This window comes from Vipera berus (assembly GCF_964194415.1).
Source record: "Vipera berus genome assembly, chromosome: W".
Lineage (NCBI taxonomy): Eukaryota > Metazoa > Chordata > Lepidosauria > Squamata > Viperidae > Vipera > Vipera berus.
In genome coordinates this window covers 49,866,725-49,986,311 of record NC_138210.1, presented here as the reverse complement: position 1 = coordinate 49,986,311, position 119,587 = coordinate 49,866,725, and the positions used below count along the sequence as shown (strand labels likewise).

At 44.6% G+C, this 119,587-nt stretch overlaps 4 protein-coding genes across 6 annotated transcripts; all 4 read right to left on the bottom strand.

Annotated features, from left to right (window-relative positions):
- Positions 1–9,380: 9,380 nt before the first annotated feature.
- LOC308676659 (uncharacterized protein) lies at positions 9,381–22,435 on the bottom strand. Of its 2 annotated transcripts, none has more exons than XM_081342646.1 (15): positions 22,375–22,435; positions 17,977–18,001; positions 17,156–17,307; positions 16,341–16,482; positions 15,988–16,172; positions 15,525–15,738; positions 13,889–13,926; positions 12,418–12,450; positions 11,893–12,002; positions 11,229–11,358; positions 10,938–11,048; positions 10,486–10,627; positions 10,295–10,383; positions 9,899–10,043; positions 9,381–9,672 (listed from the first exon to the last, which is right to left on the bottom strand). In XM_081342646.1, the coding sequence occupies exons 1-15, from the start codon at positions 22,385–22,387 to the stop codon at positions 9,633–9,635; spliced, it is 1,569 nt and encodes a 522-aa protein (XP_081198772.1). In that variant the 5' UTR covers positions 22,388–22,435; the 3' UTR covers positions 9,381–9,632. The 2 variants fall into 2 exon arrangements, with proteins under 2 accessions (XP_081198772.1, XP_081198771.1); XM_081342645.1 differs by lacking the exon at positions 22,375–22,435 and adding an exon at positions 18,669–18,738.
- An 11,293-nt stretch (positions 22,436–33,728) lies between these two features.
- On the bottom strand, positions 33,729–49,616 carry LOC308676802 (sulfotransferase 1C2-like; the record flags this gene model as incomplete). Its single annotated transcript, XM_081342831.1, has 8 exons — positions 33,729–34,254; positions 34,856–34,982; positions 43,705–43,758; positions 45,448–45,542; positions 46,090–46,216; positions 47,766–47,863; positions 48,462–48,587; positions 49,460–49,616. 8 exons carry the CDS (start codon positions 49,614–49,616, stop codon positions 34,142–34,144), a joined length of 897 nt encoding a protein of 298 aa, XP_081198957.1. The 3' UTR covers positions 33,729–34,141.
- Positions 49,617–58,037: 8,421 nt separating this feature from the next.
- Positions 58,038–105,005, bottom strand: LOC308676772 (branched-chain alpha-ketoacid dehydrogenase kinase-like). Of its 2 annotated transcripts, none has more exons than XM_081342792.1 (13): positions 104,879–105,005; positions 91,103–91,185; positions 82,444–82,659; positions 79,020–79,088; positions 76,162–76,272; positions 73,746–73,793; positions 72,797–72,916; positions 71,536–71,634; positions 67,920–67,993; positions 66,427–66,555; positions 63,005–63,094; positions 60,671–60,832; positions 58,038–59,129 (listed from the first exon to the last, which is right to left on the bottom strand). In XM_081342792.1, the coding sequence occupies exons 3-13, from the start codon at positions 82,651–82,653 to the stop codon at positions 58,985–58,987; spliced, it is 1,257 nt and encodes a 418-aa protein (XP_081198918.1). In that variant the 5' UTR covers positions 82,654–82,659; positions 91,103–91,185; positions 104,879–105,005; the 3' UTR covers positions 58,038–58,984. The 2 variants fall into 2 exon arrangements, with proteins under 2 accessions (XP_081198918.1, XP_081198919.1); XM_081342793.1 differs by lacking the exon at positions 104,879–105,005 and adding an exon at positions 104,787–104,827.
- Positions 105,006–105,731: 726 nt separating this feature from the next.
- On the bottom strand, positions 105,732–115,248 carry LOC308676540 (vitamin K epoxide reductase complex subunit 1-like protein 1; the record flags this gene model as incomplete). Its single annotated transcript, XM_081342386.1, has 3 exons — positions 105,732–108,203; positions 110,438–110,547; positions 114,989–115,248. The coding sequence occupies 3 exons, from the start codon at positions 115,246–115,248 to the stop codon at positions 107,977–107,979; spliced, it is 597 nt and encodes a 198-aa protein (XP_081198512.1). The 3' UTR covers positions 105,732–107,976.
- Between the last annotated feature and the right edge of the window lie 4,339 nt (positions 115,249–119,587).

Here is a 119,587-nt window from a genome sequence, read left to right as displayed (position 1 = left end):
CATTCCAACCCCGAAAATGGAGAAAACGGAATGAACCACGATAAATTTACTCTCTTGGGACAGGATTGGGTAGCTAGGGCCCCTTTACGACCTGTGGACTTCAACTCCCAGCATGTCTGGCTGAGGAATTCTGGGAGTTTAAGTCCACAAATCGTAAAGGGGTCATAATTGAACACCCTTGCCTTGAGAGAATCGTGCAAGTTGTAATTGTTAGTAGAAAAATAAGGATGGAAAGATTATTGTTGGATTCAGGGATAAGAATGGGACGATGGGGAACTTGAGTGGGGAATCAAGAATCTGAAGAAGAAATGGGTGCCAGAGATAACATTTTTGAGAAGCGGGACAGAGGGTGCAAAAAAACTTTGGTAAATGGAAAGGCCAGATTAGTCGAATCCATATTCAATCTGTGGTTGAAAGAGAACGATACTTTCATTGATAGCAACCGTGAGGCAAACAAGAAAGGAGACTAGAGACCCAGACAGAATTGAAGGAAGTAGATATTTTTGGACTCCATTTCTCTTACTTTAACCCTCCCTCTTCTTCTGTTTCTTGGCCCACAGATCTGCTGGTTTCACCTGTTCCAATCCCAGAAAGGCTGTTTCAATCCTTGAACATTCCAGGAATTCCCAAGTTTTGTGTTCTGGTCAAATGACATGCGCAAAGGAATGACTCAATGTCTGTCAGGAAGCAAAAGGAAAATTAAAGTTTTCCTGTCTCGTGACACGTGAGTCAGCTTGTTGGCCACAGCAGGTAAGCCTCAGGGGACAAGAAGCATTCCTGGTTACTAACATTCCCAGACAAGCTTTCCAGCACATCTGGATGAGGCTGTAGCCTTCTGAAAGCGTGCGTTATGTGTTGCTAGACGGGCGCAGAGGAGATCTGTGTTAAAGACCTGGGTGATGTGGGTGGCTCAGGTAGAGAAAGTCCATAATCAGTTCAGAAAACAGGTCTTGGACAACTCACTGTCGGCCTAAACTTGCATTCAAGGTTGCTGTGATGAGCATGCCCACCATGATGAGTACACTTCGCTGCTTCTGATGCCATTTCTCAACATCTAACTATCATATTATCATCTACTATCTACTCACGGTGGCTCAGTGGGTTAGGACGCTGAGCTTGTCGATCAGAAGGTCAGCAGTTTGGCGGGTCGAATCCCGAGTGCCGCGTAACAGAGTGAGCGCCTGTTACTCGTCCCAGCTTCTGCCAACCGAAAGCACGTAAAAATGCAAGTAGAAAAATAGGGACCACTACGGTGGGAAGGTAACAGCGTTCCGTGTGCCTTTGGCGTCTAGTCATGCCGGCCACATGACCACGGAGATGTCCTCGGACAAGCGCTGGCTCTTTGGCTTTGAAACAGAGATGAGCACCGGCCCCTAGAGTTGGAAACAACTAGCACGCATGTGCGGGGGAACCTTTACCTTTACCTATCTACTCAGTGGAACGACTTGCCTTCTGAAGTTATGGGTGCTCAATCGCCGGAGTTTTTAAGAAGTGATTGGACAGCCATTTGTCTAAAATGGTCAAGGGTCTCCAGCTTGAGGAGGAGGTTGCATTAGATAGAAGACCTCCAAGGTCCCTTCCAACTCTTTATCCTGTTATTTGAAGGACACCTTCCCCCTTGAAGACTGTTTTATGATCTACACCAGTTGCTACGAAGGGTAGAAAAATAAGAGGGCTTGCCCCACTATTTTAAAATCCATTCTCCATGTATGGATAGAGTATGTCAGTTCTGTCTCTTGGGGTAATGGAGAAGCCTTAATGGAAAGTTTGCAGATTCGTCATCTTTAAATTAATGTTCTGTTCTGCGACAGTGAGGTTTCAGCTCCCTGCTTCATGGTGAAAATACCGAGGTGATCTTTGACTGCCAATCTACTGCACCAAATCTTTCTCACAGCATCTTTGGGATGATAAAGTAGGCAGGGGAAATTCTCTGTATACCAGTGCAAGCATTTGCTAGGAAGAGAGAGATAGAAATGTAATACAATTGGGGAAATGCAGATCTATGTTTCTCAGCGTTTTTCCCCTCTGCATCCCTGCCAACTTTGTTTTTCTCCTATCCCCAACATCACCACCCCTGTCCAGGCCGTATCACTAAATATGGTCATCAGGCAAAAGCTAGTGCAGTTTTAGTGTCAATGACACAGTATTTGCAATGTAATAAACTTTGCTCTTCTGTGCCCTGCCTTTACATGTTTTTCACCTGTAGCCCCCTTGAGATATCCTAGGGCCCCTGGAGGACCATACAGTCGCTGGGTGAGAACCACTAGTTTAGTTGACATTCTACTGGAAGCAAAGATTTAGCTTTTAAAAAGTAGATGTTGGAGGTCACTTATTTCTGGATGGACAAACATCTTACTAGTTAAGCGTTGTTCCACATTATAGTAGATAACCCTTGTTTTGCTGGAGGCATTTAAGCAGAGGCCAGAAACCTGCCTGCCATCAGTTAAGCTGTATGAAACCATGGCTTATTGGACAATCTACAATTGGATAGGCCCACATGGTGCATTAAGCTGCAAACTGTAGTTTACAGACCGTAATAGCTGAGCTCACAAATCACAGCGTACTAAAACCAAGCAGACAATCCCTTTCTCGTTTTTGCATGAATCCAACATACAATTGTTTTTGGCACTTACTTGTTGATTTATTTTTGGAGGCCACAGAGGCCATGCAAGAAGAGGGGCCCTCTTTTGTGATTACCAGAGTGGTCTAGAACGACTCACTGTGGCCAACCCACCAAGGCCAACTCATCATGGGGCAACTCGCCACGGGACAATTCAACGCTGTATTTCACTGTTATTGTTATTATTATTATTATTATTAATAATAATAATAATAATAATAATAATAATAATAATAATAATAAGTTGGAAGGGACCTTGGAGGTCATCTAGTCCAACCCCCTGCTCAGGCAGGGAACCCTATACCATTTCATACAAATGGCTGTCCAGTCTCTTCTTAAAAACTTCCAGTGTTGGAGCATTCAGAGCTTCTGGAGGCAGGTTGTTCCACTGGTTAATTGTTCTAACTGTCAGGAAGTTTCTCCTTAGTTCTAGGTTGCTTCTCTCCTTGACTAGTTTCCATCCGTTGCTTCTTGTCCTGCTTTCAGGTGCTTTGGAGAATAGCTTGACTCCCTCTTCTTTGTGGCAGCCCCAGAGATATTGGACCATGTTTTCGTCAAAATTATTGTAATTCTTGTATTTCTGGATTGACTTTATTATTATTGGCCATATTCTGTTGAAATTAATTTAACTTTTGTAGTTATTGAATTGTCCCATGGCGAGTTGGCTGTGCCAAGTTGGCCAAGGCAAGTTGTCCCGTTCCATGAGTCTGGAGTTTGCGCAAGAGCACACACACCACACTGTGTAACACCTGCATCTTCCCACAAGCACACAGAGTTCTTGCATAGTTTTCAGAAGCTCCAGAGGCCACACAAGAATGTGGCGTGCTCTTGTGTGGTCTCCAGACCCTCTTGAAGTCACACACGAGGGCCCTGCTCTCATGTGGTTTCTGGATTCCCCACAAAAGCACATGACAATGGGATGTGTTTTCCTTCCTACAAATCGGGGGGAAAAATATTTACAATTATGTAGGGCTGCTTAAATTTTCTCAGGTGAGGCTGATATTTCAGACTTGCCTATCTGCGAAGAAAAGGCCAAAGAACATAAACTTCTATTGCCAAGATAATGTATCTTCTTAGCTGGACAATATGATTTGATTGAACCATTTCACCAACTAAAGCTTCAAAGAATCTTTTGTTTTAAATGAGCAGGTGTGAATGAATTTATCTTCTGCTTCTCGGCGACTCTAGTACTAGGTCTATTGATTCTTGCAGAAAACTGTTTCACCGCTTTTGAATTCTTGACATAAAGGAGTCACTGCCTTACAACCTTTTGTGGATTGATTATATGCAAAGGGCAACTGGCAAATCCAGTTTTCCCCCCTGCAAAACTCTTTTGACCTGAGATCAGGTCAAGTTATCTCAGGTCTTGATCTTGACCAAGAATACCATTTCCCCCCCCCCCAAGGGGAAAAAACTGGTTTTACAAGACCAGAAGCAGATTGGAGCTTTGTGTCCAGGGAATATCCCTTTGGGGCAAAAATAATCTGGGGTAGTAATTACTACAGCTGGCAGTTTCTCTGACTGCTCTGCTTGCTAAATGTGATATACCTGCCTTAAGGTATGTGAAAGATCAAGCAGAAAATAGAAAAGAATGGAATTTCTATTTCAATGGCTTGCAAAGAAAAAAAAAGGAATTTGCAGAGAGCCAATTTGTATCGAATAAGGAATTCAAATAAGGAATTCAATTTTAATGTTATTTGCATGGTTTCTTCCTCACCCATTTTTTTCTTTCCCCACCCATTCAATTCTTTGCCTGTAATCAGTCAGTCATCCTTTTCCAAGCAGTATAATTTTCCAAAGCGGACTAAAGCTGAAAGATCCAACTTGGCTCTCCCTGGATTAACTCTTTAATATTCAGAAAACCTCCTTTAAAAAGATGGATAAATCAAAATTAAGAAACCTGTGTTATAACACCGATAGCCTGAATTCCCTTTAAGCTGCTCAGGGCAAGTGTACTTTTTCTCTACAGCAAGTTTATTGGAGGCAGAGATAAAGGACAACTCGAGCTGATTTAATGGGATCGTGCTGAAGAATTTAAAACTGGATTACCCGGCTTAATTGATCTTATTCTGCTGTCAACACTTCTGCTTGTCACTACCCCTTGATCTTCCACCTCACCCTTGGGTAATCCAAAAGAACACCTGCTTTGCCACGATCCCCCTTACTCAGCTGTTAGTCACAAAGGGAATTGATGGAATGCACAGGGTTAATATTAGTGACATCCTCTGTGTCGTTACATAATCCTAACTTGTCTCGAGTTCTCCGACAGCCGGAAATCCACCATTACAGAACATTGTGGCCTCCAGTAATTGAATAATTGACAATCATATGGTACCTTATTAAGCCTGAAGGACGGAAACAAGTACTTACAAAAGGATCTGTTCTCAGCATTGAAATGCAGTTATCTCCAGGGTGAGATCAGGCTGACTTACAAGTGTGTGCGTGCGCGTGTGTATATGTGCACCCAAGGATAGGATGTTGCCTCAGACAAAAATGCTGTGCCATCTACACAAAATTTTACAATGTCCTATCCCATTTGTATGGCCCAGTTTGATCTCCGACTTCTTCTGAGCTGTGTTATTGCCTCCCAAATTTATGCAGTTAAGGAAGGGCTGAAAGAAATGTGTAAACGAGTCAATTTGAAGTCCTTGGTAAACTATGCCAAAAGGGCCCCACTAGTTTATGTGATGCACACCCAAATGCTTGGAATCAAGGATGTTTTAGCTTTACTCTCTCTGATAGTCTTTTCTAAATAACAGAGAAATGGAACAGACCTAGACCAATAGGATAGAACTGGATCTTGATCTTGTACAAAAATGGATCCTTGAGAAGGGTTTTAATATTGGGTTAATTGATTCAACAGGGATGCAGGACTGAACAGGATTACCAAAGGTGGTCAGAATCGGGATGAAACCGAATTGTCAGATGATTACAAGCAAGTATTCTCTTCAGCCAACTTCTGCGTACAGAAATATAGCTTATGGCTCATCATTATGAATCATTTTAATGTTTGCCCCTTTTTAATGTTTGTAAGCTGCCCAGAGTCACCTCCAGACGACATGGGCAGCATACAAATCTAATAAACAGATGGAGGTAATGCAAAGGCAAGAACTGCTAAGTGGAGGGTCTAGAATATTCAATTGCAACACCTACAATTACAGGTGAAACTCGAAAAATTAGAATATCGTGCAAAAGTTCATTTATTTCAGTAATGCAACTTAAAAGGGGAAACTAATATATGAGATAGACTCATTACATGCAAAGCAAGATAGTTCAAGCCGTGATTTGTCATAATTGTGATGATTATGGCTTACAGCTCATGAAAACCCCAAATCCACAATCTCAGTATTTTTTTATTTTTTTATTTTAATTCCATTTATATCCCGCCCTTCTCCGAAGACTCAGGGCAGCTTACAAGCTTAGCAGTAGCCTTCATTCTATGTATATGCCTGCTTATTAGGGCTTTCACACACACCCCCAAGCGGCATTATTACAGTCAGCTTAATTGCCCCCAACAATCTGGGTCCTCATTTTACCTACCTCAGAAGGATGGAAGGCTGAGTCAACCTTGATTGAAGTAAATTAGAATATTGTGAAAAGGTGCAATATTCTAGGCTCAAAGTGTCCCACTCTAATCAGCTAATTAAGCCATCACACCTGCAAAGGGTTCCTGAGCCTTTAAATGGTCTCTCAGTCTGGTTCAGTAGGAATCACAATCATGGGGAAGACTGCTGACCTGACAGTTGTGCAGAAAACCATCATTGACACCCTCCATAAGGAGGGAAAGCCTCAAAAGGTAATTGCAAAAGAAGGTGGATGTTCCCAAAGTGCTGTATCAAAGCACGTTAATAGAAAGTTATGTGGAAGGGAAAAGCGTGGAAGAAAAAGGTGCACAAGCAGCAGGGATGACCGCAGCCTGGAGAGGATTGTCAGGAAAAGGCCATTCAAAAGTGTTGGGGACTTTCACAAGGAGTGGACTGAGGCTGGAGTCAGTGCATCAAGAGCCACCACACACAGACGGATCCTGGACATGGGCTTCAAATGTATTCCTCTTGTCAAGCTGCTCCTGAACAACAAACGTCAGAAGCGTCTTACCTGGGCTAAAGAAAAACAGACCTGGTCTGTTGCTCAGTGGTCCAAAGTCCTCTTTTCTGATGCGAGCAACTTTTGCATCTCATTTGGAAACCAAGGACCCAGAGTCTGGAGGAAGAATGGAGAGGCGCACACTGCAAGATGCTTGAAGTCCAGTGTGAAGTTTCCACAGTCTGTGTTGATTTGGGGAGCCATGTCATCTGCTGGCGTTGGTCCACTGTGCTTCATTAAGTCCACGGTCAACGCAGCCATCTACCAGGAGATTTTGGAGCACTTCATGCTTCCTTCTGCAGACGAGCTTTATGGAGATGCTGACTTCATTTTCCAGCAGGACTTGGCACCTGCCCACACTGCCAAAAGCACCAAAACCTGGTTCAATGACCGTGGGATTACTGTGCTTGATTGGCCGGCAAACTCGCCTGACCTGAACCCCATAGAGAATCTATGGCATTGCCAAGAGAAAGATGAGAGACATGAGACCGAACAATGCAGAAGAGCTGAAGGCCGCTATTGAAGCATCCTGGTCTTCCGTAACACCTCAGCAGTGCCACAGGCTGATAGCTTCCATGCCACGCCACAGAGGCAGTAATTGCTGCAAAAGGGGCACAAACCAAGTACTGAGTACATATGCATGTGTATACTTTTCAGAGGTCTGATATTGTTCTATGTACACTCGTTTTATTGATTGCATGTAATATTCTAATTTACTGAGATTGTGGATTTGGGGTTTTCATGAGCTGTAAGCTATAATCATCACAATTATGACAAATCACGGCTTGAACTATCTTACTTTGCATGTAATGAGTCTATCTCATATATTCGTTTCCCCTTTTAAGTTGCATTAATGAAATAAATGAACTTTTGCACAATATTCTAATTTTTCGAGTTTCACCTGTATACCAGCAACTAAGGCCATAATCTTTCTTCCGTAAGAAGAGTTGGACAATGGGCACCACTGATTTATGCTGTACTGTAATCCTGTTGAGGTTAATATCCCTGCCAGCTTGACTTTTGCTGAGAGATCTAGGAATTGAAATTGATACATTTGGAAGTTGGGAGTGTAGATAATAATTTGGAAGGGACCTTGGAGGTCATCTAGTCCAACCCCCTGCTCAGGCAGGAAACCTTATACCATTTCAGGCAAATGGCTGTCCAGTCTCCTCTTAAAAACTTCCAGTGTTGGAGCGTTCACCACTTCTGGAGGCAGGTTGTTCCACTGGTTAATTGTTCTGTCAGGAAGTTTCTCCTTAGTTCTAGGTTGCTTCTCTCCTTGATTAGTTTCCATCCATTGCTTCTTGTCCTGCCTTCAGGTGCTTTGGTAGAAGAGCTTGACTCCCTCTTCTTTGTGGCAGTCCCTGAGATACTGGAACACTGCTATCATGTCCCCCCTCACCCTTCTCTTTGTTACACATACCCAATTCCAGCAACTGTTCCCTATGTTTTAGCCTCCAGTCCCCCAATCATCTTTGTTGCTCTTCTCTGCACTCTTTCTAGTGTCTCAACATCTTTTTTACATCGTGGTGACCAAAACTGGATGCAGTATTCCAAGTGTGGCCTTACCAAGGCATTGTAAAGTGGTATTAGTATTTCACGTGATCTTGATTCTATCCCTCTGTTAATGCAGCCTAGCACTGTGTTGGCTTTTTTGGCAGCTGCAGCACACTGCTGGCTCCTATTGAAGTGATTGTCTACTAGGACTCCGAGATCCCTCTCACAGTTACTACTATTGAGCCCACCTCAAATACCTCTTCCCTCTTTTCGGCTTAAGCTTACAATAATTTTTTATACACATTTGAACTGCATGGATCTCCTGATGTCCCCGGCGCTTGTCAGGGAAACTTATCAACAATGCTTATCCTGTTTTCTTTGATAACTTGTGTCAAAGAAAAAAAGAAATCTGGATCGTTTTTCCCTCTTCCTTTTTAGAACCTGCTATCCCTCTTCCAGACTTCCTTTAAAATACAGCCATCCTTCTGTAAGCGTTTACCTCATTCCTTAGCTGCACCCATTTTACACAATCAGCAAAAAGATGGGAGATTTATTTGTACATCCACATTCCCACCTTTCTGTATTTGCATAGACAAATGTCTGCACAGGTTACAATCTCAATTATTTGCACTTCAACACATAAAAAGGGCCAGTGAAAGCCAACTTTTGCATTCAGTGAAGGCAGACCTCTTTTTAGCAACCATCCGTAGTTGCAACACTGACGAAAAAAGTTAACTTTGTGACCAGTTCTCACGCTTAGAACCTCTGCAGGTCTGTAAAGCAAAGAAGAGCGGAAGTAACATCGTAACCAACTGCAGTGTCACAAGCTGCTTGTCCCAGTTGTGGCTGCTAAACAAGGACTGCCTGTACCTCATGGGAATTTCAGTGATGTAAGTAAGTAGTAGAACAGCAACATCACTCTTAATAAGACTCTGTTCCTTGTATTCTTGCATGTGAGATTTTGAAAACAAATGAGCCTAATAACCACCAACATTTCTACACTGGTTTTTCCTCAAACATTTATAAAAAAATTTTTACAGGAAAAAATGTATGCTGAAATTAACAAAATTAGCCCCGGGAGTCTCTTAGTTCAGACCTGAAGGACAAATTGAATCTAAAGCAATCTCTTTGGCGTTAGCATTTCCTGTATGACATAAAACCAATACAATTATTTTGAGAATTGACTGAAAACATCTTTATTATTCAGCTCTATGTCCGCCCCTGCCTTGCAATTACAACCACACAATGAAAATATATTTTTGTAATCTGGGATTAGTCCAAGTACAGTCAACAACAAAAAAATAATAAAAATAAAGACAGGCATACAAAGTCTGTACACAAACTCAACATGGGGTACACAATTTGCAATGAAGTTAGACATCATACAAAATAAAAAAAAAGTTTATAAATTCACATGGTCTGGGATCTTGGCTCAATAAGGTCTCTCACGGCGGTCTTGTCTGTGGTCCCCTCTGCAGGGCGAGAAGAAAAAAATAAATGAAATTTAAAATTACAGATGGTGACTACTAGCTATAGTTAGCAGTACTCCAGAGGCAAAGCTATTATGGGTGAAACTGGTTGGTGCTTAGGAGTGAAAAGCCTGATACAGATCCTAATAGCCTCTGGAAGGCTTTTTATTCAGGTGCAGAAATATGGTATTTATTAGCCACCCATCCCACTCCTAGAAATAAATTTTACCTAGAGTCCATTTTTCCTGGTCCAAAGCTGCCTCTGTCTCCGCCTCTTCCACCGCGGAATCCACCTCGGTCTCCCCCTCGGCCTCCCCGGAAACCACCTCTGTCAAAGCCTCCCCGTCCCCGTCGTTCTTCACCAAATCCGCCCCCTGGGAAAAGAGAATAGATTGCTCATCTCCAAAGGACAACTGTTGTTTTCCTATATTCAGACCTTTCCATGAAAACGCATGTCCTGCGTTTCACAAAATGAAAACAAAAATTATCTCGGCCGAAGACCCGTGGTACATTTGTGTCCTTCCCCATTCAAAGCAAACAAGAAATCTCACTCCTGTAGATGATGCTTCTCTTGTGGTAAGAACTCTAGTAGTTAAGTGCAGCTGATCCACTCCCTAATACTCACCCATATGTGGTCCCCCAGGCCCATCTGGTTTGGGTGCTTTGCACTGATTGCATTCATTGCGCCACGAAAAATTCATGTTCTCGCAGGTCCTACAAGTAGGCATCGTGGGAAGAAAGCCATTACAAACCAAATCAAATTCACAACTCACTACCATCTTCCCCGCCACACAAATTGCTACAGATTTTACTTACGGATTGGGACACTTCCAGTCTCCAGCACGCTGCTGGCCGCCTCCGCCACTAGGGAACCCACCCCGGTTGCCTCCACTGGAGCCACTGTTGCCGCCGCTGCCACTGCTGCCGCCGCCACCAAATCCACCACGGCCCATTGGTCCTGAAGAAAATTCAAGGGAGCAACTAAGAACGTTTTCTTGCCAGGATTTACTGCCTCATCCACTGTTACCAGTTGATTCTCAACCTCAAGCCATTTCACACATCTTCCAATTGCTGAGGTCAAGAAGTACTGCACTATAAGATATTCCTATCCATTTTACCTCCACATCCTACAACAGAACTTGGTCCTTCACTGCTGTGCTGAAGGACCGATTCTTGCTCTTCTCTTAAAATAGGGACAATAACATGACAGGAAGATGGATAAGCAGATGCTCCATTACTTTTCAGTTCCAAAGATAAGTCTTACTCACCTCCTCTACCGCCACGGCCTCTTCCAACACGGCCATTCCCCCCTCCTCGGTTGAAGTCTGCTCTCCGGGTGGCAAATGAAACTTTAATTGGGTTGCCGGAGAACTCTTTCCCTATGGAATTGGGGGGGGGGGGGGGGAGAAACACTTTTGTCCATTACTGTGTTCATCATTAACACTACTTTTTATTTCACTTAAATTCCAATGGCACCGAGACAGTTTCTATCCTATCACTTTGAACACAGCCATACAAATTCCCAGCAATAAATATACAATTCCAAATCAGCAGCCTACCATCAAACCAATCAATGGCAGCTTTTGCAGATGGGGGATCATCAAAAGAAACTGTGGCTTCTCCTTTCAGTTTTCCTGTCTCACGGTCTGTATACAGGTTAATCATAGGCTGCCCAGTTTTCTTGTTCATCTAAAAAGACACAAGAGATGACATTCTGGTCAAATGAAGTTTTCATTTCTGCTCATACTATTTAGGGACAATATTTGTTTGCTGCTCATTTCTGGAGACTGTCCCCCATCTCAAAATATAGGATTCCGGGCAGCTTACAACATTAAATAAAAACATAAAACCCATAGCAGCTGACGCTTACTGTATAATCAACAAAGAGCAATTAATCAAATAAGCAAGGAAGCAAGCAAACAGAAGCGTTCCCATCTTGCATTGGAGCCCCAGGTTTAAGTACAGAAGCAAATTTTTAGGGCCTTTTTTCTGTCTGTTATGTAGATTTTGTCTGTGAAGTATAAAAATGTTAACTAGCCTTTAGGTGAAAGATACATTATGAATAGAAACATGTGAAATCATCTTGGAATCTACTATTTTCTTGCTTCAAGAGCAATATAAATTTTCTCTTTATATGTGATTCACAAACTAGATGGGTGTTCCTCTGGATTCCCAGTAGCGTATTGCTAAATGGATCAGTGATAGTGTGGAGTATTTGCTTACCTTGATGAGGCCGATCTGCTTAAAGTATTCTGAAACCGACTCAATGGTTACATTTTCACCAAGTCCTTGGACAAAGATGGTGTTATTGTCAGAATTATCCTGCTCATTAGCTGCAAGAAAAGAATTAAGACTTTTAAACAAAATAAATCCCAAACAACACTTTAAGTATCAAATCATTCTGGGTTGTACAAATTTTCAATTCCATTTCAAGATTCCTTTTTATCGAAGTGAACATTTTCTTTGACTAAGTGCCACAAATCACCAATCCTGCATTATTAATGTTGAAAGTTGTTTGTTTTTAACACAACTGAAATCAGCTAGTTTAATGGTTTGTTATTCACAAGCATCCCAGAGGTCATAAGGCAAATTTGAAGATGCCCATCAAAGTCTCAAGTTATCCTTGAGGACTGCTTCACTGGCCTTGAGGAACACAAGTCCTTTAAGACAGAATACTTATCATCAATTCAAAGCTTTGCTTCGATTATTAAGTGGCATGAGTATCAAAGCAGTCAAACAACCACTTACCAGAATCGTGACGTGAGCCTTGGTCCCGTGGTCCTTTTGTCACATGAAAACAAGGAAGGAAAGATTCAGTTAGACAGAGAGTGGGCTCCCCACTTTTTTTCACATCATCACCATCACGACCACATTAGAAACAGGCCAGTGTTGAACATATGCAGCCTCACGATTAGAATATAGGAAAACATACCCGCCCAGTCAGAAGCACACCATGTCTTAATTGTGAGATTATTACATAACCAGTTTAAGCACTCTTTCCGCCAGGACATATAGAACCTAATTTTTGCAGCTTTGAAGGGAGGAGCGTGGCCTCCAGAGACACACTCAAAACGGTACGGGACAACCACCCGGAGGAATCTACTTTTCCACTTTCAGAGCATACATTAGTCACTGCTACCCAGAGTCTTTTATTGACCCTTGATCAGTTTATTTTTTTAAACCTCCAGCACCATGAGGCCTGTGGCAGAATTCTGCAACCTATTCCACTTCATTTTCTTGAACACAAGAGCTATGTGTTAAGTAGACACACCACCTTATACCACAGAACGTATTTTGAGTAAGTCCTTTTACAAGATTAGATCTTTAGTTTTGATAGACCATCAGGTTCTTTACTCTCACCAACCATTCTATTAACATATTATATACACAGATTTCTTTAAGAAACATTTGACACCTTTCAGCACATCCAATCATAATTACTTTTGAAAGCGTATGCCCAACACTGGTCTCAAATGCATTAACAATCCTATGTAGACCATTTTAAATTTTTTGTGCCAAGCCTTTTTCAGCAAACCCTATGGGAACGTTCCTTAAAACCAATTAGTTTAGTTTGGTACATTCACGTGTCTAAAAAAAAAAAAGACCACCTTTTATGTAACTTCGTATTAAAACCAAACTTTCTTTAGAATAGAAGCCTATGAAAACATTTATTTGTCGAAGAGCTCTTAAGAGTTTCATACAGACAAAAATTATACATTCCGGTTTGAAGGGAGCGGCCCCTCGCATTTCCTTCTTGTACCAGTGGTTTTTTAAACAAGGTAACATAAACCTTCATTTGTCCATGTTTCTTCAGGACTGCATGCACTTCCATTAACACTTTTTAAGCCAACATTTGCATGTGTGTTTCTAACAAGGGACAACACACAAGCCCAACATTTATGAAGTGAATTTTTCCACGTGTTCTCCCACAAAACACAAGTCTAGGTTTCATTATTTTTTTTCCAGTCTTGTTGCATAACATACAACCAAAATTGGCCCGAAGAACTTGGCTGAGTAGAAAACCCAGAACGTGGAAATCAGCGCCACAGATAACAACCAACCATTTTGGCATATGTGCCACAACAGGGAGTGCTCCCATAGGTTTTTATCTGATAAACGGTGGCTTTTCATTTCTTTGGCATACAAACACGAGTCTCCAAAAAATAATATAATAGAAATACACTTTTGTGGTTCAAGTTTTTGAACTCTTTGGACTTACCACCAAATTTATTGAAGCCACCACCTCGCTCACCACCGCTGAGGAGATAAGTTAGAAGATAATGATGCTTTTTCCATGGCTAAAAAGGTTTTGTTGCTAGAAACTACACCATATCCATTAAGATGCTGGCCAACACTTAGGTTTGATTCTTCCTGAAGATCTAAAGACAACCTGCTCCACCTTTTTCTTGCCCTCAGCATTTTTTTAAAATAAAGCATGATACCCTTGAAAAGGTTTGCAACTGCTAATGTTTAGTCAATCTTGCTTCCGAGCTTGAACCCGTTACATGTGGCGTCCTGATGCAGCTTTGGGGACAAAGTTGTTTTCCTTGTAGGTGTTCCTAGTCTTGGCATGACTGGTGAACCAAGCTTTTGTTTTTAAAATATTGCATACCGTGCACACTGTTATTTCTAGGCCACTTTTCTCAAATTATTGTTTTTGCAAAGCCTTTGTTGCATACAATCCTACGTGCAGATATCTGCTTTGAAAGCGTGTATAAAAACCCATTCTCTCATCAGAATACTCATAATATTAAATCACTCAGCTCTAAACACTGCATTATCTGCCTGCATTAAAGATCTCTCTCCCTTCCTCAGACCCTTAACTAACATGTGGAAGGTGGAGATTTGATTAAAGTTCATTGACTTTCACACCTGTGGCACACAAAATGCAGAATTTGTTAACAGAGCAGGTATTGTTAACAGAGCAACAACTTTTCATAAGCAAACAACCCTTCAACTACCCATATCTATACTCACCTCTCTACTATCTTGTCTCCCCCAAATCAGAACCCCCACATGGTCAATGTTGCTTAGCAATCATTGGCAATTATTTTCAAATATCAACTTTAGTCACCCCTTGATTAAAAAAAAGGAGGCAGTACAAGTACCTAAGAACAGTTTGAGGATACTACATGGTCACTCGTAAACCACAAGTACAAGGAATAAGTAAACATGAACACATCCATTTAAACCCAATTTGACAGCCATTACATGGCTAAACCATAGCATTCACCCCAAGGAAAGCTGGCTTACAATTTGCCCAGAAGCATGTTGCTGAAACAATCGTAGAAACCTCAAGTTGCTATCAGCATATAAACCATGCCCCTCATTAGGTTTACACTGGGATGGAATTGAAGGACAATCCTATTATCAATCTCCTTTCTGCAAAAATTGTAGTAGTATTGTATTTTGTAGTATGAGAATCCTCTACGTACTTGTACATGACTGTAACGTGTGTCACAGAGAAGTATAATTCACCTTTGAGGAACGGTACTGATACTCATATCAAGTGCACCTTTGAGGTTGTCAACAAATCCAGGTAGGATTACAAGATGAAAATACCGTATTTCACCCCATGCACCAACTTGTTACTGCGATGACTGATTTGTCAGAAATTTTAACTCCTTCACATGCAGGTAATAGAATACCTTTTTGACAGCCATTAAGAATTCACCCAGTACAAAAAAAAAGCACACCAATTGTGTACAAGGTGGTTTTCCCAGCCTTTTCCACCAAAACTTGTTTTCATTTTTCAAATTTTGTACCCTCCCAGAAACGCTTAGCTTTTTTCAAATACTAAGAAAAAAAAATTTAAAACCCGCTCCCTCTACCACAACAACCTGTTAGACACCTACCCCATGCCACCTCCACGGCCACCTCTGTTGCCACCTCTACCACCACTCCGATCAAAGCCACCTCTACCATATCCGCCGCCGCCACTTCCTCCTCCACTGCCTCTGCCACGACTGCGGTCCTGTTGACCCCCGTATCCACTTTGATCCTGGCTGCCATAGCCTCCTCCACTACCACTTCCGCTCATGGAGGACTGATCCTGGCCATAGCCACCAGCTGGAGAATGGGAAAAAACAAAACAAAACACCACGCACCAAGATTATATAACATGACCTTTGACTTCCGACAATAAGAAAACATGAGTAGGGAAGAGTAAAATTCTTGCAGTGGTCCTACTCTCCATCCCACCAGAATCAGACATTATATTCTCTAACTTCCCCTTTGCCAAAATTTAAACCAAGATGAAGCCAGGTGTGTGAATCAAAGGACAATGAGTTGGGAAAAGAAAAAAAAAAATCTACTCACAACCGCCACCACCTCCTCCAGTGCTGCTGCTGCCATATTGACTCTGCTGGCCGTAGCTCTGAGGTGGGTTGTAGGAAGGTTGCTGCCCGTAAGAGCTTTGCTGCTGGCTGCCATAGCTTGACTGCTGGCCATAACCCCCGCTTTGGGGTTGCCCGTAACTGGAGGTTTGGGAACTGGTGCCATAACTGCAGATTTCACACAAAAAACCAAGCATAAATAATACCGTTCTAGCCTCATTCAAAGTACACCCATGTTTTTATCCTATTAGGATTCTTCAGGTTCCCAGCTCCAGACCCATCCCACAACTCTGAACAGGAAGGGGGGAAAAAAAGCCCAGGAGTTAGCCCATTTACCTTCCAGTGCTGGAACTGGTTGGCTGCTGAGAATAGCTGGGATAGGATGATTGCTGTGCATAGGATGACTGTGACGTCTGACTACTGCCATATCCTGTGGATGAGCCATAAGCTTGTGGTGTGGACTGAGTGCCATATCCAGCTATTATGTTTAAAACAAGGGGGGAGGGAGTTCAGCAATAAATCAGCATTAAATCTGGTGTCGTTATCAATGGCTGCCGGATTTCCCACCATTACTTACAGCTTTGAATTAAATACAAGAGTTTGTATTTGTTTCAAAAGGTATGTTTGTTTGGAATATGCAGGAGGATGTAACACAACACCTGCCTACAACCCACTAAAGAGATATATTTGTTGTGCCAAGACCACATAGCTGCATCAGTCTCCCAACAATAGCTATATCATCCTGCAAAATGACATGGTTGCTTTAATAACTCAGAAGGGTGCTGCATTTGCTTCTGAAGTACAGCACAACCGTAACACGGATGTTTTAATGAACAGATACTATTGCCAAGTTGGGAAATACAAAAGTAAGTCTCACAACGTTACAGTCATCTTTCTAATCCCAAATCAAATTCTATAATTTTAGTGAACAAGCAAAGAAATTCCAATAATTATCACCAAACTTTATCATGGGATGGGATGTAACAGCGTAATTTCCATACTTTTGCCTCTATAAACCAAGTCTATATGTTGGTGCGTTATAGAACTGACTTGGAAAAAACAAGCCAGAATCACTTATTTCCCCAGCTCAGCTGATCTCTCACATTTTCCTATGTAGTTATGAAGTTCAAAAATAAGACTACTGTACTCACAGCCCTGCGTCTGACCATAAGACGAGCTGTAACTACTTTGGCCATATCCAGAAGTATCCGCTGATTGCCCATAGCCACCATAACTCTGCTGTCCATATGGCTGGCTAGTTTGAGAATAACCTTGTGTGGGTGGAGTTGGGTAGGCCCCATAACTAGTGGAAAGGAAGAGATAAAAATCAGCCAAGTAAGGAACTTATTTCCACAATGAACTTTCAGACTGTATTTTTGCTTTTCACTGTATATCTAGTGTATTCTCTTTAAATTACAAAGGTTGCAGGTGCATTTCCAAGATAGCTGATAACTCCACAAATGAGGGAATTGTGCTGTGTAACTCTGAAAACTTACTGGAAATACTCAGAAATAGGCAATACATTAAACTTCTTCTACTTTAAAAACAGCTTTAATATTCTCTATGGTTGGAACAAGTTAATAGTTTTCCAGGAGCCCTTGGAAACTTTAGCATTATGGGGTTATCCTGTTATCAAATTGCATTAGGCAATTTAATGAATATTCTAAAATAAATGAAATTTTAAGCATCATTCCCTAAGTGCAACTGGGCTAGACATATTATTTGTAAGGAATTATGGTTATTAGTACAGTTTAATCGCTAATCAAGATACAAGTCTGAATTTGTGAATCAGATTTCTGGACAATTCAGTGCCACAAAATCTTCACATTTTTATAGAAAAAAAACTTGCCTACTGAATGCATGATATATCAAAATATCAGAGAGAGAAAGAGAGATAGGTAGTACCTTTTGATAAACAAAATAAAACAAACATGTTACTCATAAATAGAAAATTAATTCCAATGTTATTTACCTCTGTGTTGCTGACTGGCTATAATCTGCAAGAGAATTGGGAAAATTAAAACAGATCCACTTTACAAATTTTGAGAACCTAACACAGTGAAAGGCAATCCCCAATTTGTATTACATTTCACAGCATCCCCAAGAATCAGGGCCAAAAGATGCCCAGTTTTATTTCAATTTCTGAGATGTCACAAGTTATATAGCATTGGCCATACATCTGTACAAAGAACTGAAAATGTTTTGCAGTCCATGGCTGTCATTCACTACTCAGAATAGATACATATGCTCAAGAGCTGTATCCCAGTGCTGGTTCACAGTACTGCACAAAAAAATTCTAAAATCTGTTGCCACCTTGGCATGAGATTTGCAGAATGTGACAATAAAATATATTGTTACACTTCAAATGCTACCCATTATGCACAACACAAATGTGAAAAAGCAGAGCTTGCCCCTGTAACATCACATTTAACTTTGTTGTAGCTGTTACCTGGATTTTCAGGTTCCATTAGTTTTTTTTAACAATATTAGCATTTAAACATGGCATCCATGCCTCCTTTTGAAGTTCCAGAAACCATGTTTTTTTTCTTTTTAACCAAGCTAATATTTTTAATGTAAAAAAAATCAATCTTTCAGCAATTAAATGGAGAGCATATTCTGGGAATCCTTGGGATACACTTGCCAATATTAAAAAAACATACAAACCTGACTCAAAAAAGGAATGATGTATGTAACCCATAAATTTGTTGCTGACGAAATGTTACCTAGAACCAGTACTTTCTACTATTTCTCGTCCAATTCATATCTTCTACTGTTGTTTTCTAATACATCAGATATACTGAAAGCATCATTTTGGTAACCTACAAAAACTTGACCATCCTCCATCTTCAATAACATCTTTTGCTTTGCCTGAAGTATCCATGACTCATGGGATGCATGTGTGAGCCAACTTTGCAAAGTTAGTGTCTCTTTCCAAATTCAGAGACCATATTTTTCATCTTTACACCAATCTGGATAACTTGAGTTTTAGGCAACAGCTGGGGATGATTCTGGTGGTCAGTTTAATCAGATTTGCAGAACTTTTTTGGGGGGGGCAAAATTCAAGAATCCTTTCAGTCCAGAAGGGGAGGGGGTAAGAATTAAAAACTTTGAGGGGACAAACTGTTACCTGGAATGTTAGACAGACTTCATTATTAAGACTTTTAAAAGGGTAATATTAGCATTTTTTAACAATTGCAATCTAGGCCTCTTCTCATAATTTTAAGAAAACATGTTTTTTTCTCTTCTTAGCCAAGGCCATTTTGGTATGTCAAGAACTTCCTTTTTTGGCAACTACACAAATCTATTCTGGAAGTCCTTGAATATACTTGCAAGTGTTGAGATACAAACTTGACTAGGACAGGGAGTATGTCACTCATAAATCTGCCACTTGTAATAATAAATAATAAACCTTTATTGTCAAAGTACAACATGTGTACATTGAGATTAGCTGAGCCTCCCCCCCCTGCTCTCTCCCCCCAACACACAGTGACAACAAACCCTCCATCCTACCACACCATGTGAACCAACTACACCACACACCAGCCTCCCAAGTCAATTCTGCATAAGATTATGTCCCATTTAAAAGCCTAACAGCCCACGGATAAAAGCTATTTTTCAGCCTGTTGGTACGGCTGGCTATGTTCCTATATCTCCTACCGGATGGTAGGAGAGTAAAGAGATACCATCCAGGGTGTGAATCATCCCTGAGAATCTTCCTCACTCTTCCAAGGCAACGAGCCCTGGCGATGTCATCCAGTGGTGTCAGGGAACAGCCCACAATGTCTTGTGCTGTGCTCACTACCCTCTGTAATACTTTCCTATCCGCGGCTGTCAGACCAGCATACCAAACCACAATACCATAAGAGAGGACGCTCTCCATAGTAGACCGTTAAAAGAGGGTCATTAGCTGTTGTTCTACCCTGTTCTTCCGCAAGACCCTAAGAAAGTGAAGCCTCTCTTGGGCCTTTCTAGCCACCTGGGTTGTGTTAACTTTCTAGGTCAGATCTTCAGAGGTAGACTCCCAGAAATTTAAAGGAGGAAACTCTCTCTACACAGTCCTCCCCGATGTAAAGTGGGGCAGGTTCCTCCTTTTTCCTCCAGAAGTCTAACACCATCTCTTTCGTCTTGCTGATGTTTAGGTGCAAGTTGTTGTTACTACACCATATGGATAGTTTTTGTACCTCCGCCCTATATGCTGTCTCATCCCCACCTGTAATAAGACCCACCACAGTTGTATCATCTGTGAACCTATCGCAGTAGATGGGTCAGATGCTACACAATCATAAGTGTATAAAGAGTACAGGTAGGGGCTAAGCACACAGCCCTGTGGCGTGCCGGTGCAAAGCTTCAGGGGGGTGGACAAAGCAGACCCGACCCTCACTCTTTGTAACCAATCCCCTAAGAAAGTCTTGAATCCAATCGCAGATGGGGGGGGGGGGGGAGAATTTCAAGTCAGTAGAATATATGAGAATCAATGTCTTCTTATTGTTTAAGTCTCATACATGTCTTTATTGTTTGATCATTTGCTTACTCATGTTTCACATGTACTTAATGTATCCCATCATTTGTTTCTGTACCCTATATAAAAATATCTGATCCTCCTTAATAAATGCTTTTTTTTTTTGCTTTGCCTCAATCACTGCATTCGGTGTTTTGGATTTTGGGGTAGGTGAAAAAGACCACCTTTGCATACGTAACGGTGTTTTCTCTCAAATTCAGTGAAGTTAGGACTGCCCCCCCCACCTTCCTTCATTCCGCTGGGACCTGAAGACCTGGCTCTTTGAGCTTTCCGGCCCAAGCTGAGAGTTTTTCATTGGGGTTTTATATTTTTCAGGGATCAAATTTAATTATTTTTAATTGTTTTTAACTTTTGTATTGTTGACGTTTTTAAATACCTTGTAAACTGCCCTGAGTCCTACGGGGGAAAAGGGCGGTATATAAATTCAATAAACTTCAACTTAAATTAAGGTCTTTTCCTTCAGCTCTAGCCTGGGACAGCAAACAATTCCTAAGTTCTCCAATTCTCCTTGTGCAAAGGTCCATTAAAAAAAAACAAAACCCATCCAACAGCCCACGATGGCAAATAACAAGCAAATAATAAGAACAGCGGGGGGGGGGGGAAAGAACCAAGGCCGCGCTGTCAAAATGAGCGACAAGCTTAACAAGGACTGAGGGGATAATTCACCTACCCATAAGAGCAGAAAACAGCTGTTAAGGCTCAGTTACGAGCTTGAACAGATTTAGATTCGGCTGAAGGGGTGTGTGTGTGGAATTGGGGCCGAGCCCAGCGGCTCCTTTTACAGCCCCTCTTAAGGGAAGACGGGCGGGGAGTAGCGCGCGCTTCCCTCAGCGGCCGAGCAGCCGTTTGGGCGCGCGTGGGCGAGCTGGCATTCTTAACTCTAAACTATGAGGCGCAACCGTTGAGGAGGAACCCAGATGTAACACTGCGACAAAAAAAAACACACCAGGCTTCTACGCGCACGCGCCGTCGGCCCACACAGACTCGCGGCTAGACGAGGCAGCGCATGCGTGCTCCCGATTTGCCTGGTGGTTCAAAAAAGCCAGCTTCGCCCCGATTTTTTTTCTCCTCCAAACGTTCCGTCTCACGCATGCGTGGTTGTCGCCGTCCCTCAAGAGTTCCGCGGAAACCCCGTTTCTCTCTCTCTCTCTCTTTTTCCGCTCCCTCCCTCCCCTCGGGTTCTCACGCTTTCCTAAAATGGCCGCAGCGGATGGCGCAGTTTCAAGAGCGATGGCGATGGGCAAAGCCTTCCGCGGACAGGGAGAAAGTCAATTCGTTCAACCTCCCTTCCCCGGTCTCTTTTCAAACAGGCCAGGATCTAGAAACCAGCCCAAGAGCTCTGGCCGCCCCATCCGTCTGTCAAAAGGGGGGCGGCTTGTCCCGCTCCCCAAAATAAACGGGGCAGAGACTCCTCATCTCGACCGATGCCTCGCCTCTCGGCCGCCCTGCGCGCTCTCTCAAAGCCCCGCCTCAACGGAAGCCCTGAAATCTCACTGGCGGATTTCTCTTGGCGGTCTCACCCGAAAGCACGAAGCGTCGGCTCTTTGGCTCCGGGTTCTGATCCGAGGCACGTCCGCCTCTTCCTCTTTCCCCGATTCCTCCCTCCCGCGATGGATCCCCCCGGAATTGGCACCCCTGCGGTAAAGCCTCTTCCACGGAAGCCCATTGGCCCTAGTGCCCCATCGCTCGTTCCCTGTGACCACGAGGACTAGCGACTTGACCCTGCTAAAATCAAGCTTAAAACCCTGCGCGCGCGCGCGCACGCACGCCCGTTGCGACGGTTGTGAGAGCCCGGCGTCCCCTTCGCGGTCTCTCCGGAAAACCGATCGAGTCTCCTCTTGCCCTTCTCACCGTTGGATGCCATCGCTGCAGCTTCCCGATCAACCTTCCCTCCGCGTCGCCTTCGCCGCAAGTCCCGGCCGCTCCCTTCGCGGCAAATATACCCGCCCCTCCCCTTTCCTTTTGGGCAGCACCATCTTAGAGGGTAGGGGTGACCAGGGAAAGTCCTTTGAATGAGGCCAATTCCCTTGCGTTCAAAAAAAAAAAGAGAGACTCTCTCGTTCACTGATGAGCGTGCAAGCTCCCACCCGAAGTTTCTTTATTTGGAAATAAGGCTTCCCGCATCAGCGGGAAGAGATTTAGAAAGCCAGCTTCTTTCCTCCCTCCCCCCCCCGCACAGTCGAAATGGTGCCAGCCCGACCTGCTGGGTGGGCATGAGATCACGACGGCAGCCTGGGCGCAACCAAAGCACGAAGTGGAGGGGGGGGGAATTGAGGAAAAATCAGGGAAAGAATCTGTGGTGGAACCGGGGGTGGCGTCCTTTTTTGCAAGGCAACCCTATGGGTTAAATGTCAGAGGAATCTAGCGTTATTTAAAACGGATTTATAGACCGCAGGGGTTAGCACACTTCGGATCTAGTTCTGAGCAGAATAATAATAATAATAATAATAAAAATAATAATAAAAATAATAATAAAAATAATAATAATAATAATAATAATAATAATAATAATAATAATAATAATAATAATAATAATAATAATAATAATAGTTATTGTTATTGTTGTTGTTATTATTATTATTATTATTAAGTTGGAAGGGACCCTGGAGGTCATCTAGTCCAACCCCCTGCTCAGTTCTGGGAATCCAGCATCGGTTGCTTCTAAGAGGACAGAGGCAGGCCCCGTGAAAGGCATCGCTGCAATTCAGGCCCATCGTCTTTCGGGACAGGAGGGGGAGAAGATCTGGCCGAGCAGTCCACCCTGTTTCGCCTCTTGCCTGGTGCACTTTTGCACGCTCCGCTTCTGAAAAGGGCTCCGAAATGCTGGGGCAAAAATCTGGCAGCTCAGCCCCCCCCCCCCCCGATCTTGCTAAGCCCACTTAACCAGCATAGCACACAAGCCAACAAAAGCCCTTAAGAACATTATAAGCAAATCAAAAGACCCAGCAACCCCAGAAGAAAGGAACAGGAGTCATCTACAATATACGATGCAAGAAGTGCAACAGTCACTGTGTAGGTAGGGCAAACAGGCAGAAGACTGGCAGAATGCATCCATGAATACCAACTGGCCGTCGAAAAGGCATGACGAAAATTCTTTCATTTCACAACATGTAGACAGATTAGTTTTAGTTGAGGAAATGTGACAATCCTAGACCAGGCCAAATCCAAAGATGCCAGGGAATTTCTAGAAGCCTGGCACTCGTGACAATTCAGCCATCAATAGACACGTAGACATTTAACAACATCTATAGAATCTATAGAATCCCGAGTGCCGCGTAACAGAGTGAGCACCTGTTACTCGTCCCAGCTTCTGCCAACCTAGCAGTTCGAAAGCACGTAAAAAAAAATGCAAGTAGAAAAATAGGGACCACTCCGGTGGGAAGGTAACAGCGTTCCGTGCGCCTTTGGCATCTAGTCATGCCGGCCACATGACCACGGAGACGTCCTCAGACAAGCGCTGGCTCTTCGGCTTTGAAACGGAGATGAGCACCAACTAGCACACATGTGCGGGGGAACCTTTACCTTATAGAATATGCAAAAGAGACAATCAACCAGCCCAAAAGAGAAAAAGATTCTGGCACCTCCCCATCAGTAATCAGCACTCAGGTCAGCATAGATTAACTCCAAGGTCAACTTCAGATCAACAAGCAAGCAAGCAAGCAAGCAATACCCCAGTCAAGAAACTGCCACAGAGCTATTAGTAAACAGCCCAACCAAAGGATCCCTAAGACCGCCCCCACCCATCCAGACAGACAAGACACCAGAATATCAACTGACAGTACTGATGATGTTACCTACAGTAGTTTCAATTTTAATTTTAATTTTAATTGGGGGCTTTTACCTTTTCAGGGACTGTTGTAATTTTTTTAATCGTTTTTAACTTTTGTATTTCTTGTTTTAATTACCCTGTAAACCGCCCTGAGTCCTTCGGGAAAGGGCGGTATACAAATCTAAATAAATAAATAAATAAATAAATAGGGTAATGAAACCTTAGAAAGAAAAAGGAAGAAAGCTCAGAGAGCACCAAGGGCCCCTTCATTTCAACCCTGAGCTACAAATATTCTCCTTCATTGGTACTGAAAGTGGCTGTTTTGACCTAGAAAGCCACAAATCCACCTCAATCAGCTTATACGTGCATAACGTGGGTTCAACATTGGAGGGTTTGGGGAGTGCTTGGAGCAGGCAGGGCCTTTTTAGTGGTGGCCCCCTGAAGCAGCTCCTCTATGTTTGCTATGTTTCCCATGTGTAAGAAATGCTAGTTTGCGCCATCTGGCTTGTCTTCCTTTCTCTCATTCTGCCACTACAATCCTCAAGAGTTGCTTGCATTTCATTTCATTGATGACATGGAATTTAAGCAGCATTTATGCTGCGGATTAGCACAGCGGCCTGTTTTTACAGAGAGACTGATTCAGAAATGGATGCATCGGTATAAAACATGAATGTACAATAAATATAAGACTTAAAACGTATGAAGAACAGTTGCAGGCACTAGGTATGGCTAGTCTAGAGAAAAGGACTAGGGATGACATAGCAGCATTCCAATATTTGAGGGGCTGCCACAAAGAAAAGAGGGGTCAACTTATTTACCATCGGAAGGCAAGACAAGAAACAATGGGTGGAAACTAATCAAGGAGAGAAGCAACCTGGAATTAAGGAGAAACTTCCTAACACTCAGAACAATTAAACAGTGGAACAGCTTGCCTCCAAGAAGTTGTGGGTGCTTCATCACTGGAGGTTTTTAAGAAGAGACTGGACAGCCACTTGTCTGAAATGGTACAGCAGGGTGTTGGACTAGAAGACCTCCAAGGTCCCTTTCAGCTTGATTCCGATCCTGATATTTTTTATTAGATCCCACATTTGAACCGATGAACAGAAATGCGTGCACTTGCACAAGCATTAACTCTGCTGTGAAATTGGCTAAAAGAAAATGGCCCCTCTGGTTGACAGATTTTGCATCCTATCCATATCCTGCCTCTTGTTCAAATTTTCACATTGACTCGCACAGCCTTCCAAGATGTCACAAAAGCATGCGAGCTTGGGCTTTGGATGAAAAAGGGAGGAATGCAGTGGAGAAAGGCCGCTAAACAAACATTTTCATCTTTGGGGCAGCTAGTCTGCCTGGATACTGCGAAGAATTGATTTATCCTCCTAATGATAACCTGCCTGTTTTCACTGCATCAATAACGTTGGTGTGTGGCAGCTTAATATTCTAATATATTGCAACCAACCTCCCCGGGCAAAAATGAGTAGGTATAATTTTCTACGGCAGTCTCAATTCTCCAATTCTCTTTGTTTTGCCAACATTTCAGATTTAGGAACTTGCAGCCTTCCCTCCCTGCTTCACCAGAATGGTTTCTCCCAGGAACAAGGCTTTCCCTTTCTCTATCCCTAAAACCAGCTCCAGCCAGTTTTGAACCGCGCCCTGCCAATTTATGAATGGCCTGGAGCGTTGGCATAGTAACCCTGAGAATAAGGCAACAGGCCAGAAATTTGAGAGATAGGTTGCAGGAAATTTTGGGCCTTTGCACGGTGCGGTATTTTGGGTTGCTTTTAAGGGCATGTACCGTTTTTGTCATGAACGATGACTGCAAAATGCATTGCTGGGATGAATAGAGTAGAAGCTGGAAGGGACCTTGGAGGTCTTCTAGTCCAGCCCCCTGCTCAAGCAGGAGGACCTATATACCATCTCAGACAAGTGACTGTCCAGCCTCTTCTTAAAAACCTCCAGTGACGATTTCTGGAGTCAAGCTGTTCCACTGGTTGGTTGTCCTCACTGTCAGTAAGTTTCTTCTTAATTCCAGGTTGCTTCTCTCTTTGATCATGTTGGAAGAAAAGTCTCCATCGTGGTTCCTCCAAGTGGGGAATAAACATGGCAACTGCTTTGGGAAGAAGGTTGTACTTTATTGCAGAGGAAAGGCAGACAGAAAGATGGATCCAACAGGAAAAGAAGGGCTGAGCACATGTGGGTAGCGGGTTTTTATACCCCCTGGACTCTATTGTCTGGAGTTATTTCCTGTTTCAAGCTTTGTATTTCCTTTGTCACGTATTCTGTCCTGAGCCTAGGTGTGCCACTCTAGGATTCTTGCTGGTTGTCTGTCCCAGCCCACCTCCCTGGGGCAGGGGTATGTAGATTTTACAAGTCTGAAGTCTTCTTAGCTTCAACCTTCCTGAATGGTTTACATCTGCATTTCTATAGAGTTGGTTTCCGCTTGGGGGAGGAAGACTTGGGGCTATTAAGAAAAACGGCATGCTTTTCTGCCTTTTAAAGATCCTTTTAGGAAATATATTTTCCTGCCCTTTTAATATTTCCTTCTCTGGGGAGCTGACTTCCCACAATCAGTTCCCAACCACTGTTTCTTCTCCTGCCCTCTGGTGCATTGGTGAATAATGTGATCCCCTCTTCTTGGTGGCAGCCGGTCAAATACTGGAATACTCCTGTGAAGATGACTCCAGCACAATGCAAGCTGAGTCGATCGGCCTCCTTTCTCGCTGCACCACCAGCATCTCGTTCCGGAAATCCCTCTGTTAATAATTCTGTCCCTCTTTTCCCATTTACATTTATCCAACCCACCAGAGCGGGGCGACAGGGGACGTGACGGTTCCCCTCTCTTAAGAAGGTCCATCTGGTGTGAGGGAAGTCAGCTCCCCAGAGAAGGAAATATTAAAAGGGCAGAAAAATATATTTCCTAAAAAGAAATTGAAGAACCAGGAAAGCATGCTGAGTTTTCTTAATAGTTTCAGGTCTCCTTCCCCCCCCCAAGCAGAAAACCAGTTCTATAGACATGCACATGTGAGCCATCAAGAAGGTTAGAGCCAGGAGCTTAGGAAAGACAAAGACATACCCCCAGCCTCAGGGAGGCAGGGGCTGGGACATACACACAACCAGCAAGATTCCTAGCAAGTCACACCTAGACTCAGGATAGAATACGTGACACAGGAGATACAAAGCCTGAAACAGGAAATAACTCCAAACAATAAGAGTCCAGGAGGTATAAAAACCCACTACCCACATGTGGTCAGTCGTTTTTTTCTGGATCCATCTTCCTGTCTGGCTTTCCTCTGCAATAAACTGTAACCCTCTTCCCAAAGCAGTCGCCATGTTGTTTATCCCCGGCTTGGATGGAACTATGATGAAGACTTTTCTTCCAACCGGTGGGACCAAAAAGAAGGGTCTTCTCTGTAATGACTCCCTCCCTGTGGAACATCATCCCCACGGAAATAAGATTGGTTCCTACCTTGACTCTTTCAAAAGGCCCTGAAGACCTGGTTTTGGCAATAGGGTTAGGGACCCCAGGGTAACATGGAGCCCATTAAGTGGTTGGTTTGATTGATTTTGTCAACAAGGGTGGGTGGGGGTTTATTGGCGTTTATACTGCAATTTAATTTTTATAAGCCACACAGAGTCACTGACTTGAGTCGGGCAGCTGTATGAATTTTCTTAATCAATAAATTCCTGTCATCTTACATTTTGTCAGCTTTTTTCTCATCAGAGAAAAAAGGTAAAATTTCGAATTACGGATTTGGGGATGGGACATTAAGTCAACACTTAGAGCCTTGGTGGAGCAGTGGGCTAATGCCTCCTTAGGTAACACCAGCTGCCTGCAATTAGTGCAGGTTCGAGTCCCACCAGGCTCAAGGTTGACTCAGCCTTCCATCCTTCTGAGGTAGGTAAAATGAGGACCCAGATTGTTGGGGGCAATTAAGCTGACTTTGTAATAATGCCGCTTGGGGGTGTGTGAAAGCCCTAATAAGCAGGCATATACATAGAATGAAGGCTACTGCTAAGCTTGTAAGCCGTCCTGAGTCTTCGGAGAAGGGCGGGATATAAGTGGAATTAAAATAAATAAATAAATAAAACACTGACACCATGGGACATCATCCATTGAGTTTCTTGAATTGCAGTCAGTTAGCACTGGATGTAATAAAGCTGGCTGTTCCCTTGAGGCCATAATCAGCAAGCAGAAACTCACATGCACTGGTTATTTGATGCAAGTGGATGATAGACTAGGAAAAAAAAGGCCTGTGTTTGGCAAGGTTAAGTGAAGATTAAGGGAAATAAAAAGATTTGGTGGAGACATGGCATAAATTGGTCTCAGGAACGCCCTTGCAATTTTTACACATTGCTGCCAGGGAGATATTGAGACAGTGGGCATCTATCCTTTCAGACTGGGAACTAAACTCAATGAAACCTAATAATTTTAACTATGATTAATATTAATATCTCTCAAAGCTCACACAAAAGTTTGCTACATTTGGGAAATATTTAAAATCACTTTTGAATGAGCTTTTTAAAAAATTCCAGCAGGGTTGATTTCAATACCGTAGTCCTTGTATTGTCTCCAGTGCTTTTTTTTTAAAAGAAAAAGGTGCCGGAACTCACACATGTCATACAACCCGCCTTGCCTACCCTACAAGGTTCCAACCAAAAAAGGTGCCGGAACTCCGTTCTGAGCGTTCTATGAGAAAAAAAGCCCTGATTGTCTCCTTTAATCTCACAGAAAGACATTGCAATAGAGCAGACATGTCAAACACAAGGCCCGGGGCCCGGATCCAGTCCGTGAAGTGGTTTCATGTGGCCCGCAAAGCCATCCTGTAAACAGTGAGGGAACGGCCCCCGCTGCCTTGGCCCCGGCCCAGGCCAGTTGGGAGCCAATGTACAATTTTGTGGTGGTCATCTATGCTGAAATACATTGTCTTAGCTCCACGAGGCCGTCTGGAAACAGCGAGGGACCAGCCCCTGCTGCGTCTGTACTGCCCCTTGGGCGCACGCTGGGGAGATATCACCCTTTGTGAGGAATGAAGAAATGCACCATCGCCTGGAAGTGGCCAGCATATGACCCTGCCTACTTTGGGCAGGCTAGGGCCTGGGCAGCATTGCGCTTCTCTCCAGATTCGTGCCACCCAACTCAGCCTCTCAGCACTGTCAGGAAAGTGCCCCACTGCCTGCCAAAACCCAGCAGGCTGGGGGCTGGGCAGCATTGTGCAGGTAACATCGACTCTCACGCTGCTCATGGCATCTCCTCCCCCAGAGCCCACCAAGCCGGATATGTGAAGTAGGTGAGGGCCATGTGCTGGCCACTTCCAGGCAATGGTGCATTTCTTCATTCCTCACGAAGGATGACACGTCCTCATCTGGGTTTCTTGCCTGTTTTTCTCCCTCCCTCATCTCAAATATTTTCCTACCACTCGAAGGAAGGAAGGAAGGAAGGAGAGGGAGGGTCTGAGGGAATTCCTGCCTTAGTCCTGCCCTGCTGCCCTTTCATCATCCCCTTGCCCCCTCCTCCTGGCCTATCCTGGGGGGTCTCCGATCCTATTGCTAAGGAAGCTTTGGATACAAAGCCAGGTCTCCTCAGATGGAGAGGGAGTGGGCCTCCCTCTTGACTTTGCCCTCATACCCATCATGAGCAACCTGGCTAAGGAGAGCAAGCACAGCAGCAGCAGCCTTGAGGAGGAGGTAAGTGCAGCTGGGCACCACCTTGAGGAAGTGGAGCTGCGCTTAGTGCCGTGGGTTCTTGACAGCTGGGCTGGGCATTTGACCTCCATGCCACCGTCCAACCTCCCCACCAAGGCCTGAGAGGAAAAGTGAGGCTCCTCCAGTGGACCATGCCTTGGCACTTGCCCTGGTCCCATCTTCTTCTACCAGAGACCCTCAGATCTGTCCCATTCCTGCCCAGGACCCCATAGGTACCCTTGATGCGAATGATGTAGAGCTGGCCACGCCCACCCAGTAGGCCACGCCCACCCACCCCGCCAAGGGCAACTGCAATGCTGATGCGGCCCTCAATGAAATTGAGTTTGACACCCCTGCAATAGAGGGATCCATCCTCTTGTTAAATAATTCAATTAAAATCAAGATGCTGCTGCAATTGAAGCCCCGCCTCTTCTTATGCAAATAAAGCAAAGATCATGATGTCACGGCCACCATCTTACCCTTTTTTTAAACATACCTGCCGACACTGTATCCCTTATTTGCCCATTTCACTAAAGCTAAAAAAAAAGTGACTTCCCCATTTTAACAGCAACCAGCTTTCTTTAAAGTAAAAAAAAAAGGAACAACATAAAATATTGAAAAGGGCTCATAATCTGAAAATGCTTAGCCAAAGGCTCCCTTTTTTAAAATAAAGAGATCTGCTTTGAATGGACTATGGCATTTTCATCCTCAGGTGAATTCTAGTTGCTTAGGCAACAGGTGGAAGACCTCTAGTTGTCTTGGCAACAAAGTATGCCAAGTCTCAGCTGCCTACTCTACTAGCCTTCCCACACGGCTTTTTTTTTTTAAAAAAAAGCCTTTCCATTGTTTTCTGGAGTCATATGGATGGCCTTTGGAGTGCTCAGAATGGCTCTTGCGAATCTTTTAACGTAGGTATGTCTCTTTGGTTAGCAGTCAAGAATGAAAGCAGTGAACCAACGGCTTGAGAGATTAGCAGAAAATTATTAGGTGTTATTCCCCTATCGTGGAAAGGAGAAAATAGCAAAGGAAGATTGTAAACCACTGTTTTTATGTGCCACAGATCTGACATGAGCGATGTGCTGGTTTATAAATTATGCTGCTTTCCGTGACACAGATACAGTGGCCAGGCTTCATGCCAAACATTAAAAATGGAAGTGCTGGGAATGTTTTGGTTTTGTTTCTTCCCGTAATTTGCAAACCTGTCTAAAATAATTTTGTGACTGTGAATGAGCAAATCTGATTCCTTTGACAAAATTCTTTTTTAAAAATTATATACATATATCCGCATGTGATCTTATAACTTCTTTGGTATGTGTCTGATGCTCTCTCTCTCTCTCTCTCTCTCTCTCTCTCTCTCTCTCTCTCTCTCTCTCTCTCTCTCTCTCTCTCTCTCTCTCTCTCTCTCTCTCTCTCTCTCTCGTGTGTGTGTGTGTGTGTGTGTGTGTGTGTGTGTGTTTGTTTGTTTGTTTGTATACTTATCAGGAGAGACTGGAGGAACTGAATATGTACAGCCTGGAGGACAGATGGAAAAGGGAGGACATGAGTGAAACCTTTAAATATATGAATAAGGTTCTAGAAGGCAATATTTTCAATATTAAGCAAAAATCAAGAACACGGGGGCATAACCTCAAACTGACAGGAGGGAAGTTCAAAAGTCATGTTAGAAAGTGTGACTTCACAAAAAGAGTAGTGGAAGCTTGGACTGAGTCATCAGTTACTCAGTTTAAACATGCTTGGGATAAATACATGTCCATCATCAGCCTTTAAAAAAAAGACTTCCCATATATCTATCTGTCTGTCTGTCTGTCTGTCTGTCTGTCTGTCTATCTATCTATCTATCTATCTATCTATCTATCTATCTAGATATAGATATATAGATATAGATAGATATAGAGATAGAGATATAAATATAGATACAGATACAGATACTGTATATAGATATCAAGAAGTTGATATGCAGTCCTGGCTTATGTGTTCCATGCCTGCTTTATAAGAATATGGATATTTTTACCTTTGTGGTGGGATGCAGGTGTCATTAATTAATTCGAGCCTCCTAATTGTGTAGTCAGAACATTTCAGGGGAAAAAATGTATATTAGACTCTGAGCCAAACTTTGTACTAAATTGCTTTCCCCCCCCCACAAAAAAACCCTGGCAGTTCTTCTCTGTGTAATAATCCCAAGGGGTTCCATTGCCTCCAGTTCCATTCTGGGCAGATGGTCAGATCTTTTCTTCCTACATTGCCACAGAATTTTGCCTTCCTGACAAAAAACAAAACAAAAACAAACCATGATGTAAACAGTACAATCTGGCAAATGCCTATACAGAAGGAAGTCTGTCCTTCCATTCCATGACGATTGTTCTGCTTTGAATTTAAAACTGTAGATATCTTAGTGGAAATGTTGGCATGTATCTTTCCTTACTTGCTTCCAAAGAGGATTTTGTTTCCTACCAAATTTAATGCCAGATCTTTCCCTCAGTTGATTTCTTTAAAGAAAATTACAAAAATTGGGCATTTTTCTGATATCCATAAACATCAAATTCAAAAGACCACTGAAAATCACATTTTTATTATCAAAACCATTTCCCCTCGCTACTAAAAAGGTTAAAGAGTCATTAGAACAGAACAGAACAGAACAACAGAGTTGGAAGGGACCTTAAGGTCTTCTTATACCAGGGGTGTCAAACTGCCGGCCTGTGGGCCAGTTGCATCATATGGAGGCCGCACCTAACCCAGCAATGCAAAAAAAGTCCCTATACATCACGACACGTCATATGATGCGGCAAGTTTGACACCCATGCCCTATACCATTCCAGACAAAAGATTGTCCATTTGAATTCAACTCATCCCAGGCTGACTCAACCCTAACCCAAACCCTTTGTCTCCCTCAATATTTTTTTTTGACTTTCCAGCCTCATCTACAAACCTGATATCTCCTGGTTGTTTCCAGTCAAAGACCTAACCAGATTTGTCTCTGCTTAGCTTTTCAAGATCAGCCAAGGTTGAGTAGGTGCTTCCATTGTGGGCTATATTATGGAGGCTTCTTCCTTGCAGTCTTAAGACATTGTTGTATTCTCTTGATTTTCACCTCTCCACAGGTGTAGATGCCCAAACGTTGCCTCTAATTCCTGCAAAAGATGCAGGTGAGGTCCTTGCCAAAGAATCAGAAAAATATGACCCAAAAGTACCGCCTGTGAAGAGTAACCATAGTCTTCTGGTGTTTCAACCTCAGATAACTACGGATGTTCAACGAGAAATAGAGCCTCCATATGCCCCCAAGGTTGAAGAGTATTATTACCAAATCAACTGGCCACAAGCGGTGCTGCAAAGGTGGGCCACTGAGAAGTCTAACTGGGAGAAAAACCTTAACCTAGTCTTCAGCCAAGGACAAACCTTTACGAGTAGAGAACCAGAAGCTAAGAAAAGAGACCACCAGGAGAGCACTGAAATGGCATCACAACCTCAGTGCTCAGATGATTAAAGAACATGACATTATATTGGCTCTTATTATAGGAATGTAGTCCTGATTTTACAGAATTGGTCTGGTTCATTTCAGCTCCCTATCTGCAAGTTCGCCTTTAATAAATTTGATGCCCCTTGAAAGGTTTTTGTGGGGCAGGAATGCTTTGGCTGGAAATGCGTTTCTATGGTTTTGTAAGAAACATAAAAGCAGTCCTGGTGATGTCTTATAATCTAGAAAAGGAATGGGGAGTCCTAAACACTACTCTGTAAATTTTTCAACCATGAAGCGTCCTAGGAAGCGTGACAGTTTAGCGGTGCAAATCACCGGAAGGAGTGAATCTGAAATTTCCAGCCTCATTAAAAGACAATATGAAACTTTACATCACTGCAGACGGATCTGAGGTGGCTCAGAGACTCACTACAATGGCTTCGTTTAGAATGAAACTCATCAAAATTAGTTGAAGCAATCAAGAGTATTTTTTTGAAGTCCCAGAATGATCAGAAATTCCAGCTTAAGGCCATTGTTTGTTTCTTTTTTAATTACTTAATGAAATACAGAGTCTACAGAACTAGAACAAGCGAGGGCCCTGAAAACATGGTCTGAGATTCATCATCCAGACTTTTAGCACTGTGGAGACTGCAGGAGGAGAACCATGGGAGACTGTGATAGCAGAAAAACAAACGAAATGAAAATCGGAGGGATCCTTAGAGTTCCATAGTGAAAGTCAAGTCAGTATCCGATATTTTTTTCCGGTAGTCTTCATCAAACCACTCATTTTGAGCCACTGTGAAGTGGTACTTCCAGTCACCGACCGTCCCTGTAAGGCAATCACACCATATAGTCTGCTTGGAAATTTTAAGTGATGCTTTCTACAAGAGCCTTAGAAATGGTAAAAAAAAACAAAAAAACCCCAACCAATAACTCTGGACATTAATTTCCTCTGAACTTACTGTACTGCAGTTATCAACAAGAGATAACTGTAATAAAAATGTCCTAGTGGGAAGCCTTTGCAAATTCAGCCTTTCGAAGAACATTATAGGTAGTCCTCAATATATAACCATTCACTTAGTGACCATTCAAAGTTACAACAGCATGTGACTTATAGCCCATCCTTGCAGCTTACAACCGATGCAGCACCCCCCCCCCCACATTCATGTGATCAAAATTCAGTTAATTGGCATCTGGCATGTATTTACAATGGTTGCAGCATCCTGGGGTCATGGCCTAGGCCTGTTTAATAACCTATAATGTCTGGTCCCAATAAATCATCATGGAGGAATACTCCAGTTCCTAACACACATGTTCCGAAAAACAGAAAACCTGTATTTCTCCAGGATTCCTCTAGGTTTCTTGCAATGCAGGATACTTAGAGACAGTTCAGTTCTAGTGACTTGCCGGGAAGTGGGAGAAAGCCACACCTTTTCTCATGAATGGAGAAATGGACTGGTCCATGACAGACAGTGGTGCATTAGCTCGGTTAACCAAGGGGTTGTGCTTCATGACTTCGAATGAGGTGTGATGCACAATCTTGTCTAGAGTTGTGAGGTGTTCTCACGAGTGAATCGTTAAAGGAGCTTCCAAGCAAAGGCATCACGCAGAGATGCAATCATATTAGCTTTATTCAATGATAGATCAAAGAGAAAGAAATACTTGGCATGAAAGCATTCATGCCTGCATGTGAGAGAGAAATAAAATAAAAGAAAACAAGCTAGCATTACATGACTAAACTAGAGGTTAGGAGTAGAGATAGAACTGGAGAATAGAACTTAGAAACTAGAAACTAGAAACTAGAACTAGAACAAAGAGCAGCCCCTCGTGCAGAGGTATTTATGGGGGGTCTTGGTCCCTCCCTGACCATAAAACTCTCTCACCAATGGGGCTGTCGGGTCTGAGACCCTTGGCTCATCAGTGGAAGCAAAGAAGCCTCTTTGCCTCCATCTGATGACCCTTTTGGGGAACTGCCAATGGCTGGCACTAATCATCTAACAATTCCCCTTCTTGCCAGCCAATGACAGGGACCAGTGAATGTATGTAAGGGGCGAGCAGGTGTCATAGACATGCATAAAAAAACATTCAGAAGGCCAAACACAAACGCTTACACAGAAGGTTGTGCCGGTCAATGGGAACAGGCTTGGTAAACAGATCAGCTATCTGGTCAGCTGTATTACAGTGCTCAACATGTATAAAACCCTTTTTGGTAAGCTGCCTGACATTTTTATAGCGTATGTCTATATGGCGAGATCTAGATCCTACTGCATAAGCCTCCGAGATTGCAATTGCGGCAGTGTTGTCCTCTAGAATTTGGATGGGCAGAGGGGGAGATGCCCAGATGCTTGTTATCAGTTCATTGAACCAAGTCAAATCATTGGCCGTGTCTGACAGGCTGGCATATTCAGCCTCGGCCGTGGAGCAAGAAATAAATTTTTGCTGCCTAACATGCCAATGTATTGGGCAGCCATTTAGCAATATGAGGAAACCAGAAGTGCTCCGTCTAGTTTTGGTGTCGCCAGCCCAGTCTGCGTCTGAGTAAGCGGAGAGCTGGGCCGTCTTCCCCTTCTCTGGTTCTAGCATAAGGAGAGCATCAGCTGTGCCCTTTAGGTATCTAAGCACCCTTTTAACAGCAGTCCAGTGGAATTCCTTTGGGTGTTCCACGTGCCTGGACAATAGATTCACAGCTAAAGCTATGTCAGGTCTGCTCCAATTGCTGATGTATAGCAAGGAGCCAATCACAGATCTGTAAAGCGTGTTATCTGTGAACTCAGGACCGTCCTTATGGGTGTGGTTGTAAAAGTCGCTTTGCATTGGACTATGCGTAGGATTAGATTCTGTCATTTTGCATTTGGCCAGTAATTCCTCTATCTTTTCTTTTTGAGATAGAGCGAACCCCCCCTTAGTGGCCAAAATATGCACACCCAAGTACTTGTCAACCCGCCCCAAAGACTTCAGAGTAAACTTTTCTTCCAGGGCCTTGGCAAATTCATCACACCTTTCCTTGTTAGGCCCTACATATAATAGGTCGTCCACATAAACTAACACCCGTTCTGTGGTTCCCTTGGAATTGCGTGTGAAAACACATTGATCTGCATGAGATTCTGAGAAACCAACTCGTTCTAAACTCTTTCTAAGACAGTCATACCATAATTTCCCTGACTGCTTAAGACCATATAACCCTTTGTGAAGCAACCATGTATTTCCCCCTTCTTGCTGGTAGCCAGGAGGAGCTCTCACGTAGATCTGCCGGTCCAAGTTGGCGTGGAGGTAAGCCATCTGGATGTCAAATTGGAAGACTTCTTCTCCCAGAGCGGCTGCAGTCACGAGGGCGGCCTTGACGCTCTCTGCCCGGACGGTTGGAGAGTAAGTCTCCGAGTAGTCCTCCATGTAACGCTGAGCGAAGCCCTGGGCTACCAAACGGGCCTTATATAGGTAGAGGCCATTGGCAAGTGGTTTGGCCTTGTAAACCCACCTTGTGCCAATGACTTTCCTCTCCTTTGGAGGTTGCTGGGGGGTGAAGACCTTGAGTTGTTTTAAGCTCTACATCTCCTTCTCCATCGCGAGCTGCCATTTCTCCTGCTCTTCGATGGGCAGCTCCTGGATGTCAGAGAAGGATTTTGGGGTGACCACAACGCTGTTGACAGACGCGATGTGGCCAATGTCAATTCTCTTTGGCGGGACCCCTTTGTTGGACCGCTTTGACCTCCTTACCTTCTGCCACTCACCGCTCTTTTCTTCCGCGGGTCTCTGAGGTGTCGCTGGGGGTGAAGACGGCGTGTCTTCTTCCATGGGACTGGACGCATCTTCGTCTTGTTCCTCACTTTCGTCGGTGGCAGGGTATGTGGTCGTCTCAGGTGATGTCGTGGTCGGTGTGCCTCTGCTGGGTCGGTTGGCATATGGGCTCAGATCATTTGAGTGGATCTGGGTCCAATTGGAATCCTCTTCGAAAGAGGCAGATTGGGAAGTCACAGGCCTGCCCCCTTCTCCCAGGAAACGATAGGCCTTGGAGCCAGGAGCATAGCCCAAGAACCTTAGTCTCTGGGAAACAGATCTCCCCTTCTTCCGCAGCTGTTTGGGGATGTGCACCCATGCATAGGAACCAAAAACACGCAAATGTGCCAGATTTGGTTTCCTACCGTGAACCAGGAAATATGGGGTCTGGTTCACAACACTGCTCCAGGTGCGGTTTAAGGTGTAATTGGCATAATGGACCGCCTCTCCCCAGTATGATTCTGCGACACCTGCGTCTGCAATCAGACTACGCATCATGGTTTGCAGGATTCCATTCCTTTTCTCAGCTACACCATTTTGCGAAGGGGTGAATGGTGCAGTTAGAAAATGGCGGATGCCCTTACGCCTTACCCAGTCCTGGAACTTCTGAGACATGAACTCAGCCCCGCGATCGCTCTGCAATTGTGCGATCTTGGTCTTTTTTTTTTTATTGAAAAGTTTTAAAATACAATTTTCCTTTAAAAAACCCCCCTTCCCCCTCCCTCCTCCCCCCCTCCCTCCCCCCCTCCCTCCCTCCCTCCTCCCCCCCTGCCTCCCCCCCTCCCCCCCTCCCCCCCCCGACTTCCCAGAGCTGAATACAAGGTATATATATAAAAAGAGAAAAAAAAAAAGAAAGGCAAACATAAGCAACCATGTACTAACAACTATAAATTCTAAAATCCATCACTCTCTAGCTTATATAGGATAAACCAAACCTTGGCAATATTAAATATATATAAAAAACTAAAATAAAAAAAAAAACACTTTCTAGCTTATATAGAATAAGACAAACCTTAATAATATTAAATATACATTAAAAACAGGAAAAAGAACCCCAAAATAGAAAGAGAAAAAAAGAACAGAAAAAAAAGGAAAAAAGAATTATTCAAATACTATATAATACTTCTCAACCTATACTTGTCCTAAATAGACTCCATCCCTTTTTGTCCATTACATGATATAACGTTCTTACAAATAATCTTTCAAATTAACCAAGATCTTCACCACCTCAACCAAATCAGAAAACTTTAAAGTCCACTCTTCTGTAATCGGCCGTTCCTCTTCCAGCACATCTATAATTATTCCAAACAATAAAAAAATTGCGAACAAAACTTTAACCTCCATTTGGAAATCTTCTATATATTCCACCAAACTTTAATCCAAAAAAACCTCACCCTTTCCACAAAACCACCACATGTAAAAAATATATTGCGTCTACACCCAAATCTTTTCCCACCTCCCATACTTGACTATGAATACGTCGTAGAAATTCCATAGACTTCTGCAAATCCTGCTATTTTCTCTTCTTCGATCGTTTTGCAGCAGCACGCGTCACCCTCTGTTCTATTGAATCATCCGACGAAGTTGTATCTTGATCTCTTCCAACACCGTTGTCTTCTATCTGACCACCTTCGACCTCTTGATGCACTCCTTCTCCAGATCCCTTTTCAGCTTCCAGAGATGTTAATGGCGTTGCATTTAAAACATTATTATAGAAATCACGCGCTTGCATCACAGTAACCAGACGGTACCTTTTACCTTCGTGCGTCACCATCAACCCAGCTGGGATCTCCCATCTAAACCTTATATCTCGTTGCTTGAGCTCTTGCACAAGGAATGTAAAATCCTTCCTTCTCCTTAAAATCTTTGGAGGAATTTCTTTTAAGACCAAAACTTCTTGATTAGCAATCACAACTTTAGTATCATAAGCAGCTCGTATAACTTCATCTCTAGTTTCCCTTTTTGCAAAATATACCACCACATCTCTAGGCAACTTTCTCTGTCTAGCAATCCATGAATTCACACGAAACACTTTATCCATGCCTCCTTTTATTTCAGATGCTGGCTGTTTCAACACTTCTTCAAAAGCCTCAGAAACCAGCTGCTTTAGATCTTCCTTGGTATTCTCCTTTAAGCCTCTAACTCTAATGGCAAACTGCATCTGGTAATATTGAGCAAGACTCAGTTCCTTTTCCACTTTATCTTCATTCTCCAATACTTTTGCTTCTAATATAGCATTCTTTTGAGTCAGATCTTCTAGCTTTTCCTCCAATTCTTCCACACAGCGAGCCACTTTACACACTGAAGACAAAATGTCTGCCTTCATCACTCTGAACTTCTGTTCCATCCTCTCCTCCATTCTCTCCTCCAATTTCTCCAATTTCTCCTCCATCTGTACAAATCTAGCATTAATTGATTCCAAAATTACCTGGGCGTGTTTTTCAAGAGCATCTTGTAAGTCCTTTGATGTCAATACATCAGGAGGATGCAGCGCCTGCAGTAATGATTGTTGCACAGGAGAAGTTCCAGCACTCCGAAGAGTTTTAGGGGGTGGTTTAGCCGCCATCTTTTACCAAATGCGACGCACTTTCACTTCAGATTTATAATCCAAAAAAGTCCATCAAGCTGGAGAGTAAAATATCACCTTTTCCTCTTGTATCGCTCTGCCTGCTCCTTTAATCCATAGTCATTCCTTCAGGCAGGGGTGGTCGCAGACGCCTGGCTCTGCTCCAAGAATCAGGAGCAGAGGCGCCGGCCAGCTGGGAGCAGCCCAGGCTACGGGGGAGTTCAATCCTTCAGCCGCCCAAGCCATAAGCTCAGGCGGCCCTGGAGAACTCTACCCCTACCTGGGAGCTCGCCCCCTCCTCTTCTCCCGAGGAGGGGGCTTCAAATTCTCCCGAACAGCTGATCGGCGCTGTTTCGGGCGAAAAAACAACAGCTGAGCCGCGGGCAGCCCGGGAAGGCTGTCTCCGTCGCCGCGGAGCCACCGGAAGTCCTGTGCGATCTTGGTCTTGTACTGAGTCTCTACGAAGTTGTACAGTGACTTTATGGCGTCAAAGGCTTCAGATTTTTCTGTGAGAGTATACACGTGGCCGTATCTTGAAAAATCATCAACGGCAGTGAGAAAATACTTTTTCTTTCCTAGGGATGGTGTGAAAGGCCCAACTAGGTCAACATGTACTAGTTGGTATGGGTATTGAGTCTTACGTAATGACACCTTTGAGGTCGGGGCAGCTTTCCTCTTTGTTTTCTTGCAAATGGCACAGTCCAGAAATACGTCACAGTCCTTGAGCTGGACTCCCTCAGCAAATTCTCCCATCTTTTTAACTACAGGGAAGCTTGCATGTCCTAGCCTTCTGTGCATGAGGTGGACGCACTCATTGTGAATCGGCTTCCCCATTGACACCCTCTTGGCTCTAGTTGCTTTGAGTGGTGCTGTAGGTGCCTGCTGAGATTCAGGCTCCTTGCCCACACTGCCCTTGGAAAGCCTTGGGGCAGGCTGTGGTGGTTTGGGAGAAAAATATGGTAAGCCGTTTATGATTGTAATATTTCCAATGACCCTCTGGTCCCTGGTGACATGACCTCCCCCCTTGCGAAATAAAACTTCCACTTTGTCATCGTCACACAATTTGGTAATGCTTAATAGGTTGTTGGCTATGGAGGGGGCGTGTAAGACACCTTCAACTTTCCCAAGACCAGGTACAGAAACAAACCCCTCCCCAACAACTGAAGCAGTATCACCGTTTGCAACCTTGACAGATGAGTTAATTTTCTTTAACCTTTTAAAACCTTGACTCATATTAGTAATGTGAGAGGAAGCTCCAGAGTCCAGTAACTATAAGTCAGTGGAGCTATCAGCCTTTGTTGTGGGGGTGAGGGAACAAGTATGCAGAGAATTTCCCTTGCCCCTGCCACGCCCCCTTCCTTGCCCCTTGCCTCTTACTTGATTGGGACCACGTTTAGGGGCTTGATGTTGATGGGGGCAGTCTTTCTTGAGGTGCTCCTCAGAGCCACAGATGAAACACTTAAGCAGAGCATTAATTTGCTCTGAGTTGTGGCGCCCCTTTCTGGCTTGCTGAGTGGTGACTCTGGTGTATTCTCCGGCATCTCGTCTCCTTCTATCCTCTTCGATCAGTCTTCCTGTGAGGTAGGACAGATTTATGTTTTCCCTCTTGACTGCTTCGAGTGAAACAATGAAATTGCTCCAACTCCTGTCTAGGGAAGCAAAAATGATCGCAACCATGCTCACATCATTTACAGGAAAGTCTCTGGATATTAATTCTGACCTGAGTGCCTTTAATTTCGCAAGATGTTCAGGCATGCTGGCACCAAACCTCAGTCTGGTTGTATAAAGCTCAGTTGTAAGTCTGGTGATGGAACCAATGGTATCGCTGTTAAATAAATTGTATAATAGGCGCCACACTTCATCAGCTCTGAGCCCCACTGGAATGCTGGAGAACAGGTTATTATCCAGAGAACTGAGCAGGGTCGAGTAAGCCTGCAAATGTCGCCACTCTTCTTGACGTCCCCATGGGGGAGGGGGTGGTTTCTGGACCATTTGTAGAGTCCCATTCTTTAAGAGATATAGCTGTATATCTTTACTCCAACTGTTATAATTTTCCCCTCCCAGTTGTAGCTTTTTAAAATCGTTTGGAAGATTTGCTGCCGGAATATAGTCCTTATCAGACCCACTTTCAAAAATTTCTGAAATGTCCATTGACATAAATGGGAAAGGGAAAGGCGTTCCCACAGTGAAAGGGGTCCCTCTAGTGGTCGAGGAGGGAATCCTTTCTTGACTATTTAGTAACTCCAGATGGGCGTGCCCGGAAACCATGTGATCCGGGGGAGGGCGTTGTTCAGGATTTCTCCCTTCTTCCCATGAGGCATTGGGGGGGCGGAGCCCAGATTTGCCGGCTCGGAGTTGCTGCAATGAATCCTCCCGAGAATTGCAGCCACATGGATTTTCATCATTGCCTGGTTTGCCCTGAGGAGCCCATTGCTGGTCCTGAAGACCTGGAGAGAAGGTGGGAGGCCGCGGGGGTTGATTGTTGGGAGGCTGCAGGCTGGATTTCCCCCGGCAGTTGGGCCCTGGGGAGAGGATGGGAGGCCTTGGGGGGGGTGTGGGCACCCCCGACGTCTGCTTGGCCCCCAGGGCCGTAGTCAGGACTTGGATGGCCGTTTTAATTACATTTGTATTTGTATTAGTATCGGCTGGGCAGATCTCATCGCCATCATAGGACTTTAGGATTTGTGGTGGGGAGAGCTCAGGAATTTGCATGCTGCTGTGGCCGTATGGCAGGAATTGCATGTCATTTCTGCTGTATGCCAGGGACTGCTGGCTATTCTGGCTGGATGCCAGGGACTGCTGGCTTTCCAGACTTAAAAAAGTCTTGTCTTTGTTAGACCGTGTGGGGTTACAGGGGGCCGCCATCTTGTTTCCTGTTCCAGACCATGTGGGCGGAGCCATCTTGTTTCCGCTTGCCCCAGGAAGCTGTAGCTCACAGCTGGGCGGGGGGGTTCGCGCCAAAAGCCCTGGGGTCCCGGGGTCACTAAGGGTGGCGGGCGCCATATTTGGAGGCCTCGTGGCCGCTAGGGAAAGACTCACCGCGTGTTCGGAGGCTTCCTGCGCGGTTTCCTGGGCTGCCTCCCCCCTCCCCTGCATTGCAAAGATCTCTTTAAGCAGCTCTTCACGTTCCTGTGCAGTCAGCTTACTCACGCGACGTTTGGCTTCAGCCAGGTCCGTCTCTGCAGCATCTGAGCAGTCTTGGACAGTCTGCAAACCTTCTATGCTCTCCTCTGTGGCGTTCAGTTGTAAAGAGGCATGTGAAGGGGTCCTAGACGCTCTGCTGGATCCTCTGACGGGATGAAGGCCATTTGTGCTTTCATCTGCAGCTGAGGTTGCTTCAGGGGCTGGGGCTGTTGATCTTGATTGAAGACTTCTGGTCACAATCTTGGATCTTCGGCCATCCATTTCAGTTTCAAATCTAGGCATCTTACTGCTATCTGCAAGCTTGGAAGCTTTCCTTTAAACCATCCTCTCTGCTACCAACTTGTGAGGTGTTCTCACGAGTGAATCGTTAAAGGAGCTTCCAAGCAAAGGCATCACGCAGAGATGCAATCATATTAGCTTTATTCAATGATAGATCAAAGAGAAAGAAATACTTGGCATGAAAGCATTCATGCCTGCATGTGAGAGAGAAATAAAATAAAAGAAAACAAGCTAGCATTACATGACTAAACTAGAGGTTAGGAGTAGAGATAGAACTGGAGAATAGAACTTAGAAACTAGAAACTAGAAACTAGAACAAAGAGCAGCCCCTCGTGCAGAGGTATTTATGGGGGGTCTTGGTCCCTCCCTGACCATAAAACTCTCTCACCAATGGGGCTGTCGGGTCTGAGACCCTTGGCTCATCAGTGGAAGCAAAGAAGCCTCTTTGCCTCCATCTGATGACCCTTTTGGGGAACTGCCAATGGCTGGCACTAATCATCTAACAAGAGTTGCCACGTCTAATTGCTTCCCTATAAACTGCATTATCTTCTGGATTTCACGCTTTGGGTCCTGTGTGAGATGAAGGATAGCAGAGATGGGTAAAAGAGAAGCAGAAAAGAAGGGAACTTTTTTTTGAGAACGAGAAAAGGTGGTATAGGGGGCCAGCCTCCAAATCCTCAAACTGATTCAACGTGTGCCTTGATGATCTCACCACCATTGTTTTGCAACAGTGCTGCCTCCTGGCTGGGCAAGAGAAACACATGTTGGCAACCTGCTGGCAACCGGTCCTCATGCTAAAAAAAAAAAAGACCACTCACAACGAGCAAATTGCAAACTTTGACCTAGTGGTTAAGGTTAAGTGGTTAAGCTAGAAACCAGAGGGCTGTGAATTCTAGTTCCGCCTTAGGCATGAAAGTCAGCTGGGTGTCTTTGGGCCAATCGCTAGGAAACGGAGTTCTAGTCCCGCCTCAGGCTTGAAAGCCGATTGGGTGACTTTGGCCCAGCCATTCTCTCTCAGTCTGTGAGATGGTCTCATGAGGTCGATGGATCGTTAAGGTGCTTCCAAGTGAAAAAGGCAGCACGCAGAGATGCAATCATATGATGCTTTATTCAACGACAGATTAGAGAGAAAGAATTACTTGGCATGGAGGCATCCATGCCTGCGTGAGAGAACAGAGAGCAAGCAAGCATAGCATAACTAGAACAGAACAAGAACAAAGAGCAGCCCCTTGAGCAGAGGTATTTATGGGGGGGTCTCAGCCCCTCCGTAACCATAAAACTCTCTTGCCAATGGGGCTGCAGGGGCCGGGGACCCCTGACCCACCAGTGGAAGCAAAGAAGCCTCTTTGCTCCCATCTGATGACCTTTTTGGGTAACTGCTATGGCTGGCACAAAACATCTAACAATTCCCCTTCTTGCCAGCCAATGACAGGGACCAGTGAATGTGTGTGAGGGGCGAGCAGGTGTCATAGACATGCACAAACACGTTCAGAAGACCAAACACAAACGCTTACACAGAAGGTTGTGCCGGTCAATGGGAACAGGTTTGGTGAACAGATCAGCTATCTGGTCAGTTGTGTTACAATGCTCAACAAGAACAAAGAGCAGCCCCTTGAGCAGAGGTATTTATGGGGGGGTCTCAGCCCCTCCGTAACCATAAAACTCTCTCGCCAATGGGGCTGCAGGGGCCAGGGACCCTTGACCCACCAGTGGAAGCAAAGAAGCCTCTTTGCTCCCATCTGATGACCTTTTTGGGTAACTGCCATGGCTGGCACAAAACATCTAACACAGTCCACTACATCAGGCTCAAGCAACAAGCCAATTGATCAATTCCTGTCCCAACCAAAGACATAACGCTCATTGATCTGGGAAACAAAATGAGGAGGAAGAAGAAAACAGTGAGCAAATAAAGCTACAACCCTACTTACTTTACAAAGTAGACCGAAATAATGCCACGGCAGCACAGATCTTAACTTAAGCTCTCTTAACACCCAGTTAATTTTCATAACATTTTCCAAGTAAGTGGACATTGTTCCCAAAGGGGGAGATCATTGTTGCCCTTTTAAAAATTGTAATAAATTCTAGGATCCCATAAAGAGGAACAGAACTTTTATTTTTAAGATCCCCGTTGGTTTCATTGGATTGCATAAAATTGCGAGGACAATCTCATCTCACCCCTTGCAGAAGAATGAGCTACAGAGAAAAAAACACGTAATTTTCCAATCCTGTTTCCATTCAGACTTTCCTTCCAGAACTCACTTTTTTAATGTCTTCATAAAAGAGATACAGGACACGGTAAGTATCTTTTGCTTTCCACCAATCCTTTACGTGATTGTACCAAGAGCCCCAGGCCACTGGAAAATACAAAACAGAGAAAGAGAAGCCATCTAGTTCAGAGTCAAGATCCCAGCGAGATGCACAACAACATTGTTTTCAAATATTTGGGGCTTCCTGCTCTTCCATTCATACCCTGAAAACATTGCAAAATGGCCCCCGTTACAAGTGAAAATGTGTAGCTCTTGGTTGAACTGTGGGGCCCTTGTTGCTTTCTGAGCTTGGTTGTTTTCTTGCAAACTAGATAAAAAGGATTTTGCAAATCCTACTCCATCTAGCGCTGACGAAGTTACCTAGTTGGGTAATGAAATGTCTCCAAGAAAACAACCAAGCTCAGAGAGCACCAAGGATTCCAGAACTGCTTCTGCCATCATCAACCTGCCTTTGCTGCAGATGGAGATTTTCCCTCTAGTGCAATTCACTTTCTTGTAATGTAAGGCTTACTAATAATGCACCTAATAATCATTTCCCGCATGGAATCTGCCCTTTACCTCACTGAAATTCCCCATCTCCTTATTACTTGTTCTTTTCAAAAAATAAATAAATGAGAAAAGGGTGCTGACTTACCTTTGCCTGCCATGAAAATCTCCAAATATTCCTCCCATGTTCCAGGATGGGGTAACGTTTTGTTCATTCTTTGGAAATGGAAATAGGACACCAGGCAGTCCTTGGGATTTCTTGCCATATAAATGAACTGAGGCAATAACAGCAGGAAGAAAAAAAACAACACAGTCCTGGATTAAGCAATAAGTAAAAATAGCACGTGCTTGAGCGTTTCAAGGCCTTGGCAACTTTGAGACAGGTGGACTTCAACTCCCAGAATTCTGGCTGGGGAATTCTGGGAGTTGAAGTCCACATGTCTTAAAGTTGCCAAGGTCGAGAAACACTAGAATCAAGGGAAAGGGGGGGGGTGCGGCGGCACCACAGAGAGTTCCTCCCCATTGCCTTTAACTGTCTAGTTCAGGGATAGGCAATCTTGGCTCTTTTATGACTCGTGGACTTCAACTCCCAGAATTCCTGAGCCGGCCATGCTGAGGAGAAATGGAGAGGTTTCCATGCTGAGCCATGCTGGCTCAGGAATTCTGGGAGTTGAAGTCCACGAGTCATAAAAGAGCCAAGGTTGCCTACCCCTGGTCTAGTTTAATGAAGAGAAGGACGAGGGGGGACATGATAGCAGTGTTCCAATATCTCAGGGCCTGCCCCAAAGAGGAGGGAGTCAAGCTATTCTCCAAAGAGCCCGAAGGCAGGACAAGAAGCAACGGATGGAAACTAATCAAGGAGAGAAGCAACCTAGAACTAAGGAGAAACTTCCTGACAGTTAGAACAATTAACCAGTGGAACAACCTGCCTCCAGAAGCTGTGAATGCTCCAACACTGGAAGTTTTTAAGAAGAGACTGGACAGCCATTTGTCCGAAATGGTATAGGGTTTCCTGCCTGAGCAGGGGGTTGGACTAGATGACCTCCAAGGTCCCTTCCAACATTATTATTATTATTATTATTATTATTATTATTATTATTATTATGAACTCTTTCACTGCCAAATTCAACTCTGGTTTTCAACGGTGTTAATGTCAGCTAAGCAATGGAAGGGTCGAGCAGCTCACTGTTGAACTTTGCTAAGGGTGGGGTGGGAAACCTTGGCTCTTTTATGGCTTGTGGACTATGCTGGCTCAGGAATTTTGGGAGTTGAAGTCCACAAGTCATAAAAGAGCCAAGGTTCCCCACCCCTGGCTTAGGGCATCAGTGGGCCTTAATCCAGCCCTGACAAGAAATCTCTCCCCATGGGACAGCAGATAAGAGATGTATTTTCCCCCTCCCCAAAGGTATACAACTGACCATCTCGGCAAGGAGGATTTCACTCCATTCACACAAACAAATGGGAATGTGGAGGAATTGCTCCACTTAGGAGCCCAACCTACTTCACATGACTTTTTTTGTGGCGGGGGCAGTGGTGGGATTCAGCCGGTTCGCCCCCACTTTGGCAGAACCGGTAGCTAATTTTTTGTTGCCCAGGCGCACAATGGACTTCCGGAAGCGGCCTCCACGCAGAGAACCGGTGGTTCACCTATTTGAATCCCACCACTGGGCAGGGGACTAAGGTAGGAGCAACCAGGACATATGTTTGTCTTGAGGTAGGAGATAAATCTAACATGAAGTAAGTAAGAAGTTGGTCAATGACTCCATTCCTATTTAACTTGATCTTGAGATCTTCTGGAGAAGGTTTAGCAGCAACAAGAAATACCTTGCAGTTCTTGGTCCAGAAGGACTTGGGGAGCAGCTGGACAGGAAGGTGAGTGTTGAGGGTTCTTGGAGAAGGCATCATTTCAGCTTGGTCCACTCCTGCGTCAAGACACACCGAAGACAAAAAGGGATGAGAATCCATATTTCATTTCATTTCATTTCATTTATTAAATTTGTATACCGCCCTTCTCCCGAGGGACTCAGGGCGGTGAACAGGGCGCATATAAATAGAGAATACAAAAATTAAAAAGAATTAAATAATCGCCCAGATAAAAACAATAACAGTATAAAAAACCCCATTAAAAACCCTAACATCCCCCATCAGGCCAGGCCAGCTTGTTCAAATAAATGGGTCTTCAGACCGCGTCGGAAGGAGCGAAGGTCCGGTGCCGTCCGGAGCTCGACCGGCAGCTGGTTCCATAAAGCCGGAGCGCCCACAGAGAAGGCCCTCCCCCTGGGGGCCACCAGCCGACATTCTCTGACCGGAGGCACCCTGAGGAGGCCCTCTCTGTGGGAACGCACAGGGCGGAGGGAAGTTGACGCCGGCAGCAGGTGGTCCCTGAGGTACTCCGGGACCACCTGGACCTGAATTAATAGTTGAGACACGTCCAGCTACTTGTACAGGTTTGCCTGAGGATCTCTGGTTAGCAACTTCTCCCAGGCTTCTGTGTGGAAGTGGCAGGCTAGTTAGACCTACCCAAGGTTTGGCATGGCCTTGCCCATTCAATGAATGGGTGTCGATGATGGACAGAGGCCCTCTGACATTTCTCCAGGTCTCCTTCTTGTTGGATCATATCCACGATCTCTTGTATCCAAGTGGTACCTAAGGAGAGAGGGAGAGACCAACAGTCATATATCCTGTGCTAGGCAGCAGCGATGTAGGCCTGAAGGACCACACAAAAGAAGCTGAAGTCTCCTATCACTCACCTTTCTGCAGGTTTCCCGTCACTTCTGCCAGCCCCGAAATGGGGACAGGGATTATGCAACTCTGGAAACCTCCTCTCTGATCATCGTCAGGAAGATTTAGCAAAGCCTCGCAAGAACTATTTCAACTTGTACAGCAGCGAAGAAAGGTTGGGGATTGGATTTTGCAGCGGATCACTAAACCACTTTAAATTCTTTCTGACAATACAAGATCATTCTTACACAATCTAATGGCCATCCCAGGCAGCTGAACCGACTTTCTTGGAAAACCCAGCAGAGTTATACTGGATCAATAATGCGACCTGTCCAAAGTCAGGAGGGGTTTACTTTCCTCTATAGGTAGCTTAAAAGGGACGCGGTGGCTCAGTGGGTTAGGACGCTGAGCTTGTCGATCAGAAGGTCGGCAGTTTGGCGGGTCGAATCCCGAGTGCCGCGTAACAGAGTGAGCGCCTGTTACTCGTCCCAGCTTCTGCCAACCTAGCAGTTCGAAAGCACATAAAAATGCAAGTAGAAAAATAGGGACCACTACGGTGGGAAGGTAAGAGCGTTCCGTGCGCCTTTGGCGTCTAGTCATGCCGGCCATGACCACGGAGACGTCCTCGGACAAGCGCTGGCTCTTTGGCTTTGAAACGGAGATGAGCACCGGCCCCCTAGAGTCGGAAACGACTAGCACGCATGTGCGGGGGAACCTTTACCTTTACTTTACCTTATAGGTAGTTTGGGATACTATATACTCGCAAACTGAACGTGACTTCACCCCTAGATTCTTACCTGATTTGGGGTAAGTACAAAGAAGTACGTCATCTGGCTTGGCTTGGAAGCGCTGGATCTGATCCCATTCATTACAAGTGCTTTTTGGTAAGGGAATCCCTTCCACCTCGCCTAGTTTAGGGCGGGTCTCTGACGTGGGATCTTTTCCTTGCTCCATGGATGTTAGCTATAACATATGGACAAGACAGGCAAAAAAAAATCACAGGAAAACAAAAAATTCTTTCAAACGTTCCCTAATGGATCCTTTGTAAGCAGGGTATTGGACGAGATCACCTCCAAGATCCCTTCAAACTGTAAGATTTGGTGTTATTGGGAAAACTACATTACTAGTCAAATTCTTGATTTAACAGACTTCAGACTTAATGGGTTTCAGATTTAAGGGAAAATCTTTCTTTGCATTTAGCAATCATCCCTATTTGGTGGACAAAGCCCACTGAATTCAACTCAGCCTAGGTTATTTTTAATTTATTTAATTATGTAGTGTTATCATGTAAATGGATAATTTTAGGAAAACAGCATACATTTAGATTTCATAGATACTCCATTTCCCCTTCATTCGGTAATTTTACTACATTTTTCCTCAAGTCATAAAGGAAGACATTGAAGAAGAATGAATGAACCTTTATTGTCAAAGTACAACCATGTATACATTGAGATTGGCTGAGCCTCCCTTCGTGCCCCCCCCACCACCACAACTCACAGTGACAACAAACCCACCATCTTGTTACACCATGTGAGCTAATTGCAGAACACACCGGCCTCGCAAGTCAATCATACATAAAATTATAAAATTATTTCCCATTCAATTATTTCCCATTGTGTGTACTCAAAGCAGTTTGTCTCCAGTTGTTATGCTTTCAAAGTTACAGGGTAGCCAGCTTTATGAAATTCAGAGCTACGATGCTAGCCAAGATTTCAAAACTACAGGTGCCTTGTTTGTATTAGAAGAGTTTTTTCTGACTAACCATCCCTTTGGGGGCAAATTGTCTTAAATTCAGGGTATTATGGTCTATTTTTAAGATGAATGTGGTAACCCATCATACCTAATCTCTTCTACTCTTTCATTTCCTTTTAAAATAAAACGATTGGCTGCTAGAACTGCCAGTCACAGCCTAGTACACAAGTTCCTCCTCCCAGTGATTTTTGGAAGGAGGGGGAAACTAAGGGGAAAGGGGTTTGGGAAGGAGGTCTGGAGTGCCAGGCCTAAGATCTCCATCTCTGCAGCCAGATGCTGGATTCTCTTTGGATTCTTATATCTGTAACCCTCGCTTAACATCCACAGTTAGCATCTATTGCCTGTTTCTCCATGGATTCTGCTTGTAAGAAACCAGCTGTGCACAAACAGTGAATACGTGACTCCGTGATGCAGCAGCGATGGTCATACGTGCAAGGACTGGTCATAAAGTTACTTTTTTCAGCAGTGTTGTAACTTTGAATGATTGCTAAACAGGACAGTCCTTAAGCGAGGATTGCCTATAGTGTCTTCTGGGTTTTCTCCACCTTGTGAAACTGGCAAAATGATGATAATGTGCCACTTTCAGCCTGGTTTTAGGGGACTGGAACGTTAGGGGTGGAAGTGTCATCGACTTGATTTTGAAATTAATTAAATGCTTTTTAGGCACAGCAGGTGTGAAACTGTAATTTGCAAAGAACGTAAATTGCTTGCAAATAACTTTCGGAATAATTTGCAAATTGAACTTGCTTGCAAATAACTTTCCTTACGCAAACCAGCTACCTCGCATGTGTTGTGACTCACCCAGTGTTTAACGTGGAAAAAAGTCTCCTTAGTATGTTGAAAGTCTCTCAAGACATTGAGCAAAAGTTTGAATCTCAAATATTTACCCATGTTGTATGACTGTAGTATTATTATTATTCTTATCTTCTTTACTGTCCTCACTTATTGATGTTATTTTAATTATTATTACCCTGTTGCGTTGCAAGTACAGAGAGCTTCTGTACCGGGAACAAATTCCTTGTGTGTCTCATTATATTCAGCCCATATTCTAATTCTAATTCTAAATTTTTTCTCCACCCTGGTGGGGAATGTTTAATCTCCCAAAGTCAATAACTTTCAAGATACTCATGTACTTTTTAATCTCATACGTACATACGCAAATTTCTACCTTTGTTTCCTTTGCTGGTTTATCTCAAACACACCTTGTTATTGACTCTTTCTCCCTTATGAATAAATAGTTATTTCTTTAGAGGTCTAGAAAGTCCCCCCCACCTAGGTTACATTTAATTTATTGGCAATTTTAGTTTGGTTGAGTATGTTTTAGTATAATTGTTGGCTGAACAGCATAGGCCAATTTTCCATCACATTTTAGGAGAGCTGGGTTAGTCCAGGGTTGCAAAAAAAACCACCCTAAAAAACTCAGAAAGAGCTTAGTAGCACATTTTCGAGCTAACATTTTTTTTATTATTAAAAAGCACTTCTGTGAACAGAATGGGGCCCTTCTTCTACTGGAATTTCCAAATATCATTCAACAGAGGTTCAACTTTTGGATCCAGGATCAACCTTGACTCCTGTTTGATCAAATCATGTCATATTCCCCAGAATGAGCAACATGTTATTACAACAACATATTATTGCATCGTTCGGAGTTGGGAAGTATATGGAAACTGTAATGTAAGCTCAACTAGTTTGCCATTTTTAAAAACCGTAAGGGAAAAAAAACCGGATAGCCTCAAAAACGGAAGAAAAAGAATATTACAGCCCTAGGGACTGAGTCCTTCAACCAGCAGAGAGGGCTGCTCACCTCTGACTTATGAAAAGCCTAAGGTAAAGGTAAAGGTAAAGGTTCCCCCGCACATGCGTGCTAGTCGTTTCCGACTCTAGGGGCCGGTGCTCATCTCCGTTTCAAAGCCAAAGAGCCAGCGCTTGTCCGAAGACGTCTCCGTGGTCATGTGACCGGCATGACTAGACGCCAAAGGCGCACGGAACGCTGTTACCTTCCCACCGGAGTGGTCCCTATTTTTCTACTTGCGTTTTTACGTGCTTTCGAACTGCTAGGTTGGCAGAAGCTGGGACGAGTAACAGGCGCTCACTCTGTTACGCGGCACTCGGGATTCGACCCACCAAACTGCCGACCTTCTGATCGACAAGCTCAGCGTCCTAACCCACTGAGCCACCGCGTCCCTTTATGAAAAGCCTAACCAACAATCAATTATATTTCCACACCAAGTTTGCACCTTTCCTGCATGCTCAAAATATTTCCATAGCTCTCCCATCTTTTAGGATGGAACAATAGAACAGTATAACAGAATAACAGACCTTAGAAGACTTCAAAGTCCAACCTTCCGCTCAAGCAGAAGACCCCATACCATTTCAGACAAATGGTTGTCCACTCTCTTATTAAAAACCTCCGGTGTTGGAGCACCCACAATTGGATTTCCCATAATTTCTCCTAAAGTTTCAACCTCTGTAGAAGACATCGAGAAGTGGCCATAGCTACCTGCTGAAATCCATGAAGCTACCAGGAGTCACACTTCTACTTGTTCCCTTAATGTACACTCAGTTTTATCAACCTGGTATGCCTTTGGCCACGGTGGTTATAGATTGTAGTTGAATATCAATAAAAATAGAGCTGGAATTTTCACTTCTCGTCCAAGAAGCTTCTTCCGTTCAGCCTGCAAAATCATGCCTCTTCAGTTAAAATAAAGGCTGGAGGTGTGGACTTACCTGGCCTTCTGTGATAATCAAAGCAGGACAGGATCACTTGAACTGGGAACCTGCTCAGGTGTTGCCCCCACAAAATAATGCCACCCAACTTGGTGTAAGTACGGTAATTAGACTGTTGTCGGCATAAACCAATCACATTTTCAGCATCCAAGCAACTTCTTAAAGGAGCCGGTATCTGATTCCAAAGTCCATTTGATTTAACTATTTGATCAGTGAAATGGTAATGATTATCTCAACAGACTTTTGAGAAAGCCGAGTCTGCAGACCAAGTTTTTGTGGCAAAAAAACAACTGCAGTGATTCACTTAACAACTGTGGCAAGAACGGTCATAAGATGGGGTTAAAGTTTGCTTAACAATTGTCTCGCTTAGCAACAAAAATGGGTGGGAAAGCATGCAACTGCAGCTGGTCAGAGAGGAGATGAGAACTGCCTGCTGCACCTGATCCAAGAACACACATAGGGCAGAGAAAAGGCAGGAGCAGAGAAGGTCAGCCAGATTACTCGTGAGGAGAAAGCCTCGCCCTTCTTAATGGGCTGCATTTAGCACAGCAGACAGATGGAGGCAATGCTGGGAACAACGTGTTCATTTCCTAGCTGTGTGTTTTCCAGTTGTGATTCCTGCCTTGCTTTGGATTGACACCGTGCCTTGAACCTGGATCGTGCTTTGTGAACTCTGGACTTTTCTTGCCTCGTGAAACCTCTTGTATTGTGGATTTTATTTTGCCTGGTGGGTTTATTTTTGATTGGGCAACTTTAGCATTGGCCTGCTTGTGGCTGGACGTAATTGGGACAGTTCTGGGCTTTTGGTGAAGGGAATTGCTGGGCAATATTAATAAACCCACTAAACCATGGTTAAGTGGGTGTGTGAGTGAGCAGGAGAGCACATTGACTTATGTCTGGTTGCGTAATAACCTAAGTTACAATGGAAACCAAAAAAGGTACTGCTGAATTTGAAGTTTTGACAGCTGCCTCCTCAACCCTCGCCGTCCTGTGATGGCATTTTGGGTGCTTGGCAACTGGCCCACATTCATAACCGTTTGCAGCATCCCACGGTTACGTGACACCGATTTGTGACTTCTGGTTTCTGGCAAAAACTGCCCATTGCAGAAATGGGTTCCCTTAATGACCATGGTTTAGGTTTAGTTTCCTGCTCTATGTTCGGATCTGATTAGCGTTCACCTTCCTTGTCCAGATTTTTCAACCAGTTGCTCAGAATTGTCCTCCTCCCGTTTTATTGATTCCTACCCTGCCTTTATTATTTTTACAAATAACTCAAGGCGGCGAATATATCCAACACACCTTCTTCCTCCTATTTTCCCCACCACAACAACAACAACCCTGTGAGGTGGGTTGGACTGAGAGAGAGAGAGAGAGAGAGAGAGAGCCACCCAGCTGGCTTTTGTGGCTAAAGCAGGACTTGAACTCACAGTCTCCTGTTTTCTAGCCTGGCGCCTTAACCGCTAGACCAGATTGGCTCTTTTATCTTCTACTTCCAATAAGACATCTTATGGAGATCCATCTAGACAGCACACTAAAAAGCAGAGATGTCACCCTGTCAACAAAAGTGCGTACAGTCAAGGCTATGGTCTTCCCAGTGGCAATGTATGGCAGTGAAAGTTGGACCATAAGAAAGGCTGAGCGCCAAAGAATGGAGGCCTTTGAACTATGGTGCTGGAGAAGACTCCTGCGAGTCCCTTGGACTGCCAGGCGATCAAACCAGTCAGTCCTAGAGGAGATCAACTCTGACTGCTCTTTAGAAGGCCAGATCCTGAAGCTGAAACTCAAATACTTTGGCCACCTAATGAGAAGGAAGGACTCACTGGAGAAGAGCCTAATGCTGGGAAAGGTTGAGGGCAAGAGAAGAAGGGGACGACAGAGAATGAGGTGGCTGGATGGAGTCACTGAAGCAGGAGGCGTGAGCTTAAATGGACTCCAGAAGATGGTAGAGAAGGCCTGGAGGAACGTTGTCCATGGGGTCGCGATAGGTCGGACACGACTTCGCAGCTAACAACAACAATGGAGATCCACCTCCCTTCTGCTCTGCCCCTGGCCAATTTTCTGTGCCCTCTTCTCCTTGTAGATCTCATTTTGCTGGTAGGCATGGCAACTTCTCCAGGCAGCACCCGGAGTACTTCTTTATAGTGCTCAGGTTAGTTTTGAGTCATGGGATATTTGTGAGAAGGGCCTACGGTAGCACAGAAGCTTGATGACCTTGTGTTAGCAGGCTATTGAGTGAAGACAACTGTCTTTATTAGGACAGGTTGGCATCATCAGCTAAAGAATGAATGAAACTACAAGTAGTCCTCGACTTATGACCACAATTGATGAGTGAGACATTTGTCAGGTGAGTTTTGCCCCATTTTACAACCTTTCTGGCCACGATTGTTAAGTGAATCACTGCAAGCTATTAAAATTAGTAACAGGGTTGTTAAGTCAACCTGGCTTCCCCATTGACTTTGCTCGTCAGGAGGTCCCAGAAGGTGATCCCATGATCCCAGGACACTGCAACCGTCATAAATATGAGCATCCAGATTTTGACCCCGTGGCCGTGGGGATGCTGCAATGATTCTAAGTGTGAAACACGGTCATACTGTAAGTGACTTGTTTTTCGGTGATGCTGTAACTTTGAGAGGTCATTAAATGAAGTTGTAAGCTGAGGACTACCTGTATTCATATTTAGGCTAGGTGGCCTCTTGTTAAAGGTTTGCCCAAAGAACAAAATCTTTTATCTCCTCTGAAGAATCTCGAAGAACAGAAAGGCCTTCTTTGGCCTTTTTCTCCAACGAGAAGAGGAACACGGCTGACGTTACCTAGGGTAGTTTGGTGAGGAAACCGTCTGCAAGAAAGCCATCAAACTCAAGAGCACCAAGGATGCCAGAGAGGCTTGCATTTGCTTCCCCAAGGCAAGTCCTTCCCCGTGTCAAATGTCCCCTCAAATAAATAAATAGGTAAATAGATAAGCCCTCCCTTGTTCCCATTTACTGTCCTGTTCACACACACAAATTTTAGGACCTCTGCTAGAGAAAGTATTCTTCCTTTTGTTGTTAGTTGCAAAGTCGTGTCCAACCCATCGCGACCCTATGGACAACGTTCCTCCAGGCCTTCCTGTCCTCTACCATCTTCTGGAGTCCATTTAAGCTCACGCCTCCTGTTTCAGTGACTCCATCCAGCCACCTCATTTTCTGTCGTCCCCTTCTTCTCTTGCCCTCAACCTTTCCCAGCATGAGGCTCTTCTCCAGTGAGTCCTTCCTTCTCATTAGGTGGCCAAAGTATTTGAGTTTTAGCTTCAGGATCTTCCTGTAAGCAAGGTCTAATTTCAGAGAATATGAAATTTTTACAAATGCAAAAAAAAACCCTCTGTACATAATTTCAGAAAATTAATTGTGTTTTCATTGCTCCCTCCTTTCACCCCTCTTTGTCTGTGTTCAAGTATTTCTGGCAACTGTTTGGACAAGTTCCTAAAGTTTTCTTGCAAAGAAGAAGTGGTTTGCCGCTGCTGCTTTCTTCCCAGGGCTGAGAGAGACTAACTGGCTCAAAGTCCCCCAGCTGGTTTTGTGCCTAAAGTAGGACTAGAAATCAGTGTTTCCTGGTTTCTAGCCAGGTGCCTTTAACCGTTACACCAAGCTGGGTCTCTTCTTCTGCGGGCGATTGAATATGTGCCATAAAATTGGTTTCGACTCCCGAGATCCCCAGCTTAACTCCAGGCAGTCCTTGACTGTCAATCACTCATTTAGCCACCACTCGAAGTTACAACGGCACGGAAAGAAATGACTTACGATTGCCCCTCGCCCTTATGACTGTCACAGAATCGTCAAGAGTCATGTAATCAAAATTCAAGGGTTTGGCAACCAACATGCATTTAATGTCAGGAGTCCTTACCACACAACCCTGGCTCCAAGAAGAAACAAGCCATGGAGTTCACCGGTGGCTGGCTTTAATCGCCAAACGTTCTGGCATGCGTTTAGTCACAGAAACAGCAAACCAAGTTAGTGCTGGGAGCAATCACCTCCCAGCGCCTTACATATGCGTTTCCCAACTGGCCCCCCCCTCCCACCCCCCCCCACCTAACCAGCATCCGGTGTGCAAGTTGACATGAGCAGCGAGGCAGGACGGCCTGCAGGCTTCCAACTCCAGCTGAAGGCCTAGGACTGGGGCGACGGCATGCGTGCCCATAGAGGGCTCTGCGTGCCACCTGTGGCACGCGTGCTATAGGTTCGCCACCACGGTGCTAGAGGCATCCGGATTCCTGGTGTCTCCCTGTGCCAAACAGCTGTTCGGCGGGCTGGCGGTGGAGCTGATGCCACCATGCTCTGCCAGTCGGGGTAATGGGGGAGGGAAGGGCTTGTTGCCATTGTTTTTGTCATCCGCTGTATCTGGACGCCCCCAGGCGCTGTCCTTGTCCCCCTTCCCCCCCCATGTCGAGCCCACACAGGCTTGCCATTTAAGACAGTTGCAGCATCCCAAGGTCATGTGATCGCTATTTGCGACCTCTCCAGCCGGCTTCTGACAAACAAAGCCTCATTCGCTTAATGACCGCATGATTTCACTTAACAACTGCAGTGATTTGCTTAACAGCCACGGTCACAAAACTGGGTGCTACTCACTTAGCAACCGCCCTGGCTAGCAACAGAATTCTGGTCCCAGTTGTGGTTTTAAGTCAAGGACTACCTATAGCAATAGGGTTATGTCATAGCAGGATCTACAAAAGTACACACCCTACATGTGTATGAGTCCTGCAGGTGAGCTGCGTCCTCCGGAAAGTTTTGTTTATCACCACCACGAACAACAAAACATGGTTTTACATCGGTAGAGATTTCCATTTCCGATATGTACGCAGTGATAGTAGCTACAGGTATCCCTCAAGGAAAGATGAACATGCTGGATGTTTGAGTGTGCACTTTTTTTTTAATTTAAGCATTGTAATGGGAAATCATGGTTTTTCATTTCGAATCTCCACCCTGTAATGGAGAGGAAAGAGGGAAGAGCAGCAGACAACAAACTCTTTATTCTGGATTTAATAGTCAGCTAAGATCAAGGGCAGAGAGGAAAGGTGCCAATAACATACGTTGCCTCGGGAAGAGGCAGAACCTTGTGGAATCCGTCGTCTGGATTGCAAAAGGGGGCCATGTCGTATTTCCCCACCCCCCACGCCCTCCTCTTTCACTGCTGTGCACCACGAAAAGTCTCTTTGCCGAGCGACAGGTAGATTCTAATTCCCAAGAAGGAAACCCGCCTTCAAATCTTAGATGGCAGCAAGGGAGAACTCTTCAGATGCTCCATCCTGTCATCAGAGTCCATCCACAGAGATGAAGAAATGCTGAGTGGCCAATCGTGGTGGGATCCGGGCACGACGCGTGACGGAGGACACCTCCTTTTCACCGTGCATCTTCAAAGCCTTCAAAAGTCAAGCCGAGGAGGTTGGGAAAAAGGCCACAGGTGGGGTTGGCGGCGTGCAAGACGACGATGGAGAAAGAACACTGCTTTGCTCGGATGCTCTTGGTGGCCTTGAGCGAGTCTTTCCACGGGGGAGGGAGGCAGGGAGGGGCTTTGGGTTGCTTGGGTTCAAGAGGCCACCCGAGGACCACCGAAGATGCACCAACGCGGGACTAGAGGGTGCATCGGGAAGCAGTGTACTGAAGGAGCAACCACGCGGGAGAGGAAGCCCTCTGTTCCTTCCTCACCACATCTAGGTGTCCCGAAGGATCAAAGTGCTTCGTGAGGGGAGCACAGCAGATGCTTAGGAATCCAGATGAGGGGAAAAAAACCGGTGGTGGAATCCATGCCAACGTGGGTTCGGTGTGGGGTATATAAAAGCTTTCTCCGGAAGCAAGGAAGGGGTCTTTCTAAATGCGGAAACTCTCCTCTCTGCCATCGATGTGTTTGAGACGGAGGTAGACATCTGTGCCAATGCCCTGCAGGGATTGGAGGGTCAAGGAGCCACCTAGATATTCGGCGTAAGCCCGGGATGTTGGCAAGCCAAACCCGAACCTGTGGAAGAAGGAATCAAAAGGGATGGAAAGTGTCAAACTCTCCGCAGCAACAAGAAGCGTCAGTAGCATGATGATGCAACGTATTAACATATATGGTGGACTTGTAAAAAAGTTAAAGCTTTTTGGATTAAAATTTGGTGGAATATGCAGAAGATATTTAAGAAAAAGATAAAATTTTCTCCACAATTATTTTTGCTGGGTATTACTATTGACTCTACTGCTATAGAAACTAAATTGATGCTGAATTTAATAACGGCAGCAAGACTTTTGGTAGCGCAATATTGGAAGAAGGAGGATTTGCCTACTATAGAAGAATGGACTTTAAAAGTTTCGAACCTGGCAGAATTGGCGAAAATCTCAGCATATTTGAAAGACCATTCGCAACACAGATATATTTTGGAATGGAGAAGATGGATTGATTATATCCAGAATAAATATGGGACCAAAAAGTTTCATTTAGCATTTGAATGAGTATTAGATTTAGAAGATTTGTTATTATTTAGTTATTTTTAAGGAGAGTTAAAGTGCGATAGGACTCAAAGTGTTATTATAGTTAGTTTGCATATTATAGTTTAAGATTGTTAGGGTCAATACCCTGTATTATGCTCTGGGAAGTCGGGGGGGGGGGAGGGAGAGGGAAGGGGAATTGGGTGGGGGTGGGGGATGGGTTTTTATGTTTTTTATGTTTAAAATGTATCTGTAAAACTTTTCAATTAAAAAAAAAAGAAGCGTCAGTAGTAGAGTCCTCTCTTCGAGGGCCAGTTTTTGGAGGAGACAGAAACCTCCAAAGACACCCTACATGGCTTATTCGCAGCAAACTAGCCTCACTGTGCATCAGATTGACTTGCATGCCCACCTATTACAGTAGGACCATGGTGGTGAACCTATGGCACGGGTGCCACAGGGGGGCACGCAGAGCCCTCTCTGTGGGCACGCGCGCCGTCGCCCCACTCCTAGGCCTTCAGCTGGGTTTGATAAAACCTTTTCGCTTTAGGCCTCCGCTGCCGTGTGAAAAAACAAACAAAAGGTTCAATCAATCAATTTCAACTTCTCCAAAAAAAAGTTCTGGAGAAGGTGGAATTGATGGATTGCACTTTTGAGTCCCACCCAGTCTGCCGTTACCACTGCAGCCACGCCCACCCAATGGGCCATGCCCACCCAATGGGCCACACCCACCCAATGGGCCACACCCACCCGGCACCTGATGATACATAAGTGGGTTTTGGGTTGCAGTTTGGGCCCTTGGTCTCAAAAAGGTTCGCCATCACTGCAGTAGGAGACGAGGAAGCCTCCGTGGGGTGTCGCTGCTTCAAGAAAGGTAAGCCCCTCTTCCCACCCCCCACCCCCCCAATGCAACCAAACTACTGAGCGATGACTATACAGGTAGTCCTTGAGTTATGACCGTAATTGAGTCATCAGTCGTGACAGTCATCAAGCGGGTCACCACATGACCGGATCTGATTTCGCAACCTTTTTGGGGGGCCTACCATGTCTGGATTATCCCAAATACCTCCCTTCCCTTCTATGCCGTGTGCTCACCCGTGCATGGGGCCTGACTGGGCACTGTTCCCCATTTCCACCATGTTCCCGAAGACGCTGCTCAGGCGGGGATCCTGAGCGCTCGCTTCAGCCGTGGTAAAGTGGTAATCGGTGACCTTGTCAACGTGATCGTGAGGGATTCCTGCTCCTCGGTCCGAAATCCTGCCAACAGGAAGAGAGACATGCAGAAGAAGCCATTCTTGACGCGGCAAACTTATGAGACTGGCTTGCCTTGGTAGAAGACCTTCTTGGTAAAAGATCAGATGGAGGGAGTGCAACTCCACCGGTCCTCTTGGGTTTCTCAGGAGCTTTGGATACCCACCATGGTATCTTCTGGGTCATCCGTGGTGGCACAGTGGTTAGGAGGCAGCATTGCAGGCTAATTCTGCTGACTGCCAGCAGTTCGATCCTCACCGGCTCAAGGTTGACTCAGCTTTCCATCCTTCTGAGGTAGGTAAAATGAAGACCCAAACTGTGTTTTTTTTGGGGGGGGGGCAATATGGTGACTCTGTAAACCACTTAGAGAGGGCTGTAAAGCACTCTGAAGCGGTATATAAGACTAAGTGCTATTGCCATTGCTGTCTGATAGGGTTCAGCCTAGGAAGAAATTTGCAGCAATTCTGGTCTCTTCTGTTGGGACATGCTCAGAAGATGAATTATTATTATTATTATTTTGGCATTGATTTATAAAGTCCCAAGGGATTCTATCTGTCTCCTCAGCTAACCTCTAGAGCAGGGGTGTCAAACTCAATTTCATTGAGGGCCGCATCAGCATTGAGGTTGCCCTCAAGGGGCCGGGTGGGTGTGGCCAGGGTGGGCGTGGCCTACTGGGTGGGCGTGGCTAGAGTGCGTATGGCCTACTGGGTGGGCATGGCCAGCTCTACATTGTTCGCATCAAGGGTGCCTATGGGGGCCTGGGCAGGAATGGGAGAGATCTGGGGGTCTCTGGCAGAAGGAGGGTCTCTGGGCCAGGGCCAAGGCAGTGGGGGCCGTTCCCTCACTGTTTCCAGGATGGCTTTGTGGGCCGCATGAAGCCACTTCGTGGGCCGGATCTAGCCCCCGGGCCTTGTGTTTGACATGTCTGCTCTAGAGGTATGTGGGAGGTCATTCAGATCTTGGGGTGGAATGTTAACAGGATGCTGGCGATACCCAGCTCTGCTACTTCCCACCATCTAATTCCAAGGAAACCATCTGGACCTTCAGTGGCCCAGCTCAATAGTGGGCTGGGTGAGAGAAAATAAGCTGAAATGAAATCTAGACAAAATGGAGGCACTGCTGGCAAACAGATAGCTGGAGTCGGGAATTGGGGTGGGATCTGCAGTTTGGGGGGGGACTCCTTCATCCCCAGTTGTCACAGGAGCTGTATTTACCCACTTGTGGCTCTGAAGCTGGTGGCTCAACAGCAGTTCCCCATCCCTTGCTTGCAGTCTGTCTTGACATTCTTGAAGATGTCTCTTAACCACCGTCATAAGGCCTTTTCTTTGGTGGCTTATAGGCTACGGAATCCCCTCACTAAAAAGGCTCATGTAGTTTCTGCTCTCTTTGTTCCATTTAATTTATCTAATTAAAGGCGGGGGGGGGAAGTGCTCTGTAATTTTTGTTCTAAGAAGCCCCTCGGAGCATTGGAATAAACAGAAAGATGAAGTAAAACATTACTAATAAACAAAAATGCTTGCCGTACTCCTTCCTACGATGGAGATATTCATCTAGTCAACCTCAAGAGTAGGGCTCAATACAGTATATTCACAAGTATCATTATCTCGGTCCTCTAAGGCAGGGATGTTTAACTTTGGCAACTTTGGGACCTGTGGACTTGCAACTCCCAGCCACCATGCCGGCTTGGGAATTCTGGGAGTTCCCATCAAGACTGCAGGCATCAGTAGCCACCTTAAGCCTTCAGTAGAGATTAGACAGCCCATGAACTGTTGGGATGATCGTTTCAGGGATATTTCCTTGCCAGATTCCTCAATGTCTACAACAGTGACAGAGCTTCTAATGCATTGTTTACACTGGAAAAGTTCTTAAATATTCAGGCAGATATTCAGAGATGTACAAAGCACAGTTAAACATCGGCAGATGATCGCAGGGAAAGATTTATGACGTTATTAAATGCTTTAGGGTAAAATGTTTTATAAAATTTGCCAAATTTCAATTCCACAGGATTCATCGCTCCTAGATTTGGATGCAATCTGTAAGATAACCCATTTCAGGTGCCTGGGTTCAAAAACTGTAGCCCCACCGTGCACTGTGTTGCCCAGTTAAAGTTTCCCACAGACAGACAGGAGAGTTTTAATAGTACATAGATGTGCAAACAGTGCAGCAAAGGCTGTGTACCTTATGATGAGGTCAATGTCATTGTTGGCAATCGTGATGATAATGTCTGGCACGTTGTATGGGGTATCCAGGTGAGATTCCATAGTAGCTCTGAAAGAATCAAAGCCATGAAGCTATTATTCCATTAAAACAGCTGATTGCAAGAATTTGAAAAAAAAAGTGAAATTAAGGATTTCACTTTTTTTAAAAAAAGCTTGCAGTTTAAGCTCAGAATGTGATAGATTATTTCAAAGCAGTCTGCTAACATACAACTTTTTTTCCTTCTACCTCCTTTTCCTACTACTGGTTTTCTTCCTTCCCTTTTCTCTTGGGAAGTCACCTCTTTCAATCTTTTATTATTATTATTATTATTATTATTATTATTATTATTAATTTTATTTGTATACCGCCCTTCTCCCGAAGGACTCAGGGCGGTGAACAGGGCAATACATGTTAAAAAGACAGAATACAAAAATTAAAAAAGATTAAACAAGTGCCCAGAACTCTTAAATAGATTAAAACACATTTAACAGTAATAAAAACCCAACCCCCTCCCATCAGGTCAGGCCAGCTTGTTCAAAGAGATACGTCTTTAGATCGCGCCGGAAGGAGCGAAGGTCGGGCGCCATCCGGAGCTCAACCGGAAGACGGTTCCATAAATCCGGCACGCCCACAGAGAACGCCCTCCCCCTGGGGGCCACCAGTTGGCATTCTTTGACCGGTGGCACCCTGAGGAGACCCTCTCTGTGGGAGCGTATTGGGCGGAGGGAAGTTGATGCCGGCCGCAGGTGCTCCCCAAGGTATTCCGGACCCATGCCATGTAGGGCTTTGTAGGTCAATACCAGCACCTTGAACCTCACCCGGAAGACAACTGGGAGCCAATGCAGCTCACGGAGCAGAGGTGTAACATGGGAGTATCGGGAGACTCCCAACACAACTCTCGCGGCTGCATTCTGTACCAGTTGGAGCCTCCGAGTGGTCTTCAAGGGCAGCCCCATGTAGAGAGATCTTGATCTTCTCTATGGTGTTTTGTCCCTATCCAGAAAATATATAGATCAAGACAACAGAAACGAGAAGCTCGGACTTTCTGAGGGGGGAAAACCAACCACTTTTTAATGTTTTACGTACAGGGGTAAAAGGTAAAGGTAAAGGTTCCCCCGCACATGCGTGCTAGTCGTTTCCGACTCTAGGGGCCGGTGCTCATCTCTGTTTCAAAGCCGAAGAGCCAGCGCTGGTCCGAGGACGTCTCTGTGGTCATGTGGCCGGCATGACTAGACGCCAAAGGCGCACGGAACGCTGTTACCTTCCCACCGTAGTGGTCCCTATTTTTCTACTTGCATTTTTATGTGCTTTCGAACTGCTAGGTTGGCAGAAGCTGGGACGAGTAACAGGCGCTCACTCTGTTATGTGGCACTCGGGATCCAACCCACCAAACTGCCGACCTTCTGATCGACAAGCTCAGCGTCCTAACCCACTGAGCCACCACAGGGGGCTGGAGGCTAAAACACGTAAGGAACAGTTGCAGGCATTGGGTATGTGTAGTTTAATGAAGAGAAGGGTGAGGGGTGACGTGATAGCAGTGTTCCAATATCTCAGGGGCTGCCCCAAAGAAGAGGGAGTCAAGCTCTTCTCCAAAACGTCTGACAGGCAGGACAAGAAGCAACGGATGAAAACTAATCAGTTAGAACAATTAATCAGTGGAACAACCTGCCTCCAGAAGCTCTGAATGCTCCAACGCTGGAAGTTTTTAAGAAGAGACTGGACAGCCATTTGTCTGAAAATGGTATAGGGCAGGGCTTTTCAACCTTTTCACCCATTGTACCACTTTTAGGATATGGCAACATCCCAAGTACCACCAGTCGCCTAGCAAGGTGTCAAAAACGTGATGAAACCCGCCCCCCCTCCCAAAAAAAAAGGAAAGGAAAAAAGTGATGAGGTTCGCTTAGTGACTGTTCAAAGTTACAGTGGCACTGAATAAAGTGCCCCCTAAGCCACAGCCGAGCAAGACACCTGCCTGCCTGCTTGGTGGCGCTCTTCCTCCTGTCCGAGGTTTTCATTGTTGTGAGCATTTCTGTTGAGGATTGGCAGTGGGGGTGGGGTGTGTTTGGTTTTTATTCCCCCCTGTCTGCTGGGTGGTTGCAGCAGGTTTTGGTCACTTCACATGACCCTGGGACACTGCAACCGTCATAAATATGAATCAGTTGCCAAGCATCTGGAGCCTGGAGCTGATCCTGGCGCTTCCGCTGAGCCCTGACAGCCCTGCAGCTGTCTCTTGCTCAGGCTTGTGCGTTGCTGCCACTGATTCAGCTCATTCCCCTCCCCCACTGCTACTTTTTTAGGATGGTCGCGTACCACCTGCCAGGTACCAATGTACCACAGGTGGTACCCGTACCACTGGTTGAAAAGCCCTGGTATAGGGTATCCTGCCTGAGCAGGGGGTTGGACTAGATGACCTCCAAGGTCCCTTCCAACTCTGTTATTCTATTCTATTCTATTCTGTTCTGTTCTGTTCTGTTCTGTTCTGTTCTGTTCTATTCTATTCTATTCTATATTCACTTAAGGACTGTGGCAATAAAGGTTCTAAATTTGGATGTGATTCACTTAATGTCTTTAATGATAGAAACTCCAGTCCCAATTGTCATAAGCTGTGACTGCTCCAACACTGGGAGTTTTTTAAGAAGAGAGTGGACAGCCATTTGTCTGAAATGGTTACGGGTTTCTTGCCTGAGCAGGGGTTGGACTAGATGACCACCAAGATCCCTCTCAACTTTATTATTATTATTATTATAAAACTTTTATTCATAAAACATGAAACTCAGTCAACTGAACACTCAAACTGACTGGCACTAATGGTTGACACGGGTTGCTGCCAGCATCCTAGGTATCAACCAGGTATCTCCTTAAAATGTAAGATGTTCCAAGTAGCGTAGTTTTTTGTAGCTTTGCTGGAGTTATTGCAGGAAGCTGTTGTTATTATTATTATTATCAATCATCGCACAGTCAGCCAGACTGTTCAGACTGGATTTGGCATTTTTGTCTACCTATCGAGTCCTTACCAAGGACCTGGGATAGGCAGATGTGGATGTTTGATGGTATTACAGATATCGTCGCAGGATGGAAGCAGTTCCCAGTAAGGCCGCCTTTTGCAATTGACTAATGGCGAATTTGTCAATGCCAATGGTGTTCAAGTGGTGCTCCAGTTGTTTTGGGATTGCACCCAAGGCGCCTATTACTATTGGTGGCACTATTATTATTATTATTATTATTATTATTATTATTATTATTATTATTATTAATCTCCCTCGTGATATCCATCCATGACAGATGCCTGTTTACATTCTTGACATTCCTGTCTTCTCATGCAAGTAAATCCACCAAATTAGGTCCCAATCCCCTAAATTAGGTCCAAATCCCCCTCCCACTAACAGTGCTCCGGCACTCACCGCATTGCGTTCTTGAGCAACTCTGGAAGGATGTAATCCAGAGGCATCGGAATGAAAGGGAAGCGAGCTGCCACGTGCCCATTGATCCGCACCTGAGGCGCATTCCCATACTTGTGTTCACACAGGCGCCTGTGGAAAAATGGGAAGCGGGATAAATGGAGGCCCACATTTCTTATTAAGTGATGTTTCTGGGGACAACCTGTGCTAGAAAAAGACTGATTAGTTTCCACCTTTGCAGGCATGCTGACTAAACCAATCCCGTAGTTTTGGTGTTCACTCCTGATCCTTTTCTCTTTGATTAATGGAACAGGAGCAGCATTCTGTCAATCATCAGGCACAAATGCAATCCTCACCCATATACCGAAGAGGTTATAGTCATAAGCAAATCGGATCCATCTTTTAATCGGTCTCCAGTTATTACACCATCCAAAGGTTTGAATTTTAAATTATTCTTTAAATTCAACTCAACATCTTTTATTGGGTTATTTTGTGCTTCTATTTAGTTTAAATGCCTTTTAATATAACGCTTGATGCTATGGCATGATTCCGATCGATCTGCAATTAGCAGAAGAATTGCAGGGTGGAGGAAGCTAACGGTTACAGGCAGTCCTCGACTTACGGCCATGATTGGGCTACAATTTCTGTTGCTAATAAGATGATTGTTAGAGTCAGTTTTTATGATCTTTTTGGCATGGATGAATCGCTGCCGTTGTTAAGTGAGTCGTGAGGTTGTTGAGCAAATCTGGCTTCCCCCAGTGACTTCAGAATTGTCAAAAGCCAACCAGGAAGATCGCAAATGGCAATCTCATCATCGCTCCAACCATCGTAAATATATGCCCTTTGCCAAGCTCCCAAATTTTGATAATGTGACAATGAGGATGCTGCCACAGTTATAAGTGTGAGGACTGGTTGTAAGTCACTTTTTTCAGTGCCATTGTCACTTAGAATGGTCGCTAAATGAATGGTTGTAAGTTGAGAACTACTTGTAATCTACAAAGCCTAAAAAAACAAAACAAAAAAGAACTATCTAATATGGCCACTAGGTGGAGCTATTGACTGTAGCATATTATACTACAGGTTAGTCCTCAAGTTACAACTGTTCTCTTAATGACTGTTCAAAGCTACAACAGCCCTGAAAAAAAGTGACTTACGACTTTTTTTCACACTTATGACTCTTTTAGCATCCCCATGGTCATGCGATCAGAATTAAGACGCTTGGCAACTGACTCACATTTATGACACTCGCCGTGTCCTGGGGTCATGTAATCCTCTTTTGTGACCTTCTGACAAGTGGATTCACCTAACAATTGTATTATTAATTTAACAACTGCAGGGACTCACTTAACAACTGTGGCAAGAAAGGTCGTAAAATGGGACAAAACTCTCTTATCAAATGACTCACTTAGCAACATAAATTTTAAGCTCAATTGTGGTCGTTAAGTTATACCTGTATAACCAGTGTGAAACCAGATCAACAGCAATAAGTAAATTACCTGGCGAAATCTACCCATTTTTCAATTATTTTCTTTGGCGACAAACGGGTGCAGATGATTCCGACAAAATCTGGCTGCAAGAAAAGGCAATAACAATAATAAAAATGATGCTTCAGCATCGGATGGACGCCATTCATCCCAATGAAATATTTAACCTAAAAGCTGTCTTCCCTCAACCCCAAGGCCAAAATCTAAAAGCTAATACTAAAAAAAAATTTGGGCTGGGCAGGCAAGTTCTATGGGCTGAGGATGGTTGCTAATTTCTCCTGCCAGACAATTTCTGCTTCCTTGGTCACTCCGGAATCTCAAACCTCTCTTTATTGCCGGAGGAAGGAACGTTTGATCTGTCTGTTCTGACGAGGAATCCTGCCTGAATTTGGGTGCCTTGGAACACGGCATTGTTAAGATGCTCTCTTGGTATGCCGCCCATAGTGCTTTGTTGTTGTTGTTTTTTTAACATGAAAATGTTTTATTAAATGTTTTAAAGACAGCGTAAAAGCCAACATAAAACAGAAACTAGAAAGAAAAAAAAGAACAACAAAAGTGCAGTAAGAATCAACAGAAAGAAGCTGCTTCTGGATTCCTTTGCGGCAACTATAAATACGATTACAAAAGTATCTCTAAAATTATCAGAACCCTAATTCATAACTGCATTTTTTTTCCCGTTTCATGTGTTAATAAGAGGTTTCCAGTCCCCTTACAGAAGGAGAGAGGAAGCTAGCTGTGGGTCTGTGAAACTAAAAAGGGAAGAAAGTAATAGAGCTGTATGAAGGTGACTTGATTTTGTAAAGTTGAGAAATACACCTGAAAGAGCATGAAGATACAAGTATAATTAGGAACGAAAAGGCTAAACTTTATCCCAGTACATAACAGCTGATGTGATCTAGGTTGTTGTGGCTGGCATGGAAACAAACATTTAGGTTAGTGAGACAAGCAAATTAGGCTCCAAAGGTTGATGATAATGGAACAGCTGAACTTGAATTGTGGGGAAATTGTGTAATATTCTTAAGGAGTAAAGAACTTGAGGCAAAATTATTCTGTTACATGATATGAATCAGTGGAGGAGAAAAAGAGTGAAAGCATACAAAAAACAGTGACTGGGACATTTGAAGCTGCATTAATGAATCAGAACGACAAAGAATACAGAATACAAATAAGCATTGTTCTATTCACAGGTACACAAGACAGAGAAATGAATATATATATCTAAAGGCATAATTGATCTGATTGTTCATGAAGTCTGAGAGAATTAGTCAGGGATGAAAGAAGTCATTATGTACTGTGAAGAATAGATCTTGGGGGGGGGGAATAGAAAAGAAGAAAAGAGGTAAAACAAATAAAACTAAACTGGCAGGAATAGCCAACATCCCAGAAGACAAACTCAGGATCCAAAAAGATCTTGACAAACTTGAACAATGGGCCCTATCCAACAAAACGAGTTTTAATGTGGAGAAAAAGCAAAGTTTTATATTTAGGCAGGAAAAATCAAAAGTACAAGTACAGATTAGGCGAGACCTGGCTCAAAAAACAGTAACTGTGAGAGGGACCTTGGAGTCCTAGTGGACGATCACTTAAATATGAGCCAGCAGTGTGCAGCAGCAGCCAAAAACACTAATACAATCCTGGGTTGTATAAACAGAGGCATAGAATCAAGATGACATGAAGTATTAGTACTGTTTTATGAAACCCTAATAAGACAACACCTGGATTACTGTAAACAATTTTGGTCAACGTATGAAGAACGGCTACAGGACTTGGGTTTGGCTAGCCCAGGGGTCAGCAACCTGAAACAGTGAAAGAGCCACTCGGAACCGGTTCCCTCACAAAAGGAAAAACTGGGAGCCGCAAAAAATGTGTGCGCATGCGCGTACATGCGCACATGTGCAGAACAGGGTTTGACTGAAGAGTGGAGCCAAGGCGAGATATGCACCTACCCTGCATATTTGAATTGATTGGTTGAACTTTTTTAGTCCCATTTTCTATTTTTTTTGGACTGCACATGGCAGAGGACTGGGAGCCGCAGGAGACGGCTGAAAGAGCCACATGCGGCTCCGGAGCTGCGGGTTGCAGACCTGTGGGCTAGCCTAAAGAAAAGAAGAAACAGGGGTGACATGGTAACAGTATTCCAGTATTTGAGGGGCTGCCACAAAGAAGAGGGCCTCAAACTATTCTCCAAAGCTCCAGAGGGCAGGACAAGAAACGATGGTTGGAAACTGATCAAAGAGAGAAGCAACCTGGAATTAAGGAGAAACTTCCTAAAAGTGAGGACAATTAATCAGTGGAACTACTTACCTCCAGAAATCGTGGGTGCTCCGCCACTGGAGTTTTTAAAGAAGAGACTAATCACTAGACAGTCACTTATCTGAAATGCTATAGGTCCTCCTGCTTGAGCAGCAGGCTGGACTAGAAGACCTCCAAGGTCCCTTCCAGCTCTATTCTATTCTAGTCTAATTGAAATAAATAATAAATAACAGAACTGCAGGAGGAGAAAAGTCCTTAGAAGAAAACATTACAAGACAGATTAATTTTCCTACAGAAAGAATGGAAAGTGGACATAATGGAAAAAGTTGTAAGAATTGCTTGGAACAGTGGGAAACAATACATCTTTTTTTCCTTACTTATTTTGCTCTTTTCTCTTCTATTCTGATTTTTCATACTTTCCTATGAACTTGGAATTTCACTTTTTTCCCCCTCCCTATACTCAAACTGCCCTCAGAATCAACTTTGTTTTCTGTACTTGTCAAAATCTACCTCTCTTCTGAATTCTTCACTGCTGAAAAGGTCCGCAAACTGCTGAAAATGGCCAATTCCTTTCATTGTTATCAATGCTTTTGGAGGTGTCCAAAGAAATCAGGAAAATAATATTTCTAATTTAATTTGTGACAGCCTGGTCACCACAGCATGGGAAGGATTAAGGCAAATGGCACAGATTTAGGGAAAGTTAGTAGGGATGATCAGAAACGAGAAACTTTGTAGAACATTGTTTGAGGACACGTTTACTGTGAGAAGATTGAGTGGCAATGTGAATTTTAAAAAAGGAAGCAACTTTCAGTCAATCAGACTTGATCTGGGTAATCTTGGTAACAATGCAAAGGTGAGTTGCTACTACTTCTTCCAGCAGTTTTTGTCTTCTTGTTTTGGCCTACAACTCTTAAGATTTCCTAGTGGCCTCCCATCCAACCTGGCTTAGCTGCCAATATCAACCACGATTGGCTAGGTGCTGCCAACCTCCTGTGACCTGGCAGAACTGAAGAAGGTTCTTGGATGAGAAGCGAAACTTCTTCAAGGAAAAACAAAGTCCATTGTCCTTCTGAAAAAAAAAGCACTTTGGGGATAGTCACAAGGTTTGTATTTTTTTTTAAACCTTGGAGAAAGTCTGGCTGAACAGGAAAACATCATGTTTGCAGCCAGTCCAAGGCCAAGAAAAACCTTTTGAAAAAAAGCTATTATAGGGATGAGCCATAATGCTGGCTTGGATGGGGGAACAGCTTCAGACCGCTCAAAAATGTGAATCAAAATCAAGCTTAGCTTACTAACAGAGAGGTTCTGACTCCTGCAACTCAGATCTAATTTTCCTGATCATAAAATCTCAAGTTCAATTCAAGAAAGACTGTACTTTGTCCTCATGCAAGGCAAGATGGTGAGTAGCCAGCATCCGGATGCCTAAGCGGGATGTAAGGGTCTTGTCCAGAAAGGAACGGATCACCTTCTCGTCCTGGAAAGAAACAGGAGAGCTTCTGAGATTCAAAGCAACTGAAAAACCTTTCCCCCCAACTCAACCTTCCTCAAATGTTCTTCCCCTTGAGGGGCATCTGCTTTTAAACAGGCCCAGATGGGACTGAAATGTTTTCCCCGCAAGAGAGATCCAAGAATGAGCTGCCTTCATTATATTATCCATTTCCCCAAAATTAACTCCGTGGTTCAGATGATTATAGCGACAGGAGTGAAATCAGAAAGGTTTCATAGCCTGGAGCAGGCTTGGATAAATAGTCTCTCCTCATGAACTTACTCTCTAACCAGCGCTTCTCAACCTTGGCAGCTTGACGAAGGGTGGACTTCAACTCCCAGAATTCCTCAGCCAGGCACCCTGGCTGAGGAATTCTGGGAGTTGAAGTCCACAAGTCTTAAAAGGGCCACGTTTGAAGACCCCCTGCTCTAACTCTTCTAAACTCCTCTCAGGCATCATCTACATATGAAAGGGATTTCAAGCCCAATTCTTATGGAAATCTCTTGTGAAGTTTTACTGAGAAAAAAATCCAGTTTGTTGGATAGACTTCCATGAATCCCACCAATTCAACTATTTCCCACTTGAAGTAAACACATCCCTGTTTTCATGAGCCTTGGTGGAGCAGTGGGCTAATGCCTCCTTAAGTAACACCAGCTGCCTGCAATTAGTGCAGGTTCGAGTCCCACCAGGCTCAAGGTTGACTCAGCCTTCCATCCTTCCGAGGTAGGTAAAATGAGGACCCAGATTGTTGGGGGCAATAAGCTGATTTTGTAATAATGCCGCTTTGGGGGGGGGGGAAAGCCCTAATAAGCAGGCATATACATAGAATGAAGGCTATTGCTAAGCACATTGATTTGTGCTTTAGATTGTAAGCCGCCCTGAGTCTTCGGAGAAGGGTGGGATATAAATGGGATTAAAATAAATAAATAAAATAAAAATGAGGGGGAAGATTTGGGGGATTTCTTCCAAGCATCCTTCTGAGAAGAAGGGTCTTTTCACTGATAATGGAGAAGCTACCTCTTGGCTTCGCAATCCCCTGAAACTTTGACAGCCTTATCTCCATCCCTCTCAAAATAAGGCCTTCAACCACTGACTTCTTTGGCTGTTGCCCAACAGCTTCACCAACTTGGACAAGCATCCTCCCAGTTACCTGGATGTGTTTGCGACATTCCCGCAAGCCCTCTGCCAGCAGTGTGACAATGTCCTTGTGGTCATCCAGGAGCTGTCGGACCAGTTTGCAGTACTGGGCCTCTGATTCTTGGTCTTTGATCTTTTAACGCAGAAGAAGAGATGACGAAGGGAAAGCATTCAATGAGGGAACTGGGGCTACTGAACGATGTAGTCTAAAATGGCGGGGGGCTTGTTGAACTTGTCAGGGTCTTAAGCCCACAGTACAATTCAATTTAACCAATGTCATTTATTTTATTTATTAAATTTATTGGCTGCCCGTACCACTATCAAGTGGTTCTGGGCGACCATTTTTTAATCTATTTTGAAATATATATGCTGTTTCTTCTCATGGTTATAGGGCAGGATTCCCCAGACTGGACAATATTGATCCCAAGGAGCCAATACCATTATTATTGGGAAAGTAGTTATTATTAACTACTATCATTAGTACTATTAATTACAGTAGACAGACACAATTTTATTTTAGTCACGGAGCAATAAAAATACAATCAATAAAATGAACAACACAAAACTATCCCCTACTAACAAAACAAAACAAAACAAAACACCTATTAGCAACCATCTGTGGGCAAAGCTTATACATCACGTAGCAAAATTTGGCTACTTTTAGAGAAATAAATTTGCGTTGATTATTTTCACCGACAGCGCAGATAAAAATCATCAAAGTTCCCCAGAAATTTAAATAAAAGAGGTATAGTCAACTGGTGGCGAATATCTCTGTAGAACTGGCAGTACGGAAGAATGTGGGCTGTTCATTAAAGCAATAATTATTAAATTAATTTCATATTAACAAATGTGGGGAGTCAATGAACCATCTGAAACTTCACGAAGGGGTAGATGGGCTGAAGAATGTTTTATGCACCTCACAATGGCAAAAAATAAATGTTTTTGCTGCCAACGATACTTACTAGGGGAAATTCACTGAGTTTCTGGAAGGCTCGAATGTAAAGCTCGTGCTGAGAATAGAAGAGAGGGCAGGAATGAGTGAAGCAGAAGGGCCATCAACAAAATCATGCAATGTGCACTCTCCAAATTCCCAGTCTCCCATTAGATTTTGAGAAAGAAAGAACTGAAGTGGGTTAAACACAAGAAGAGAGAGAGACATAGTGGGATGTACTGGGCCTTCCACCCCCACCCCCCCGAGAGCTCGGAGTAGCTCACAAAATGATGGTCGGGGACATCTATTGGCCTACACTGCAGGGCTGCTGTAGAAACAGTAGTCACTGCTGTGATAATGCTGCCTCTGAGGGAAAATGAAATCTTGAGGCCGTGTCAACCAGCACAGGGGTCCTCAGCCTTGGCAACTTTTAAGACTTGTGGACTTCAACTCTCAGAATTCTGGGAGTTGAAGTCCACAAGTCTAAAAGTTGCCAAGGCTGAGGAACCCCTGAACTAGCAAGTTAAAAATGTGCACTTGACCAGGCAAAGAGTTTAGGGGGGGTTTTTTAGCCATTGTTGAACGGAAGCAGAATCCAGTACAACGTATTGAAGAAAAATGATATTCAAGGGAAGACTCTTGCCATCAAATTACCTTTGGGGAAAGCAATAGAACCAGTTATTTGATCAGTTATTCCTGTCATTTTTTACTATTGTTATTATTACTACTATTTTTATTCCCACATAAACCTCACCCTCCAAGAAAGAGTAAGCTAGGCTGTAAAGCCAGGGGTCCCCAACCTTGGCGACTTTAAGACTTGTGGACTTCAACCCCCAGAATTCCCCAGCCCGCCACGCTGGCTGGGGAATTCTGGGAGTTGAAGTCCACAAGTCTTAAAGTGGCCAGGTTTGAGGACCTCTAAGCCATTGATTTCTTAAGTTGCCTGTATGGGTAGTCCCCGGCTTACAACCTTCATTGGGATCAGGATCTCCCCTGCTAGGCAAGGCCGTTGTTAAGTGAGTCGCACCCGATTTTCCAACCTTTTTTTGGGGGGGGGGCACAATTGTTGAACGAATCACTGCAGTTGATTAACTGAATCCTGCGGCCGTGAAGCGACTCTGGCTTCCCCCATTGACTTTGCTTATTCGGAAGCTGGCTGGGAAAGGGGCAGTTGTGTGATTATGTGACCCTGGGGCATGGCAACCGTCGTACACGCATGCCGGTTGATCCCGACCGCGTGACCATGGGAACGCCGCAGTGGTCATTAAGACACGTTTTGCACTGCTGTGGTAACTTCAAAAGGTGGCTAAACGAATGGCTGTAAGTCGAGGACCGTCTGTATATAACCCAGTGAGCGAGTCGACTCATTCTTCCCGTTGGCGAAAAGCCCCGTCTGTCTCCGCTGCAAAGGCAGTGAGAAAGTAGCATCTGCTCCCCCAAACTTCAGCCCTTGTCGGGGAAGCGACATCCAAGGAACATTTCCCCTGCTGAAATAACCCTCAGTTCCGACTCTCATTGGAGCCGAGATTTGGGAATAAAGACAAAATCATCACTAAAATAGAGGCCAAAGGTCTCTGGACCTAGTCAGTGTAACTTTGCAGGTGCTAAAGAAAACTTCTCTTTGATTCTGCATTGCCGATAGTCCTTGACTTACAGCCATTCGTTTAGTGACTGTTCGGAGAGAGGACTGGGCCTTGCACTTTGCCCCATCCCCAACCGCAGGAGCAAAATTAGGGTGCTGGGCAACCAGCATACATTTATGACGGTTACAGCATCCTGGGGTCATGTGATCGCCACCGGCGACCTTCCCAGCCAGCTTCTGACGAGCAAAATCAATGGGAGAAGCTGGATTCGTTTAAGGACCACGCGATTCACTTCACAATGGCACTTAATTGTGGCAATAAAGGCCGTAAAGTCGGGTACAGCTCGCTTAACTCAGCCGTGGTGGCGCAGTGGCTGGAATGCAGCATTGCAGGCTACTTCTGCCGACTGTCCGGCTGCCAGCAGTTTGATTCTCACTGGCTCAAGGTTGACTCAGCCTTCCATCCTTCTGAGGTCGGTAAAATGAGGACCCAGATTGTTGGGGGGGAATAGGCTGACTCTGCAAAACCACTTAGAGAGGGCTGTAAAGCCCTGTGAAACGGTATCTAAGTCTAAGCGCTATTGCTATTAACAACTGCTCTGTTTAACAATGGAAATTCCGGCCCCAACTGTAGCCGTAAATCGAGGACTACCAGCCCTGTGGCTTTGAGAAAGAGTCGCTTGAGAAAGCAGGTCGTGAGATCCTTGTTCTGTAATGTGAAGGAAGCGATTATGCCACCCCTTTAGGGGTGGATGATCAGAACCTCAACAGCCTTAAGGGCCTCGTCCGTTCCCCTGCTTTAGATCCAACGCCAGTCATGGCTCATCTCTTTCCGATGCTTCCCCGCAGACCTTGGTGCGCCTACCACATGGAGGATGGTGGGGTTGCAGCCAATGATGAAGGGAAGGCTTCGAAACCCTTTGATGCGGTGAGCAATACGGACCGGCAGCTCATGGTGCAGGTAACGGGCGCTTTTCTGTAGCAAAGCATAAAGGGAGATTGTAGATCAGCAGTCTCCAACCTTTCTGATGGGGTGGACCGGCGCGGGTGGCGGGCGGGGGGGGGAAAGGGAAAGAGGGGTTGGTTTCACACACGTGCACTGCTTTCACAAATGCAACTTCACGTGCACTTGCCCACCATTTCCACAGCCCGGTTCCGAATGGGCTGCAGCCCGGGGAAAATAGAAGGAGAAAGGAGTATTAGATATGTTTCTCACCTTGAGTTACTTATATACATTGATAAAGGCAGGATAAAAATAATAGAATAGAATAGAATAGAATAGAATAGAATAGAATAGAATAGAATAGAATAGAATAGAATAGAATAGAATAGAATAGAATAGAATAGAATAGAATGAAGGAAGGAAGGAAGGAAGGAAGGAAGAAAGAAAGAAAGAAAGAGGGATGGAGGGAGAGGGAGAGGGAGAGAGAACTGGAATTTCCTTTTATAAATTTAGACTACAAACCAAAAAAACAAATTTTTAAAAAGCTATAATTAATAATATTCATCAGAAGGAAGGTTAGGGTTATAACACAGGAATACCAGCAATGTTAACATGCAGTGCTATTGTTTGTGTACTTGCTAAACTTGTAACCAATCTGAGGAGGAGCTCTTTCAGTGGGGTAAAGAACTACATCTGTCACCCAAAAGAGCTTGAAGAACATTTTTAGATATTTCATTTCATTTTATTTTTTTTAAAAAAACCAGCAGCCATCGGCACGTGTATGCAGAGAAGTGCATAAGGTATCAGGACTCCAGCCTTGGGCAGACGGGTTGGACTAGAAGACCTCCAAGGTCCCTTTCCAGCCCTATGATTCCATAATTTTATGATGATATAAGCGACTCTCAAAATGTGAAAATTTGTATCTGCCTTTTATTTTCATTTCAGACAGCACTGGAGACTTTAGTTTGGTGGTTAAGGCACCAGACTAGAAACTGGGAGACAGTGAATTCTAGTTCCATTTTAGGCATGAAGCCTGCTGGGGACTTTGAACGTAATTCACCTCACAGAATTGTTGATGTGGAGAAAATAAGAGGAGGGAGGAGTATTAGGTAGTTTTCTCTATTATTTATACATACAATAAAGAACAGATAGATAGATAGATAGATAGATAGATAGATAGATAGATAGATAGATAGATAGATAGATAGATAGATAGATAGACAGACAGACAGACAGACAGACAGGCAGACAGAAAGACAGATACTCTCACAGCTCTTTCGTCATTCAGGCCAGAGACCCCACAGTTGTCCAAAGCTCTCTCAAAGAACAGAAAGCTTACAATCATGGACTTAATTCCACTTTTCCCCTAAGGGCCCTTTTGGCCCAGCCCAGCCACTTGGCTCGCTGGTTATTGTAGCTAGGTAAAGGTAAAGGTAAAGGTTCCCCCGCACATGCGTGCTAGTCGTTTCCGACTCTAGGGGCCGGTGCTCATCTCCGTTTCAAAGCCGAAGAGCCAGCGCTTGTCCAAGGACGTCTCCGTGGTCATGTGGCCGGCATGACTAGACGCCAAAGGCGCACGGAACGCTGTTACCTTCCCACCGTAGCGGTCCCTGTTTTTCTCCTTGCATTTTTTACGTGCTTTCGAACTGGTAGGTTGGCAGAAGCTGGGACGAGTAACAGGTGCTCACTCTGTTACGCGGCACTCGGGATTCGACCCGCCAAACTGCCGACCTGATCGACAAGCTCAGCGTCCTAACCCACTGAGCCACCGCGTCCCTTATTGTAGCTACGTGTCTTAATTTCAAACACCCTCTGCCTTAAAGCAAGGATTGGTTTGCACGCTCCCTGATAGCGCCTACATTCTAGAGATTTTTGGAGGGGGGGGTGGAATGAGGTTTTGGGGACCTTTTCTTTACCTTAATGCTGCAGAAGACACAAAACAGAAGGGACAAGGCAGAGAGATTCTCAAACCAACAAAGTAAAGTGCATACTTAAGAAGAAAGAAGGGGCATTCAGTTGTACGTGCCACATTATCCTTTTATTAACAGTTGTAGCAGGGGTCTTCAAACTTGGCCCTTTTCTGACTTGTGGACTTCAACTCCCAGAATTCCTCAGCCAGGCACGCTGGCTGTGGAATTCTGGGAGTTGAAGTCCACAAGTCAGAAAAAGGCCAAGTTCGAAGACCTGTGCAGTGTAGGTTTAAACCAGAAGTGTCCAACCTTGGCAACTTTTAAGACTTGTGGACTTCAACTCCCAGGATTCCCCATGCTGGTTGGGGAATTCTGGGAGTTGAGTTCCACTGGTCTTAAAGTTGCCAAGCTTGGACACCTCTGGTTTAAACCATTTCAGAATATTTTTGGGGGAAATGATTTATGCTTGATTGGACCAAATACCTCTAAACCTAAGAAATAGAACGACAAATTAAGCTTGCCGTGAGGGAGGGAATTTTGAAGCAGGGGCTGCTTCTTTATCAGCAGATTTTCCACGTGCTCAATTGTGTCACCTGAAAAAGAGAACGTTTCTGTTCTAGATGCATAACAGAATCATACGATGCGGCTTTACTAGGTCACACCTATGAGGAATACACTCTTGGATACCGTCTCCCCAAAGAGACTTCCTGCACTTAAAAAATTAGCATACAAACCAAGATTTCTCAATATGTAGATGAGCTCCTGAAGCAGCTATAAATCCCATAATTCCAAACGGGAGGGAAAGGATGCAAAAAAAAAAAAGATCGAGATATTTGGCAAGTAACAACATGGAGGTAATCTCACACCTACCAAAAGGTGACTGCCATCTTGAGAACGTCCAGAATACAACATGGTGGTGGGTGTCAACCTCACAGAGGGCTGCAAAGAGAACAGAAGACATGTTGACAAAACCTCTAGAGGCCCCCAGGAAGGCAATAAGCACAGCATCAAAAGTCCCATGACCGACAATTTTTTTCCCATTGGCTTGCTGAAGAATTCTGGGTATTGAAGTTCAACAAGTCTTAAAGTTGGCAGGGTTGGAGATCCCTGCTGTAGTTTAAAGCTTTTTCTCCAATTCACGATGCCCTCCAAAGTTTGGACGGTGACCCTCTTCTGAGCACGCGGAGTTATAAATCAAATTCATTCTGTGACGGTACATTAAGATGGATTGGCACCAGGTTTTTGTGATTTTTTTAAAGTGTTTTGTGATAGCGTTTTTATAGTTTTTAAAACTATTTTATATGTTTCCTTAAATCTTGATTGGGAACTGCCCGGAGCTGGCTGAAAGATGGGACGGCTATATAAAAGTTTTAAGTAAATAATAAAATTTCCAGACACAAAATAAAACCCTCAGCCAGTTTACAGTGGCCATCAACTCGCTTGCTCATCTTCTGCAATGCATTTTTATCACCCATCCATAAATTGCCCCAGCACCTGATGTAGAAAACCACAGAGAATATATGACCTTGGAGAAACTATGCAGGGATAAAAAAGGTAAAGGTTGCCCCGCACATGTGTGCTAGTCGTTTCCGACTCTAGGGGCCGGTGCTCATCTCCGTTTTAAAGCCGAAGAGCCAGCGCTTGTCCGAGGACGTCTCCGTGGTCATGTGGCTGGCGTGACTAGATGCCAAAGGCGCACGGAACGCTGTTACCTTCCCACCGTAGTGGTCCCTATTTTTCTACTTGCATTTTTACGTGCTTTCGAACTGCTAGGTTGGCAGAAGGTGGGACGAGTAACAGGCGCTCACTCTGTTACGCGGCACTCGGGATTCGACCCGCCAAACTGCCGACCATCTGATCGACAAGCTCAGCGTCCTAACCCACTGAGCCACTGCGTCCCTCTATGCAGGGATGATGGTTTACAAAAGAATGCTTCAAGCTCAGGAAACAGGGAAAATGTGAATAAGGAGTCCACTCGGATTCACTGCTAGAGCCATGTTTCTCAACCTTGGCGACTTTAAGATGGATGGACGACTGGCTGCAAAAGCTGATGAAGCTAGCAGAGATGGCTGAATCGACTACTTTAATCAAGGAAAAGAGTACACCTAACTTTATTTTTCTTTACCTGGAAACCATTTCTGGACTTTGTTCTCGTGGGGGGTGGGTGGGGGAAACTGACACTTTGATTTTGGGTTTTACTGGTTAGATAGGTCTGTTGTTATAGAAATGGCTAGTATCCATCACTATGTAAAAGTAAAAAGTTGAGGCTGTACGCTATTACTTTATACTTCTGCATTATAAAAGGAGTCAGAAAACAGTGTTTTTCCTCTTTCCTTTTTCCTCCCCTACTTTCCCATTGTTTTGTATTTCATATTCCGATAAACAAATATCATTTGCAATGCCGAGAAAGGGGTTGACACTTGTTGATTGCCTGTGAGTTGGGGAATCCTAGGAGTTGAATTGCTCCCATCTTCAAGTTGCCACGGTTGAGAAACACTGAGTTGTGCTGGTGGAATTGTTTTAATTGGGAGTGAGCAAAACAGGACCTCAAAGTCAAGGCTTTGTGTCTGTGGCATTCAAAGCATATTGGCTGTCTTCCAAGGAAATGCAGTCTCAAGTCTAACTCCACCCAACCTCCTTGCCGTGAACACCGAAAGGGCATTAACTATGCCAAAACCAACAGATCGGTGGCCAACTAGGTCAGGCACCCGCCAGGAATGTAACATGCGTGCTCCAACCTGTCCTTTTATTTTAATCCTGGGATAACTATGTTCCTGCTGTCAGGGTGCCCGAGCTAGTTCTGCTCCTGTCTCAAGGCAGAGGTTTTATTAGAAGGCGTTGGAGAAACGGGAATGGCTGCCCCTTTGCCTATGCTTTATTGCAGGGGTCTTCAAACTTGGCCCTTTGATGACTTGTGGACTTCATCTCCCAGAATTCCTCAGCCAGCGTGCCACAAGTGAAGTCCACAAGTCATAAAAGGGCCACGTTTGAAGACCCCAGCTTTATTGGGTTTCGTCTGAGCTATGAATGGGGACTCGGTTGCAATATCTATTCTCAGTCACCTTATGAAGGACTGTAGTGCCCATTCACCTGCAGGCCACACCCTCCACATATCTTGAAGGGAGATTTTGCAAGCTCCCTGTCGAACAATGCCTCTGTCCTTGCGATAGTGGCCAAGTGGAGGATATTCTACGTTATGGCCTTCACTGATCCGTTCACAATGACATCAGGACCAAATCATTAATGGCCGATGAATTCAAGGGCTCTGACTAACTTCTTGCATAGGGGTGGGCAATTATGACAACTTCATGACCTGTGGACTTCGATTCCCAGAATTCCAGAGCCAGCCATACACGGCTGGCTCAGGAATTCTGGGAGTTGGAAGTCCACAGGTTATAAAGTTGCCATAGTTACCCATCCCTGTTCTTGCAGATGTGTTTCCAGCTATCAGCTACCAATTACTGCCTTGGTTCTACTGTCATTTAAACTTAGAAAGAAATACTTAAGTCCTTAATTGTAGCTGGGATTTATTTGGTTGCAACCTTTTTTACATCTAATACAGGTAATCCTCAACCTATGACCGGTTGTTTAGCGACCCTTTGAAATTATGACAGACCACCTTATAACCTGGTTCTGAAATTCCAATGGCTGCCCCTCCCTCTGCCGTTACAGGACTGCATTTCGGGTGCTCGGCAACCAGCTCACATTTATGCATTTCCAGTGTCCCACAGTCACATGACTGTGACATGGGTTTTTTTTGCCAAAAAGCAGCATTTACTTCCGGTTTTGGGCAAAAACAGCCCATAGTGAACAATGGATTCACTTAACAAGTGCAGCAAAAAAAAAAGTTGTGAAAATGCATCCACTCACATGGTGACCCAGCTTATGAGTGACAAGCCCAAATGGGCAGGCTCCATTATAGCAATAGCACTTAGACTTATATACCTTTACAGCCCTCTCTAAGTGGTTTATAGAGTCAGCATATGCCCCCCCCAACAATCTGGGTCTTCATTTTACTGTCCTCGAAATGATGGAAGGCTGAGTCAATCTTGAGCTGGTGAGAATCGAACTGCTGGCAGCCGGCAGTCAGCAGAAGTAGCCTGCAGTACTGCATTCTAACCACAGCGTCACCACGGCTCTTACGATTATGATCGTAAGTCGAGGATTACCTGAATGTGTATTACTCTCTCTTATAATTTCATTGTCTCGTTGTTATTTGACTGCATGATATGGCATTCTTGTGTTATGACCTGGGGTCAAAACAATAAATTTAACTTCATTGATTTCCACTCACCTTTTCAGCGGCTGCGTCAATGGCAGATTGATTGTAGAAAGAGGTAACTGTCTTAGATCGCTCCCTGGCCAGTTCGTGGTGCTGATCAATAGCTGAAGAGGACCCATATCGGAGTCCGGGGAGAAGGAAGGGGAGCACGCAAGGGGCCTGGTTCCCTGTGGCTCCCAGCTCTATCCTCAGCAGTGTTTTCCACATAATTCTCTTTACCATAGGCACCTGAAGAGAGAAAAATTGTGCCACCCCACAAGTCCTTCATTGTATCAGTTTGACCAAGATCCAGAGTCCTGGCTATCTGTTTTAGTCACCACAATGTAAAAAAAGATGTTGAGAAGGGCAGAGAAGAGCAGCAAAGATTATTAGGGGACTGGAGGATAAAATATATCAAGAACAGTTGCTGGAATTGGGAATGTCTAGTTTAACGAAGAAAAGGACTAGGGGGGTGACATGATAGCAGTGTTCCAATATCTCAGGGGCTGCCGCAAAGAAGAGGGAGTCAAGCTATTCTCTAAATCACCTGAAGGCAGGACAAGAAGCAACGGATGGAAACTAGTCAAGGAGAGAAGCAACCTAGAACTAAGGAGAAACTTCCTGACAGTTAGAACAATTAATCAGTGGAACAACCTGCCTCCAGAAGTTGTGAATGCTCCAACACTGGAGGTTTTAAAGAAGCGACTGGACAATCATTTGTCTGAAATGGTATAGGGTTTCCAAACAGGGGGTTGGACTAGACAACCTCCAAGGTCCATTCCAACTCTGTTTATTCTGCTCTGCTCTGCTCTGCTCTGCTCTATTCTGTTCTGCTCTGCTCTATTCTGTTCTGCTCTGCTCTGCTCTATTCTGCTCTGCTCTGCTCTGCTCTACTCTATTCTGCTCTGCTCTGCTCTATTCTGCTCTGCTCTGCTCTGCTCTGCTCTATTCTGTTCTGCTCTGCTCTGCTCTGCTCTATTCTGTTCTGTTCTGCTCTATTCTGTTCTGCTCTGCTCTATTCTGCTCTGCTCTGCTCTGCTCTACTCTATTCTGCTCTGCTCTGCTCTATTCTGCTCTGCTCTGCTCTGCTCTATTCTGTTCTGCTCTGCTCTATTCTGCTCTGCTCTGCTCTGCTCTGCTCTACTCTATTCTGCTCTGCTCTGCTCTATTCTGTTCTGCTCTGCTCTGCTCTGCTCTATTCTGTTCTGCTCTGCTCTATTCTGTTCTGCTCTGCTCTATTCTGCTCTATTCTGCTCTGCTCTGCTCTATTCTGCTCTGCTCTGCTCTGCTGTGCTCTACTCTATTCTGCTCTGCTCTGCTCTATTCTGCTCTGCTCTGCTATACTCTGCTTTGCTCTACTCTGCTCTGCTCTACTCTATTCTGCTCTGCTCTGCTCTATTCTGCTCTGCTCTGCTCTACTCTATTCTGCTCTGCTCTATTCTGCTCTGCTCTGCTCTACTCTATTCTGCTCTGCTCTATTCTGCTCTGCTCTGCTCTACTCTATTCTGCTCTGCTCTGCTCTGCTCTACTCTATTCTGCTCTGCTCTGCTCTGCTCTACTCTATTCTGCTCTGCTCTGCTCTGCTCTAATCTGCTCTGCTCTACTCTATTCAGCTGTTCTGGGGACAACCAAGCCCATTTCAACTATGAAGGCCATGACTGCTGTCTACTGTTTTGACCCCCTTCCTCACCAACATGTCACTGTTCAGCCTTATGGAATACGTTGCACTCTCCCATGCAAAGATGGCTCCCTCCTTGTTAAAATTTAGAAGAGAAATGATGACAATCCTTTTGGATTGTGGTTATTTCTCTCCTAAATGGTAATGAGGACACAGCCATCTTTATAGGGGGTGCAAAGTATTCCATAAGGCTGGGCAGTGATATGTTGGCACCAAAACAGGCAAAACACCAGTCACGGTTGGGAATATCAACAACAAGCAATGTTGCGTTACTGGCGGGTTTTACTTGACTATGGCCTATTGTTTTATGATTTTTTTTACACACGCAAGCTGCCAAAGAATTAATTAACCATGCTGGCATAGGAATGGTGCAAAATAACAGATAAGAAACAAAGCAGAAGCAGTCATGAACAACGGAATATTTCTGTGCCATTGTGATCATTTACTTTCCTTTGCTGAATCTTCAGCCTGACCGAAAAATTGTGATCTGAACACAAGGTGTCCCAGAGGGCAAATTAAAGGCGTGGTTTAAATGAGGAACAAACAGAATAATCTATATAGGGCAGCATAAGCAAACACAGCTTTGGTAAGCAAACATCAGACTTAATGATATACAGAATATATCCTTGAGGACGCTCTTCTGAACATTTGTCATGGGGGGAAAAAACAGAGTACAGGTAGTCCTCGACTTAAGACAGTTGTTAACTGAGTTTTGCCCCATTTTACAACCATTCTTGCCACAGTTGTTAAGTGAATCACTGCAGTTATTAAGTTAATAACATGGCTATTAAGTGAATCTGGCTTCCCCATTGACTTTGTCAGATAATTGCAAAAGATGATCACATGACCTCCGGATACTGCAACCGTCATAAATACGAACCTGTTGCCAAGTGTCCCAGTTTTGATCACGTGACCATGGGGATGCTGCAACAGTCGTAAGTGTGAAAAATGGTCATAAGACACTTTTTCAGTGCTCTTGTAACTTCAAATGATCACTAACCGAATGACTGTATGTCAAGGACTACCTGTAATCTGTTTCCATTTTTTTTTAAAAAAATAGTAGTTCCCTTCAAATGTAAGCCTATATTTCCAACTCAGGGTGTTACGTTAGGAACAGCTTCTGAGTAGCTGGGTAATAGTAAACATCTCACGAGTAAAAATTCAGTAGCTTCCTTAAACAAGGAAAGAAACTAAGATAGTTGCTAAATTGGGTCTGAGGATAGATTCAGCCAGAATGACTGGATTCACACCTCTGTTTATTTATTTGATTTACAGTTGCAAGAAAACGTATGTGAACCCTTTGGGATTACGTGGAGTTTTGCATGAATTGGCCATAAAATGCGCTCTAAACGTCATGTGTCACAATAGAAAAACACAGTCTGCTTAAAATAATACTACACAAACATTAGCTGTTCTCCTGTTTTAATTGAACATAACATGTAAACATTCACAGTGCAGGGTGGAAAAAGTATGTGAACCCCTAGCCTAATGACTTCTCCAAGAGCTAATTGGAGCCTGGAGTGAGTCAACCTTGACTCCAATCAGTGTGATGATATTGGATGTGTTGCTGACAGCTGTCCTGCCCTTTAAAAACACACACCTGTTTTGGGTTTACTGGTCTCAAGAAGCACTGTCTGATGTGAACCATGCCTCGCAGAAAAGAGCTCTCAGAAGACCTACGATCAAGAATTGTTGACTTGCATGAAGCTGGAAAGGGTTACAAAAGTATCTCCAAAAGCCTTGATGTTCATGTGTCCACGGTAAGACAGACTGTCTACAAATGGAGAAAGTTTAGCACTGTTGCTACTCTCCCTAGGCGTGGTCATCTTGTAAAAATGACTGCAAGAGCACAGCGCATAATGCTTAATGAGGTAAAGAAGAATCCTAGAGTGTCAGCTAAAGACCTACAGAAATCTCTGGCACATGCTAACATTTTTGTTGACACATCTACAATAAGTAAAACATTAAACAAGAATGGAGTACATGGGAGAACACCACGGAGGAAGCCATTGCTGTCCAAAAAAAAATATTGCAGCACGTTTGAAGTTTGCAAAAGAGCACCTGGATGTTCCACAGCACTACTGGCAAAATATACTGTGGACAGATGAAACCAAAATTGAGTTGTTTGGGAAAAACACACAACACTATGTGTGGAGAAAAAAAGGCACAGCACAGCAACATCAAAACCTCATCCCCACTGTAAAACATGGTGGAGGGAGCATCATGGTTTGGGGCTGCTTTGCTGCCTCAGGGCCTGGACTGATTGTTGTCATTGATGGGAAAATGAATTCCAGAGTTTATCAGGACATTTTGCAGGAAAATGTACGACCATCTGTCCGCCAACTGAAGCTCCGCAGAGGATGGGTGATGCAACAGGACAATGACGCAAAGCATACAAGTAATTCAACAAAACAATGGCTTCAACAGAACAGAATACGCCTTCTGGAGTGGCCCAGTCAGAGTCCTGACCTCAACCCGATTGAAATGCTGTGGCATGACCTTCAGAGAGCGATTCACACCAGACATCCCAAGAATATTGCTACACTGAAACAGTTTTGTGCAGAGGAGTGGTCCAAAATTACTCCAGATCGTTGTGCAGGTCTGATCTGCAACTACAGGAAACGTTTGGTTGAGGTTATTGCTGCCAAAGGAGGGTCAACCAGTTATTAAGTCCAAAGGTTCACATATTTTTTCCACCCTGCATTGTGAATGTTTCCATCTTATATTCAATTAAAACATGACAACAGCTAATGTTTGTGTAGTATTATTTTAAGCAGACAGTGTTTTTTATTGTTGTGACTTACATGACGTTTAGAGCGCATTTTATGGCCAATTCATGCAAAACTCCACGTAATCCCAAAGGGGTCACATACTTTTTCTTGCAACTGTATACTCCATCTTTCCTCCAAGAGCTGAAGGCTACATCTAGGGCAGGGGTGTCAAATTCCATTTCATTGAGGGTCTCATCAGCATTATGTTTGCCCTCAAAGAGCCAGTTGCTGTCCGCTTCTCTCCCTCAGGCTTGCTCCACAGAAGCCTATCCTATCCTATCCTATCCTATCCTATCCTATCCTATCCTATCCTATCCTATCCTATCCTATCCTATCCTATCCTATCCTATCCTATCCTATCCTATCCTATCCCCTTCTCTCCCTCAGGCTTGCCCCACAGAAGCCTATCCTATCCTATCCTATCCTATCCTATCCTATCCTATCCTATCCTATCCTATCCTATCCTATCCTATCCTATCCTATCCCCTTCTCTCCCTCAGGCTTGCCCCACAGAATCCTATCCTATCCTATCCTATCCTATCCTATCCTATCCTATCCTATCCTATCCTATCCTATCCTATCCTATCCTATCCTATCCTATCCCCTTCTCTCCCTCAAGCTTGCCCCACAGAAGCCTATCCTATCCTATCCTATCCTATCCTATCCTATCCTATCCTATCCTATCCTATCCTATCCTATCCTATCCTATCCTATCCTATCCCCTTCTCTCCCTCAGGCTTGCCCCACAGAAGCCTATCCTATCCTATCCCATCCTATCCTATCCTATCCTATCCCATCCTATCCTATCCTATCCTATCCCCTTCTCTCCCTCAGACTTGCCCCACAGAAGCCTATCCTATCCTATCCTATCCCATCCTATCCTATCCCCTTCTCTCCCTCAGGCTTGCCCCACAGAATCCTATCCTATCCTATCCTATCCTATCCTATCCTATCCTATCCTATCCTATCCTATCCTATCCTATCCTATCCCCTTCTCTCCCTCAGGCTTGCCCCACAGAAGCCTATCCTATCCTATCCTATCCTATCCTATCCTATCCTATCCTATCCTATCCTATCCTATCCTATCCTATCCCCTTCTCTCCCTCAGGCTTGCCCCACAGAAGCCTATCCTATCCTATCCTATCCTATCCTATCCTATCCTATCCTATCCTATCCTATCCTATCCTATCCTATCCTATCCTATCCTATCCTATCCTATCCTATCCTATCCTATCCTATCCCCTTCTCTCCCTCAGGCTTGCCCCACAGAAGCCTATCCTATCCTATCCTATCATATCCTATCCTATCCTATCCTATCCCCTTCTCTCCCTCAGGCTTGCTCCACAGAAGCCTATCCTATCCTATCCTATCCTATCCTATCCTATCCTATCCTATCCCATCCTATCCTATCCTATCCCCTTCTCTCCCTCAGACTTGCCCCACAGAAGCCTATCCTATCCTATCCTATCCCATCCTATCCTATCCCCTTCTCTCCCTCAGGCTTGCCCCACAGAATCCTATCCTATCCTATCCTATCCTATCCTATCCTATCCTATCCTATCCTATCCTATCCTATCCTATCCTATCCCCTTCTCTCCCTCAGGCTTGCCCCACAGAAGCCTATCCTATCCTATCCTATCCTATCCTATCCCCTTCTCTCCCTCAGGCTTGCCCCACAGAAGCCTATCCTATCCTATCCTATCCTATCCTATCCTATCCTATCCTATCCTATCCTATCCTATCCTATCCTATCCCCTTCTCTCCCTCAGGCTTGCCCCACAGAAGCCTATCCTATCCTATCCTATCATATCCTATCCTATCCTATCCTATCCCCTTCTCTCCCTCAGGCTTGCTCCACAGAAGCCTATCCTATCCTATCCTATCCTATCCTATCCTATCCTATCCTATCCTATCCTATCCTATCCTATCCTATCCTATCCTATCCTATCCCCTTCTCTCCCTCAGGCTTGCCCCACAGAAGCCTATCCTATCCTACCCTACCCTACCCTATCCTATCCTATCCTATCCTATCCTATCCTATCCTATCCTATCCTATCCTATCCTATCCCCTTCTCTCCCTCAGGCTTGCCCCACAGAATCCTATCCTATCCTATCCTATCCTATCCTATCCTATCCTATCCTATCCTATCCTATCCTATCCTATCCCCTTCTCTCCCTCAAGCTTGCCCCACAGAAGCCTATCCTATCCTATCCTATCCTATCCTATCCTATCCTATCCTATCCTATCCTATCCTATCCTATCCTATCCTATCCCCTTCTCTCCCTCAGGCTTGCCCCACAGAAGCCTATCCTATCCTATCCTATCCTATCCTATCCTATCCTATCCTATCCTATCCTATCCTATCCTATCCTATCCTATCCTATCCGATCCCCTTCTCTCCCTCAGACTTGCCCCACAGAAGCCTATCCTATCCTATCCTATCCCATCCTATCCTATCCCCTTCTCTCCCTCAGGCTTGCCCCACAGAATCCTATCCTATCCTATCCTATCCTATCCCATCCCATCCCATCCCATCCCATCCCATCCCATCCCATCCCATCCCATCCCATCCTATCCTATCCTATCCTATCCTATCCTATCCTATCCTATCCTATCCTATCCCCTTCTCTCCCTCAGGCTTGCCCCACAGAAGCCTATCCTATCCTATCCTATCCTATCCTATCCTATCCTATCCTATCCTATCCTATCCTATCCTATCCTATCCCCTTCTCTCCCTCAGGCTTGCCCCACAGAAGCCTATCCTATCCTATCCTATCCTATCCTATCCTATCCTATCCTATCCTATCCTATCCTATCCTATCCCCTTCTCTCCCTCAGGCTTGCCCCACAGAAGCCTATCCTATCCTATCCTATCCTATCCTATCCTATCCTATCCCCTTCTCTCCCTCAGGCTTGCCCCACAGAAGCCTATCCTATCCTATCCTATCCTATCCTATCCTATCCTATCCTATCCTATCCTATCCTATCCTATCCCCTTCTCTCCCTCAGGCTTGCCCCACAGAAGCCTATCCTATCCTATCCTATCCTATCCTATCCTATCCTATCCTATCCTATCCTATCCTATCCTATCCTATCCTATCCTATCCTATCTTATCCTATCCCCTTCTCTCCCTCAGGCTTGCCCAGAGTCCTATCCTATCCTATCCCATCCCTCAGGCTAGCCCCAGAGAAGCTTCTCCTATTCTATACCCTTCCCTCCCTCAGGCTTGCCCACAGTCCTATCCTATCCTATCCTATCCTATCCTATCCTATCCTATCCTATCCTATCCTATCCTATCCTATCCTATCCTATCCCTCAGGCTAGCCCCACAGAAGCTTCTCCTATTCTATACCCTTCTCTCCCCACCTCACTCATCCTCCTTCCCGCCAAAACCCCTCCTCTTATATCCTCTCCTCTCCTCCCTCATGGGTTCACTCACTGCCCAGCTGGCCTTTTCATGCAGCACTCATCAACTGGAGCTGCGTCCGCTGATTCTGGGGTCCCCACCAAGCCCCGTAGCTCCGGCTGACTCTTCCCCCAAAGACTGTGTGTGGCTGCCAGCCACACACACCCCAGGCCGCCTCAGCAGAGCCCCAGCAACACCGCAGCTCCAGCTGACTGTCCCCCAGGCCTTTCTGGCACTGCTATAGCTTCAGCTCCACCCCCACCCCCCACACTACATACTCAATCACCTCCTCCTACTAGTCTGCTTGTGGGCCAGAACTAAACACATCACAGGCCGGCTGGATCTGGCCCGCAGGCCTTGAGTTTGACATGTCTGACTTAGGGGGAATCTTCATTTCATCCCCATAACACAACCCTGAGAAGTCAGTTGGCGGAAAGAATGGGATTGGCCCAAAGTCACCCAGTCAATCTGGATCTCCTCATTCTCAATCCATCACCTTCGCCGCTTCAGGTCCTGGGTTGAGAGAGTGGCTGGTCCAAAGTCACCCAGGGAACTTCAACAGCTGAGGATGGGATTCAAGGTTGGGACTCACCAATGCTCATCCCTTGAGCCAATGCCTTTAATCCAGTATTGGCCACCTCCGGCAATCTCTAGTTGTGAGAACTTCAACTCCCAGAATTCTTCTCCGTGTCTATGCTGGCTGTGGAATTCTGGAAGTTGAAGTCCACATGCGTAGAAAATGCCACGGCTGGGAAACCTTGCCTTAATCGCCAGGTTATCTGCTCAAGAGTAACAAAATCCCACTCCAACCATCCTCGGCATCTGTAGTACTTACTCTTAAGAGGACAAGTCACGCGGATGTCTCCGTGGATGCTTCCGTTTTTCGCTGTCCCCTTGGGCAGGGCCTTTGTGCATTCCCTAAAGGTGACAAGAGATGACCCAATTCACTCATCTAAAGCATGACTGCTTTATCCCTTGATAGCTGATGGATGGATGCTACTGAAAAACACTCTACATAAGGTGCTTTTGTAGAGTGAGCATCTGAAAGAAGATCCAGCATACTAAAAAGAAGTAAGGTCTGCAGTGTGCACTGACGATGTTACCTTGCTTGGCAACGAAACGTCTGCAAGAAAACCTCCAAGCTCAGAGAGCACCAAGGACTCCATAATTGTTCTGTACCAGCCTGCTACCGGCCCTGCAGAAAAGGCAGGGACAACCCCTTTTACAAGAAGGCAAGAGGCTGGAATTACGCCTGCCAAATTTATTGCTACAAAAACAAATAGAACAAGACACAAACCAAGAAACAGGAGCTTTTCAAGCGGTTGCCTTCAGCAAACCAGCCCTCCCACGCATTCCCCCTTAAATACAGTTCAGGGCGTGGCTTCTCTCTGCCTCCTTCCGAGGAGCCCCATTGCCTTCCTCTGTTTACTCCTGATTGACTGCCTCCTGCGTCGGGCGTCCTTGAACAGGGCCAGCTGTGGGTCATCTTCATCCACGCTGTCAGGCTCACACAGCTGGGTCTGCGTCGTGACCAGGTGAGAGGGGCCTGGCTGAGGGCTCTCATCAAGCTGTCCAACCCCCTCAGCAACCTCTTCAACACCCCCCTCCTCCTCCTCTGAGTCGTCCGACTCAACTGCCGAACCCACAGGCTGACCCTGAATCACAACAATAATGTCTTTTTTGTTTTAAATTGGAGGAAGAAAAAGAGGGGAAAACTTCTTCCTGCACCTAGAAGTTGTTGATTTCTTTTTCTTTTTTTAAAAAAAATAAAAGACCTCGTATCTTCTCAGCAGGCTAGATCTTGCCCAACTGTCTCATAGCAAAAGCCACATAGAGCACCAAAATCCTCTAAGATTTTCTGAGTAACAGCTTGGCACAGTTCTTACATAAGTCAAAACCTGCCTATCATTCAAAGGCTAAGGTTGCAAATTTCCTCCAAAATGTATTTTTTTTTAAAAAATACATACGTTTCAGAGAACAATTGCCCTCCCTTCAAACTGGGCAGTCCTGCAATCCAGAGGACTGGATAATTTTACCAATTTGAAGACTGAATTTGCTTAACACAGGGGGAAAAAAATGAAAGCAGTTCTCCACCCAAACCCAACAGAAATTGAGAAAAAAAAATTCCCCCCCCCCTCAAATTACATTATTGCCTGCCAACTTCCTTGTACTCCAATGATTGGTGCCTCTGTTTCTATCAGGAAGGGAAAGAAAGGAAAGGAAAATCCACTTACTGATTCAAATTTTATACATTCTACCGGATTTGTTCATACAGCTATATTTCTTATACAGCTAGTTCTCGACTTACAACCACAATTGAGCCCAAAATCTCTGTGGCTAAGTGAGACAGTTAAGTGACTTTTGCCTCATTTTACAAAATTACTTACTTACTTACTTACTTACTTACTTACTTACTTTATTTATTTATTTATTTATTTATTTATTTATTTGGACTTATATGCCGCCCTATCTCCCAAAGGACTCAGGGCGGCTAACAACAATAAAATACAAGAGAATACAAATATTAAAATTAAAATTAAACTATATCTATAGCCCCAATTCAATAAAACCTTAAAACCAGATTAAAACCCCCATTATCATCAGTCCAGGTTGGCCTGTTGGAATTGAAATGTCTTAAGGTCACGACTAAAGGACCGGAGCTCCAGGGGAAGCTGATTCCACAGGGCAGGTGCCCCCACAGAGAAGGCCCTCCCCCTGGGGGTCGCCAGCCGACATTGTCTGGCCGACGGCACCCTGAGGAGGCCCTCCCTGTGTGAGAGCACAGGGCTATGGGAAGTCGTTCCTGGCAGCAGACGGTCCTGCAAATATCCCGGGCCTAAGCCATGCAGGGCTTTATAGGTAAGAACCAGCACCTTAAATCTCACCCGGAGGGCAACTGGTAACCAATGCAGCTCACGCAGGAGGGGTGTAATATGGGAGTATCGGGATGCTCCCATCACAACCCGCGCAGCCGCATTCTGCACCAGCTGAAGTCTCTGGGTGGTCTTCAAGGGCAGCCCCATGTAGAGAGCATTGCAGTAATCAACACGGGAGGTAATGAGCACATGAGTGACTGTACGTAAAGCATCTCGGTCCAGATAGGGGCGCAACTGGCGCACCAGGCGAAACTGGGCAAATGCCCCCCTGGCCACGACTCCTATATAATCTTCTAAACTGAGTCGTGCATCCAGGAGGACGCCTAAGTTGTGCGCCCTATCAACGGGAGGTAACACCTCTCCCCCCATAACCAAAGATGGAACATCCTGGACTACACGAGATGCCGGTACATAAAGCCACTTGATCTTGGCCAGGTTGAGTTGGAGCTTGTTCTTCCCCATCCAGATTCGTACCGCTTCCAGGCAACGGGACATCACGTCGAGGGCATCATTAGGTTGGTTCGGGGTAGAAATGAAAAGCTGGGTATCATCAGCATATTGATGATACTTTACCCCGAAACCGCAGATGATCTCACCCAGTGGCTTCATATAGATGTTGAACAGGAGGGGAGAGAGGACCGACCCCGGGGCACCCCCACAATTGAGGGGCCTCAGGGTTGACCTCTGCCCTCCTGCCAACACTGTCTGTGAACGGCCCGAGAGGTAGGAGAAGAACCACCGTAAAACGGTGCCTCCCACTCCCACCCCCCCGAGATGTCGCAGCAGTATACCATGGTCGATGGTATCAAAAGCCGCTGAGAGATCTAATAGGACCAAGACAGAGGAATAACCCCTATCCCGGGCCCGCCAGAGATCATCCACCAGCGCGACCAATGCCGTTTCCGTGCTGCACCCGGGCCTGAAACCCGATTGGTATGGATCCAGATACTCAGTTTCCTCTAGGACCAGCGGGAGCTGCCACGCCATCATGCTTTCAACAACCTTCGCAAGAAAACGAAGGTTGGAGACAGGACGAAAATTATTCAAAATAGCTGGGTCCAAGGCAGGTTTCTTGAGGAGGGGCCTCACCACCGCCTCCTTCAAATCGGCAGGGAAGCACCCCTCACTCAGAGAAGCATTAATCACTGCCTGGAGCCAGCCTCGTGTGACCTCCCGAGCCGCATAAACCAGCCAGGAGGGACACGGATCCAACAAACACGTGGCGGCACTTAATCTACCCATGATCCTGTCCACTTCATCCGGAGTCACAGGGTCAAACTCCTCCCAAATAATGTCGGCCAGACCCGTCGTTTCCCCCTCGTCAGATACTGCCCAGTCGGAGTCCAGACCGGTCCGGACAGTTGTTGAGGGAATCCCTGCAGTTGTTAAGTTGGTAACACGGTTGTTAAATGAATCTGCCTTCCCCATTGGCGCTGCTTGACAGAAGGTCCCAAAAGCGGATCGCGTGACTCCGGGACCCTGTAACCGTCATAAATATGAACCAGTTGCCAAGCGTCTGAATTTTGATCACGTGACCGTGGGGATGCTGCAGCGGTTGTAAGTGTGAAAAACGGTAATGTGTCACTTTTTTCACTGCCGTCGTAACTTAGAACCGCCACTAAGTGAACTGTTGTAAATCGAGGACTACTGTACAGTTAGCAAGTCTTAAATGTAACAGCAATAACCAAGAGAAATTTAAGAGGCCTGTAGAAATACTTTCACTGGAGAAAGAAAAAAAAACCCTTCTCATTTCAACAGCTGGAGTTGTTTGTAACGTCTGTTTTGGAAAGATGCACATAACTTCCTGACAGTGAGGAGAAGTAACCAGTGGAACAGCTTGCCATCAGAAGTTGTGGGCGCTCCATCACTGGAGATTTTTAAGGAAAGACTGGACGGTCACTTGTCTGAGATGGTATAAGTCAGAGGTAGGCAACCTTGGCTCTTTTATGACTCGTGGACTTCAACTCCCAGAATTCCTGAGCCAGCCATGCTGAGGAGAAATGGAGAGGTTTCCATACTGAGCCATGCTGGCTCAGGAATTCTGGGAGTTGAAGTCCACGAGTCATAAAAGAGCCAAGGTTGCCTACCCCCTGGTATACGTTTTCCTGTTTGAGCGGGGGGCTGGACTAGAAGACCTCCAAGATCTCTTCCAGCTCTATTCTATTCATCTAACATACCCACTTTTTTCCCCTGTGTTTGGGTCCCCTTCCCCTTATTTCTCTTGTTCTGCACCCTTCATTCTTCAATCTAGGGCAGGGGTAGGCAACCTTGGCTCTTTTATGACTCACGGACTTCAACTCCCAGAATCCCTGGGCCAGCATGATCTAGGGAAATGCTCAAGAATTCTTCCCCTTTGTTAATTACTAAATTACATTCTCCCTCACCACACTGCCTATCGTAAAGTGTCAGATGGGTTATGGGACACTAGTTCCCACTTTTGCTTCAGTATTTCTCAATCTTTCTCACTTTAGGAAATGTGGACTTCAACCCCAGTATCGCTGGGGAATTCTGGGAATTGAAGTCCACATATCTCAAAAGTGGCCAAGGATGAAAAATACTGTTCTATTCAACTTGGATTCACAAATAAGAAATTCCAAATATTTCTAGAATTTTCTACCTTCTGTTCCACTATCGTCTTAGCACCAGGAGCAACAAAGATTTACGCCTGCCTGGGACAAAAAGCATTTGCATTCCTTTTTCATGTGGGTACATTACTTTGTGTACTTCAACCGTCTGTTCTTTCTCTAATCAGCCACTCAAAACAAATATATATTTTCTTTTTTTTTTTTTTTTTTTTATTGAAAAGTTTTAAAATACAATTTTCCCTTGAAAACCCCCCTTCCCCCTCCCTCCTCCCCCCCTACCTCCCCTCCTCCCCCCTCCCTCCTCCCCCCCCTACCTCCCCCCCTCCCCCCCCCTACTTCCCAGAGCTGAATACAAGGTATATATATATAAAAAAAAGCAAACCTAAGCAACCATATACTAACAACTATAAATTCTAAAATCCATCACTCTCTAGCTTATATAGGATAAAACAAACCTTAACAATATTAAACATATATATAAAAAAAAAAAACTAGAATAAGAAAAGGACACTCTCTAGCTTATATAGAATGGAACAAACCTTAATAGTATTAAACATATATTAAAAACAAAAAAAAGGAAAAAGAAAAAAAAAAAAACCCTTCTCAACCCTATACTTATCCTAAATAAACCGGCACACACCAGCAATAACTTTTGCATAGATTTTGAAAAGTAACTGCTGAATCTCTAGCGCCGATCAGAACACAAAGATCTGCTTTGGAGGAAGAGAAGGCAAGCAAAAGAAAATATATATATATTAAAACAAATATATATTTTCTTTTGCTTGCCTTCTCTTCCTCCAAAGCAGATCTTTGTGTTCTGATCGGCGCTAGAGATTCAGCAGTTACTTTTCAAAATCTATGCAAAAGTTATTGCTGGTGTGTGCCGGTGCAGACCGAAATTTGTTTTGCACCCAGCAAAGAATAAATGATGCAGCTACAGGCAGTCCTCAGCTTATAACCACAAGTGAACCCAAAATTGCAGTCGCCTAAGCAAGACGGCTGCTAAGTATGGTTGGCCCCATTTTACGACCTTTCTTGCCACAGCTTTTAAGTGAATCACTGCAGTTGTTAAAATTAGTAACGTGGCTGTTAAGTGAATCTGGCTTCCCCGCTGACTTTGCTTGTCAGAAGGTCGCAAAAGGGGATCATATGACCCCCCGGGACTCGGCAACCGTCACAAATACAGGCCAGTCGCCGTGTGTCCGAATTTTAACTATGTGACCACAGAGATGGTTGTAAGTGTGAAAAAAACGGCCATAAGTGGCTTTTGTCAGGGCCACTGTAACTTGCAAATGGTTGCAAGTCGGGGACTACCTGTTTACCAAATCTCCCTTTAAGCTTCCATCTTTAAACTGCTAAAGATTGCAGAGTAAAACTTTTAACAGCCTTATTCACCTGTTTTGCTCAGTTCTTATTTATTTGATCTGTATCTTGCCTTTCCTCCAGAGCAAAAAAAAAAAAAAGGGGGGGGGTTCTGCATGCATGCTCACATATACTCATTCTCTGCCGGGTCTTCTACATGCCTTCAATCAAAATGACGTCTTAAGCACTATTTTGTAACATAATAGCAATATTGTGACAGTAATCTCTCTGATACCCACGGTGTCCCCCTCTCAATGCAGGGCATAGTAGTAATTTTTTTCTACCCTTTGAATAAACCTGCAAGGTGGTTTGGGCTGAGAGAGAAAGAGAGAGAGAGAGGCTGATCCCCAAATGTTCTCTTGCGATCTGGGGATGTTTTATAATGAACCAAGAGAGCTTTCCAGACAACCTTAAAGGATGACTGTCTTCCTTTCGATAGGCGGAAATCTAATCTAATCTTGTTTTAGGATCACATCGGCATGATGGCTCCTCCATACAAAGGCAGAAGGAAAAACCTTGAGGAACAGGAGGAAGAGTCACAACCAAGACAACAGTCAGATAAAAGAAACCTGAGTCTGGGCCAGAACTGTAACCTGAAAAAGCATCTCAGGCAAGACCCCACCCTGGTTCTCATCAACATAAAGAGGGAGCTGGGGGGAAGCATATCTAGACTTGCACGATTTTATTACTGTAGCCTTATACTAATGTTGTTGTTGTTAGTTGCGAAGTCGTGTCCGACCCATCGCGACCCTATGGACAATGTTCCTCCAGGCCTTCCTGTCCTCTACCATCTTCTGGAGTCCATTTAAGCTCACGCCTACTGCTTCAGTGACTCCATCCAGCCACCTCATTCTCTGTCGTCCCCTTCTTCTCTTGCCCTCAACCTTTCCCAGCATTAGGCTCTTCTCCAGTGAGTCCTTCCTTCTCATTAGGTGGCCAAAGTATTTGAGTTTCAGCTTCAGAATCTGGCCTTCTAAAGAGCAGTCAGGGTTGATCTCCTCTAGGACTGACCGGTTTGATCGCCTTGCAGTCCAAGGGACTCGCAGGAGTCTTCTCCGGCACCATAGTTCAAAGACTTCAATAATAGTAATAATACTAATACTAATAATAGTACAGTATTAGCATTCATAACTTTGGTTTACTAGTCTGGTCTACTGTGATGGAGAACTAACTGGTGGCCCATCAGAGGTTTCTGCACTACAGCTCCCCTCATACCCAGTAATGAACCAGAGATAATGGGAGCTGGTGCCTAATGGGAGGACTGGACAGCCACAGGACTCAACTGGGCCTTAGAGGTGGCAAGCAAACAGGTGGAAAGATAATCAAGATTATTAGCTTCTCTCCAAACTTGGAAGGGCACTAAACTCTGAAGCAGTGTTTATCAACCCTAGCAGCTTGACGGTTTGTGGACTTGTCTGGGGAATTCTGGGAATTGAAGTCCACACATCTTCAGGCCACCAAGGTTGAGAAACAATGCCCCAAGAACTTGAAAAACAGGACACCCACAGTGAACGCCAGGGGGTAAATAGTGGCACACAGCTCTATCCCAAACTGGCCAAAAGGCGGAGAAATTAAAGCAAGAGGAAACCAGGATACCTGGCTTGGGCTCCAGAAGGAGACCATGTGGCTTGGTGAGCCTGGAAACCACAACTCAAAGCAGAATCTCTCAGGGGCAGCAAGGAACCCACAAATTTAACAGAGGGATAGAATCAAGATCACGCAAAGTGTTAACACCACTTTACAAAGCCTTGGTAAGGCCACACTTGGAATACTGCATCCAGTTTTGGTCACCACGATGTAAAAAAGATGTTGAGAGTCTAGAAAGAGGGCAGAGAAGAGCAACAAAGATGATCAGGGGACTGGAGGCTAAAACATATAAGGAACAGCTGCTGGAATTGGGACTGTCTAGTTCAGGGGTCAGCAACCCGAAACAGCAAAAGAGCCACTCGGAACCGGTTCCGTCATACAGACAAAAAAGTGGGAGCCGCAAAATGTGCGCGCGCCTGTGGGCACGCACGCGCATGCGCAGAACAAGCAAAAACATACACCGTCCTGTTTGCACAGCTGCCGCGTTCGTCCATGTTTGACGAGCGCGGCAGGTCTCCAAACCGCCGCCGCCCGTTTGGAGACCTGCCGCACTCGTCAAACATGGACGAGCACGGCAGCTGTACGAACGGGACGGTGGAGGTTTGGAGAGGTGCGTGCTGTTTGGGAGCAAAATAAGTATTTCTCTCACAACCTTCAAAGTAATTTGCAATAATTTTATTTAGGTCATTAACCCTTAACCCTTGGTCATTATCCAAATTAGGTAACGTCATCAGTGCTAGGTGATGTTACCTAGTTTGGGTAATGAAACCCTGCAAGAAAACAACCAAGCTCAGAGAGCACCAAGGACCCCTCACTTCAATCCTGAGTTAAAAATATTCTCCTTTACTCCTAGCAACTTCATACTATAACCTTTAAAATTTCTAAACTTTTTTCTTGAACGGCCCTCGATAAAAATACATTGTGATCTTTTGGTCTCAAAGTGATGAATCATAGTCAGGAACTCATGTGACAGAAACAGTTCCCGGCGAAAATTATTTAATTTCAAATAAAGGCTTTCAGCAGAAAGCCTTCCAACCACATGTACATACACACAACGTGCGCGCACCATCGTTCAGGCAAGACCCAAATTTGATCCCCGAAACTTCTAACCTGTGACATACGACTCTCAGAGAAGCTTCCAGCATAGCACAAAAAGGCTGCTTTCTACGACAGCAGAAGAAGAAAAAAAAACCTCCACCGCTGCGTTCGTCCATGTTTGACGAGCGCGGCAGGTCTCCAAACAGGCGGCAGCGGTTTGGAGAGGTGCGCGCGCACCTCTTCAAACCGCTGCCGTCCCGTTCGGAGACCTGCTGCGCTTGTCAAACATGGACGAACGCGGCAGCTGTGCAAACGGGACACCGGCGGTTTGGAGAGGTGCGCGAGCACCTCTCCAAACCGCCACCGCCCGTTTGGAGACCTGCCGCGTTCGTTCATGTTTGACGAGCGCGGCATACCTCTGAACGGGACGTAGCACAGCGTAGCACAGCGTAGCACAAAAAGGCTGCTTTCTACGACAGCAGAAGAAGAAAAAAAAAAACCTCCACCGCCGCAGTCGTCCATGTTTGACGAGCGCGGCAGGTCTCCAAATGCGCGGCGGCCGTTTGGAGAGGTGCGCGCGCACTCTCCAAACCACCGCCGCCCATTTGGAGACCTGCCGTGCTCGTCAAACATGGACGAACGCGGCAGCTGAGTAAACGGGACGGTGGCGGTTTGGAGAGTGCGCGCGCACCTCTCCAAACCTCCGCCGCAGGCAGCAGTTCTGCAAACTGTTTGGAGAGCTGCTGCCTTCGTCAAACCTGGACGAAGGCAGCATCTCTGCAAACGGGGCAGTGGAGGTTTGGAGAGCTGTGCGCGCAGCTCCCCAAACCTCTGCCGGCGGAGGACTGGGAGCCGCAGGAGACAGCTCAAAGAGCCGCATGCGGCTCCGGAGCCGCGGGTTGCCGACCCCTGGTCTAGTTTAATGAAGACAAGGACGAGGGGGGACATGATAGCAGTGTTCCAATATCTCAGGGGCTGCCACAAAGAAGAGGGAGTCAAGCTATTCTGCAAAGCACCCAAAGGCAGGACAAGAAGCAACGGATGGAAACCAACCAAAGAGAGAAGCAACCTAGAACTAAGGAGAAACTTCCTAACAGAACAATTAACCAGTGGAACAACCTGCCTCCAGAAGTTGTGAATGCTCCAACACTGGAAGTCTTTAGGAAGAGATTGGACAGCCATTTGTCTGAAATGGTATAGGGTTTCCTGCCTGAGCAGGGGATTGGACTAGATGACCTCCAAGGTTCCTTCCATCATCATCATCATCATCATCATTCTGAACAAATTGACTTCAGTTGAATAATAATGATGATGATGATGTTGGAAGGAACCTTGGAGGTCATCTAATCCAACCCCCTGCTCAGGCAGGAAACCCTATACCATTTCAGACAAATGGCTGTCCAATCTCTTCTTGAAAGCCTCCAGTGTTGGAGCATTCACAGCTTCTGGAGGCAGGTTGTTCCACTGGTTACCGTAATTGTTCTAACTGTCAGGAAGTTTCTCCTTAGTTCTAGGTAGTTTTTATTATTATTATTGTTGTTGTTATTATTATTTTCTCCAGAAACCCCAGAATCCATGCACCCACCTCTTCTCCAGGTCTGGCACAGCTCCCTTCCACACAGCTCCCTTTTTAATCCCCCCAGGTAACCCCCAAAAGCCGACATATAACCACTCTGTCTGGCCCCTCTCCACAACCTTCTCGTTCTCGGCAATGCCTATATGTACAAGACAGCTGAGCTCTGTCCGTGTCTTTGGCCTCATTTCACCCCAAGCAGCTGAAACCTGCGGGGAGGGGTAAGGCTACAGGACTTGAAAGGCGCCGGGCAAACAAGTTTTCGAAATCCCAGAGCGGCAGTAAAGTTTTGGGGATCTGGAAAAGATTATGGCGTCAACTGTCTCGTCAGCTGATGCCCCAGGAATCTGCAAACTCGTTAGGGACTGCAGTCAACCAGCAGGAAGCCATTAAAATGTGCACCAGGTAGCAAAACAGGGGGGGGGGGAAACCCGACAGAAAGCATTACTCAAGAATCTGCCAGCTTGTTTTCAATGGTGACTTTTAAGCACCGCAAGTGCTGCTACAGGAAATCTATGACCCTAAGCGTGCTTTCTTGCACATAAACTTCAGGGTCTTGTTTCTTGTGAGCAGTTCACCACTCTGGATCTCTTTTTTCACTCTGTTCTCTTCCGTTCACACTAGCTCGATTCACACATCCAGGGTGACAAAACAAGAATGCGATTTGCGTAGTTTGGGTTAAGCATCGTGTGTGAAATCCAGCCAATTATGGCTTTTTCAGTAAACCAGGGCAAAACAAGCCACGATGCGGCATGATATCTGAATTTACTCTTTTGTTTTACTGAGGAAAGTTTATTTAGCTTTCCTAAATATCACGTCGTCCCTCCTCTTTGCATTTGCCCCAAATTTCTATCTCACATTTATAATTTATTTTTGGGGAGTCGGGGTTCTATAAGATCCATTCCAGCATTTCTATGTTCCAGGTTCGTGGTTCTAATAAGGGCCAATAAGAGGTTTCTGGTTGTCAAAAAAAAAATGGAAGTGCTTTTTCTTGTCTCACTGAGTCTTTGAACTTGGCTACATTGCCTTAAAGCAATCTCCACAGGAAGAGTGCCTAATTCCAAAGAATTTGGGAATTAAGATTGTTGTAACAGAAAGGTTAATAGGCCACTGCTTCCAGCATAGTTCAAGAAGCCATCTGTTCCTCCGATAGTAAATATTTAACTAGAAATTACTCTGAAACCTGCAGAAAGTTGTAAGCTATTAGACTATTATCTCTTTTGTTAATTTTCTCATTTTACAATTGATAGACACAAGGACAAGATTCTAGTTAAGAGACTAGAGACCCAGTATTGTTCTTCCTGTGGTCAAAACCATGGCTAATATGACAGTAATCAAAGGCACATTTTCACATCAATTAATCACAGGATTTCAGCATATTCTGTTAAGGAACCCTAGCTAGTGCAGTATTTTTCATCCCTGACAACTTTTAAGATGTTCAAATTTCAACTCCCAGAATTCCCCAGCCAGCGTGGGGGGGGGAGATTCTTCCTGCAGCCAGCAGGAAGTCTGGCTGGGGAATTCTGGTAATTGAAGTCCCCACGCATCTTAAAGTTGCCAGGGTTGAGAAACACTGCCGTAAAGACTTAACATATCATTTCCAGAAGCATATTATAAAATGCAAGGCCCAAATTTCACAAGCCTTGAACTGAAGGCCTCCTTTGATGCTCATTACCTGAGAGATTTGACAGTGTGGGCAACACGTTTTGCAGAGTAATGTAGCTGCCATAATTCATCATCCGAAATACCTGCTAATCAAGCTTCAGGGCTAGTTTTTAGTCTGAAACTTAATACAGTGTCATCTCATCGTTTCTTCATTCAGCTAGTCTGCATACCAAGCCAACTACCTTGAAAACATGGCTCACATATTCCAATGTTTATTATCTTGACTTTCGGAAGAGATTTAAAGCAGCAAACACCACATTTTGTTATGAAAACACAATTCCACATTGCCAGCAGCAGCCCACAGATCTCAAATACGATAGCTCTTCCAAGAGTTGATATATCAAATCTCGTTTTGCCTTTTAGTCTGTCGGGCAATTCTGTATGTAATATAATGTACTGTATCACATACAATTTACACTGAATTGTATTAGAGTCCACTTGGGGGGAAAAACCTCACTGAGGTAATTTGTCACCCCCAGTCGTTATTTTCTTTAATATTATATGTTTGCATTTTTTGGGGAACAGCTGCCACGTACCAAGAATTTGGGGACAACCACCTCTTTCTTGCTAGGTCTAGCTGTTTACATTTTCAGGTTAAAGCTAGTAAAGGGAAAAGAACAAGATAGGATGTCTTGGAGGGCAGCAGGAAGAGATCTAATGCCCAACGGGGAGCAGGTGACCTCTGCCAATCACCAGCCTTGTCATTCTGGTCCTAGCTTAACCAACTGGATTAACCCAATTAAAACATTTTCAATTCCAGAGTTGGGATAATAAACCTCTGGATACCTAGACGCTGGCGAACTACCGTACTACTGAACCAGTGCCATCAACGTGGGGGAGATCCACATTTCCTAGCCTTCTCTCCCACACCCACACCCCAGTCACTCCCCCAAGGAATCTGCCATTTGAATGCAATTAATTTGGAATGGCATTAATTCATTGGAACGAAGGAAGCAGAAATAAAATGAAGACAAGAAGAAATCGCCTTCCATTCTCTCCTCCCAGATGTTTCACTTTGGGCCCTGCAGTGGTTGCTAGCAGTTTTTTTGTTTGTTTGTTTGTTTGCTCTTACCAACCCCACTGTCACATAATTTTTTTATTTTTTATTATTTTAATTCCATTTATATCCCGCCCTTCTCCGAAGACTCAGGGCGGCTTACAGGCTTAGCAGTAGCCTTCATTCTATGTATGCCTGCTTATTAGGGCTTTCACACACACACACACACACACACACACCCCAAGCGGCATTATTACAAAGTCAGCTTAATTGCCCCCAACAATCTGGGTCCTCATTTTACCTACCTGGGAAGGATGGAAGGCTGAGTCAACCTTGAGCCTGGTGGGATGCGAACCTGCACTAATTGCAGGCAGCTGGTGTTACTTAAGGAGGCATTAGCCCACTGCTCCACCAAGGCTCTAGCACAGGGGTCTTCAAACTTGGCCCTTTTATGACTTGTGGACTTCAACTCCCAGAATTCCTCAGCCAGCGTGCCTGGCTGAGGAATTCTGGGAGTTGAAGTCCACAAGTCATAAAAGGGCCAAGTGTGAAGACCCCTGCTCTAGCAGTTGTGTCCCAACTTCCTTCCTACCCCCTATATGCTTTTCATAACCCATGATTATCTCTTAAAGGAAAACCTCTTTTTTTTAATGCTGCAACGCGTCCACTCAGATCTTCCCCCCCCCACACACCCCCGGGGCCACCTGGAGTCCCCTCTCCCACCCACCCTGCCAGATCCATCAGGCGGCTTCCTGGGCCTAAAGGCGAATCCTGGTTCCGTCCCAGCGCCTGCATCCCGCTCGTAATAAAACCCAGGAAGCTCGCCTCTTTCTTACCTTCCGTGCCGGGGCAACAAGAAAGGAGAGTCCAGAGCCTGCCCCCCCTCCCTGCGCAAGCACAATGGTACGTTCCTTAAATGACACCTTACCGCCAAGCCGAAACGCCGCCGCAGTTTTCCACTCTTTAGGACCGGGCTAAACCAGCTGCCTTTTTCTTAGCAGAAAAAGGGGGAAACTGATGGCAGGCGTTGTTTTTTTTTTGACGGAGATAAAGGCAGCAATGCCGCATGGGAATTGCAGTCCGGCAAAGTCGCGTCCGTGAAGCTTGACAGGCGCTCGGAGAAATACGAATCCCAGAAAGCCCCGCGCGACATGGGAGGAGCTTAACGGGAAATGTAGTTATTAAAGAGCATCGGCTAACTCTTATGTAGCGATGGCAACGTAAAGGAAGATCGTGGGGAAATTGAAGCAAGCGTTTATTTCAATAACTCGTTACAGTCCTGAAATGCATCAACATTCAAAAGCGGTAAAAAAATATAGAGACCAGGGTGATATAAGGGTATCTGGTCCCTAGAAAAAAAGCATATTACAGATAAAATACACAGGATTAATCTCTACATTTATTTTCTTTATATTACAACACTGATGCAAAAGAAGCACTTCAGGTAGAATTGTCTTTGAGGTTCCTGAATATGTACTCCAGAACTGAAAATAGAAATATCACCAACTACTTTTTTGTTGTTGTTGTTTTCACCTTTGGTATTTTATTTTTATTTTATTTTATTTATTTTAATTCCATTTATATCCCGCCCTTCTCCGAAGACTCAGGGCGGCTTACAAGCTTAGCAGTATTTTATTATCATTCCAAGATTTTTTTTCTGCTTGAGCTGTTTTTAGCATAATCGATCAATTTGTGTCAATATTCACTCTTTAAAAAGTAAATAAACCAATTTCTCTGGGAGAAATTAAAGAAGTATATCAGTAGAAATATATTTTAAAAAAAAAAAAAACAAAGTGGAATTTTAAGAAGGTACTGTTTTTCCTTTATGTGAAAAGAAATATTCAAAAGATGTAACTTGAAAACGGGGTTGGTTTTTACATAAGCGTATACGTCATGATCATACAAGTCTTAACTGAGTCAATTAGACAGAAAACCAGTCTGGACTTTTGTCTTTGATGTCTTTATTTTTTGGATAAAACATTACAAAAAGTTAAGTTCAGAGCGGATTGCATTAATAGAAAAACAGCGCCCACTGCTGCTAGCTGTGAGAACAGTTCCTCCGTTTTTTCAAATCTTTCTATTATTTCACCTAAAAATCAATGGGAATAGATGCTGCTTGTTATAAACATAATTATAATGTAAAAAGAACCCCACATGTTCCTTCTGTCCAACTTTCTCTTCCTGCAACAGGAATAAGTAGCTAGAAAGTGATTATATTAAAACAAATGAAATATTAGCCCAGTGGCTGCCAAATATATTGTGTTATACACATAGAAATGGCTCAATAACTTTTGGTGCCCAATACAGAAAATCAAAACCAGTGTAGAGTTTAAAATAGTAATCTAAACTACCTTTGTAAAATTTAAGTCTAACGTGTTAGTTTTATTTTAAATGGTTGAATATGTCATAATTCAATGTTCGTAGATTCACAACTGAAGAACAGTGCTCTTGGATTTATTTTTGCTACCAATAAAGGAGAATATTTGTAGCTCCGGGTTGAAATGAGGGATCCTTGGTCCTCTCTGAACTTGGTTATTTTCTTGCAGACGTTTCATTACCCATACCGAGTAATATCATCGGTGTTCAGAGGACAGATGACGTTACCTAGTTTGGGTAATGAAACGTCTGCAACAACCAACCTCAGAGAGCATCAAGGACCCCTTATTTTTATTAACTCTGGATTTTTGGTTTGCAAGAACATCTGTATACCAAAATATTTTTGAGTTTGCTTCTTACAGGAGAAATTACAAGTAGTCCTTGACTTACAACCAGTTGTTATGACAGCCTCATAATGGGTGCTTTGTTGCCTCTACAACATCCAGCTATTGTAAAATGTGCTCACAGCCTGATAGTCATGTGACCACACTCTGAGCTCTTAAAAACTGGCTTATATTTACATGTACATTTGCAATGTCCCCTGACCATGATTTAGGATATTTGTTTGCTGGTTTCAGGCAAAAAACAGCAAGTCAGAAGAATGGGCTTGTGTAATAACCATGTGTTTCAATTAACAACTGGGGTGATTTACTAAACAAAAAGGGGGAAAATGTGGTGATGTGGATGCTTCGGCTTACGACTGGAACAACTTACGACCTGATTTCTAGTCCCAACTGAAGTCATGTCAAGATCTACCTGTGACTCTTTATAGATGGGTTTGTTTATAACCTTCATTTCACAATCGACTAAACATAATAATTTGGGCTGTGGACCTAAAGCAGTCTTATATTTAATTTATCAACAAGATGTAGTGTTTGATTGTAATGAAAATAATTATCTGCAACTTACTACTTTTTTTTGCATTTATGCTTCACTGTCTGCTGTTTGGGATACACTGTTTCAGTGTGCCAAATAATACGGTCATTTTAACACCAGGCAGAGGAAATTAATGATGGGAAAAATACATCAAATCTGAGTATCAGTGTGAAACCATGTTGGTTTAAGCAGCCCCTGTTCAATGGGGAGACGCATTTAATATCATACTCCAAAATCCTTAAAAGTTTATTTTAAGTAGGGCTTCAAAATGGCAGGTATAACTGAATAAGCCCCTGCCTCTTTTAACACGCATGTGATGTGTGCCATGCAATGAAAAAGGGTCAGGTATCAATCACCTGGTTGCCCATATTACATTGATGCTACCTACCCCTATATTAAACCTCCCCCTACACCTCAATCCACTAATAAAACTCCTCCATTTATCATTTTCTAGACATCAAGAACAACCTCCAATTGTACAAAGTGAGTATATATATAAAACAAGTGAAGAGAGCTGCGGAAAAATACCACTTAACAAGTTGTAAAATCAAAACAGCTTAATTTGGGTTTGCACCATGCAAGGTAGCTTCCATTTCAGTTCCAGGTAGTAGAAATCAGGTAGTTGAGATGTTTGTGGAGTCTGAAGGATGATGGGAGACATGCTGAAGAAGATGGCCTCCTGGGCAGAGAAGATGAAGTCGAAACTATCTAAGTCTACTTGGTCGTCTTCAAAAATAAGGTCCAGGAGTTGCCTGGGCCTAAAGGACGTGGAGTTCAGTGCCTTTTCGCTTTTGTCTTCGGCTGGGGTGGGCGGTTGAGGTAGCCGAGGCGCTTGTAGTTTATAAACAGGAGGGCAAAGTTGAGGACGTAGGTGCTGATGCAAACCACACAGAAATCATGCAGCACATAAAACAGGATGTAGGCCAAGTAGAGAGATCCAGCAATGGAGACAAACGAAGAGCCCACTAGAGTAATGGCTGCCAGGTTGTAGTTAAAGAAACCTATGAGGAGGAACCAGGGTTAGCTTTTCAGCCCTTTGACAGAAATGCTGCTATTAGGAGTTAATAGTAAAAACATGATTTGATCAGTGAGCTCACACCCTAGAGAGCAAGGCTCTTCAAACTTGGCAACTTTAAGACTTGGGGACTTCAACTCCCAGAATTCCTCTGGCTGGCTGAGGAATTCTGGGAGATGAAGTCCCCAAGTCTTAAAGTTGCCGAGTTTGAAGAGCCTTGCCCTAGAGAAGTCTTGTGTAGTGGGTTCTGAAGAGTAGGAATGATGCCAGGCAGATGAGTACAGTCAAACAGTTCTTTATTTGGTGACCATAACTGTACTGCTGGCTAGGGGTTACTTGTACTCTTTATATACCTTGCCAGGTATGCAGCCAGCCAATCAGATTGAACCTCTACTTCCTGCCAAACCATTTCCCGCCAGAATGGTTACAGTTCAACGCCTCCTAGTGGTGACTGTTATACAAGTGTTTCTTTAACCCTAATACATAACAAGAAGTGTTTTTCAATCTGAGCAACTTTAAGAGGCGTGGACTTCAACTCCCACAATTCCCTAGCCACCCATGCAGGCTGCAGAAAGAATCCCACACACACATACACACTGCTGGCTGGGGAATTCTGGAAGTTGAAATCTGAACATCTTAAATTTGTCAGTGTTCAAAACAGTGTTAAAGTTGCTCAGATTGAAAAACACTGCACAAGAGAAAGACTTAAAGGTGGCTTGGCTCGAAGATTTGCGTGAACCATGGTTCAGGGCTTACCATGGTTGTGTGAACTTACTTCGTGTTTGATCAAGCTATTGTTAAGCAAGCCATGGTTCATCATAACATGTGAGCCCAGCTTACATCTGTTTCTCACTTGTCCTTTCCTGTGCTCCGAAGATCACTTCCTGTTCTTTATCTTTGGTGTCCCCATAGTTCAACTCTTTTGCAACTCCCTGTATCACATTCCTTAGCTACTAAGCACATTCTGTCCTGCAAACAAATTTTTTTTTGGGGGGGGGAAAAGATTTTTCTTTTCTGCATTTTTGCAGACCTGGGATTTGACCCAACATTTATCCTCTTCCATTTGTTTCCCACCCCTCCTATTCCAAATCATGATGCTCATGATTCAAGCAAGAATAATACAAGCAGTCCTTAACTTATTATCCGTCAGGTTTTTGCCAGAAACTAGCATTAATTCCAATTTCTGGCAAAAAACAAAACAAAACAAAAACCCACCTATTGGCTAAAATGGATTCCCTTAATCACCCCCTACAAAGATGCTTGTAAAATTGGGCACAGTCACATGGCGACCTACTTAATGACTAGCATGACTTATGACTGCAACTCTGAGCTCAATTATGGTCATAAGTTGAGGACAACCTGTATTATGAATATTTGAGCAAGCCTGAAGATAAAGCAGCCAGCTGTTTCTTCTGCCAAGGAAGACAATGAATTAATGCTGGCTAGGGAGCCACGTAAAGAAACTGCACTAGCTAAACCTACTTGGATGACCGTTTGTGAAGGCAGCCTAGCTCACAAGAACCCTGTCAACTTCCAGCTCAGGTTTCCAAGGATTATTTTCATTTCTGAAAAGCTTACTGTATATTGAATACAAGGCCTAGTAAAGGCGAGGTAAAAACTAACTCTACACTCCCAAGGCATCAGACCATAGCATGTAACAATAACTTTCCCAGTCAAACCCCACCAGACGTAATGTAGCTCATGCAGACATGTTCTCTCTGTTATGAGACCCGTCTGCTATCTTCTTCACACCTGCTAGAAAGTCCTTGAAAGGTTTCCATACTGCCGACTTTCATAGAACTGCAAAGGTTTAGTTTCTCTGACTAACCCATTCAAAAACACCTTCCTCCCCCCCTTATTCTAATGGCAAGAGGAAAACAGAGAGGCATGTAGCTGCCAAATTTTCACTCTTGACAACCCCACAGTGTGAAGAGCTCTAAGCGCTTAGAGCAGAGGTAGGCAACCTCGGCTCTTTTATGACTCATGGACTTCAACTCCCAGAATTCCTGAGTCAGCACAGCTGACTCAGGAATTCTGGGAGTTGAAGTCCATGAGTCATAAAGAGCTGAGGTTGCCTACCCCTGGCTTAGAGAAATGACAAGCTATACACCTCACCAAGAGCAACAGGGTTGTGAGGCAATCTGGATCTCAAGAGGACAAAAGGATGGACCTCTCTCTTCCATCATGCTTTCTCTTGCACATCCTCTGCCTCTGACTCACCCAGAAGTATCTGCAGAATGTAGAAAATAATCCCAAAAATGCTGTTTGGCTGATTGAAGAGGCTGTGAGGTCCCAGAAGGTCTGCCACCAAGCCAAAACCACGACCCCACCTGGAAGATATAATGCTGGGTGTAATGATTACAGCGAGGATAAGCAGAGGTTGGGACTCAGAATTCCTGGGAATCTTGACTTGAAGCTAGATGGAGAAATTGAAAAACAACACACAGTCCTGGAAGAGATGCAGGATATAGTCTTTCCTGTGACACTTCACAGCAGGGAAATTGGACTTAGAGGAAACGGGAGGAAAAAAAGTACACAGGTAGTCCTCGATTTACGATCATGATTGGGACCAGAAATTCTGTTTTTAAGCAAGGTGGTTACTTGGTGCCTCACGCCCCATTTTATGACATGACCCTGGGTCGCTGCAACCATCCGAAATACATGCTGCTTACCAAATGCCCAAATTTTGTTCACTAGAGCTTGGAGATACTACAGACAATTTTAAGTGTGTCAGGCATGAAGAGTCAGGACAACATTGCATACGTCTATACACAAGAATCTAATCAACTAATAGCCAGCACTAAAGTGGTGCTAGATAAGACTTAACAGAATTTAAGGAGGCTGGACTTGTTTGTGGGAACATATCAACTCCAGGCTAATTCCTGTCTTGACTCCACCCCCACCCACCCCCAGATACTGCCTTGTCTTTTCCTACAGCATGCACAGTAAGTTTTTCTAGGTCCATTGTAACATTAAGCAGTCACTAAACAGATGGTTTGTAAGTCAAGAACTAGCTGTATTGATGCTTCTCAACTTTGTCGTTGGAGAAGATTCCTGAAAATACCATGGACTGGCAAGAAAACAAGCAAATGGCTCACTGAACAAACTAGCCCAGCGTTCTCACTCAAGGCACAAAAGACTAGCCTACTTTGGATACATTACAGAAAGATGTAGTTATCTGGGGAAGGCTTGAATGGGGTGAAGGCATCACTCTGCCCCTCCTTTGCCTCATATTTTATTTTATAGGCTCCCCAGCTCCCACATGCTTCCGGATATCTTACAACAAAAAAACCCCTCCCAACTTATTAAAATTAACAACGAATTAAACAACGAAGCAGAAGAGCAAAGTAGGAAAACCAAAAACGCAGTGAAAATAAAAAGGGAGCTTCAGAGTCCCTCTGACTGGGAGTCTTGTATAATTTCCAGAATGCCATCAGGTTGAAAGCCCCATGAATGTCTGGTGGAAAATTGGTTCAGAGGGCAGGAACTGCCAACCGTGTAGGCCCACGTCCTGGGTCGAGAAAAAAAAATGACATTCTTTAGTTGGCAGGACCCAAAGCTGACCCACCCTGCTGAACCAAACCAGACAGGCAGAGATAATTAAAGATAAGCAGTCCCTTATGTAACCAGGCCCGATGCTGTGCAAGGCTTTAAACCAGCATCATGAATTGCATCCAAAAGTCAACTGCCAATCAGTGCAGCTCATGCAATATTTGCAAATGATGGGAAACTGTGCCAACTTTTACATTATCTTTAGTGAAGCATGCAAAACCAGCGTTTGCCTTTCCCGCGTCAGATAAGGAGGGCACATCTTTCTCCTTCTGTCCTGACCACTTTTTGCAGAGGCACGATTGAGAGCGTTTTAACAAACTGCATCACGGTTTGGTTTGGTGGTAGTAGAGCCACAGATAGAAGATTCATACAGAGAGTGGTAAGGACAGCTGAGAAGAATATGGGAAGCTCGCTTCCCATTATTCAGGATATTGCTTATAAGCACTATGTGCTTAGAGCTCGAAGCATTGTTAGGGACACCACACCCACCCACTTCACAGTCTGTTTCTGCTGCTCCCATTTGGGAGGAGGTTTTGAAGTACTTATAACAGAACTACTAGATTCTATAACAGCTTTGTTCCTTATACCATCCGTCCTGTAAATTCGCAAAAAATAAATAAATTCTGTCATCTATATGTATACATTCGAACTAGACTGTGATGTTTCTCTGTATCATATATGTGTGCCTGTGTGTGGGTATATGTATAATGGTATTTTTTTTGAGAGCTGAATGCCATGAACTTTCATTTTAATGTATGCTGATTAATGTACATTTAAAGTGACAGTAAAGATTCTATTCTATTCTATTCTATTCTATTCTAATTCTAATTCTAATTCTAATTCTAATTCTGTTCTATTCTCTCTTTTGTACCCTTTTCAGTTCTTTTCTCTCTTGGCCTCCAGAAGACACTCATCTGTCATTGGGGTTGAGAGGAATCCAAAAATCAATCAAGGCTTTTTCAGTAGGGCTGGAAGAGAGAATTCACCCTACAGCTCAAATGCTGGTTCTGATGGGAAAGGCTGTCTTCCCAAAACTCCTTAAATTTCCTGGAAATTATGTTTGAGCCTAACCAGAGACCAAAATGAGAAGGACGCTTCAACTAAATTGTAGAGTGGAGAGTCCTGGGCCAGGAGCCACATACTTACTTGTAAACACAATGTAGATGAAGAGACAGAACAGGGGAGAAGAGAACCACAGAATCAAATCATAATCATAATAGTAAAGTTGGAAGGGACCTTGGAGGTCATCCAGTCCAACCCCCTGCTCAGGCAGGAAACCCTATACCGTTTCAGACAAATGGCTGTCCAGTCTCTTCTTAAAAACTTCCAGTGGTTCGATTCTATTCCAGGCTGGGATAAAGCTAGCTTTCTCCATAATTAACTTTCTCTGAACAGAAGGGCTGTCCTTTTCATTTGCATGGAGAATTTTTATTTATTTGTATCTCACCTATTTATTTATTTTTTTACAAATGATTAAAGCACACCTCTCCTGCAGCTGAGGCATTTCCAAATACAGTACAGAACATTATTCCAGGGAGAATGAAGCCTAAACTCTGTGTAATTCTGATGTTTTTTTTTGTAAAGGTTTACTTACGATCACAATTGAGCTCAAAATTTCCATTGCTAAGCAAGTCCGTTGTTAAGTGAGTTTTGCGCCATTTTACATCTCTTTTTGCCAGTGTTGTTAAGCAAATCACAGTGGTTCTTAAGTGAAACATGTAGCCATTAAACAAATCTGGCTTACATTTATGCACCCAAATTTTGATCACATGACCATGGGGATGCTGCAATGGTTGTAAGTGGGAAAGCCAGTCATACCTGCCTTTTTCAGTGCTGTTGTAACTTGGAATGGTCACTAAATGAATGATTATAAGTCAAGGACTACCTATCACAAGAGAACATATCCAGAAGACTGAAAGCTCAGATCACAAGAGACATTAGTCAGCTCTACAATATCAACTGTGCTGGGGTGGCAGTTTGGTCATGGAAGAATGAGTTGAAATACATTCTGTGCATGCGCAGAGAGCTTCTGGGTGCTTGAAGCTAAGGCAGAATTTCATCTCCTTCTCCAGCCCTGGCTTTTCCAAAAGATGGTCCCCTTCAATTCTCAGTTAACACCCCCACCCACCCCAGCTTTTCTCATCTTCTGCAATTCAGCTTCCTAAGCAAAAGGCTGTAGACCAGGGTGTTTCAACTGTGGCAGCTTGAAGATCCCTGGACTTCCACTCCCAGAATTCCCCAGCCGCAATAGGGGGATTGGTGCCTAAATACTGCCATCTTCCTGATGCACTGGGAGGCTTATCCCCTAAATACAAATCTTTAGAATAAAAGTTATGATATGACATGATAAAGCCTTTGCCAGAAGAAGCCATAGCAAGGAGGAATAAGAAATGACAAAAACAACACTGCTCTTAGGGCAGGGGTAGGCAACCTTGGCTCTTTTATGACTCGTGGACTTCAACTCCCAGAATTCCTGAGCTGGCTGGCTCAGGAATTCTGGGAGTTGAAGTCCACGAGTCATAAAAGAGCCAAGGTTGCCTACCCCTGTCTTAGGGGATGCCAGTTTTACCCCCCCCCCTTTTGTACACGCACCACGGTGTTGCACACACATCCAACAAGAGTTGCAACAGGATTGCCGCCAGCCACAGCCATCCCACACGCAGGGAGAGTAGTAGTTTGACGAGGCTGCCTTTGCAGAAAAGAAGCACTGCCAGTTTCCCCAATAGCAGAACTCAATTGGCTTCTCCTGGGCTGCTAAGATCAGGCCAGGTTCATGCAGTTCCATGGACAGGAGACCACCAGAGGGCCCCAGGGCTGCAGGTTCGATTGGGAGGGCAGAAAAACTCCTTAAAAGGAGGCAAAAGGCACAGCCACTTCCGGATTTTTGCTAGGAAAAATTACAGGATGTCCAAAAACCAGGCTCGACTCTAAAAGCGTCCTTGCCCCTAAACCTCCGCCCAGGCGCTGAAGAATAGTGCACCTCCCGACTCTGAATTCCTGCAGCCCTGGATTTCCTGGTGGTCTCCCGTCCGGAATCAACGCCTAAACCTGAAAATGGAGAAACCTCGGGGAAGCCGCTCAAGTATCCTCCGCGCTTCCTCAAGACAAACCTCCCCGGAGCCCGACAACTCCACCCCTTCCACTTAATGAACCCAAGCTTAGGGGATGCAAGCTTAGAGGGCGGAGGATCTGCTGGATCGGAGTTGGGGCACCACCGACCTGGAGGTGAAGACGCGGGAGCAGCTGATGTCGGCGTTGATGTCGCACATGGCCCGGTAGGCGGCGTCGCGCTCCTTGGAAGTCTCCACGTGCAAGGCGTAAATAGAGAGCGCCAGCCCCGCCGCGCAGAGCAGCAGCCGGGCTGCGCGCTCCCACCTGGGCACCGTCATCCTGCCGTCGGCCGCTAGGAGAGGACACTGACCGCCCGAGCCAATGCCGCTTCTTCCAACCTGGCTCTGGGACACTAGGCCGCTTCCCATTGGCCGGCCTGCGTGCGTTCGAACGGGCGTCCCAGCCAGTCAGAGAGCGAAGGGGGTGGGGAGAAAAGGAGCAAGGCATGCTGGGGATTGCAGTCTGTTGTTGTTGTTAGTTGCGTGTCCGACCCATCGTGACCCTTTGGACAACGTTCCTCCAGGCCTTCCTGTCCTCTACCATCTTCTGGAGTCCATTTAAGCTCACGCCTCCTGCTTCAGTGACTCCATCCAGCCACCTCATTCTCTGTTGTCCCCTTCTTCTCTTGCCCTCAATCTTTCCCAGCATTAGGCTCTTCTCCAGTGAGTCCTTCCTTCTCATTAGGTGGCCAAAGTATTTGAGTTTCAACTTCAGGATCTGGCCTTCTAAAGAGCAGTCAGGGTTGATCTCCTCTAGGACTGACCGGTTTGATCACCTTGCAGTCCAAGGGACTCGCAGGAGTCTTCTCCAGCACCAGAGTTCAAAGGCCTCCATTCTTTGGCGCTCAGTCTTTCTTATGATCCAACTTTCACTGCCATACATTGCAAAGGGGAAGACCATAGCCTTGACTATACGCACTTTTGTTGACAGGGTGATGTCTCTGCTTTTTAGTGTGCTGTCTAGATTTGCCATGGCTTTTCTCCCCAGGAGCAAGCGTCTTTTAATTTCTTGGCTACAGTCCCCATCTGCAGTGATCTTGGAGCCCAGGAAAATAAAATCTGTCACTACCTCCATTTCTTCCCCATCTATTTGCCAGGAATTGAGAGGGCCAGATGCCATGATCTTGGTTTTCTTAATGTTAAGTTTCAACCCAAGTTTTTCACTCTCCTTCTTCACCCGCAACAAGAGGCTCTTTAGTTCTTCTTCACTTTCTGCCATTAGAGTGCAGTCTAGCGTTCCTTTAAATGGGGGGGGGGCCTTCCGCGCATCTCAGATTGGTTGGGGGATCCAAGGAGGTTATGCAGGGGTAGGCAACCTTGGCTCTTTTATGACTCGTGGACTTCAACTCCCAGAATTCCTGAGCCAGCCAATTCTGGGAGCTGAAGTCCACGAGTCATAAAATACTTGTGCTTAGGTCAGGGGTAGGTCAACCTTGGCTCTTTTATGACTCGTGGACTTCAGCTCCCAGAATTCCTGAGCCAGCATGGCTAAGCATAGAAACCTCTCCCTTTCCCCCTCAGCATGGCTGGCTCAGGAATTCTGGGAGTTGAAGTCCACGAGTCATAAAAGAGCCAAGGTTGACCTACCCCTGGCCTAGGTCTTAAAAGGCAAGGGCTCCCTTGAGTCCTGTGGAAGTCCGGTAATCCCATGGACATGCCTTGAATTATTAGAGCAACACTACATAAATGGTTGGAAAGGGATGTTTCTCCCACGTTAGACTACACGGCAGACCTGATGTTTGCATCCGACCACTGTATTCACCAGATGCAACCTTGTTTAGCGTTTCCAAGAGGAATGGGGGTGGTGGGGCCTTGATGTGATAGGTAACTCTTCCCACAATTTTGTAGACGGAGGCAAAAATGCCAAGAGTTTCTCGGTCTCTGCTGCTGGCCAGTAGTTATCCAGATTTGTTGTGGCCCAGATCCGGGAGCTTTAATTCTGGCTGGGGCTGCCCTTGGGCTGTGGAGCTGTGTGGCTAGAAAGAATACAACTGCTGGTTTTTATTTATTTAATTTGGTGTTAAAGTATGCCTTCTTTATGACTGCCCAGGAGGAGGGACTTGCAGTTAGGTGCCCAAACGGTACATTAATTGGGAAGGGGAGAGAGAGGGAAGAGAAAGAGATCGTTATGTATGTGCTCTGTCGTTTACCCTGAAGCTTTATTTATCTAAAACTTTTTCCTCCCTCAGGGCAACTGACAGCAACAATAAATGCAAATCAGAATTAAAACAAAATGGCAAAGACAGCATTAACAAAAGGCTGGATAAAGCGAATTAAGGCCAAATTAAAATAAACTGATTTCTGCCTCGTTGCAAAATGGTGTGAAAATACATAGTTCTCAGGGAAGGTACTTTTTTAGTTGGAAGCATCGGCTAAAACGGCTGCTTGGGTTCACAGATTTTTTTTCCCCCCAATAGAGGAACCAGGAAAAGAAAATCTTTAAATCCCGACCAAATGATTCAGAACAGAATTTCCCAACTGTGGCAAAATGTGTTGGCCGAGGAATTCTGGGAGTTGAAGTCCACCTGCCTTAAAGTTGCTGATTTAGAGCCATTGGGCAGCAAATTGAGAAAGATTTTATGGCTCCAAAGCAGAATTTAAGATTAAGCTATGAAGAGAAGGTGATCCCAACTAGCTAATTCAGCTGTTTCAAAGCGACTTGCTGGTGTTTGCTGAGCCTCAATGATTAACCGTGGAGCTTTGTTTTAAATAAACAGGAATGTCCAAATAATCCACTGAGATAAATCTCATGGACCATGCACCACATTCACAGAGCTGGGAGTTTGCCAAGGCCTCGATAATTTTAAATGTACAAGTAGTTCTTGACTTATGACCACAACTAGGACTTTTTTTCTCATAGAACGCTCAGAACGGAGTTCCGGCACCTTTTTTGGATGGAACCTTGTAGGGTAGGCAAGGTGGGTTGTATGACGTGTGAGTTCCGGCACCTTTTTCTTTTACAAAAAAAGCACTGACCACAATTGAGCACAAAACTGCGGTTACTAAGTTCAGAAAGTCATATAAAGTGATCATATAACCCCAGGACGCTGCACCCATCATAAATATGAGCCAGTTGCCAAGTGTTCAAATTTTGATCACATGACCATGGGGATGCTGTAATAGTCATAAGTATGAAAAACGGTCATAAGTCATTTTTTCCCCAATGCCATTGTAACTTTGAGCAGCCACTAAACAAACGGTTGTAAGTCAAGGACTACCTGTATGTATGTAGTTATTTAATGCATTGCTTTCCTTTATTTTTATATCAACAGGACAATAAGCCTGAATGTGACTAGGATCCATACTTGGGAGAACCTGTCCTAGGTACATTTACCCAAGGAAGAAACAAGTATCTTCCTAGTGGTTAAGTAGCATTGGGGAAGCAAATGTTTAGTTCTATAATGGCCTAAAAAGATAGGACCAAAGGAATTGCTACTCTCCTAGCCAAGTACTTATTATTTTAAAGGAAGGAAGGAATTTTTTTAAAAATCAGGCATGTTCAACCTTGGCAACTTTAAGACTGGTGGACTTCAACTCCCAGAATTCCTCAGCCAGCCAATGAAGTCCACCAGTCTTCAAGTTGCCAAGTTGGACACTCCTGATTTAAAGAGTATGAGATAGGGTAGGATGGATGATGATGATAACTTTATTGTCACTTTGAATGTACACCAATCGGCATACATCAAAATGAAATTTCGTTGCATACAGCTCTCAAAGGGTCACCACCTCCAATATATACTCCTTGTTCATGGCCCGCTCAAATTTCACATTGTCCATTTTAGTCTCTAGGGAGTGAATGATGGCAAACAGGACAGATGGAAATGGGGCTCCATGTGGACTAGCCCTCAAATTCGCTTGTATTCCGACAACCTCGCCTTCTTTCCTTTTTCTGATCCTGACTCTTCCACGCTTTCCTTAAAGAGGCCTTGCTTCTTTTCACCCCTGGAGCACGCTGCTGCCGCTGCCACCAACTCCTCCAAAAGCCTCTCTCTCTTCCTCTGGGCCTGCCGACAGCCTCATCCAGTTCCTTCGCTCCATAAGCTCCAGGTCCTCTCCTCCTCTGCCTCCTCTGGAAACAGCCCTGATTTGCAATAGAATCCATCACTGGGCTAACAGTCAGATCTTGCTGCTGGTAGAACAAATTCAAACAGCGCCAACGACTTTTAACGGTCTCACCAACAGTTCCAAAACAACTAGAAACTCGCCAGGCCAGCAAAGATTGTCGGTCGTATGTCGTATGTTACCTTAGTTCCACCATGTTGCTCAAACACATTAAAATCTTCCTGATCATGTGGCCTATAGCCCTTACTATCCCTCCCAAAACTATTCACCTTCAAGAGCCAATGCAGCCGCAGCCATTCCAGGCGCCGCCATCTTAGAAGAAGGGATCTTAAAGCAATCAAAAGCTATTCTAACAGGAAAAATCTTTCTTGTGTTTATGGGATAGTCTGTGTACTGTATGAACTCTTCGGAGAACAGGGATAACTGGTTGGTTGGCACATTTAATAGGAGCACAATGCTGCAATTTTATGGCCCAAGGTCCCATTTTATAGGTGTCAGCTGAAATGGGTGTTCCAATGCTCTGTCAGGATAAGAACACTTGATCTTTATAGCCAAATGTTAGAAGATGACCTTGTCTTTTATTAATTGCAGTCTTTTATTAATATTTAACTTCAAACAATGTAATGCCTACATTTTGTGCTTTTTA

Coding starts and splice junctions, on each gene's coding strand:
- LOC308676659 (XM_081342645.1), bottom strand. CDS start 18,702: ATGGGTTACATACATCATTCCTTTTTTGAGTCAG. Junction 17,308..17,976: donor AGCCAGTCAGCAACACAGAG/GTAAATAACATT, acceptor CCTTTCCACTAG/TTATGGGGCCTACCCAACTC. Junction 9,673..9,898: donor CCAGGAAAAATGGACTCTAG/GTAAAATTTATT, acceptor CTCGCCCTGCAG/AGGGGACCACAGACAAGACC.
- LOC308676772 (XM_081342792.1), bottom strand. CDS start 82,653: ATGGTAAAGAGAATTATGTGGAAAACACTGCTGAGGATAGAGCTGGGA. Junction 72,917..73,745: donor AACTCAGTGAATTTCCCCTA/GTAAGTATCGTT, acceptor CTGCGTTAAAAG/ATCAAAGACCAAGAATCAGA. Junction 60,833..63,004: donor GACATTGACCTCATCATAAG/GTACACAGCCTT, acceptor TCCTGTTGGCAG/GATTTCGGACCGAGGAGCAG.